This window comes from Pogoniulus pusillus, chromosome 39, assembly GCF_015220805.1.
Source record: "Pogoniulus pusillus isolate bPogPus1 chromosome 39, bPogPus1.pri, whole genome shotgun sequence".
Classification (NCBI taxonomy): Eukaryota; Metazoa; Chordata; class Aves; order Piciformes; family Lybiidae; genus Pogoniulus; species Pogoniulus pusillus.
The window spans coordinates 5942078-6076193 of NC_087302.1; the positions used below are offsets into that span (position 1 = coordinate 5942078).

A 134116-nucleotide genomic window follows, 5' to 3' on the forward strand; every position below is an offset into this window, starting at 1 on the left:
CTGAGCAGCATCCTATGTGCAGGGCACAGCAATGCCCTGGGGAAGCAAAGAACCTTTTGCTGAGGACCTGCAGCATCCCAACCCCCCTCCTCCCTCAGCACCCCCCCAAGCACTCCCCAGCGCCCGACCCACCGCAGGCGATTAGACCTGGGCTGCATCACCACAGAGGCACCCACCTAGGGTTTAAGCACCTAACGTTTAACCACCTGCAGCGGGGCTGCCTCTGATCATGTCCAAGTGAAACTTGACGCTGCTCCACGAGGACACACCTCTTCAGGGTGTTGTGCAAAATGCTGCTTTTTAGCGTAGCACAGGAAATATGAAAAGAGCCAGGCAGAACCCAAACAGCACCGCCGGGCCAGGCCGAGCTCTGCTCCCACGGGCAGCAAATCCCAGCTTTGCCCTCTCTCAGCCAGCCTCCTGCCACCCCTCTGATTTTTCCCCCCCCCCTCCCCAGCGCTTTGGAAGTTGTGGTTCCTTGGCTAACAGGTTCGGAAGGATTGGCATCGCTGCTTCCCTCTGGAGCAGCTCTGCAGAGGGGATCTGGGTTTGTTTTCTTTCCTCCCTTCTCTTTCATGCTTGATTTCCTGACTCCACAGTGGGATGGGTCGGCTGGAAAAGATACTGCTTCCCTTTTTGGGATTGGTTTTGGCCTTCTGGTTTTATTCTGCGAGGGACAATTTCGACCCGGGTAAGTTATTAGAAGTGAATCTCTCTTTCATCCGAGCATGGCGCAGAGAAACTGCACAGAGCTTGGACCAAGCCATGCCTGAGCCTTTGTGCAGCAGCTGATGCTGCAAAGTTGTTTTTAGCAGAGATTCGGAGGCAAATGAATTCCAAACTTTCCAAGGGAGCAGGTGTGGCAAGGGGGGAGCTGCAGTGGAGGAAGGGTCTCAAGGCTCTCATTTACCAGTGTGCAGCAAACAGATTTGTAAATGTGGCTTTTAGGTGTTGGATTTTATGTTTTGAAGCATGGTCTTGGCAGAGAGGGTTTAGCAGGGAGCAGTCAAGCTGTGTGGAAGTTGACTTGGGCAGAAAGCTGTAAAGGGCCAAGTGCTTGTCCTCCTGTGAGGACAGGCAACAAGAGTTGGGGCTTTTCTGCCTGGAGAAGAGAAGGCTTGGAGGAGATCTTGGAGTAGCCTTCCAGGATCTGAAGGGGACTACAGGAGGGCTGGGGAGGGACTGTTTATAAGGTCTTGTAATGACAGGAGGAGGAGGAATGAGTTTAAACTGGAAGAGGGGAGATTGAAACTGGATGTTGGGAAGAAGTTCTTTGCAGTGAGGGTGGTGAGACATTGGCACAGGTTGCCCAGGGAGGTTGTGGAGCACCTCTTTGATCACATTGGGTGCTTCTGTGCTCCACAATCTCCCTGGAGGTGTTCAAGGCCAGGTTGGATGAGGCCTTGAGCAACCTGTTCTAGTGGGAGGTGTCCCTGCCCATGGCAGGGGGTTGGAACTGGCTGAGCTTTGAGGTCCCTTCCAACCTAAACCATTCCATGTTGCTGCACTCACAAGGAGCTGCAGCTGCTCCTCAGCACAGGTTTTCCAGCTCACGGAAAAGCCATCCTGGTGCTGGACACTCTGCATTGCAGGCTCATGGAGCATCTTGCAACTGCTTGCTCTGAAAGACATTAGAGGATCTTCTTGATTTCTTTACCAAGAAGTGTTTGGATGAATTAAATCCCTGTGCCTTGGTCCCCAGAGATGCTGAGGGGCAAGCGGGTGATCGTCACCGGAGCGAGCACTGGAATCGGGGAGCAGATGGCCTATCACCTGGCACGGATGGGAGCCCACATCCTGATCACTGCACGGACAGAGGCCAAGCTGCAGAAAGTAACTGGCAAGCTCAGCACCCTCACACACATGCATGACCCTGCACACACAAAGACCTGGAGGCAGTCTCACAGCACAGGGACACACATGGCCATGTGCATCACAGCCGTGGCACAAGCACCACTGGGGCACGGTCATACCTGTCCTGCTCTCTGGGGCTCCTGGGGGCACAGAAACCCCTCTCTTGTAGATACCTGCACTCTGCAGAGCACACAGTATGGTATTTGAACTTGCTTAGTTAAGTACACACAGCACACACACCCTCATTCCACGGCAGTGATATCCCCTCCTGCTCACCCCACACGCACAGACTGCCTTGGGTAATGCTTTCACCAAAGGAACCACTTGCCAGGTGCCCTTTGAAGCTTGAAAGGTTCCAAACACACTCCCAAAACTCCAAACCACTGTTTTAAGGTGGGGACACATCACAGGGAGCACAGGCTCCCTTTACTGCATGAGGCATGAGGCTTCTCAGGGCAGGGAAGGGGTTTCTAACCCATTGTGTTGGTGTGGCAGGTGGTGGAGCAGTGCCTGGAGCTGGGGGCAGCCTCTGCGCAGTACATCAGTGGCACCATGGAGGACATGGCCTTTGCCAAGCATGTGGTGGAGGAGGCAGAGATCTTGCTGGGTAGGTTAACAGCCTGCTCTCCACAAGTGAGATGGGAACACTGCATCTTGCCTCGGCCAGGCTGCTTTTGGAGTGGAGAGATGGAGACAGGCTGAGACACTTGTCCCTAATGCTGTGGTCCTCCTCCCCCTCCTCTGCCCATCTTCACTGAACTGCGCTCTCGATTTCAGCCCTGTGCCCTCGTGACATCCTGTTCCAGTACCACAATCCTGGATTTCATCACCCTTAGCTGCTGTGGTCTGAAACCATCCATCAGGCCTGTAGCTATTGCGGTCATGGGGCATGGCCGTCGAAACGCAGCAGCTCAGCTCTGCGGGCAGCACCCCCTCCCCTGCCCTGCACCCACAGACACCAAGGGTGATCTCCCTTGTGCCATGGCATTTGTGTTTTGAACCAGAAAAAAATCAGTATCAACAAAATTTCCAGACTGCATCTCTACTCCAGAGGTAATAAGTCACAGCTCTGACCCAGAAACCTGATTCTTTTGGTTGCACTCCTCCTGCTCCCAGGAAAAGCTGTTGTGCTCCTTGTAGTCCTATCCCACCCAACACTAATGCCTGCTCCTCTGCTTGCAGGAGGCCTGGACATGCTGATTCTTAATCACGTTGGCACATCCTACTTTGGTTACTTCAACGGAGATGTGGAGCACGTCCGAAAGCTCCTGGAGATCAACTTCCTCAGCTACGTGGCCATGACCACGTCTGCCCTGCCCATGCTGAAGGAGAGTGAGGGCAGCATCGTGGTGGTTTCATCCATGGCAGGTGAGTGGGGACCAAGGTAAGTGACAGGAGATTCAGTCACAAGGCACCCTGGGCTGATTTTCGCAAGCAAGATGAATGCACGACACCAAGAGCCAGGACTGCTTCATGCACTCCAACAAATGCTCTAACAGCCCCAAATCCAGAGCCCTTTTGTACTTTCTCAGTCACTCCAACAAATCCTCTAACAAACCCAGATCCAGAGCCTTTTTGTACTTTCTCAATCACTCCAACAAATCCTCTAACAAATCCAGATCCAGTGGAATTCCACTCTCCCAGTGGAATTTGCTCCCTGATGCAATCAAATCACCCCAGCCCTGCTGTCAGGCTCAGAGCACAGCTTGCAGACCTTCAGTCTCAAACACGCTGCCCAGAAAGGCTGTGGATTCCTCTTCCCTGGAAGGGCTCAAAGCCAGGTGGGATGAGGCCTTGAGCAACCCTGGTTGAGTGGAAGGTGTCCCTGCCTATGGCAGTGGGGTTGGAACTGGATGATCTTTAAGGTCCCTTCCAACCCAAACCATTCTGTGACCCTACAATTCAGTTTCATGGAGAGAAGAGGAAATGGAACAATTCCTCAGCTTGCTGGTCCCTGCCTGCTCCTCTCGGCTTGGTAGGTCAAGTTCCTGCTAATATTTGTGGAGTGAGTTATTGACTGACTCTATTCACCAAAAATGACTTACTGAATTTCTGTTAAATCAGGGAACTAAATTACAAACAGATGTCCCCACTCCCCAGCCAGTATCTTGGTCAGTCTTCTGGTGATCAGCTCAGCTCTGACAGACACCAGAGTTTAAACTGCGGTTTACCTCTCCCCTCTGAGGGTTTCATTGCTACCATGGGTTGCTCAAACCCCAGCCCACTGTGCTGGCCTTAATCATAGAATCAAGCAGGTTGGAAGAGAGCTCCAACCTAGCACCCAGCGCTGCCCAACCAACCAGACCATGGCACTAAGTGCCTCAGCCAGTCTTGGCTCCAACACCTCCAGCCATGGCGACTTCACCACCTCCCTGGGCAGCCCATTCCAATGCCAATCACTCTCTCTGACAACAACTTCCTCCTGATATCCCGCTTAGACCTGCCCTGGCACAGCTTGAGGCTGTGTCCCCTTCTTCTGGTGCTGGTTGCCTGGGAGAAGAGCCCAACCCCACCTGGCTACTGCCTCCCTTCAGGGAGCTGCAGACAGCAATGAGCTCTGCCCTGAGCCTCCTCTTCTGCAGGCTGCACCCCCCCAGCTCCCTCAGCCTGAAAAGAGATGGAAGCTGATGGGAAGGTTTGTAATGCTGCTGCTCAGGTGCCAGGGCAACACTTCACTAACAGCAAACTCCCTCTGGGTAGAATACTTTATTGAGGAAAAGAAAGCAGAGGCTTAGCAGTGGCTTTCTGTGCTGTGACAGAGCTTCACTCTGTGTCCAGGTAAAGTTGGCTTTCCCTTTACGGTCCCCTATTCTGCAACCAAGTTTGCCCTGGATGGATTTTTCAGCTCCCTCAGGCAGGAGTTCACCATTCAGAACATTAATGTTTCAATCACACTCTGCATCCTTGGCTTCATCGACACAGGTAAGATCTGTTTGGTCTCACTGATGGGGAGCTAAGCATCACCTGCCCAGATCTTTATCCTGCCTCTCCATTCCCTCTGCCAACCACTCTGCTGCTGCTGCTGCTTTAGCCTGGCTGTAGCCTGAGTGCATGCAAACACATCCTGGTTTCAGGGTGGAACCCCAACCTCTCTTATACCCAAAACCAATCCAACTCATTTCAGCCCCCCATGCACTGCACACAGGCTGGCACAGCCTAGCACTCAGTGAACACCAGTGTGTGCCACACACCTGCCATTAACAGCGGGGCACAAGGCAGCATCCATGCCAGGATGAGAGCAGCTGCAGTTCTGCCAGTGCTGGGCAGCAGAGGGGGCGTTGGTTTCACCAGCGGCCCTGTTTTGGCACGGTTTGCACACTCTGCTCTCCCAGCCTTACCAGCCAAGCTGGCCTTCCCTGGCTTCTCGCTTTCCTTCTCTGCTCTCTCCCCGCAGCCTGCTCAGCATGCTCCCCAGCCCCTTCTGCTCACTCACCTCAGGCTCAGCTCCCCTTGGACCCCAGCTCCCCCCAGTTTACTACCCCCAAGTCCTCTACGGCTCCTCCCCACTTCTCTACTGTTTCAACCCCTGCATCCCAACCGGGCTCGGGCTCCCCTCATCTCACTCCACCCAAAGCCCCTGGGGCTTGGCTCTCCCTAGGACACCTCCATTCCTCCTAAGACCTGCTTCTGGGTCTGGGCTTATCCCCCAGACCCCTTCCTCTTGGGTCTGGCTGCTCCCCAGAGACTCCCTTGCTCAGGACTCCGTTTCCCCCGGAGCTCCCTTCCCCCCCATCTCCCCGCACAGCGCTCGCTTTCCTCTGCCGCCCCTCGCAGCTCGGCCCCCTCCCTCGGGGACCCGGTTTGCCCCTGGCTCAGATCCCCCCTCTGGCCGCGGCTCCGCTCTGCCTCCCCGCCCCGCTCCGGCCCCGGCGCTCCGCTGCGGCTCTCCTAACCCCTCCCGTTCCTCCTTTCCCCCCCCCCCCCCCGCAGAGAGCGCGGTGCGCGCGGCGGGAGACGTGCTGCGCGTGCGGCCGGCGCCGCGCGGGGAGTGCGCGCTCGAGATCCTGAAGGGGGCGGCGCTGCGGCGGCGCGAGCTCTACTACCGCTACGGCTCCACGCGGCTGCCGCTGCTGCTGCGCGACTGCGCCGCCGACCTGCTCGACTACCTGGTGCGCGGCCGCTACCGCCTCCGCCAGCCCCGCCGGGCCTAGCGGCGCCCCGCACCGCCCCCGCGCATCCTCCGCGGCGCACCGCCCGCACCCGCCCCCGCCCCGCTCCCCCAGCCCCGCCACAGCCCGCCCTAAAGCCGCCCGCCGGCACAACGCCGCCCTCTGCTGGCCGCCTTGCGCATCACAGCCGTGCCTGGCCGCCGCTGAGACCTGTGCGGTGGGACAGGCGGCACAGCCCTGCCCTCCTCTCCCCGCCTCCGCTTGTGCTTTGAACAGGTCGTTACTGCATTGGTAAATAGGGCGTATGGCCGCGGAGCGCAAGGTGGGACACAGGGAATCCCCAGCCCCTGCACTGCCCCACCGGGTTGGCCCTCTGCCCTTATCCCCGACAGGGAAAAGTGGGAAGAAACTCACTGTTAAATAAAATGTACTCACCTAGGAGCTGTGTTGTCTCCTCTGGGTTTGGTAGCTGTAAACTGGAAGAACGCCACTGGTTTGCCTTCCACAGGGAGATTGGATCCTTGCAAGAATCCTTCATCCCTGGAGGCATTGAAGGTCAACCTCGATGGGGCCCTGAGCGCCTGGAAGCAGGTGGAGAGATCCCTGATCACTGCAGGGGAGTTGGACAAGATGACCTTTGAGGGTCCCTTCCATCCTGATGCAGCCTATGGTTCTGTGATCACTGTAGATGGGATCCTGGGGTGTACTAAGCAGATGTGTCCAGCAGATCCAGGGAGGTTCTCCTTTGCCCCTACTCTGTCCTAGTAAGACCTCATCTTGAGTACTGTCTTCAGGTTTGGGCTCCCCAGATGAAGAGGGACAGGGATCTGCTGGAGAGAGTCCAAGGGAGGGCTACGAGGATGATGAGGGGACTGGAGCACTGCCTGAGGAAGAGAGGCTGAGGGCCCTGGTGGGCTGTTAAGTCTGGAGAAGAGAGGACTGAGAGGGGATTTAATAAGTGTTTATAAACATCTGAGGGCTGGGAATCAGGAGAGGGTCAGGAGGTCAGGGGGACAGGCTCTGTTCACTGCTCCCTAGGATAGGACAAGGAGCAACGGATGGAAGCTGCAGCACAGGAGGTTGCAGCTCAACACAAGGGGGAACTTCTTTGCTGGAAGGGTCCCAGAGCGCTGGCACAGGCTGCCCAGAGAGGTTGTAGAGTCTCTGGAGCCTTTCAAGGCCTTTCTGGATGTGTTCCTGTGTGCCCTGAGCTAGATTGGATGGTCCTGATGTGTTATTCTGCAGTTGCCCACACAAACCACTGCATGCTGTGGGGGTTCTGCCCTTCAGCCTTTCTCTTTCAGGGAATTAGCTGCAAACCCATTTGCCACATGCCCAGGCAGATGCTGAGCACTGTGACACGCAGCGCTTGTGGAAGCTGAGGATCTTTGTTTTTCACCCACCTGGCTTCTCCTCTACCTTTTGCAGTCAGTGGGTTCCTGGGAGGTGCCAGGTTTTAGGTATAACAACCCAACAAATGGTCAGCATCACACCAGTGGTGGTATCCTTTCTGTTAAGAAGGCACTACCCTCTTCAGTGGTGTCCTGTGACAGGACAAGGGGTGATGGATGCAAACTGGAATCCAGCAAGTTCCACCTCAACATGAGGGAAAACTGAAGATGCTGGAGCCCTGGAGCAGGCTGCCCAGAGAGGTTGTGCAGTCTCCTCTGGACTCTTTCAAGACATGTCTGGATGTGTTCCTGTGTGACCTGCCCTGGCTGATCCTGCTTTGGCAGGGGGGGACTCAATCTTCAGAGGTGACTTCCAACCCCTACCATTCTACGATCCTATGATCCCACAGGATAAGCCTGCAGCACCACTAAGGGTCTAAACCCAGCCAGCCCTGCTCTCTTCTAGGTATGAGCCTGTGCCACAGGGATATTACTGATCAATAAATCCTGGTGGCAGCCAGCAAGGAGAAGCCTCTAGATGAGGTATGGAGTGGACAGAGAGAAAGATGGCCACCCCATGGAGGCCTACACTGCAGGGACACAGGAGTCCCAGCTCCAAAGGCAGCCACCAAAGCCCACACCCACACTGCTCTTTGGAGCTAAAAAGCTTTGCAGAGCCTTTCCTTGAACACTTTCAAGCACCACACCTGGAAACCCTGGCAGAAAAAGGGTGCAAAGGAACAGCCTAAAGTCCAAAATGAGATAGGTTAATGTTTGCTAAATCGCAGGCAGGACAAAGAAAAGGTCCAATAGATACCAGCAAGGTTGTGCAAGATAAGAACAAGTTCAAAACTGCTACCACTCCCAGCCCCATTTGCAACTCACTGACAGATCTACCTCTCCTGGGTCAGAGCTGTGGAGTTTGTCTTGCTCCTGCCTGTACTTCTGCAGAGGGATGGGTCTGCTCCTGAAGATCTTCATCCCCTTGCTGGGAGTGGCTCTGGCCTTTTACTTCTACTCAGCACCCAGGAATTTCAGTGAAGGTAAGTCACTGAAAACCAGGATTGAAACCCACAATCGGGGAGGCTGCTGCCAGCACAGGACCACACAGGGTCATGAGAGGTTAGACTGGATGATCCTGGAGGTCTCTTCCAACCTGGCTGATTCCATGATTTGAAGGACCTTTTGAAGCTCAGAGAGCAAAACCAAAGCATGGGGAAGCTGAAGGCTTGGAGGGGAGCAGAGGGGTCAGAGCAGTCTGCACTGCACAGGAGGGCTGGCAGGGTTGGGTCTGCTGGGATGCACAGCAGGTGTCTGATCTCAGTAAGTGATTTCTTTAGGCAACAGGCAGCTCTCCACTTTAAACATTTCATCCCTTGCCACTCCTAAAAGCTGCTCCCAGACCACACACCTCACACATGCTCCCCACTGAACCGGGGTTAACATCCAGAAGACCCCAGTCAGGAGCTCCGTGAGCAGTGGACACCACAGTGGGGCAACGCTGCTGCCTGCAGCTCTCTGCGCACAGGGGCGGAGAGGCGCTGCGGTGCCCATGGCGGTGTGGGCTGTGCCAGCTCCAAGCCCTGTGCCCTCCTCTGCAGAGATGCTGCGGGGGAAGCGGGTGATCGTGACGGGCGCCAGCAGCGGCATCGGGGAGCAGATGGCCTACCACCTGGCACGCATGGAAGCTCACCTCCTGCTGACCGCGCGCACCCAGGCCAAGCTGCAGAAAGTAAATGGCAAGCAGAGCAGGCTGGGCTGGTAAAACCTTCACATCCCACAGCCCCACGGGAGGGCAGGATGCAGGCACTCGCTCAGCCTGGGCACACGGGGATGCCAGATACCCACAGATCCATCCCAGAGCTCTCCTGGCACCAGCCTGTGCTAACACTCTCCCACCGCACTCAATTGCTGTTTCACTGCTGGCAGCAGGGCATGCACTTCTCTGCAGCTTTCAGCTGCGGATTATCTCCACCATCAAGAACAACACAAGGCCACCCAAGCTCTGGTCTGCCCAGCTCCTGCTCCTTCCCAAAGTCTGCCCTGGTTTTGCTTCCTGTGTACAACAGAACTAAGATGAAGCAATCCCAGCCCCGCATACAGATACCAAACGTTTGGCTCAGATGGGTCATTGTGGCTCCTCCCATGAAGGGAGAAGGTGCTCCAGCAGGACAGGAAGATGTGCTGCCTGTCCATCCCAAGACAGCAACGGCCTTCAAGGGGTGGGAGGGTGTTGATGGAGAGGGACCATTGCCCACAGCCTTGTCACTGTCACCACAGGTGGTGGAGCAGTGCCTCAAGCTGGGTGCTGCGTCTGCCAGCTACGTGAGCGGCTCCATGGAGGACACTGCATTTGCCGAGGTGGTGGTGAAGGAGGCTGAGAACACTTGGGGTAGGTGATGAAGACCTGCCCCTCCTCACTCCCTGCTACATTGTGGGGCCATCTCAGCCAGCAAGAAGCTGCTGAGATGCTAACAGCAAACATTCCCTGATTCCAGGAGGCCTTGATATGCTCATCCTGAATCACATCGGTCACAGCTACTTCACCTACTTCAACGGGGACGTGGAGCACGTCCGAAAGCTCCTGGAGACCAACTTCCTCAGCTATGTGGCCATGACCACGTCTGCCCTGCCCATGCTGAAGGAGAGTGAGGGCAGCATCGTGGTAGTTTCATCCGTAGCAGGTGAGCACACAAGGGGCCAGGCTCTTCTGCCCATGTCCCTTCCTCTGCCTGCAAGGGATCTCTGCTGCAGCTCTTCTCCAAAGAGCCACCCCACTGGGAGTCAGGACCAGCCTGTCCTTTATACCCTGGTGGCACACAGAATGGTTTAGGTTGGAAAGGACCTCAAAGTTCAGCCAGTTTTAACCCCCTGCCACAGGCAGGGACACCTCCCACTAGAACAGTTTGCTCAAGGCCTTATCCAGCCTGGCCTTGAACACTTCCAGGGAGGAAGCATCCACAACCTCCCTGGGCAACCTGTGCCAGGGTCTCACCACCCTCACTGCAAACAACTTCTTCCTAACATCCACTTTCAATCTCCCCTCTGCCACTTCAAACCCATTCCTCCTCATCCTCTCATTACAAGACCTTGTCAATAGTCCCTCCCCAACCTTCCTGTAGGCTCCCTTCAGATACTGAAAGGCCATTCCAAGGTCTCCTCAAAGTCTTCTCTTCTCCAGGCTGCAAAGCCCCAACTCTCTCAGCCTGGCCTCATAGCAGAGCTGCTGCAGCCCTCCAATCATCCTTGTGGCCTCCTCTGGACTGGCTCAAACAGTTCAATGTCATTATGTTGGGGGCTCCAGAACTGTACACAGTACTCTAGGTGGGGTCTGTCAGTTCAAGTCCTAAGGAAGATTTATATGCTGTGGCCTGTCCTGCAAGTCTGTACCCACTGACCTCTTCCATGCACTGCAGGTTGTTCTGTGTGCATGGTCACACATTGCACATGCATCAGCTACAGACAGGTGCACAGCAGGGTACAAGAGCACCACCACCCATACCTGAAGGTCCTTCATGCTTTTGTGTGCCATATGTTCAGTTTCAAACATTCCTGCACTAGTTTATTTCTCTCAAACAGCCATGGCAGATCATTCAGTCAGCATAAATCACATCTTGTAGCTACTTGAAGGATAGAGGAAGGGAGACCAGTACAGCCTGGTGTCTGCCCAGTACAGGAGCCCTGATACTGTCTCTCTGCTCCAGGTAAAACTGGCGTCCCATTTGCTGCTCCCTATTCTGCAACTAAGTTTGCCTTAGATGGATTCTTTAGCTCCTTGAGAAGTGAATTCGTCATGGAGAAGGTCAATGTCTCCATCACACTCTGCATCCTGGGCTACATCAACACAGGTAAGCTCAGTGTCACTGGGGGCCCATGACTCTGCATTTCCAGACAGAGCAAAGCCAAGCCCAGGAAACCCAAGGCCTCATCCAACCTGGCCTTGAACACCTCCAGGGAGAGGGCATCCATGACCTCCCTGGACAACCTGTTCCAGCATCTCCCCACCCTCACTGTAAGAATTACATCTCCCCTCTTCAAGCTTCAGTCCATCACCCCTCATTCTACTGTTACAAGCCCTTGTCGAAAGTCCCTCCCCAGCTCTCCTGCAGCCCCAGTCCCAGGCTGCTCAGAATGCTGCTACGAGGCAAACAGGACCCCAGCTATTTAAAAGGTGTGGTCTGAGGCCTTTGGCTCTGCTGTAGGGAGCAGGGCAGATGAGGATTCAGTCCTGTGGTCACTCATAAGGTGGAAAGGAACAGGAACTACCCTACTATAACTGCTGTTTTACCCAGGCAAGCCTTAAGCAGCTCTGACCCCTAGAGCTTGTCAGTCTGTCAGAGGAGGCTGCAGACACCCCAGCAGAGCTGGTGGCAGCTCCTGCACGCCATCCTCTCCCCGCAGAGAGCGCGGTGCAGGCCATCTCCCACGTCATCCAGGACACGCCGGCGCCCAAGGAGGACTGCGCCCTGCAGATCATCAAAGGGGCAGCGCTGCGCCAGCGTGAGCTGCACTACCCAGCCCGGCTGGTGGACACCCTGCTGCTCCTCAGGGCCTTTGCCCCAGACTTCCTCGACTACATCACCAGGAGCAGCTACAACGTGGAAAACATCAGCAGAACATAGCCCCTGGTGGGTGCACACCTTGGGCCAGGCACAAGGGATTTGAGCGTCCATGCAGCTCCTCCATGCTGCCAGGGTAGCCCCGTGCTGGTGCACCCCGGTAGCTGAAGATGGGATGACACATGGTGTGAAAAGGTCCTTTTTAGTCATGAACTCCTGCAACTGAGTTTTTTTTTCCAACCAAGAAGCAGACTTAGAGAAGCTTCTGGCAGCAGGTTCCCTGCTTGACCTCCAGAAGCTATTCCCCAACCACAGCCACAAAAGCCACGGTGCTGAGCACAGCAAGCAGCCGAGCCCTGGACCGGAGTGAGGGTTTGGGCCAGGCAAAAGCCACCCAAAGAAGGCCTTTGAACCAGGACATTTCTTTTTGTGTTTTCCAGTCCTGTACCCCCTTCCAGGCCGGTCTTTGTAAGAATAAACCCTGTGTTACCTCACCAGTCCTCTGCTTCCACTCCTGCTCCTTCCCCACGTGGCCGGGCACACAGCCCGTGTCAGCGCCCAGCTGCTCAAACCCACCTCCCTGCATGATTTGCATTAACGAGCTTTCACTTCTCTAACCACCTTACTGAGTTTCTGCCGTTCCTGACCTCTCCTCAGCTGCCCTACACACTTTTTTCCCCCCCTGTTCTTTTTCCTCTCCAATCTGCGAGGAGCCTTAATAGCATTACCGTACTGCCCCAAGGCTGAATTCCTCTACCCCAAAGCAGCTTGGGGAGACTCAGTCACTGGGTGCCACCAGCAGCAGCTCCATGAGCTGACGCTCAACCTCCGCCTGTCGGAGCCTGATAACGGGAGATAGCCTAAGAGATAGCTGCTGGCTCTGCTTGGGCAGAAGCTGGAGACTTTGGGGTCCCAAGATAACCCAAATCCCCCCACCAGCCGAGCCCCTGCACCCCGCGGGCGGGCTGGGAGCAGAGACAGGAACCGGGGCTCGGCTGCAACGTTTCCTGTTTGACAGAGCGAGAGCAGCAGCTGGAGGGGGGTGGCACGGAGGTGGCAGCTGGAGCCTGCTCATGCCAGATAGCCTCCTGCTCACCCCACTGCTCCAGGGGTAGGACAGGACCCCTCGGGCAGGTAAGTGCCCACAGAGCTGGGGATGGGGAGGGACGGAGGGGAGCGGAGCAGCGGCGCCGACGGCAGCAGCCTGCACCTTTTTCCTTCATTTTTCACCCCATTTTCAGCCCACACGACTGACACTGGGAGGCTGTAACATGATCCAGCAAGAAGGTTTTGGGCTGGTTGGGTTTTCTTTTGTTGTTGGCGTTTTTTTCTTGGTTTCCCTTGAAGCAAGAAGTGTAACAGCTTGGAAAGCAAAGATAAAGGACACGTCTGTTAATTAGAGAGGGTAATTTGGGGCAAGTGGAGGAGGAAACGGAGCTTTAGCTTGTCAGGAAGGCCTCAGCAGCTTGCTCAGCTCAGGGTGAGTAGTGACCTGGCTGTTCCTTTAAGCTTTACCTCCCCTGAAATCACATTTTTGCTTAACTGAACCTGTTCCAAGAGTTGCTTCTGGGCTGCGTGGTGACAGGTTGGGCAGTGCAGGTGGGAGAGGGGCTGAGCTGTTCCCAACAAAACCAACTGGATGAGCAGGGACTGAGCAGGACATCCAAGGTCTGGACTGAACTTGCAGTTGGGCCATTTCTAAAATTAAGAGAAATAAGTTTTCAAGTGTGCTGAGGGGCTTGGAGCAGGCCTGCTGTAGGTACAAGCTTTATCCCAAGCCAGAGCTCATATCCAGCTTCAGGGAAGCACATTGTGAGGCACTGGACTGGACCCAACTTGCATTTCTCAGTGTGAAGTGGTTGGCCAGACCTTAGTGGGCCCAAGCAAGTGGGTGGGCACTCAGAGGCCCTGGGTGAGCACAGTGGATTTGGCATGGTGAGGATGTGAGAGCTGCATGGGAGTAACCTCAGCTTTTTATACTCCCAGGCTCCTCCAGCAGTACAACAGTTAAACATCCTAACACCGAAACACTGCTGGGATCCTTCAGTGAATTTCAAGCTAGAAAGGCTTCAAAAGCTGCTCAGAGCATGGTCAGAATCAAAGCATACTCTTGAGGGCTCTTGAAGCCCACAACCTATCTAGACTCAGCCTTGGGAACAGCATCCTGGCCGTGGGCTTACAGGGACCTTCCTTGCCCAGAGCAGGAGCTGACCTCCCCAAAAGCTCTGCCCTCCTCCCCAAAGGAAGCCCCTGCAGTGAACAGAGAGCATTAACCCTGGGCTTTGGGTGCACCACAGCTAGCAACAGGGCGACAAAGAGACAGGGACAGATCTGAATGCAGCCTAAAAAGCAGGGAAGTATTTGATGTCTCTATGGGCTTTGCTTGTTCCCATTTAGACTCAACAACTTCCTGATTCCTTGAGACAGAACAAGCCTGATGAAGTTCTGGTGGGTTGGTTTGACACCAAAGAACAGTTAACTGGAACTTTCCAATACCTCATACTCAGTTGCTCTTAGAAGTAACTCTGCTCTACCCTGGTGAGACCACATCTGCAGTACTGTGTCCAGTTTTGGACTCCCCGGTTCAAGAGATACAGGGATCTGCTGGAGAGTCCAACAGAGAGCTATGAGGATGATGAAGGCACTGGAACATCTCTGCTGTAAAGAAGGCTGAGAGGGGATCTTATCAATAAGTGTGAGGGGTGGGTGTTAGGATGAAAGTGCCAGGCTCCTGTCACTGGTGCCAGTGATAGGACAAGGAACAAGGGGGATGAGCTATAACAGCGGAGGCTGCACCTCAGCAAGAGGAGAAACTTCTTTGCTGTGAGGGTGACACAGCCCTGGAGCAGACTGCCCAGGGAAACTGTGGAGTCTCCTTCTGGAGACTTCCAAGACCCGTTCCTGTGTGGGCTGCCCTGGGCAATCCTGCTCAGGATTGCACTGGATGATCTCCGGAGGTCCCTTCCAACCTCCACCGTTCTGTGATTCTATGGCTGCTCTCCTTGGTTTCATCAGGACAGAAGGTCCCAGAGTGAAGGCAGCAGTCCCAGTCCAGCAGAACCAGCCCAGGATGATCAACCAGCCCGAGAAGGCTCAGCCCCGGCCTCGGCGTGCGGCTGAGAGCTACGAGGAGAAGTGCGAGCGGCGGCAGGAGACGAGGGAGAGCCTGCGGCGGAGGCACAACCTGACCACCTGCCGCCACCCCGGGAGGGCAGCGGAGGGAGCGGAGCAGAGCCCCCGGCAAAGGGAGTTCCTCAGGAGGAGGAACCTGGCGAGCGATGCTGGAAGGACACGGCTGGGGCAGGACTGCAAAGGTCGACTCCTCCCGGAGCCCCCCTCAAGGGTGGACTCCAGACCACCTGTCCTGCTCCAGGTAACGCAGCTCCGTGCTCTGCCTGCTCCAGCTGGCACCCACCACGGCACCCGCAGCCTGTCCTCCCATCCCGACAGCACCGGGATGCAAATCCAAGCACGGCCAGAAAGCGAGAACCCACAATGGGCATTTCCTCACAAACTGCAGAGGCAGGCAGGGGTAAAGTTGTCACCCTCCTGCTGTGCTCCTCTCCTGCTCCCAAACCCTCAGCTAGGTGATTCTCTCCCAACACAACCCCACAGCCTAGCTGCCACAGTGCAGTTTTGCCCTTGAGTTATTTCTAACCTTGAAAAACTGAGCTCCTGACACCTGGCTCCCCTCCACCACCTTTGCTGGTCACAGGAATGGTGCAGGAATTGGGAGACTCCCTGCTACCCACAGCCTCCCCTGTGCTGCACAGCTATCACTGACCCAGAGGGCTCCCCACCATCAGTAACATCTATGGAAAGATGCAAACCACCCCAATTCGAGAGCAAATCCGATTTTCTCCTAAACTTATTGTGAGTTCATTCCAGGGGGTTCCCAAATTCCTGTGAGCAGAGGCAGTGGGACAGGAGAGGAGTGGCACAGCCCGGAGCAACCTGTGCAGCACAGGAGCCTGCAGAGCAGTTGCCTGCCTCCTGCTGCCACTTGCTTCACCAGGTTTAATCCCCTGCTAGGCAGCAGGAATCTGGAACAAGCTTTTACATGCACATGGACTTCCCCTGTTGGCTTCCGCAGAGGTAACAGCGGGCAGGAAGCAGGGGGAGGGAAGAGAGGTGATGGGGTAAGGATTCTGCTCCCTCAGTCCCCAGGGAGAAGCCAGAGCAGAACAGGTACCTCTGATCCAAGGCTGCCAAATGGCAGCGAAGACTCAATCCAGGACCCAGTTTCCTGCCACCACAAGTCCTCATCTTTCCCCAAAAAACCACCTCAAGTCACTTTGAGGAAATTCCTTGCCCTGTTCTAGTGTCTGTTTCACCCCATGCAGGAGACAGCAGGTTTTATCCTGCTTCCCCATACAACTTTAGAGCTGCTGCCGCCAAAGCAGCAGATCCTTGTGGATTTGCCATGGTTTCCTGGCATCTCCTTGATGTTCTTTACCCAGTCACTGCAGGTACAAGCCTGACCTAGCTACAGAGGCTCACTGGAGCTGCCCTCTCGTTCCAGCACCAGTGGAGCTGCCCTATATTTCCTCCTGCACACTCCCTGCCCAGTCTCAGCATCCCCCTCAGCATTTCATCAGAAGTGGTGTCCAGGCGAGGAGCCTCTCTGAACACCCAAGGTAGGTGTGGGACATTTGGGTTTCCCAGCACAACAGCAGCTGCAGCTTTTCCCTCCCACCTCTAAAGCTCCATTGAGCTGTTAGAGTGCAAGCTGACAGCTCTCTCCTCCAACAGCAGCCCCCACACTACGTCTTCCCATCCTAATCTGAGGTTCCTCTGCAAGCTCCAGGTGTTACAGATACTTGTCCTGAGGATAGAACCAGCCCAGCCCACAGCTCACCTGAGCAGATGCTCTGCCCTGCAGCATCTCTGTATACGTCCTCAGACTTACTCAACTTCTGCTTCTCTGTCCCTCTGAGCAGGGCTCTGCCTCCTGTCCCTGTCATGTTACTGGACACTGTTTAAGCCACTGCCCTCCTTTCTAGAAGTAAGGCTACCTCTGAGAGCTGGAATGGATACTCCAGTAGAATAACTTCCCAACCCCTTGGACACGAGATCACAGAACCAGAGATCGTTCACAGAATCATTTAGGCTGGAAGAGACCTTTAAGATCATCAAGCCCAACCCTTAACCCAGCACTGCTAAGTCCACCACTAAGCCTCAGCACCACATCTCTACAATCCCTCCAGGGATGGAGGCTCCACCACTTCCCCAGGCAGCCTACTCCTGGTCTTGACAACTCCCATCCTTCTGCTTTGCTTTCACAGGAACCCAGACCCTGGCAGACTCAAGCACAGCAACGAAAGACTCGAGCCAGCAGACAGAGTAAGCTGCTCCTGTCCCCCCTACCACTCCCTACCATCCCTGGGCTGGGAATTTGGATACCCACAGGGCAGCAGCCTCTGCTGCCCCAACATGTTCTGTACAGATGCCCCCACTGTGCAGAGCCGTGGGCTGCTCCAGCCCTGCATGGTGCTCTCCTCAGTAACACTCTGTTTTATTTCAGCTGGGGAATAGCAGCTTTTAATAAGGTAAGAAACCACAGATAACAACCCCTGGACACTGACTGGTGCTAAAGCTCTACAGTTTCAAAAAACAAAAGAGAAATGGTAACACTGCTGCTGGGGGCGGGGGAGGAAAGACACTTCTGTGCCATGGGCACCTCCTGTCCTCATTCTGTACTGCCTTGTTTTGATGCTGCAAATCATGGGCACCAGAACTGGAGAAAGGGAGTTCCATGTCTCCACTGTCCCCCATTCTATGGCTGAAGGACACTGAAGATGTGAGTGGAATCTTTTTTGGTTCCTTCTGCAAAAAGGTTAAACATCTGTGGCTGTTCAGCCTGGAGAAGAGAAGGCTTCAGGCAGAGCCTAGAGCAGTCTTGCAGTCCCTAAAAGGGGCTGCAGGATTGCTGGGGAGGGACTTCTAACAAGGGCTGAGAGTGACAGGATGAGGAGCAATGGCTTTGAGCTGAGAGAGGAGAGGCTGAGGCTGGAGATGAAGAAGAAATTCTTTCCAGTCAGGGTGGTGAGACACTGCAACAGGTTGCCCGGGGAGGCTGTGGATGCTCCCTCCCTGGAGAGATTTAAGGCCAAGCTTGATGGGGCTCTGTGCAACCTGATCTAGCTGGTGATGTCCCTGCTTACTGCAGGAGGTTGGACTAGATGACCTTTAAAGGTGCCTTTCAACCCAAACCATTCTATGATTCCCTGATACACCACTTGCCAAAGATGCCCCCGTCCCAGTGCTGTCAGTTGCTGCAGAAAATATTTTGTTCTCCCTGAATAAAAAAGCAAACACCAAACCAACCCACCCCAGGAGATTCTCCTCCTCCTCCCCCCAGACACAGGCTGCTCCTTCAGTTCTGCTCCAAAATCCCTGGCTTTTGTAGCCAGTTCATAGGATGTTTACAAACTGAAACGATCCAACTGTTTGTAAATGTTTCCCCTTTCCCTTTCAGGAGATGCTGCAGCTGTCCAACTACTTGAAGGTAGGTACCAAAGGTTGAGTCCCTCCACAGAGCAGGTCTGTGCAATTAGGGCACTAGTTTTTAAATCGTGATGATGTTGACATCAAGAGGTGCCACGTGCCCAGTTTTAATGTGGCCAATAAAGCCTACAAAGAAGTCACTGAGACTCTCCTGAACCACCCACCCCTCGCCAAGCAACAGAGTCTCTGAGCTGAAAGGGGACAGAGCTGCCTCTGCTACCAGCTCAGGGTGGGGAATCCCCTTTGACCAACTGTCCCCTTCCCCACAGGAGGCCCTGCACCGTGAGCTGTTGCTCAAGCAGAAGATGGTGATTTTGCAGGAGCTCTTCTCCACACTGCTGCAAGCATCAGAAAAATCCTGGCAGGTACAAGAGAGCTGCAGGAGACAATTCCTGGGAGGCTGGGGCAGGCTTGTGTGCAGAAGCAGACTGGGGGCAGAGGGAGTCTCCTCTTTGAGCTCTGCCCTGTTTCAGTGCTTTGCAGGTGTGGAGATGTTGCTGATTTAACATCTAGAGTTGGCACCTGGCAGAGCAGACCAGGGGCAGAACTGCTGCCCTGTGGGTAGCTGCTTCATTGGCTCACAGGTTGTTAGGGAGTGGAAGGGACCAAAGGAGATCATCAAGTACAACCCCACTGCCAGAGCAGGACCATACAGTCCAGCACAGATCACAGAGAAACACATCCAGACAGGCCTTGAAAGGCTCCCAACCTCTCTGGGCAGCCTGTGCCAGGGCTCTGGGACCCTTCCAGGAAAGAAGTTCCCCCTTGTGTTGAGCTGAAACCTCCTGTGCTGCAGCTTCCATCCATTGCTCCTTGTCCTATGCCAGGGAGCACTGAGCAGAGCCTGTCCCCCCTCCTGACCTCCAGCCCTCAGATAAACCTTTATTAGATCCCCTCTCAGTCTTCTCTTCTCCAGACTAAACAGCCCCAGGTCCCTCAGCCTCTCCTCAGGCAGTGCTCCAGTCCCCTCATCATTTCCATAGCCCTCCACTGGAATCTCTCCAGCAGATCCCTGTCTCTCTTAAACTGGGGAGCCCAAAACTGAAGACCTCCAGAGATGGGGCCTCAACCACCTCCCTGAGCAACCCAGTCCAGGCTCTCACCACTCTCATCACCAACAACTTCCTCCTCTCATCCAGTTTGACTCTCCCCACCTCCAGCTTTGCTCCATTCCCCCAACTCCTGGCACTCCCTGACAGCCTCAAAAGTCCTTCCTCAGCTTTTTTGGAGGCCTCCTTCACATCCTGGGAGCCTCCTCTGCTCCAGCCTGCACAGCCCCAACTCTTTCAGTCTGTGCTCACAGCAGAGCTGCTGCAGCCCTCTGAGCATCCTCCTGGCCCTGCTCTGGACACTCTCCAGCATCTCCACATGACTCTTGTAATGGGGACTCCAGAACTGGATGCAGTACTCCAGGTGGAGCAGAGTGAAACAGAGTGGGACAATCACCTCCCTTGACCTGCTGGCCACACTTCTCCTGCTGCAGCCCAGGGTCTGCTTAGCCCTCCAGGCTGCAAGTGCACACTGCAGGTTGTCCTGCCCTGGGCTCAGTTTTTTTTTTGCTCCCAGGAGGTAGCATGGAAGCATTTTATGCAACACCTGATGTATTTCAGATAGGATTATTACATCCAACATTAATTTACAGCTCACACAAAAAAAAAAAAAGTGGTTTCAAAGTTCTGTTGGGGCAGAAAATTGAGTGATTGGGTGAGATGGTATAAAAAACCCTCTCGTGTGAGATGTTCTGTGGTTAGAAACTTCCGCCTGTGCTCGCTTCTTCAACTTACATGAGCAGGAAAAAACAACCTGACACACTGCACAGGAATCAGCCATGAAACCTCAGCTCAGAACAGGTAGGTGCACTTTGCTGCTTGCTCTCTCTGCTGCAGGACAGACTTTGCTGCTGCCTCTTGCATTCCAGACTGAAAATGAACCCACTGCTAGCACCAGAGCCAAGGGAGCAAACGCTGCCTGCTGGGATGGCATCTCCCAGGGTCTCTCATGGGGGGGAAGCAGCTGGGAGCAAGAGGCTCTTCTCCAGGAGGTTGTGATGGTTTGGGTGTTACCTGACCACTCACTCTTATGGAATCACCCAGACTAGACTCAGCCCAGCTGGACATTAGAATGGAGCTTTATATTTACAGCTTGGCACAAGATCCAAGCAGGCATTTACAATCTCTACAGCTATAGACAGAAACAGACAAGTTAAAAAGGTAATACAGAAACATAACAGCCCTCTCAGAAACCAGAGTCCACAGAAGGAGCTCCCAACCACCCTTCTACCTCCTTTCCACCCCTCTACCTTATCCCAGACTTTGCCTTACATCGAAGGTGAGCTTGGAGAATCAGCCAGGGCGGGTAGGACGCAGAAGGATTAGTTACACAGACAGCAGGTTACAGAGACAAGAGAGGCAGCCAGAGAGCAACTCTGTTATCTATGTTTGTGTTCTTGTTCTTATACATCTCAGCAAGCCTGTGAGTGCAGTAGACACCAGCACTGCTTCCTTTTCACAGCCTAGCATCTAATTGCTCTCACTGAAATACCCCAGCTAGGCTCAAACCAGCACAGAGGTATAGGCAGGTCCTGCACCATAGCACTGCTGTGAAAACTGTGATGCTTGGTTGCCTGTTCCCAGACCTGGGTGCGATGCCAAAGACTTGCTGCAGCAGCTCTTTAATCCTTTCCAATATTTTGGATCTCAAGGAAAAGCTGCTGCATACTCACAGAGAGTGCAGCACTAACTCCTGAGGTGGCTACAAAGTCATTTCTGAGGGGCTGTCGTGTTTGTGGGCGCTTCTGGCTTGATGGAGCAAATGAATCCTCTGCAGGAGGATGGGGGTGGTGTTAAATTGAAGGGCTAAAGCATTTGGTTCCTTCTCCTTCCCACAATTTTGCTTCCAGGCTAGAGACACACAGGGTCTGTACCATAAATCTGTTGGAAAACTCTTAGTTGAGCCAAAAATGCTGCCAGATGAAGGAAGCTAAGTCTCAATTCTGATTATTAAGAGTAATTGAAGCTCTTATCTCCTTAAAGAAGAAAATTGCTATTACAATATATTTCCTTCCCCTCCTAACCTCTGAAGCTGAGCCTGGCTTTTGGAAGCACCTTGCAGCTCTTTGCCATTTCCAGTGCCTTGCTGATAATGGGGGGGACTTCTTTTCTAGCAGGAGCATGGTGTGTGGGCAAGCTGGAGGCCTTCCAGAAGCAGCATTTATTGTCATTGCTTTAAACCAGAGGTTCAAAATGACTAAGAGAAGGAGCATCAGAGGACTTACTGACAACAGGACAACCAAAACACTACACCTATCAGCCCAAACCAGTTTAAAAGTCCTTCTGTAGCACTTAACTGACAGCAACAGGGAAATGCAGAAGAGTTCAAGGGGGATTTTCCAGCTGACTACTCAGGAAACCTGACTTCAGGGTTCTTTTAAAGCAGCTTCTTTCATGTAGATCACCTTCAACACCAAGGCTTGGCCAGGATTTATAGAATGGTTTAGGTTGGAAATGACCTCAAAGCTCAGCCAGTTCCAACCCCCCCCACAGGCAGAGACACCTCCCACTAGAACAGCTTGCTCAAGCCTTCATCCAACCTGGCCTTGCACAGCTTGCTCAGAGGTTGTGGAGTCTCCTTCTCTGGAGAATCTTGAGATTCATCTGGATGCATTCCTGTGTAACCTGAGCTAGATTCTATGGTCCTGCTCTGGCAGAGGGATTGGACTCCTTCTATGGAGGTCCCTTCCAACCCCCAGCATCCATCTTGTGATGTAGCAGTTCTGGTCAGAGGCACAATTTGTTGTGCTCACCCATGTCTGTTCACTCACCCCTCACTGCCACGCTGTGCTGCCAGCAGCCCTGCAGACAGCTCCTTCCATTTAAGGAGATCTTTGTAATCTGTGGTTAGGGATTTTTTTGGGCCAATTTGTAAGCTGCATCTTCCTGAGAGGAATTTGCCAGCACATTTCTGCTCCAAAGCAGAGGAAGAGCCCAGTGCCCCCTTGCCTTCTACATGTGTGCACAGGGGCTGGGACACCACCACCCTCCAGCATGAGCCTTTGCAGACAGCAGGCTCAGATAAACTGCAGAGGAGAACCAGGCATAATATTCCACATGGAAAAATGCTTTTCAGCATACCACCTACTTTCTAGGAGGATAGAACCTTTAGTTCACAGAATGCCAGGTTGGAAGAGACCCCAAGGATCCAACCAGTTCTTTGGATCAACAACTGAACTGGGAACATTTTAGTCTTTGGGACCATAAACTTCTGTGCAAATATAAGCAGCACTAAGCCAGCAGAGGATCTGGTTTTGCTGGAGTCTACCAGCTAGTCCTGTAGCAGCAAAAGGCTGCTTTTCAGAGACTTCAAACAGCAGTAAGCAGAGAAGGCAACAGAGTTCTGAGTGTTGGTGGTGGAAACTCAGCCTACGTGAACTCTGCTAGAAGCTGTAGCTGGATTTGCATGCAGGATGGTTTCACAAAGCCTAAGCTGCCTGACTAGCAGTGAGAGGAGATGATAATGAGGAAAATGAATCATCACAGCTGCCCTCTATCCCCCTGCCCAGCTGCTAGATGTTGCAATATGGACCCAACCTATTTTCAGAGGAAACAGGCAAGACCAGACCTCAGCACCAGCTGAAGCTTTAGGCAAGGAGGGCTGCAGGGAGGAACCAGCAGCCAGGAGCAGGCACCAGCTAAAACTAGGTAGGTTTAGACTGGACATTAGGAACAAAAAATGCACAGCAGGAGGGGCAAGGTAGTGGAACAGGCTGCCCAGGGAGGTGGTTGAGTCACTAGCCCTGGATGTGTCTAAAAGTCACTTGGATGTGATGCTTGGGGATATGGTTTAGGGTGAACCTTGCAGAGTAGGATTATTGGTGGGAGTTGGTGATCCTGAGGGTCTTTTCCAACCAGGATGTTTCTGTGATGCTGTGGTTTTCCCAAAGCAGTCCCTGCTTCACTACCACCCTCCTTATACAGCTCCTTCTCCTCCATCACCCAGAGCCTGGGGCAAGATCCTCAACCAGACAAGGTACTATATAGAGGAGCTCAGCCTAAGTGGGGAGGCTCAGCCAGCACCCATGGCTGATGTTAGAGTAACCATCCGGCCTATTCCTACCTAACCAGGGGGCCACCAGGCCCCCCAGCCTTTGTCCCACTCCCATTCACCAAGTGTGCACCATGGGGACTCACCAGTGATGACAGGAGGAGGATCCCTCTGCCCAGTTGGGCACAGCTTGGGGTTTCTGTCTTTCTGCCTGGGATTAAAAAGGGGAGTGGGCAAGGAGGGCAAATTGGTCACACCTGGGGTAGGAGGAGACTGCAACAGAATCCAGGTGCTGTGGGATCTGGGGTATAAAAAGGGGACAATGCTGTGTGGGGTGGGAAAGGGAAGGTGGGGCTGAGGGGGAAGGAGATTATGGGGTATTGGCAGCTGGAGGGGATCTTAAAAGCTCATTCAGTCTCCTGCAGAGCAGGACTCCTATAGCAGATCACACAGGAACACATCCAGATGGGTCTTGGATATCTCCAGAGAGAGAGACTCTACAAGCCCCTGGGCAGCCTGTGCCAGGCTCTGTCACTCTCACAGGGAAGAAATTTTTCCTTACATTTATATGGAAGAGGAAAGGAAGGAGATGGAAAGAAAAGAAGGGAGATGGGGGAAAATAGAAGATGGAGAGGAAAGGGGGAACATGGGAGACAGAGCTCAGGAGCAGGCTGCCTGGGGGGGGGGTTGTGGAGTCTCCTCTGGAGGCTTTCAAAACCCATCTGGCTGCGTTGCTGTGCAGACTGCTCTGGCAGGAGGTTGGATCTGTGGAGGTCCCTTCCAAGCTCTAACATTCTGTGACTGTGCTACCAAAACCCTGGGGGCACACTGTGTAGGGTATGATTCCCTACATTGATTCATTTGTGGGGATGTTGTTTTTTCTCCTCCAGGGTCAGCTGAACGAAGACAAACTGAAGTGTAAGCTAAGGGCACTGGAAAATCAGCTGCAGGCCTGCACCCAGGTAATGTCTGACTGCTGAGGAACAGACACAGGGGAAGAAAGGTCTGAAAACAAAATACTCAACTATGTAATTGGGTCAGGTCTCAGTTTCTAGAGCAGTTTGATTAGATATGGATCTGAAAGCAATTTTTCCTCTTTGCTGAAGCAATGTTTCATGGCAAATTAGCAGCAGCACTTGCACATTCTGGAGCTGCTGATATTCAGGCTTAGCCAGTTCAGGAATATGTCAGACAAGACCCTTCCAGCACTTGAATTCTTCCTTTAAAGAGTTACTCAAAGGAGTGTGTGAAGAAAATCCTGATAGAGATGGAGGACCAGAAGCAGACCTATGAGCAGAAGGCAAAAGAAGCTCTTCAGAAGATGCTGGAGGACAAACTTCAAACAGAGCAGCAGCTCCAAAACTCTCAGGTAAAGAGAATGGTTTACACCTGGTTTTGCTTTAATCTAGTTTGGCTGTGACAAAGAACCTCCTCCTTCTAGGGAAAGGTGATGAATTAGCAACAAACATGCAAAATAAACCCATTTTTTAGCTACTTAACACAGTCCAAAGCAGCTGAGAGGCAACCTGTGCTTATTTATGAGCTGCACATCAGATTGTTAAATGGAATCAGAGAACCATTAAGGTTGGAAAAGATCTTTAAGGTCAGCAAGTCCAACTGCATCACTGTCTGGGAGTTTTAAGTGCAATCCTGCCTCCTCCACTCTCCCTCTTCCCATTCCCTGCTCTGTATGCACAGAGAAACAAGCTTAGGCACAGAATCCATGGCATGAGGTCTCCAGAGATGCTTTTCCTGGAGGAGCTCTTCACTAGGAAATTGGATGGGTGTTTTTTTCCCCAAGATGTATTCCGTGGGTCAAAAATTGCCAAGTGGTATTTATGAAGCAGTGAGCTGTATGCCAGAGATGGGCAGCTTTCTGAAGCCTTCCAGCAGCAGAGGCTCTCAGGTTTCACAGCAAACCCTCTGCCCATGTTCACTTTGTCCATCAGATGGCATCAACCCCACACGGTTTCTCCCCACCCTGCTGCAGCAATGGCAGCGCTACCCCAGCCTCACACATGGGCAAGCTGATGCCCTCACCTGCAGGTGATGTCCAGACCAGCCTAGCATGGACCATGGGTCAGAGCCCACCCACGAGTCCTTGCTTTCTTCCCTAGAGAAGCCTGGCAGCAACAAGAGAGGACCTTGCCTTCTGGAAAGAGCACTCCACCATGCTCAAAGATGAGCTGACCAAGGTGACCTCGGCACACACTGAGCTGCAGAGCAGCTTCCACAATTTGCAAAGTGAACTGCAGGTACCTGAGCACCCCCCAGGCACAGCATCCACCTGTCCCGGTTTTCAAGCAGGCAAGCCCCCAGACTGAGACCCCCTGGAGGGAAAAAAAAGCCCCCTGGTGAAGCACAGTGGCCACACAGGCAGCCAAGCCCTCAGCTCAGAGCTGATTTTCATTGCTGGAAAGTCAGTGGTGCCATGGGCTTGTGAGCTGCCCTCAGGGCTGTGGTGCCAGGGCTGGGCTGATCAGAGAATCACAGAATGGTTTAGGTTGGAAGGGACCTCAAAGCTCAGCCAGTTCCAACCCCCTGCCATAGGCAGAGACACCTCCCACTAGAACAGGTTGCTCAAGGACTCATCCAACATGGCCTTGAACACCTCCAGGGAGGTTGTGGAGCACAGAAGCACCCAATGTGATCTTAGATCGTATTGGGTGATTCTGTCCTCCACAACCTCCCTGGGCAACCTGTGCCAGTGTCTCACCACTCTCACTGCAAAGAACCCTTTCCTAACACCCAGTTTCAATCTCCCCTCTTCCAGCTTAAACCCATTCTTCCTCATCCTGTCATTACAAGATCTTGTCAAAAGTCCCTCCCCAGTCCTCCTATAGCCCACTTCAGATCCTGGAAGACCACTCCAAGGTCTTCTCAAAGCCTTTTCTTCTCCAGGCTGCAGAGCCCCAACTCCCTCAGCCTGTCCTCAGAGCAGAGCTGCTGCAGCCCTCTGAGCATTTTCATGGTCCTCCTCTGGACTCACTCTAACAGTTCCATGTCCTTCTTGTGCTGGGGGCTCCAGAACCAGATCCAAGCTGATTTCAGGGTTCTTCTCACCCACAGCAAGTGGACAGCCAGAAGAAGCAGCTGGGCCAGGCCCTGCGCAGCCTGCAGAGCGAGCATGAAGCCCTGCACCAGCGAGCCAGTGCCTTGCGGGAGGACAACCACCTGAAGGCTCAGCACATCACTGCCATCAAAGGTACTGGGGGCAGGGACATGTGCAGGGTCTGTCCTCCCAGTAAACAGAGGAGCTAAGCAAAACACTCTTCCAGTCCTGGTCCTTAAAGCCAAGCTCATATGTATGCAGAACCTCTCCTTGACTGTGCTGCAGAGGGACTCCTCATCAGGGTGTCTAGTGACAGGACAAGGGGGAATGGTTTGAAGCCGAGGCAGAGCAGGGTTAGACTGGAGCTGAGGAAGAAGTTCTTCACTATGAGAGTGGTGAGATTATGGGAAAAGCTACCCAGGGAGATTATGGCTGCCCCCTCCCTATGGGTCTTCAAGGCCTTGAGCAGCTGAATCTAGTTGAGAGGAGTCTCTGCCCATGGTAGGGTAGTTGGAGTGGATGATCTCTGAGGTCCCTTCCAACCTGAGCCATTCTCTGATTCCTAGAGTTGTTTCCAACCAGATCAAAGTACTCCAGAGAAGTCAAGTGACTTTTCTAGAAGAAAGAATGGAATGGGAGACTTGTCAAGAAATCAAACATGAGTTCTCAGCTTTGATGAGGAATTTTGCATCCTTGTCAGACTTAAACACACCTGCTTGGGTGGGGAGGCAGCACCCGTGACTGTCTGAGGTGCTGCTGGGTGCTGGTGGATGTTACCAGTCAGTAAAGAGAAGTACCAGTTCAGATAAAGGCAAGGAATACACACATTTCAGGGGGTTGTTTTAAAACATAATTAAGGAAGAGTAAATAGTGGCAGTTCCAGCTTGTAACAGGTCTCATGCTTTAAAATCAAACCGAAGCTAACAGAATGTAAGGAACACTTAGAAGAAGCTGCCAAAGCTGAAAGGGCAACTAAGAGCTAAAAACACTTCCTGCAGACAAGGAAGCTTGGCATAAGCAGCAATATCCATTGCACTTTACACATGTGGAAAAGGGAGAGCTGCCATCCTTGCAGAAGCAGCAATATCCACTGCACTTTACACATGTGGAGAGAGAGAAAGCTGCCATCCTTGCAGAAACAATATCCATTGCACTTTACACATGTGGAGAGAGGGAGAGCTGCCATCCTTGCAGAAACAACAATATCCATTGCACTTTACACATGTGGAGAGAGAGAAAGCTGCCATCCTTGCAGAAGCAACAATATCCATTGCACTTTACACATGTGGAGGAAGGCAGAGCTGCCATCCTTGCAGAAGCAGCAATATCCATTGCACTTTACACATGTGGAGGAAGGCAGAGCTGCCATCCTTGCAGAAGCAACAATATCCATTACACTTTACACATGTGGAGAGAGAGAAAGCTGCCATCCTTGCAGAAGCAGCAATATCCACTGCACTTTACACATGTGGAGGAAGGCAGAGCTGCCATCCTTGCACAGAGCCCGACACCAACCTGCATTTCCTTCTGTCACTCCCCCAGATAAACTGCAGAAAGAACAAAGCCAGAAGGTGACACTGGAGGCAACCATCAGCCACTTGCACAGTAAGTAACACAAAGACCTGAAGAGTCAGAGACCTGCCTGAGCACTGAGGGTAACCAGAGTGGTTTTTTTACCTCCACAGACTTGATACAGAACCAGAGCAAGGAATGGAAGACTCAGGAGGTGACAGTACAAAGGAAAGGTCAGCACATTCTGTAACCCCCACCTAGCACAGGAACCTTAGACCTGGCTCTAGGTCTAGTTTAGAATAAAAGCTGTTTTAAAGCTGCACAAAGTGAATTCTTCTACTTTGCTCCTGTTAAAGCATTGATGTATTTATGATGACAACTTACAAAATAAATGGATTTCACTGCAAATTCTACTCCAGTGGCAATGCCCTTTTTTGAAACACCCCCCCCCAACCACATACCACATTCTAGTTTATAACTGCAGTTACAGATGGTACTTGGCAAAAAGTCATACAAGGCATTTTGTCTGAACTCTCCCTCTCCTCCATTTCTCACAGCTACTTAGAAATACTCCTCTAAAGATGATTAACTTGTAGCTACAGCAGAGGTAGGACTGTGATAACCAATTCAGCTCCTGGGTCCTCTGCTGTGTGTGTGTAGCACACAAATACTAGCTGTAAACTGTGCTGAGCAAACAACATCTAAGGCAAACTCAGAGCTTGGACCTCTTTCTCATCAGAAGCCTACCTGTTTTCTAGACCAGGTTTTCACCATGCAGACCCCACCTCTCACTCTTGCCAAGGAAAACCAGAATGCTCTGTTAGAGCACCCCGAGGAGAAGGAGGGAGAAGAAAAACTGAAGGATGAAGTGCAGAAAAGGACATCCCAGCTTACAGCAAAGGAGAATGAGGTGAGGAAGTCACTGGATTTCAGCTGCCTGGGAATGAGCTGTTGGTCTAAATGCTCCAGCAGCAGCACAACAGAGTGAACCAAAGCTCCTTGGAAGTAACCTGAGCTTGGTATCTTGAGGAAGGCAGATTGAAGCTGGATTATTAGGAAGAAATTATTTAGAATGAGGGTGGGGACACACTGGCACAGGTTGCCCAGGGAGGTTGTGGATCTTTGATCACATTGGGTGATTCTGTGCTCCACAACCTCCCTGGAGGTGTTCAAGGCCAGGCTGGATGAGGCCTTGAGCAACCTGGGCTGGTGGGAGGTGTCCCTGCCCATGGCAGGTGGTTTGGAACTGGATGGTCTTTTAAGTCTCTTCCAGCTCAAACCATTCCATGAATCTCCTCTGAAGATTCTATCTACTGTTTGTTTCTATCCTAAAGACTCGAAGCAGCATCTGCATGCAGGGGCTGGGCACCAGCAGCCTGGCATCAGGGGCTGTAGAGCAGAGCCCTTGCCATACAAACCCAATTCTGCTCTCAGTCTGTCTCACAGGGAAAAGCCAAGGCTGTACTTCAAGAGCTAAAATGCACTCTGTATCTTCTTCCTTATCTTAGCAACATCTATGACTATCTGAAGGGTGCCTCTTTTCAGTGGTGCCCAGTAATAGGACTAGGAACATCAGGTACAAACTGGAACACAAAAGGTTCCACCTCAACACAAGGAGACATTCTTTATGGTGAGGGTGATAGAGCACTGGAACAGGCTGCCCAGAGAGGTTGTGGTGTCTCCCTCTGGAGACATTTAAAGGATGTGTTCCTTTGTAACCTGCCCCTGGGTGATCCTGCCTTGGCAGGGGGGTTGGACTGGATGATCTCTGGAGGTCATTCTAAGCTTCCTCACTGGCACACCCCCGTGGCTATGAAACATAATGATTGCTGTTTTCTTCCATGAGATGGAAAGATGGCAGCCAAGCCCAAGCAGGTGAGGGACTGGTACCAGACTGGGCACTGGCTCCATCACCACATCCCCCATAACACTGAGGTCTGTTCTGTCCCCTGTAGGTACCTACGGACACAGAGGTAACAGCAGTGACAGTCTCCAATCACCGCAGTGCCTGTGCCTGGGCAAAGTGCTGCCAGGGCTGCAGAAGCCCTGCCAGCCTGAGTGTGTACAGGGGCCAGGGGATGCCCCCTGCTAACGGCTGTTCACTCTGCTTGCAGTGCAGGGAGCTGCGCTCCGAGCTGGAGGCCCTGAGCCAGGAGTACCACTCCTGCCTGAGCAGGCTGCGCCAGTGCCGCGACGAGCTCAACCACTGCCACGGCAGGCAGGCAAAGGTGGGAGCTGTTCCTCACCCTGAACCCCAACCACTGCCACAGCAGGCAGGCAAAGGTGGGAGCTGTTCCTCACCCTGAACCCCAACCACTGCCACGGCAGGCAGGCAAAGGTGGGAGCTGTTCCTCACCCTGAACCCCAACCACTGCCACAGCAGGCAGGCAAAGGTGGGAGCTGTTCCTCACCCTGAACCCCAACCACTGCCACAGCAGGCAGGCAAAGGTGGGAGCTGTTCCTCACCCTGAACCCCAACCACTGCCACAGCAGGCAGGCAAAGGTGGGGGCTGTTCCTCACCCTGAACCCCAACCACTGCCATGACAAACACGCAAAGGTGGGAGCTGTTCCTCACCCTGAACCCCAACCACTGCCACAGCAGGCAGGCAAAGGTGGGAGCTGTTCCTCACCCCAAATCCCAGTACTTTTGAACTGGGGCTGTAGAGCGGTCTGGGAAAAAATTCCCTCACTTATTTGTGCACTGTGGAAAGATGTTTGCTAGGGGTGAGCTGAGAAGCCTTCTCCCAGCCAGTTTCCTGGTAACACTTGTTTCCCCTGGCAGCGACAGTGCAGTCACTGGATCCCTCTTCTGGTGGCAGTGGTAGCAGTGGCCATAGCCACCTTCCTCACCACTTACAGACCATGAAGGAACCTACTCCATGACCAACTTCACTACAGGAACTGCTTCACCACAGCACCACACCCTCACCACAGTGTACCTTCTGCTTTGCTTCTTATCCTGAGCTGGTCTCACTCCAAACTCCTGCAGTCCAAATAAATGCTGGGAGATGACTCCTTCCCTCGTCTGCTTTGGTTCTTCTCTGGCAGGTGAAGGTTATGCTACCCAGTTCTTGCAACACTGAAGCACAAAGCCACTCCACTTGCCCACACCAGGGCTCACAGGTGGAAGGGATGGAGTATCCCATTCCCTTGGGATCCAGCCTGGCAGCTGAACTACAAAATGATCTTCTTGAAGGGGCAGTATTCATCTCTGGACCACCTCTACTGGTACCCAACCGAAACCACCCAGTTTAAGGAGGCTTTTTAGCACAGTCCACACATACTCCCCTGCCCATCCTGAGCAATTTTCCCCATCTCCTGCCCTCCAGGGCTAGTGTGGGCCACTACTTCACGGCCAAGTGTCTCTACAGCTACATCTGCTTCCCTTCCACTGACAGCACCGCGTTTATTTGACAGAGAGGGGGAGTTTAAGCCCACTTTGGAGCCGCAGTGTGCAGGTTTTAAGGCAGCACATGCCCCTTCTTCAAGCAGAGGCTCAGCTACAAGGCGTGTGACACCACCTTGTGTAACAAACACAACACAGAGCCCACAAAAACGTCACCAATTCAGACCACCAAGGTGTTGCAGGGCTTCATTAAGCCTCAGCTCTCTGCAGCAAATGAATCCACCCTGACTTCACAGGGCACACTCTGCAGTCCAGGTGGAGGATTCACAGCAGCTGTGAGTGCATCCACCCACATGCTCATCTTCTGGGAAGTACACTTGTTTGATTTGCAACTGCCCTACAAAGTTCCAGTGCCTGAGACGGTCAAAATTCAGCCTTTGGTGCTCAGGAGGCTCTTGAGATTCGGGGGGCTGTGCTTGCAGGAAGATCTCTCACCTCAGTCCCTGGTGCAAGTGAGAGATGGGCCAGAAAAGTCCAAGTGTGTCTGTGTTCTACAAGGCAACGGCTGGAAGCGACACCACCTCGCTCGCAATGCAGAGGTCTGCAAAGTCTTGCTGAGCACTGAAGGCCTCCTTCAGCTCATCACACCAAGTGTCCAGCACCTCCTTCAGCTCCGTGCAGAGGCTCTCCGGGATGCTGAAGGAGTAGATCTGGACTCTCAGACTGTCACTTATTCTGGGACAGGAGGCCTGGACTCTGAACACTCGCAGTGGTATCATTGCCAGACAGTTGTCACCCTCCTCCGTGGTGAAGGTGTATGCCGCCGGGTAGCCCAGCAGCACCCCGACGATGGTACAGAGGTTCCAGCCTGTGGGGACAACCTCGCTGGAGGACACAGGGCCGGCGCTGGAAGCCTCGGCAGCCCCAAGGTGGGCGAGGAGAGCGGAGAGGTGTCCCCGGATGGCCTCAGCCTCCGCCGGCCCGCAGAGAACGGGGCAATGCCGCCCCGCAGAGACGTCCACGAAGGGCGCAGGCTGTGCCCGCAGCACAGCCGCCAGCCTCCGCCGGGCGAGCCCCGGGTGCAGCAGCAGGGCCGAGCCTTCCGCGCCCAGCAAATGGAGGCGGCTCGGGGCCAGCCCAGCCTCCCTCAACCGAGCCAGGTACCGCCGCAGCTCGGCCATCCCCGCCGCGCCGCAGTCGTACAACAAGGCCGGCTTCAGCCCCGCCGCCACCGCCAGCACCTCGCCGGCCAGCTGCAGGGCTCGGGCCGCCGGCAACCGCCGCCGCCGCCCGGCCCCAGCCCCCAGCTCCTCCCGCGCCGCCGCTACCAGCCGCGGCGCCAACGGAGCGCAGCCTGCCGGAGCCTCCGCCGGGCCCATGGCAGCCGCGGCCGGGCCCAGCGCTTCCGGGGCAGCCGCGGACCGGCGTGGGCGGGCGGCGGGGCGGGGCCCGGAGCCTGCCGGGGGAGGCTGCTGCGCTGCGCCCCGGCCTGGGCCTGGCTCCGGGCACGCAGCGCCGAACGGGCGCGGGCTGAGGCCTTCCCGAGCAGGGCTGGGCCCCGGCAGCACTGACCCAGGGGCCTCGTGGGGAAGGGAGACAGCGCTTGGGAGCAGATCGCTGCCACCACCCTCTGCCAGAACTTGGGGAGGGCAGCACAGCACTAAGGCAGCTCCTGCTGTTAGGGTTTTCAGCCCACAGAAAGGTTGGGGAGGGACTAGGGCTAAGGTTTTGTAATGACAGGAGGAGGAGGAAGGGGTTTGCAGTGGCAGAGGGAAGTGAGGAAGAAGTTGTTTGCAGTGAGGGTGGTGAGACACTGGCACAGGTTGCCCAGGGAGGTTGTGGAGCACAGAATCCCTGGAGGTGTTCAAGGCCAGCTTGGATGAGGTCTGGAGTGACCTGTTCCAGTGGGAGGTGTCCCTGCCTATGTCAGGGGCTTGGAACTGGCTGAGCTTTGAGGTCCCTTCCAACCTAAACCATTCTATGATCACAGTCTCACAGTATCATCAGGGTTGGAAGAGACCTCACAGATCATCAAGTCCAACCCTTTACCACAGAGCTCAAGGCCAGACCATGGCACCAAGTGCCACATCCAGTCCTGCCTTGAACAGCTCCAGGGACGGCAACTCCACCACCTCCCCGGGCAGCCCATTCCAGTGGCCAATGACTCTCTCAGGGAAGAACTTTCTCCTCACCTCCAGCCTAAATCTCATTGGTGTAGAGACCTCTTGTGAAGGTCTGTGCTCTTCCTGTGCAAGAAGCAACTTCCCTGCTTATTTTAATCACGATTTTATTTCATTTTTACATTTCATTTCATCAAAGGTCACATTTGGTCATTCTGTGCCCCACAACCTCCCTGGAGGTGTTCAGGACCAGTCTGGATGAGGCTTTGAGTGACCTGTTCTAGGGGGGAGGTGACCTTACCTATGGTGGAGGGATGAGCTTTGAGGTCCCTTCCAACCTCAACCATTCAGTGATTCAGGTGGTTTCTCAGAGGGTGCAGACCAGGCTTTTACTTATATATATAGCTATAAAAAAAGTGTCAACCACTTGCCTCTTGCAGTTAAAAGGACAAAGAAAATTAGACAAGGTGATATTCTCCAGCCAGTTTTAATAGAGCACAGATTGGTAGTGTCCCCTCCCCCTCCCCCTCTCTAATGATCAAATATTTATATACAATACATCAGTAGTGGATCAAACCCAACAACATTACAGAACTGCAAATCTGGTTTGTACAGATTGGTTGCAAAAGCAAACTGCTGAACCCAGTGAAGGAGCTACAGGTGTCATCTCCTCAGTTTCAAACACCTCCAACACTAAAAGCACCATGGACTGCTGAAACAGAGAACTAGGCTGACAGATTTCACTCTGGTTTAAGGCAAGGCACTTGTTAAGGCGTGGTCTCGCCCCATGGTTTCTTATGTTGTACATACAGGCAAAGCAAAGCGTCTGTCACTGCGCTGGCAGCGGCTGTGCCATGTGCATGGGGGGGGCTGGCATTGGCCACCCCTCCTGGTGGTTCTGCAGCAGCCTGTAGAGCTGCTTCAGGTGAGCCACGATGTTGTCCTTGATGTCAGGTGTGGAGATCTGGAGGCGCACGCTGCCGCTGTCGAAGGAGCGCGCAAAGTCCCCGGAGAACATTTCGTAGATCATCCGAGCCACCACTGGAATGACCTGCTCAGGGAAAGCAGAGGGGGACTGGAGCACTGCCTGATGAAGAGAGGCTGAGGGACCTGGGGCTGCTTAGTAGGGAAAAGACTGAGAGGGGATCTAATAAAGGTTTATCTGAGGGCTTGGTGTCAGCACAGGCTCTGCTCACTGCTCCCTGGGATGGGACAAGCAGCAGTGGATGGAAGCTGCAGCACAGGAGGTTCCAGCTCAACACAAGGGGGAACTTCTTTGCTGGAAGGGTCCCAGAGCACTGGCACAGGCTGCCCAGAGAGGCTGTGGAGTCTCCTTCTGTGGAGCCTTTCAAGGCCTGTCTGGATGTGTTCCTGTGTGACTTGAGCTAGATTGTATGGGCCTGCTCTGGCAGGGGGCTTGGACTTGATAAACTCTCTGGGTTCCTTCCAACCCCTAAGATCCTGTGAAATCAGTCAGTCACACAGCATATTCAGTCACAGATTGAGGGACCCTCAAAGGTTATCTTGTCAACCTTCAACTAGGTCAGGCTGCCCAGCACCATAGCAAGTCTGGCCTTCAATGTCTCCAGGGATGGAACCCCTCAAACACATCCCTGGGCAGCCTGCTCCAGTATTTTACCACTCTCACTGTAAAGAGCTTCCTCCTAATGTCAACCCTAAACCTATCCTGCTCTAGTTTCAGACCATTGCCCCTCATCCTATCACTACAAGCCCTCCTAAACAGCCCTCCCTGTTATCCTGCAACAATCCCCTGCCCTGGCCTCCACAGTAGCCTAAAGCACACTCAGACTGATGCACACAGCACTTCTGTTTGCCATGGCAAAACCCAGCAGCCCACTGTGGTTTCCCCACTGCCAGCAACCACAACAGGCAAGAACAGGTCTCTGCTATCCATGGGCATTCATCCAGAGCCAACACAATGGCCCTGACAAGGCTGCTACCTGTCCCTTCAGAGCCTCAGCTCCTACCTGAACCACAATCAGCTTCCTCTCCCTGGGTTTTCCATCAGGCCACTCTTCTCCAAAACAGAAGTAGATCTCATATGGTGGCTGTTTCTCAATTTGTCCTTTCTGGTGGGCAATCAGCTCTAGGATGAAAAGCAGAATGGTACAGGTCTGTTCTCTCAGTTAGATGAACTCACCACATCCCACCTCACTGCACCATCCCAGCTCTTGCCCACAGACTGCCCTTTGCTAGAGCTACTCCTTGTACACACACAATTATTACAGCTTATTTCCTGCACTCAGAAGCAGCAAGGCCCTCCCATGTTTTCCAAGGTATGAAATAAGTGCATGTTCACTTCCTTCTGCTGTGCACCTGCTCCATGGTCTGCTGAAGCTGGGAAGCAGCAGCCTCTACCCACACCCCATGTACAAGCAAACTAATTGGTTCATCCAGGCTGAGCCACACTTAGACCACTCTCCCCAACAGTGCCACCCAGACCAGCATCCAAAGCCCTTTTCCAGCAGAAGAAGTTACTTACCACTTAGGAATGTTTCCAGGCAGAAGAGTTTGACTTTCTTTTGCCTCTCGATCAAATTTGGTGTGGTGGAGGAGGGTGCACAGGGACCAGACCAGTACACCTTGCACTGGCAGAGCCGGACAGCGTAGATGGCATGGCCACTGACCTCCAGGATCAGTCCCCTGTCCATAACATCCAGCAGACGACTTGTGAAGATCTTCTGCTTTTCATTGGTGATTTGCTCTGTGCCTGGAAACTTCACTTGCTCCAAACTAATAGGCCCAAAGAGCTCCTCCTGGTCTGGCATGGGACCCAGCTCGCCATAGAAGAGTCTGCATCCCTGCGGGTTGCTTACGGTCGTCGTTGGTCCAGTCTCCTTCCCTCGGTACTCAAACTTGATTTCTAGGTCTGTCACTGAGAGAGAAACTGTCAGCATGGCCTTCACCAGCACTAGAAACACCACCACTCAGTCACAGGGAAGTTTGAACCACACACAGCTCCCCATGCTAACGAGCAAACAGCCACAAGAAAGAAATAGTCAAAGCACTTTGTTTTTTAATGACAGAAGCATCCCAAATCCATGCACGTACTTGGCAGAGAGCTGATCCAGAGCTCGGGGCTGCTGAAGAAGTCATGCTGCAGTGCAGTTGGGGGCATTTCCATATCTAGAGGTTCATTCTTTGGCCAAACAGTTTCAGGGCTGCAGTTTTCTGCACTGGCAGGAGCCATCGAAGAATCTACCATAAAAAAAGGGGAGAAACAATCCTTTAATAAACCCCAGGCTTTCTTTCAAGCACACACCAATTCACAAGCCAACCTCAACACTATGCCACCAACCATTGATATTAAGAAATGGAAATGTCTCTTGAATGGGGACATGCTGAGATTGATTCAGTTCCTCCTCCTCTTCATCATCAAGGTCGTTATCCTTTTCATCCCACGGAGCTGAGCCAGTGGAACCTGCAAACAAGCACATTCTTGAGGGTAGTGGATGGGTGTGAAGCACTGGAGTGCATTTCCTGACAGAAAAGTGTCATTTTCCTACTGCCTCTGCCCTCCGTGGGAAACTGATTTGGGTGTTTTCCAAATACAAGGTAAAAAGGCAAAATCTGACCTGTCCAACATGCCTTTTCCAGTTTTATGTACAGTTACCCTCTCAGGGAGATTCTGATTAGACTCCAGTGCAGAGATTGGAATCATCTCCCAGAGGAAGCAGTGGAACCCCCTACACTGGGCAGTTTTAAGACTCAGCTTGCCAGGGTGCTGGGCCAGCTCATTTCAACTCCACTATCACCTAGAAAAGTTGGACCAGATGATCCTTGGAGTCTCTTCCAACCTGGCATTCTGGGATTCTAGAAAGCTAAGGATACAGGTAAACTATCCCAAATATCAGGCTGTGCAGAAAACAAGCAGGTGTGCACAGCTTGCTTCATGTCCCACAGGTACAGGATGGTTTAGAGTCCTATTACCTAGAGCTGGGCTTAGAGAGGGCAGCTGCTCTCCGCTGCACACAGGCAGCTTGAGAGTTAACAGCACAAAGGGAGACAGGAACTGGTGTTGGACAGACGCCTGCTCAGTCACCAGCCCAGTGTCAGCAAGGCCCTCACCTGGATTAATGATTGATCCCTGGGACTGGGGAATATCACACACTTCATAGATTTTGATGGGATTCATGGGCACCTCCTTGGTGCCATCGTACATCAGGTTGAATTCCCGGCTCTTGTTCAGAGCACACCGGAGCTGGGCTTTCCACTTCGCAGGGTCTGGCTCATCCACTCCTTCCTGGTATTTTCCCGTTTCCACAGCCCATGCCTGGGGACAAAGTACACTGTGTTCAGTCCAGCCCTTCCAAACAGAGCAGCTTTTATCAGGAATCAAACGTCCAAACAAATCGACTGGAAAATGCTTTTCTTGCAGGAGTCTTCGCTACAACTCTGTTGACAGCACCAACAGAAATTCCTGCTTTGATGGCTTCTCCCCTGCCCTCGTTAAGAGAAAGGGGAGGACACAAAACAGCAATCTGCATTTCCACAAAGCGTTAGCAGCTCTGAACGTGCACCTTTACACGAGTTAAGGGAGGACAATTCGGGCAGGATTGTGCACTGAGTTTTTCTAGGTCACTCGGGTCTAAAAGTCATCTTTGACAGTGAGCCACCCCCTGCCAGGAGGAGCAGGCTGGCTTCAGATGGAGCAGAAGCTAACTGTTCCCCTTCTCCCCTCCCAAAGCAGGCTACCAGTCCGAGATCCAAGGCGGGAGGCAGAAATTCCTCAAAGGACTGTAGGAGTTATAATGAATCCCTTGGGATAAGAGCATTAGGGACAGCGGTGAGGAGCGCTGGAAGTTTGTGGTGGACCTCTTAAGATTTACGTAACAGCATTTACTGCTTTGCTGCCAGGAGCAAGCAGCTGCCACGTCCTAAACCCAGCAGATGACACCACCAGCAGTAATCTTCCAGAGTCCACACAATCGTCTGGCCTTTGGTGGTGATGGGAAAGGGTTAAAGAATTCAACACCGTTTCGGGCAGTGCCAAGCTTGGCATCCAGGTGCACAAAGTTGCCTTTTTCTTAAGGGCAAAGAGACAGGACAAAATGTGCCTGGAAGCAGCTCCCGGGCCAACAATCCATGCCTTTGTGTTTAAGAGCCGTGGGCGCTCACCTTGAAGATGGTGTTCTCCTCCTCGTGCTGCGGGCTGTGCCGGGTCGCATGCTTCCAGGGGATCTGGAACCGTTTGGCCTCTCGGTTCAGCCAGATGAGGCCCGGGTACATGCCGCTGTCCACCTGGGCCACCAGCCACGGCTTCAGGCGCACCCTGCGCGGGTGCAGCGCCATCGCCTGCGGGAGACAACAGCACCCCCGCTGCTGAGGGTTAGTGGAGGCTCAGATGCTTTGCAAAACTCACGTTCATCTCACACGCTAAAAAGGGCCTCATGTAGCAGCAGAGCGAGGAGTGACGGCGGCAGACTGGAAGCAGATGGTCTGAGTGATTTCCCATTGGAATGGGCTGCCCGGGGAGGTGGTGGAGGCACCATCCCTGGAAGTGTGCAAGAAAAGCCTGGATGAGGCACTTAGTGCCATGGTCTGGTTGACTGGCTAGGGCTGGGTGCTAGGTTGGACTGGATGAGCTTGGAGGTCTCTTCCAACCTGGTCGATTCTATGATACCTATGATGATTAGGACAAAAGGCACTGGAACACATTGCCCAGGGGAAGTTGTGGAGGTTTCAAGCCTGGCAGTGTTCAAAACCACCCTGGATGGGGTCTTGAGCAACCTGGTCTAGGGGAAAGTGTCTCTGCCCGTGGCAGGGGGATTGGAACTAGATGATCCTTAAGGTGTCCCTCCCGTGATTCTATGCCATGTTCCTGCTACTCTTTGTTTTATCACTGCACATTGAAACCACTAATTCAGATCCAGCTAGAGGCCTCCTCAGCCAGGAGCAGTTACAAACCCATCACTAAGCAGGGACCATAACTGTCACAAGAACAACAACTCCCTGTTAAGCATTCCGGTAAGCAGAGCCGGTTATTTGTGTTAGCAGAGCGCATGGAGGGCGAGCCCTGAACAGCCTGAGCTGTAAAAGCTGTGCAGGAGATAAAGCCCCAAACAAGCCACAGCAAGAACAGGCAGCAGCATTTCAAAAGCCTCCACACACCTGGAAGAGGACTCGGATCCAGTTCCCACACGTGCCCCATCAGCTGAGGCAGAGGTGGAAGCATCAGGCTGAAGCAGAGGGGGACAACTTTATCAGCTAAAGACCTCTGAAAGCCATTTAATGACCTTTTCCTGAGCGCTTTGCAGGATAATCATTCACAAACACGGCTGGCCTGTAATAACCAGGATGTTTATCCAGAGGGATGTGAGCTGCAGCCCTGCCTGCACTCCTGCTAAAAATCAAGCCACGCTGACTTCACGTTTAGGGGTTTGGCTTTAATACCAATGCTGTAGTTAACTGTCGTTGTTTAGGCAACCCTGTGTTGCTACTCCCTTTGCAGCCGTCAACAAGCTTTTGTTTTTGCGTTGAACAAATAGGAAGCCAAAGAGACAAAAATCAGCATCTGTCCTCTGCTAGAAGAGGCAGCATTTGGTATCTTTAGGTTTTGGGAGAGGAGGACTTCTGTGCTACACATGTGCTTTAGAAGCTGCATCTCCCACATTCATTTGCACATGTAGAAAGAGACCTGAGAAAGTACAAACATGTCATAGATTCATAGGGCGGTTTGAGTTGGAAGAGGCCTTAGAGATCATCTGTGTCCCACGGGCAGGGATACCTTCCACTAGCCCAGCTTGCTCAAGGCCTCATCATCTCCAGGGAGGGAGCATCTACAACCTCCCTGGGCAACCTATGCCAGTGTCAAGAAGAATTTCTTCCTATTCTCCAGCCTAAACCAACCCTCCACTAATAAAGCAGAGATAGGATAAGCAAAACCTTTGCCGTAAGCCCTGAACACTGCTGCAGGAGTTGCAAAATTAATTTAAGTAGCAGAGATATTGAAGTCTTAAACAAAATAAATTAAATCCTATCTAAGAACAAGTCTAGGAACAGGTTTTATTTGTTCAGATACCCGCAGATCCCATTCGGCTGCAAGCGTTCACACCAAATTAATCTGAATGAGATTGATTTTATCTGCTACGGCAAGAAAACTGTTCAGATGGAATTGCAAATCACTTTTAAAGGGATAGTTTGAGAAGGTGCTTTGTCAAAGAGCTGAGCATATTGGCAGCCTGCTTCCCAGCATGCTGGGAGGGATCAGAAATCATCAGCTTCGTGCTTCTGCAGCTCTGCTGTCTTCGTTCTCCATATCAAACACACTATCAGGATTAAACTTGCAGTAGTATGTTTGCAAAGACACAAAGTCCAGGGTAATCCCGGCCTTAGAATGGGGACCAGAACCGAGTATTGATTTCCCCTCCAAAAGAAAAAAAAAAAGAGTCACTTTTCATTGTGACAGAAAAACCCTAATTAAAGCTCGTTTCAACACCTCCTTCACACCTACTTTACAAGCAGTCCTCTGTGCTTCTAATGCTGTGTACACACAAGGAGTTTGCAAGACCAGGAGTCAGTTCAACCCCACACAGCAGGGAGCAAAACTGATGCCCCTCTCAAAGGAAATAGAGGTGGTCACAGGGAGGGCTCACTGGCGCTGCTGGATATAGGATTGAATTGTCCCCTGGATCCCAGACAGCGGCTGCCAATGCGCCAGGGCACAATGCTTTATGACCTTTTATCACCAAGCACTTGTTGACACAATAACCAAGAGCAAATCAACTTGAATCCCATTGCTGGGCTCAGACGGTGAGTCAGCCTCTTAAAAAACCTTCAACTTCCATCCCAGCAGAGTCCAGGGGCTGCTCCCATTCTGGAGCTGCACAGGTGGGTCCCAGGAACATCTTTGCACTATGGATTTGCCAAGACTCAAGCCTACGTGGTGCACATACCTCGGGAATCCTCCTGGGTGGTACGTGGGGGTAATTAACACATCCATAGATTGCATCAGGAGTTGGAATGGTCCCTCAAAGGTCATCTTGTCCACCCCTCCCGCAGTCAGCACAAACACCTTCACCTAGATCAGGCTGCCCAGGGCCACATCAAATCTGATCTTGAATATCTTCAGGGACCACATCCCTGGGCAACCTGTTGCAGCATTTTACCTCTCTCATTGTAGAGAACTTCCTCCTTATGTCTAACCTCAGTCTCCCCTCTCTGGACACTGATGCACCCCAATTATTACTTAAGTCAGCTATTTTTCCTTGGAGGGAAGACATTCACCCCAACCAGAACAATTCAAGGAGCCTTGGGAATGCGCAGACATCCTTCAGCCACTTCCCTGAGAGCCACAGACAAGTGACCAAGATCAAGGGCAACCCTGGTGAACTGCGGTGACTCTTGGGGCTCCGGCACGATGCCAGCCAACACAGCCACATGCAGGCCACCAGGAGATCGCGGTCTGAAGCCATCCTGGCCTCGCTGCACAGATGCTTTCACTCTCCACACGCACACCCAAGCGTGTTCAGCGCTCCTATTCCACCCCACAGGGATCCTCTCCATCACAGAACTTTAGAGGTTGGAAGGGACCTCCAGAGACCATCCAGTCCAACCCCCCTGCCAAGGCGGAACCCCCCAGGGTAGTTCACAACCAGGTGCTTGGAAAGTGCCCAGAGAAGAAGACTCCACAACCTCTCTGGGCAGCCTGTTCCAGGGCTCTGTCACCCTCGCTGTTAACAAGTTTCTCCTCACGTCGAGGTGAAACCTTCCGTGTTCCACTTTGTATCGACTGTCTGCATCACTGCCACCCCAGACATCTCCTTCCTTGCTCACTGCCGTTCTTCGAGGCCATTTTGGGCATTTCCATTCATTCTTTGCAAGACGAGCAGCTCAACCTTTCGCAGCCAGCGTTCCCACAGAGAAACAAGCTGAACTTCCAGCCAAGTCACCAGCTCTTGATCCCCTCCCTACACCAGGAACCTGGAGCTCCCACATTTCAGAGGCCAGGACATCATTCTGGCCATCGCTTTCTGGCTGCCCCCCGCCCCCTATGTCAACCCACCTCAAGCACAGCTAACTCCTGCAGTTCACAGCCCCCACCCCAATCTGGTAACCTCATCCCTCTGCCGTGCCCATGGAGCTGGAAGGGGCAGGAGACGTTACAGACCACTGGAGTTTCGTGGGGGCTAACAGCTGCTGTCCGCAAAGAGCTGTCGGTGAACGGGGCGGGGGGGCAAAAAGCACCTTTGTCCTAACTCCAGGCCTCGGCTGACTTCCACTTGAAAGACGTCGCCCGCGGCTAACGCAGCTCCGGCCCGGGAGCGGGTGTGGAAGAGGCCGAGAGCAGTTTGCAGCGGGCGTTACCCTCCCGCTTGCCTTCGGGACCGGAGACCCCCCCCAGCCCCCGCCCTACCGCGCCGGCCCCGGGCCGCGCCAGCCGCGACCGTGCGGCTCGATGCCAGGACCGAGCCGCGACCCATCCCGCTCCCTCGCGTGTTTTCCGGCTCCAGCCCGAGGCCGGGTGGATCCCGGCGGGGATCGGGTCAGGCCGGCTCGGTCCCCCCATCTCCGCGATCCCACCACCCCCACCCTATCCCCACGGTACTCGCCTCTCGTCGGGGCAAGGATCGACTCCGCGCCCGCGGGGGGTATGCGGCCGCCCCGCGGGGCCCAGCGGCGGGGCCGCGCCGGCAGCGGGCGAGGGGAGCGCGGCCACGGCGGACACTTCACCGCCCGCCCCGGCCCGGGCCCGCCCTCACCTGCCCCAGGTGCGCCGGGCGCAGCCGCACCGCCCGCCCCGCCCCGGCCCCGCGGGGGAGGCCCCGCTCCGCGCCCGGCTCCGGTACCGGCTCCCGTACCGGCTCCCCCTCATGCTGGAGGAATCCGAGCGAGCGGAGCGGCCGCGGCCGCCGCTTCAGCGCCTCTCTTTTCTCCTTTAGCGGAGCGTTTAGCAAAGAAAGTAAAACCTCCCGAGCTTGCCGCGGTTCAAAGCACAGCGCGGAACAAAGGCAACACTTCTGCGCTTCACCCGGCGCCACGGAACGCGGGCGGCTCCCGAAAGCCTTAAGCTGCCTCTCCCCTGCAGCCCCGTCCCGCTCTCACCCACCTGGGGCTGCCGGGGGGCTCCGTAGCATCTGCCCCCGGCCCATCCGCAGCCTCCCCCGGCCTCGCTTTTCATGCCCGCTGCCGGAGGTGGGGAGCCGTGACTCAGGGATGAGTCTGGGTTTCAGATCATACGAGGCTTCACCGCTCGGTTTCAGTGAACCAGATACAAGTGTTGGAATTTCCCTTCTCCTTCCAGTCCTGAGCACTGCTGAATCCGGATTCACTGATTTACACCCAAAGCTCAGTGCCGGGCTAGGACCTGCACCCAAGCGAGCTGCAATCAAGGTTTGCTGTCTTTCGAAACTTAAAACTGGAGTCCTTATATAGTCGAACTTTATGACACCTTTGGGAACTATGCAAAGTGCTGAAAACCTTCACAGGGAGATTTCTGCTTTTCCCTCCTGAACTTTCCCTTGCAAGGTACCCAGCGCAACAGGCTCCAGTATTTCAGGCTCCATTCCTGCCCCTCAGAGGTGACTTTTAGCAGGAGTTTATCAGCTCATAATTAAATCTTGCAGGCAATAAAGGGCTTGTAGGTGACACTCAAAGGTCGGCGTTTTCTTTGTGGGACAGCACTGCAAGGGTGGAGTTTAGATGGGCTTGGTTGGTTGCTCCTGGCCAGTTTCAGTACACAAAAGAAGGGGCAGCAGCTCCTGTTCTGATACCCTAAACTGGATTAACATGTGCAACAAAACGGCCACTTTGGTGAGCGACTGGGGAGAGACACACGTAGGGATGTTGGGCTGGACTCCCAGCCAAGGTATGAGGGATCTTTGATCTCTCCTGCAATGGGTCAGCACAAAAGCTCCCATTCATCCTTCCTGCATTCCTTCCATCCCTGCGTCCATCCTCCCCAGCAATGGGTACGTTTCAGGATGCTTCAGGTTTGTGGTCAGGCGCTGAGGGAGCTTTGGAAGCAGCCACCAACAGCGATGCTGCAAACTCACCCACATGCTCTGTGACAGAGGGATGGGAGCAGCCCTGGGCAGAGCTTTGCTCTTTCTAGACCAACTCTTGAGACTGCTCAATCACAGAATCATGGAACTGTTTTGGTTGGAAAAGACCTTTAAGATCATTGAGTCCAACCTTCAACCCCACACCACCATGGCCATTAAACCATGTCCCCAAGTGCCATGTCCACACATTTCTTGAACCCCTCCATGGTGACTCCCCCACCTCCCTGGGCAGCCTATTCCAATCCTTGCAGTCAAGGATTTTTATCCTAATATCCAACCTAAAACTCCTCTGGCACAATCCAGGAGTGGGATCTTGAGGCAGGTCAGGGCTGGGGTGTTTAAAAACACAGAACACCACAGCAAAATGTCCACGGGAAGGTCACTGCAGCGTGGGTGAAGGATCTGGTCCTGCCTCCAGTTTCACTGGAGCTGCTCCTCTGGCACAATGAGTGGGGTCTTGAGGCAGGTCAGGGCTGGGGTGTTTAAAATCACAGAACACCACAGCAAAATGTCCACGGGAAGGTCATTGCAGCATGGGTGAAGGATCTGGTCCTGCCTCCAGTTTCACTGGAGCTGCTCTTCTCGGCCAGGCAGCTGTGCCTGCCTGCACCCAGCCTCCGCTGAGTGGTGAGACAGATGCCAAACAAATGACTCTTCCCAGCTCCTCTGCAAGCTTTGGTGGCTTTTTTTCCCCCCCTCGAGTTTCTCCCAGCCTCTGCTGGAGCGTGTGGCAGCATGTTGGGCTTGTGAACCAACGGGAAGTCAGCTGTCTTGTTCCATGCTCCTGGCTGGGAAACTCGGCAGCATTGGGGCTGTACAGGTGATAATCCAGGGATGGCTCATTAGGCAGGACATGTAATCAGATGTTTCCCGTTTGCAGCTAATCACCCCAAGTGTTGGCTCTGACATAATCTATAAAACATTGATCTTAACCCTTCATCCAGCTAAGAAACAACCACCTCTTTATTGCAGCATTTTCTTGAGGCCCTTCTTTTTCTTCTTCCTTTTCTCTGTTTATATTTACTCCACTTGCATCTTTTTTATTTTCCACATCAAGTGAAGAAATCCTTTGGCTGATAAACTGAGCCTCATCAAGTGACATTGTGCTGGCTGGGAGACAGCAACTCTTTCAGTGCCATCTGCAGAGAACACACTTTGGACAATGAGAGGATGAGCAGAGGAATTTTCCTACCAGGAGCTATAGGATTTACTTTATTTCAGTGCCAAATTAACATCAGCCCTTTTATCAGCACGATGCTGTGTCATAATGAAAGTGACAGCACCAGCTAGGCTTTGTAACCCAGCTCTGAGCTAAAGTCCTTTGTTCCTAGCTGGAGAAGATTGTAGTCATCAAAACAAAGAGGAACCATTTTCTCTCCTGGGAACAGATCACTAAGTTCCCATAAGGCAAAACAAAATTATGCAATGAGGCAAGACAATGTCCTGGGCATGTGGAGTCTTGCTGGGTGCTCTCAGCGCTCACATTCCACATGCAGCCTCCGTGCAGGAGAGCAGCATGAAATGGTGGAAGGCTCCACACCAGAACTCCCCGGCTGTGCTGCAGGAAAAGTGGGATGAGCCCTCTCCACCCAGTCCTGGCAGCAGCAGCACCTCTGCTGGGTGGATGCTGGATATGACCCAGAAGGAACTTCTGCCCTCAGCCGGTATCAGCCGAGATCAGTCAAGAAATATCAGTGAGGGAGAAGCTAAGTCTCCGTGTGGTGAGCATGGGGAGATGGATTCTGCAGCAGAACTGTTCCACAGTGACCCTGCCTGCTGAAGTCCTCTTTCTGTTCACTCTAGATAAGGTTCATAGAACCATAGAATGGTTTGGGTTGGAAAGGATCATCCAGCTCCAACCCTCCCCCTCTGCCATGGGCAGGGACACCTCCCACCAGCTCAGGTTGCTTAAGGCCTCATCCAGCCTGACCTTGAACGCCTCCAGGGAGGGACCATCCACAGCCTCCCTGGGCAACCTGTGCCAGTGTCTCACCACCCTCACTGTAAGGACTTTCTTCCTAATCTCCAGTCTAAGTCTCCTGTCCTCAAGAGGCAAATGCTGGTGGGTAGATCCCCTGTAGCTCTTCCTGGTGAGCCAGACCTCCAGCTGCTGTGCTGCACACAAGTGATCTTAGGGTCAGTAGCTGCAGCACTTGCAAAAGGAAGGATTAAGAATTGTGTTCTGTTTTTCTAGGCACAGAGACAGACAAACAGAAGTCATCTGCATCACTTGATTAAAATCCACCTCTGTGTTGGAAGAGAGCAGTCTTGGCCACTCTGGTAGCTCTGGTTTTTCCATCCATCCCCACACTGCTGCTGTGCTGCCCTTCTCTCCTTGCTCAGGACTCCTCAGTGAAGGCAGCCATTGCCAGGTGCCAATGCACTCCTGCAACTCTCTCTCTACACATACACAAAGATGGAGCACTACTGATAGGTTACTTACTGTGAGTAGATTCAGAGCAAACCCTATTCTTAGCATGGGGGTTGAGTTGCTGTACTCTTCTCCAGTATCAAAGTGTAGACTAATTCTTAAGTGGCACTTTTCCATGTGAGGAAACTCTTCTCTGCAAACCACTGAACAGCTTAAAGCCTGCTGGGCTGTGGCACTATTACAATAGGCAGTTTATTGTTTCCTATTAACACTGCTCCAATCCTCTTAAGAGAAGAATCCTACCTGGATGGCAGGCTGGCTCAGACACTTTAATAACTACAGGTCACTTCTTTCCATCTGACACAGGTAATGGTTGGACCTGGAACACCTGGTATGAGATGGATAAAAGCTGTCAGCTCCAGTAAGACCAGGAATTAGAGAATCATGGAATGGTTTGGGTTGGAAGGGACCTCCAAAGGTCATCTAATCCAACCCCCATGCAGGAACATCCTCCACTAGGTCAGCTTGCTTACAGCCTGACCTTGAGGATCTCCAGGGATGGGGCCTTAGCTACCTCCCTGAGCAACCTGCTGCAGTGTTCCAGCACCCTCCTGGTGCAGAACTTGTTCCTAATATCCAATCCAAACTTGCTCTTCTCTAATTTCAAACCATTGTCCCTCATCCTCTCTCTGCAGGCCTTTGTGAACAGTCCCTCTGCAGCCTTCTCATAGCCCCTTCAGGTACTGCCAGGCAGCTCTGAGGTCTCCCTGGAGCCTTCTCTTCTCCAGGCTGCACAACCCCAGCTCCCTCAGCCTGTCCTCACAGCAGAGGTGCCCCAGCCCCCTGATCATGGCCCTTCTCTGAACCCACTCCATCAGGTCCATGTCCTTCCTGTGTTGAAGGCTCCAGAACTGGACATGGCACTGCAGGTGAGGTCTCAGCAGAGCAGAGGAGCAGAATTCCCTCTCTTGATCTGCTGCCTACTCTGCTTCTGATGCACTCCAGGCTTGCCATTGTGGCGAGCAGCTGCAGAGCAGGACGAGGTTGAAACAGAGCTGTGTGTTGTGTCTGTAGCAAAAGCAGTGATCAATGTTCAACGCTGAGGGTGAGCTGGGGGAGGATTTCAGTGGATAAAGACACAAAAAGGGAAAGAGGAGTAAGGAAAGCTCAATTCTTTAAAATACAAGGAAATATTATCCCTGCTGTTCTTAGAACTCACAGTTAGAAGTGAATTGGAGGGCCAAGCAACATTTCCATCTGTGTGCTTTGGCTCATTCCATCATTTTCAGACAGGCATTCAGTGAGCTCAGTGCCTTAGCAGGATTTCTGATGAGTTCATTGTCTGTGCTGACTTCTTCAGGGTTTGCCCTCTGTAGCTGCTTGTTACTGTGCCCCTGTTTCACTGAAACACTGAGTACCCCCTGCTCACAGGTGCTACGTGTCAGTGTAGTGGGGAAACTGGTAGAGGAGCTCACCTAACCCCCTCTTGTCCTAGAGTAAAGGTGCGTGGGGTTGTACCTTGTGTGGAGAGGAAGCCTCAGCCCCCAGATTCTTCAACGTGAGGCTACTGATGTGCAGAACGACCCCGAGCCCCTGGAGCTGTGCTCCTAAATAGGGCAGAGCTCAGAATGTCTGAAGGTCTCTGTGAGTCATCCCTGGGAATCTCCTAATGATCTTAGCTATTTTTATTCGTGCCTGATCCCGCCTGCGCTGCGCTGCCCTAATGCAGAGCAGCAACTCCGGGATCACCCAGCGAGAAGGCACAGCCCTGCTGGGGGAAAAACTGCAGGGCAGAAAGGGCAAGAACAAAGCAAACCACAAAAACCAATTGAAGGAGCAGGGCAGGACATTGCCATCAAATAAAGGCACAGGACGGCACAAAGAGAAAACAACAAAAGGAGATAAAAGGGCAACACAAGCAAAGGGCTTGCGAGAGTTTTCCGTTTGTTCCTTCTGTTTTCAGCCTTGCTGGACAGAGAGAGGAATGGGACAGCAGTTCACCAACGCCGAAGGGGAGCAAACAGAGATCGATGTTGCTGAACTGCAGGAATGGTACAAGAAATTCGTGGTCGAATGTCCCAGTGGGACTCTCTTCATGCACGAGTTCAAGCGGTTCTTCGGCGTCCAGGATAACCATGAAGCAGCAGAGTACATTGAGAACATGTTCAGAGCCTTTGATAAGAACGGGGTAAGTGGCCAGGAGTTGACACAGTTATTTGGTCAATCATTTGCACGTTGTCTTCTCATTTGGAGGCGTTTTGGTGCAGTTCCCACCCCTGTTGTCGTGCTGGGTGAGGCTGAGGCGAGGATGACAGAGCTGTGAGGGCAGGGAGAAGAGGAGATGCTCTGCTGCTCTGAATGAGCTGCTGTGATTTTACCTTCTCCTAACTCTGGGCACTGAATGTACCCTCAAGGGACTAAGGATGGATGAAAAGGCTGCAATTCAGGCAATCACATTTGGAGGCATCTTGATGATCAATTCTCAGGTAGCCAAGGGTGGGGGGAAAGAATTTATCCGTTGTGATAGATGAGGGAGTTGTAGCAGAGGAAAGCCCTGCTCAGGCTTGCTGTGCTCTGGAGGAAGTTTGTGTGCAGTTACCAGCAGGTGGCCTGGAACAAAATATCGGTGTTTAGGCACTGGAAAGTGAAGGAATGCTGAACAATTCAGACATTCTGGGTCTGATTCCCTTTGCTGTGTTTGTCATCAGACACCTGGGAAAAGTAGGCTTTCAGGTTTAGTGGCAAAGTGTGCAAAGTGTGCAAAGCCAGCTCAGCTAGCTGGGCTCTGGTAGGTTTGAATCCTCCAAAGAAATGGCATGGAAGTGCCTTTTGCATCCTGAAAGGACCAAGCCAGCCCTTGCCAAGCAGCTCAGTTGTTCTCCTGAAGCTCTTGGCCACGTTCAAGTGGAGTTGTTTGTTGGCAGTTTCATTAACAGAGAAGAAAGGAGAGAGGTCTTGTTTCTGAGACACCAATTCCCCTTAAGCTTCCCCTGAAACCAGTGGCAAAGCCACAAGGAGGTGGCAAAAAAAGCCACTTTATGAGAAAGGATAAACAAGCTGTGAGAGATGTGGGCAGGTCAGACCTGTCTCAGTTTGGTGTTCATAAAACCTGAGTTCTTGGGGAACTAAACAACACAAACCCCCAAAACCTGAAGCTCCAGGTCTGAATCTTGGCCTCAGGTAGCACCAAGGGAGGTTTAGGTTGGGTCTTAGAAGAAACTTCTTCCCTGGAAGGGTTATCAAAGACTGAAAGAGGAGGTGGTTGAATCCCCATCACTGGAGGTGTTTAAAACACACAGAGATATGGTGCTGAGGGCCTTGGTGTGGCAGCAGCCTTGGTAGGGGTGGAGGGTGGCTGGGGCTGGGTGATCTGAAAGGGCTCTTCCAACCAAAAGGATTGTGTGATTCTCTTGATTCAGTTATGGAAGCTGTGCAGAAAGGGTTGCAGGGGACAAACCTGTGCAGAAGTGGTGAAATCCCATTCCTGCTTCCAGGAGTTTTCCCAAGAAGGCTGAAAATCTGCTTTTAAGGGATGCTGGTACTTGAATTTAAGAGCAATCAGGATAGAGTTTGCCCGTGGTGTGGGTTCTGTTGAGCTGGACCTGGCCATTGAAAAGCTTTTCAGTAATACAGCAACAAAATAAACCCAGCTCTCAGCTCTCTTTACATCCCTGCTGGCTTTGGAGGTGCAGTGGCACAGGTTTGGCTGCTGCAGAGCAGGTCGGTGCTGGGGGTGGGGGAAGCACAGCCCAGACCTTCCAGGGGTTTGCTAACTGGGTCGGGAGGGCTGTAAGGTGACAAGGGACCCAGTTTAGCCCTGGGGCTGACGGTGACCTGCAGGAGGGTCATCTGCTGGAGGCTGCCGAGGGAGTCCTCATCCCTTCCCTGGAGTTGTCAGTAAATCAGTGTGATGTAAATCCTTTCCTGGGGGTGCCATTGCTGCCCCCTGAATGGTGACATTTGCACTGTAGTCTTCCTCAGATGAATCAGCATCAAACGAGGGGGTAGGATGGAAGGCAAAGGTCACGCTGGGTGTTGGTCTCAGCACTGAAGCAGCTGAGATCATTGATAACGGCAGTCACCCTCCCAAAAAGCCACTGTCTCCTGCAGTGACTCTCCTCTGCCTCCCCATCCTTCATGTCACCCCTGCCATCTTAGGGTACCTACATTGCTCATTTCTGGAGTCCTGGTGAGTGTCCCCTGCTGACTGTCAGCTTGCTGTGCTCTGCACTGTCACAGAATCAATCACAGAATCCATCAGGCTGGAAAAGACCTTTGGGATGATCAAGTCCAACCTATTACCCAACATTACCTAATCAACTGAACCACGGCACCAGCTCATCCTTGGTGCAGTGCTGTGGCTGTGCTCTTGGGCTGGTGCAGATCTGCTGTGAAGTGGCAAATGACTGCTCCCTGCTTTCTCTTTTGGGCAGTTTCTCACCAGCTGCTGCCTGCTGAGTATCACTCAGCTGCTGCTTTTGTTTCTCCAGGATAACACCATTGATTTTCTGGAGTATGTGGCTGCCTTGAATCTTGTCTTGCGAGGAAAACTGGAACACAAGCTGAGGTGGACATTCAAAGTGTATGACAAGGATGGGAATGGCTGCATAGATAAACCTGAGCTGCTGGAAATCGTTGAGGTAAGGAGGCATTGCCTCAGCACCTATTTAAGCAATCACAGCTCTTTGGCAATGTGATGATGTATAAGGGTTTGTGATAGTCAGGTTTCAAGGCAGCTGTGGATAGTGATGAAGTGAAAAGGCCTGACCTTGGTGAGAGGGATGTGTGCTTAGTTGTTTGGAGCCCAGTGTGGTGGCTGAGGGATCACTGATACCCTCTGCAGGCCCTTGGCCCCCTGCTGAAGCTGTCCTTACATCTGGGTGCTGTTCTGTATCTCTGCTCTGCCTTTGCTTTCAACTCTTTTCACCAAGAGCCATTGCAGTGGCCAGTGGGGGTGGGTTTCAACCCATGCCCCTTAAAGGAGCCAAGTTGGTGGTGAAAATCCCCTGAGAGGCACAAATCAGTACAGAAATCTCTTTAGCAGTTTTTGCTTTGTGGGTTTCTGTGTGTTCTGCACTTGCCTTTCATTAGGGCCTGTAAGGTGTGAGAGGAGGCAAAGGCTTAGCAGAGAGAGGGACACAAGGCACCTGGTTCTGACCTGGGGCTGGGGTCAGCTCTGCACCACTGGTGCTGTTAGCCACCCTTGCAGCATTCATGAGATGTCATCACTGGTCAGCCAACATTTTCAGCCTTGGTTGAAAGGCAGTCTTGGGCTAACCTCAGAAATGGAGCCTGGGGAAAGTAGGTCATTTTGGGCAGAAAGTGTCACCAGCTTGTTAGCTGCAGCACCAAAAATGGGAGCATCTCAGGAGCTTGCCCAGGGCAGGTTCAATTATAGTTTTGAGGTCAGCCAGGAATTGGCTGGAGTTGTGCTAGGACCTTGCTAATCCCCTCTCTGGGAAGAGTTTCAGCCCTGGTTTTCAACCCAAGGTGTAAATGGGAGTTGGCATGGGAGGAGCAGATAAAATCTGCCCCTTTCCAGTGACAAAGTGGAGCAGAAACTATGGGTCAAGGGATGTGCTAATAGGGGTTTGATGTTGCAGCTGGGAGAGGGCTGGGTGAGGCCAGATGTGCCTGGCTTCAAATGCCAGAAGAATCCCACTCAGGAGGCAGAGGATTTTCCCATCTGTGAAGCTCCTGCCTCGTTCTTTGCAAAGGAACCCTGAGGCCTGATCAGGAAAGTAGGAGGACAGCAGCTTCAAAGAGCAAATGAAGTAAACTGCAGTGTATGAGAGCTTCAGGTCAGAGGTTTCATTAAAGGTTGAGAAGCAAATCTTCCTAGAAAGGTTAAAAGTGCAGCCTTTGAAAGGACCTTTTACACTGTTGGGAAGATACTGGGGCTGACTGCTCTTTGTTTTTCCAGTTCCCTTCCTAATCTGTGAACTTCTTTTCAGTCCATCTACAAGCTGAAGAAAGTCTGTCGGTCAGAGGTGGAGGAGAGAACCCCACTGCTGACACCAGAGGAGGTGGTGGACAGGATATTTCAGTTAGTGGATGAGAATGGGGATGGTGAGTGATGCTCAGGTGCAGCCAGATCCCAGACTCACAGGATGTTAGAGGCTGGAAGGGACCCGGAGAGATCATCCAGTCCAACCTCCCTGCCACAGCAGCACCACACAATCTAGCTCAGGGCACACAGGAACACATCCAGACAGGCCTGGAAAGGCTCCACACAAGGAGACTCCACAACCTCTCTGGGCAGCCTGTGCCAGGGCTCTGGGACCCTTCCAGGCAAGAAGTTGCCCCTTGTGCTGAGCTGGAACCTGCTGTGCTGCAGCTTCCATCCACTGCTGCTTGTCCTATCCCAGAGAGCAGTGAGCAGAGCCTGTCCCCCTCTCCTGACTCTCAGCCCTCAGATAGCTATAGTCATTGATTCAATCCCCTCTCAGTCTTCTCTTCTCCAGACTAAGCAGCCCCAGGTGCCTCAGCCTCTCCTCCTCAGGCAGTGCTCCAGTCCCCTCATCATCCTCATAGCCCTCCACTGGAATCTCTCCAGCAGATCCCTGTCCTTAAACCGGGGACCCCAAACCTGAGGCCTCACCAGGGCAGAGTAGATCTTCTCTGTGCTGCCCTGAATCATGTTTCTCAAGAATTCCCTTAGGACCTGTGCCAGTGCCTTGGCTCTGGGCTGCTTGACAGAACTGAGTGCAGCAGGATGGAGGAATTGTCGTGGTTACTGTCCTGTGAAACGCAGAGAGGTTCCTGCTCAGTCTGGGGTTTGAGGACGCTCAGATCTCGCCCTCTGAAAGCCCCAAGTAGCCAGAGCCTAGGTCCCAGTGGCAGCACAAACAAGCTGGGTAAAGCCAGCGGCTCCAGTCAAGCTGCAGCTTGCAGGATGAGACTTGCCCCCCTCCCGGAGGAGCAGGTCTAAGCAGAGGCACCATTTCGTGCCAGCCAGCAGGATGGGGTAGGTGTGGGTGCAGTGGGCTGCAGCTGGTGGTTTGTCTTTCAGCTAGCTGCCCTAAACACGGGTGGGAAATGAAGTGTGGCTCTGGCAGTATTTATTACCTTGTTCTCTGAACCAGCTTTTACTCCCTGCCTTCCTCTTCTTGTCTTATCTGTCATGTTCTCTCTCCCCTTTTTGTCCTTCTCGTCTCCTACACAGGGCAGTTATCACTTGACGAGTTCATTGATGGGGCCAGGAAAGACAAGTGGGTGATGAAGATGTTGCAAATGGATATCAACCCTGGGGGCTGGGTCACCGAGCAGAGGAGAAAGAGTTCTTTGTTCTGAGAAAACCCTGGAAATGTGATGCTGGCTACAACTGTGACTTACTCTAGGGTGGTAGTGGCTTTCCTTTTTCATACAACCTCAGCATCCAGATGAACACTTCAGTGCTTTAAGAAGCTTTATCTCAACCTCAAACCCATCTGCTGCATGCTGCTGGTACCCAGAGACTATTTTTGGCCCATGAATAAGTCTTACTGTGTACATAATACTGTGTTTGCCTGCTCTGGGTTTTGGTTACACCCCAAGCAACAAACTTTTTATGTGGCTTCTTGCAATGGATGCTGGGCAAGGCTTTGGTCTGGTGACCAATGGGGTCGGGAAGGGAGAAGTCCTGACACGGTGGTGCTGTCTCCAGTGCAGACTGATGTTTGCATCGTCCATGCCTCCAGAGACACAAGCACATCAAGCACATCTAGCCAAAAGTGGCAGCAGAAGAAACAAAAGTGGCAGCAGAAGAAGCAAAAGTGGCAATGGAAGAAGCAAAAGTGGCAGTGGAAGAAGCAAAAGTGGCAGTGGAAGAAGCAAAAGTGGCAGCGGAAGAAGCAAAAGTGGCAGCAGAAGAGGTGCTCAGACAGACTTGACACACACCAGTACATAGTAGTAGAATAAAAGGTGAGTGTAAAACTGCTGAACACCAACACATTGCTATCAAAACCGAGCAGTGGGTGGTAGGTGCCAGCCAAGCCAGCACACAGTGCTGAGGCCAAGCTGCTGTGTGGGCTGGGCAGGTGGAGCAGTAACTCTCAGCATCTCTCCCATGGACCAGTGTCTGCTTCCTTTAACCTGCCCAGAGCCCTGGGGCTGTGAGGCTGGGAAAATGCTTGTTTCAAACAGTGAAGAGCAGCAGCAATTGCACCTCCTCTTCACAGCCACGTTTAGAGGCCAGGTTTGCACAAGTGTGGTTCTGCTCCTCCTGAGCCTCTTTCGTACCAAATCATCGCTCCAAAACAGCTTTTCCTGCCCTGTGAAGATTGAGCTGCCAGAACTCCACAACTCTCACTGCTCTGGGAGAGGTTATATGTGGAAAGAGGGACAAGGGAAGAGCAGAGTTCTGCCTGGCAGTGTCCCTGCCATGGGAGGATTGGTGCTGCTTTCAGAGCAGGAGCAAGCGACAGAGGATCCAAGTGAGCTGCTGCAGCTCAGTGGTTTTACACTGGGCTTAATTTAGCCACAGACTGTAGATACAAAATCTGGAGCAGCTGTAGGCTGAGCTCTGCTATTCTAACTCACATGCCCACGTGTGTGGAAGGAGAATTTGGGTTGAACCAATATTTTGGTTCACTGTTGGTTGAGATGTGTTAGTTTCCTTGCAAGGAAAAACTTCCCCAGGAATAAATACAACAGGAGCTTGTCTGTGGTTAATTTTCCCATGGGATCAGTGGGCCAGGTCATGCCCATGAGAAGATTTGCAATCTCCTCCCCCACCCCCCCCTCACCTCCCTTTATTTTTTGGTGGCCTTTACTTAGGACTGTAGGATCCTTCAGTAGTTGGTTAGATTTCTGGCTGGTGGTCTTGTCAGCTTAACCAGCCTTGAAATTCAGGACCTTGAGGAAGTGGTCAGGATAAGACACAAGCAATGCTGGAGTTCAAATGCATCTACATTTCCACTTCTAAATCAGCCTTTCCAAGAGTGCTCTGTAAATATGCACTAGCTTGTGGTGTGCTTATCAGAGCTGATTAGATTCCCAGCTCATGCTGTAAGGCAGCTCTTTAAAGCTCAGCTCAACAGTTTAGCAGCCAGAGATCTGAAAGAAAAAGCTGACTTGAGAGCCTGGAAGAAAAGATTCACTTTACTGGAGTGCTGTGCCCAGCTCTGGAGCCTTCAACACAGGAAGGACATGGACCTGATGGAGCAGATTCAGAGAAGGGCCATGAAAATGTGCTCCAGCCCTCCCTGATCCTCTGCTACAAGGACAGGCTAAGGGAGCTGGGGTTGTGCAGCCTGGAGGAGAGAAGGCTCCAGGGAGACCTTAGAGCAACCTTCCAGTGAGTGAAGGGGGCTGCAGAGGGTCTGTTTGCAAAGGCCTGCAGGGACAGGATGAGGGCAATGGTTTGAGATTAGAGAAAGGGAGATTGAGATTGGATCTGAGGAACGAGTTCTGCACCAGGAGAGTGCTGGAACACTGCAACTGGTTGCCCAGAGTGGTAGTTGAGGTCCCATCCCTTGAGATCTTCAAGGTTCTAAGCAACCTGATCTAGTGGAGGGTGTCCCTGCTGACTGCAGGGGGGGTGGTCTGGGTGACCTTTGGAGGTCCCTTCCAACCATTCTATGACTTTTTCAAACCTGTGGACAAATATTTGCAGTGGAGGACTCAGATCTCTCATTCGGAGCTGTTCTAGTGGGAGGTGTCCCTGCCTGTGGCAGGGGGGTTGGAACTGGATGATCTCTGAGGTCCCTTCCAACCTAAACCACAATCTTCTGAATTCCTGACCCCTCAGCATCTCAACCAACACAACACACTCTGCTTCTTGCACAGCTAAGTGGATGTTTAGTTGCTGTAGCTGCACACTGCAGGTTCACTTCAGTGCTTTAAACTCTTGCTCTGCTCGCCTGGTGAGGCGTGGAAGGAGATGTTGCATGTCCCTGCAGCGGCAGTCCTCAGCTGGGGTGGTAGAGGGCATCCTAGCACCGAGCACTTGGGTGGCTGCTGGAGGAGGTTTTGTAACATGGATTTAATAAAGATTTATCTATGAAAATTCCACCTGGCTCGGAGAGTTTTCTTTTATCGCTTAGAATGAAGGCTGAGGCTTGTGTGAGCACCTGAGTGGTCTGGCCAAAGACTTTTAAGACATAATGAACTTAAAGGAGGTGTTAAGTGGGGCAGCCAATCTGGGTAAGACAAATAGAAGGCAGAGATGGTGATGCTGGCAGCAAAAGAAGCTTCTGGTGTTTAACTTCTGCATGATGAAGGAGAGAAGCAGAGGTGAATGATTAGAAACAATTTAATTCATAATGGGATTTGAAAGAGGCGCTCACAAAATGGGCTGACAGTGCTGCAACCTGACAGGCCTTGGGTTTTAACCCTGTCAGGACTGAAACAGGAACCTCAAAGAATTTTAGGGTTCAAAGTTCCACTTTCTCTGGCCCAGACAGCCCTAGGCACAAGGTGGGCAATGCTTGTGTCAGTGCTGGCATCACCCAGTGGAAAATCCTTCCTCTTATCAGTCGTGTAATCTTTTGTCAAGGTGCTTTAGTCCTATTTTTAAATCCATTGGTGTAAGCTCTTTGATCTCCTCCCAAACTCAGCTCGACACTCACATCAAGCCACTGATGTCAGGCCCTTTGCATAATCCATTTTTCCAGACTTACAGCCCAGCTGCAATTGGATTTGCCTGATCGGATTTCTTTTGGGGTCTAAATTGGGAAGCAGGATGGCTTGGAAAAGACAAATGTCAGGAGGTGCTGCTGAGCTTCTGCCATCTGCTCTGACGTCTGATGCCCCTCAGGTTGGGTGGGACTGAAGGTGGAATAATCAGATTAGAAAGCTGAAGGTGAGGCTGTAGCTGAAAGGGGCTACTGGGGAGAGGCACCAGGGAACAGGAGCCAAGGAGGCATCACATCCCAAAATACTCTGAAAAGTGCATACTCCTCCTTCTCCTCCTCCTCTTCCCCTCTTCTTCTTCCTCTCTTCTTCCTCCTCTCTTCTCCCTTTCTCCTCTTCTCTCTTCTCTTCTCTTCTCTTCTCTTCTCTTCTCTTCTCTTCTCTTCTCTTCTCTTCTCTTCTCTTCTCTTCTCTTCTCTTCTCTTCTCTTCTCTTCTCTTCTCTTCTCTTCTCTTCTCTTCTCTTCTCTTCTCTTCTCTTCTCTTCTCTTCTCTTCTCCTCTCCTCTCCTCTCCTCTCCTCTCCTCTCCTCTCCTCTCCTCTCCTCTCCTCTCCTCTCCTCTCCTCTCCTCCACTCCCCTCCTCTCCCAACTTCTCTCTTCCCTCCCCTCTTCTCTCTCCCCTCTCAACTTCTCTTTCCCCTTTTCTCTCTGCCCTCCCCTTGGCAAGTGCACCTCACAAGTTTAGCGAGTATCTTAAACACATCACCTTTAAAGCCTCTGTGCTACTCCTACAGACCTTAACTGTAGGGTCTTTAAGGGTATCTAATGGTGCTCTGGGCTCTGCTGCCTGACACAGGGACACCAGAGCTGTGCTGTGGAGCAGCCTCATCCCCTGGGGATAAAGGATCTTGGCTGAATCTGGTTTGTGTCATTTCTTTGCCTCACAGAGAGCTGCAGCAGATGCACCTGGCAGCCAGAGTAGCCCTGCTCTGGTGCAGAGTCCCCCTAAGACCCTTCCCAACCTTGGGCAGTCCATGACTCCATGATTTCTGCATCCCTCTAAGGCCAGCTGTGCACTGGTGGTATTTTGGCACCTAACCCCCACTGGGATAAATGCTGTGGTGCTGCCAAAAGTCGCTCCCTGGGTGGTTTTAGTGTGGCTGCAACTGTCCTAGGGACCTGCCCCAGGTCAGTGGAGGCAGAGCTGGGAGCTGCCTCTCATTCACCAGTGAGACTGTCACAGCGGTGAGCAAAGCATCTGTGGCTGCCACCACCATTTGGAAGGGAATTAATAATGCCTGAGTTAGGGCAGAAGGAGTCACAATATTAGTTTTTAATTATTTTTAATTTGCTTTCTTAGAGGCTGAACAAACATCCTGGAGAGAGACGCTGAGGTGTGAGAAGTGCCTTGGGCTGGGCAGCAGTTCTGGGCCAGCCCTTTTGGAATGACTTTGCCTTCACACATAGAAACAGGGCTTGTGGGGGCTGCTGCTTCCAGCTTCTTGGGCTTGCAGAGGAGAGAGGAGCTAGAGGAGGCAGTGGCAGGGCTGAACGTGTCTCTGTGGAAGGGATGGGTGCAAGAAAGCCCATGCTGAGCTCTGCTCCCTCCTCACTGCTGCTGCAAAGATGAAGCACAGTGAGTTTTGTGATGGGCATTTGTTTTTGTGGGGGAGTTGGGGTTGCTGCAAGGAGAAGCATTGCACACTGAGTAAACAGCTCGGCCTGGCTCTGATGAGATGTTTGCAGCCTGCTCTGTCTCACACTGGTGTAAGTGGGGTGGCTGGACAGGATGGACCATCAACAGGTTCCTCTCTGGCCCTTGGTTTCTGTGGCTGCCCAACAACCCTAGAGCCCGAACCAGGCTGTCAGGGGCAGGCAGCAGGGCTGTGTCCATGCATCCTGCACTTGCTGTCTGTCTAGGTGGAAAACAGGGGCAGGAGGCAGCTATGGGGCTGCTAGATGTGGCCCAGGAGGCAGGAGGCAGCTATGGGGCTGCTAGACGTGGCCCAGGAGGCAGGAGGCAGCTATGGGGCTGCTAGATGTGGCCCAGGGGGCAGGAGGTGCTGAGTAATGCAGGTGAAGTAGAGCTCTACAAGAGTGAGTTGTAGGGCTAGCCAGGGCTGAGGTTTGGCTAAAGCAAGCTGGGCACTGAGCTGTGCTGCTCGGTGCAGGGCAGGCCAGAAGAGCAGGCAGCAGCCATGGGATGTGAGCAGCCAGAGCAGCCTTTTTCCAGGCTGCTTCTGAAAGCACCAGAAGCAAAGAGCAGGAAAGCAAAAGACATCAAACCTCTGCCCTTGCCTGTGCTCTTCTTGCAGAACTCTTGCAATGAAGCCAAACCAAAGGTGCTGCTGGAAACAAGGATGAGTGATTGAAAGAGACAAAGCAGAACCTGACATAATCTCATAAAATATCTTTATTAGTTCACTAGAAGGTTGGAAGTACAAAAGCTTCCAGGTAAAACACTGTCAAACGAAAAAGACAGGCAGGAAAATGGCCAGAAAGTTGCTTATGACTTGCAAGCATCCGGTGCTAAGTAAGAGAGTCCTTCAGCTAGGCAAGAAACCATCCCTGCTGTCCCTTACCACCACCCCCCGCCTGCAGCTTGCTCCCATCAGCTGAGGAGACTCCCCGGGAGGAGCAGCCGAGGCTCAGCCGCGGCCGGGCGCGGGGGCTCAGCTGCTGCCCTGCAGCCTCCCTTGTGCGTGTGCTGGCTCCTGGCTGCAGCCCCGCTCCTGCCACGGCTGCCTGCCGCCTGCAGAGGAGGTCGCCGTGCCCGGGGTGCTACAGTCAGGAGCGACACGGGGAGGAAGGGACAGTCCTTGAGCCCGCAGTGCCGTGGTGGTGCCCGTTGCCTGCTTGGGATGCTGGTGGTGTGGGCGCTGTGTCTGGCCCCTCTCTAGCAGCGCTCCCCTGCCAGCTGCACCCAGAAGCTTTGCTGCTGTTGCGGTTAAAACCTGCTGGCGTTCAAGGCTGCCACGGAGGGTTTCGGTTTGTTGCACAGCTGATAAGACTGCAGGAATCTTCCTCCAAACACGCAGAGCTCTGCCCCCTCGGCTGGCTGCTCTGGGTTTAACACAGCCCTTCCAGATAGCTCAAGGAGAAAATGCCCTTAAAGTTCAGAGAGTTGGTGGAAGAAAGGCACCGTTCTGCGGGTTCAGTGCGTTTAGACGAGCCGAAGTGACTGCGTTCTCCACTCCCCGGTCTCTAGCCCACAGGGGCTTGGGTCTGGCATTGCCGCTAGTGGTTGCTGAGTGAATGGTAACAGATCAGAGAACCAAGGACCCAACCTGCCCATCTCCTGCTCTGGAAACAGCTATGGGAAGAGAAGGTGCAGGTCAGCTCCCTGGGTTTTGTACATGTGTCCTTTGGGGTCCCCTTCTCACCAGGACCGGGGGCTGGGCAGCCCTGGGGTTCAGCCCCAGTGCAGGTGCTGGTGTTGGCCACTGCCCGGGGTGAATTCTGAGGCTGCTCTCAGAACTCAGTCTGTCTCCCCGAGGCTGCTCTCAGAACTCAGCCTCCCCGAGGCTGCTCTCCTTGCTGTGTTCTCTCTTGCCATACCCAGAGGCCCCACGGCAGTCCCAGCAGCAGGTGTGTGCTGCCAGCGTGACGATTCACCATCCCAGCACCCCTTCTTCACAGCAGCCTGTCCTCTCACCAGCTGTGCCAGGCAGGGCCAGGGCAGTGCTTGCTGAGCCCTGGGCTCCCCCTGAACCCTCTGCCAGAGGAGCAGCACCTCTGGAGCAGATCCTGGTCCCTGCACTAGCAGGATAGTCTATTGCTGGTGATATCGGTGCTGGAACAGCTCCACAGCTCCCACAGCCACAGTCTGATTCGTCTTAATAACGCGGGGGGGAAAGGTGGAGATGATGAGAAGGTGCCCAGGAGCCTATTGGGCATCCCCTGCCTCCTGCCCGGGCTCGTGTGGGTTCTTGCCATCGTTCTGGATCAAGCGGACGATGTGGGTCAGGTCCAGGCTGCGGGTGAGGATGTCCAGCAGCACTTCATCCTTCTGCACACCCTCCATGAACTCCTCCAGGGAGAGCTCACCTGTGGGGCAGAAAAGAGGTTTGAACTCCTGCACCTCGGAGCAGCCCCCCAGGACTTGCACCACTATATAATGGGGTCCCAGGTCTGTATGCCCCAAACCTCATCACAGCTGAAGCCTCTGCAGATCCCCACCTTGCCTGTGTCATGAGAGGCAGTTTGCAGTGTCCCCTTGAGCTGGCTGCAGCCCATGGAGGGGATGAGGAGCTAAACCTTCACACAGAGCCACCCTTCACCAGCTGTCCCTGTGTCCTGGTGTTTTGGGATCTCTGGCATCTGGAATTGCTCTGCCCTGTGTCCAGAGAAGGGCAACAAAGCCGGCGAAGGGTCTGGAGAACAGGTCTGGTGAGGAGTGGCTGTGGCAAGTGGAGTTGTTTAGCAATGAGAGGAAATTGCCTCAAGTTGCACCAGAGGAGGTTGAGGTTGACTGAAGGAGTGGTCAGGGATTGGCTGCCCAGGGAGGTGGTGGAGTCTCCATCCCTGAAGATGTTCAAAAAACCATGGCACTTGGAGACATGGTTTAATCATAGAATCATAGAATCATAGAATCAAGCAGGTTGGAAGAGACCTCCAAGATCATCCAGTCCAACCTAGCACCCAGCCCTAACCAATCAACCAGACCATGGCACTAAATGCCTTATCCAGGCTTTTCTTGAAGACCCCCATGTTCGGTGCCTCCACCACCTCCCTGGGCAGCCCATTCCAATGCCAATCACTCTCTCTGTGAAGAACTTCTTCCTAATATCCAGCCTAGACCTACCCTGCCACAACTTGAGACTGTGTCCCCTTGTTCTATTGCTGGTTGCCTGGGAGAAGAGGCCAACCCCCACCTGGCTACAATGCCCCTTCAGGTAGTTGTAGACAGCAATAAGATCACCCCTGAGCCTCCTCTTCTCCAGGCTAAACAGGCCCAGTTCCCTCAACCTCTCCTCATAGGATTTGTGCTCCAGGCCCCTCACCAGCTGCTTTGCCCTTCTCTGGACATGCTCCAGCACCTCATCATCTTTCTTGAATTGAGGGGCCCAGAACTGGACACAGTACTCAAGGTGTGGCCTGACCAGTGCTGAGTACAGGGGAAGAAGAACCTCCCTTTACGGTTTAATGGTGACCTTGGGTTGATGGTTGGACTCGATGACCTTGGAGGTCTTTTCCAACCTTAACATTTCAGTGCTTGCGAGGGGGGAGCAGGAGCAGAGCTGGCACTGTGGGGAGGGAAGCTCCTCACCATCTCCATTGATGTCAATCTTGTCAAACACCATGTTGGTGAACTCCTCAGCCGTCATCGTCTCGTTGCAGCGGTTGATGGCTCGGATAGCCTGGGGGGAAAGGAGCACACAGGGGGCAGCTCCTGAGCATGGTGCAGATTCGTGTGTCCCTTGGTCCAGATGGCCAAGTGACAGGACACGAGAGGCCAAACTCTTCTGCAGGCAGTTAGCTTCCATGGATTCATTCAGTGAGTTGGGTTGGAAGGGACCTTACAGATCTTCTAGTTCCAACCCCCTGCCATGGACAGGGACACCTCCCACTAGCCCAAGGTGCTCCAGGTTCTGGAAGGGATAGGTCCTCTCTGAAAACTGGAGATTAAAGGCACTGCAGAAGGCAATGGATGCATTAAGAGATTAAGTGGGCATGCTGGGGTAAGCCAGGAGCCCTTCACCTCTGCCAAGCCTTAGATTAAACTCGAGTGCTTATCCCAGCTGGGTTTTGGTGGACGTGGTTAAACAACCTGCAGTGAGGAGTCCAGGGGTTGCTGCCTGTTGGGCCATGCAGGTGCACCCATGGGCTGTTCCAGACAGGTCCAGCCAGGATGGGCAGCCTGGTGGGAGGACTGGCAGAGGACAAGCAGCAGGTTTGGCCAGTGCCTACTAATTTACCAGGGAGTTGTCCTTTTGGGTTGGGATATTCCTCTTACAGCCTTTCTCCTTGGAATATTCCTGTTGGAATACTCCTCTTAGAACCTCTCTGTCGGAATATTCCTGTTGCAACATTCCTTTCACAAGCTCTCTGCCTGCCTGCACCTTATGACATCAGCTGTGGTAGGAATGGGAGCAGCTGAGCCCACTCACTTTGATGATGTTGAGCAGCTCTCCCCGGTCAATGCAGCCATTCCCATCCACGTCGTAGAGCTTGAAATACCACCGCAGCTTCTGATCCACCTTCCCTTTCAGCACCAGACTCAGAGCTGCCACGTACTCCATGAAGTCTATGTAGCCATCCTGAAAGGAGAAGTTCAGAAGCTAGATGAGACTAAAAGCCAGGCAGTCAGTCATTTTCCTGGTCACTTTCCTGGCCACCACCCTGAGAGCAGAGACCTGGGGAGGGTGGGGGTTGGACTTGAGGAGCCTTTTCCAACCTTCATGGTCCTATGAACTCCTGCATGCCCACCAGAATGGACTCTATGGTGAGAGCTCCACATCCAACTGTGGCTGGGCTCAATCTTAAAGGGCTTTCCCAACCAAAATGGCTCCATGGCTCAGTGACTCCATGATTCCATGATTCCATGCAGAGCCCTTTTGTGCTGATAACCAACGGAGTCAGTGTGTGCCTGGCCTGGGCACTGACCAGGCCTGGGAAGCTGCCCTGTGCTGCAGGAACCTCTTCATGCAAAGTGGTGGTAATTCAGAGGTCAAAGAGGAAGAGCTTTATGCAGATGAAGCCCAATGGATTACCTCACCTCCTGTCTGCACACACCTACAGCTCTTTGCTGCTGCTGCGGAGGGAGACAGGTCTTGCATGCCAAGGAGAAGAAGGGGCTCAGGAATGACCCCAGCAGGGGCAGCAGCTGCTCTGTCCCCCTGCCATTTGGGTACCTACTGCACTTTTGTCACAGCAGAAGCACAAACAGTTTTATCTTTGACTTTCCTCCGAGGTGTTTGTCCACCACGGTGATAGAGACATTCAGCTGGGTACACAAGCAGCATTCCAGCCAGGGGCATGGCATCAGCACAGGGCTGTGCCGGGCTGAGCTCCTGTGCCACCACCACCACCCTGCCTCCAGACACTGCCTGGTGACAGCCACGGCTGCAGGACGTGGTGCTCACCACCGAGCACTCTGATGGCACAAACCTTTGAGACAGAAAGCAGCCTGCAAAGGAAATGCTACCTGCTGGGGACCAGGGCTGGAAACCACAGAGAGCCTTTAAGAGGGAGCAAGACATTAGTCAATGAACAAAGCCAGCATGCCATGGGGAGGGTTCAGGAAGGGATCATCTGCTCTATCCCCTTGTCCTGAGAGCCAGATTAGCTATAAACAGCCACTGAGCCCCATTCCCAGTGGGATTTCCTGGGCATCGCTTCCCTTTCCATGTGTGCATCCAAACAGGTAAAGCTCAAGGCACAAACAGAGCTCCTGAAGGATCTGGAGCCTAAGTTGCTTTATTTTCAGTGGGAAGCCCTCTGGGCTGACATCAAACTTCTCCTGACATTTCTCCTCTCACATACAATGCAGTTTCAAGGCATTTGCAAGCAGCAGAGGATGCTGTTTCCTCCTGGAGACAGAACATTCATCTGCTTCTCTGGCACAGCTCCTGAGCTGGGCAAACAGCATTCCCAGCATGGGCAGGAGCTCCAGGACTGCTGAAGTCAGGCTCAGCCACAGCCCAAGGTGCAAAACCTGCCTGGGGGAACAAAGAGCCTGAGCTCCTTATCACACAGAGCTGAGCAGAGGTGACAACCCCAATGGACTCTAATCCATTTCTGATGAGCACTGGGGCACAGGCAGCCTGCTCCAGGCAGGAACCACAGCTCAGCCCACACCACCTGCCTTGAGAGCTGCCCCTGCAGCTCTGCTTGTCTGCTGCTCACCCCATCCTCACTGGCACAGCAATCACTATGCAAGCACTAACCAGAGACTCATAGACTTGGTTGGGTTGGAAAAGACCTCTAAGCTCATCCAGTCCCACCACCAACCCAACACCACTGTGGCCACTGAAACATAGATTAGGTTGGAAAGGACCTTTAGAGGTCACAGGATCATAGAACCGTAGAATCAACCAGGTTGGAAGAGACCTCCAAGATCATCCAGTCCAAACCATAAATCACAGTATCACAGTATCACAGTATCACAGTATCACAGTATTATTAGGATTGGAAGAGACCTCACAGATCATCAAGTCCAACCCTTTACCACGGAGCTCAAGGCCAGACCATGGCACCAAGTGCCACGTCCAGTCCTGCCTTGAAGAGCTCCAGGGACGGCGACTCCACCACCTCCCCGGGCAGCCCATTCCAGTGGCCAATGACTCTCTCAGTCCAACCATCTACTCCAACCTCCCTGCCATGGGCAGGAACACTTCTCAGCCAGACTTGGTTGCTCAAGGCCCCATCCAGCCTGCCCTTGAACACTTCCAGAGAGGAGGCAGCCACAGCCTCCCTGGGCAACCTGTTCCAGCCTCATCACCTTCCTGCTGAAGAACTTCATCCTCCAACATGCCCCTGAGTGCCAGGCCTACACATTTCTTGAACACCTCCAGGCATGATGACTCCACCACCTCCCTGGGCAACCTATTCCAGCAGCCAGGGCACTCCATTCTAGGGGGATCACAGCCTGCCAGGTAACCCCCACTCTGAAGCATCCAGAACTAAAATAGCCTGCCTGGGAGTGCTCCACTTTACTCCTAGAGCAGTCAGCAGGCAAAGAATCTCTGCTGACTTTCTTTTGTAGCTCACACACCTGACTTTTTACAGTCCATGAGGGCAAGGAGAACCAACCCACCCAGCCTCAGCCCCACACCTCTGCTGCCCAGACCCGAAGCCACCACACGTGATGGCGCAGGGAGCCCGGCGCAGGGAAAGGACAATATTTACCTTGTTAAAGTCAAACGTCTCAAACATTTGCTCAACGTATTTGTTTGCTGATGGGCTCAGGTTTTTCAAGCCAAAAAACTGCTTGAACTCATAGAGGGTGAGCTGGCCAGAAGGACACTCAGTCATGAACTTCTTGTACCATTGGTGGCACTCGGTAGTGCTCAGCTCCTCCACGGACTTCCCATCCATGTTCCCCATCCTTGCACCGAGTGCTGCTCACTTTGCAGCCAGAAAAAAAGCCAAACACCAAAAACCACCACCACCACCACCAAAACTAAACCAGAAAACACCCCAAAAAGGGGCTGGTGTCTGCAGTTTGAGGCTTCTTTTCAATGCTGCTGCTTGCCTTTAAAGTCCAAACGTGGCAGCACTGCAGGGATCGCAATGTCAGGAGCAAGTTGTCCCAGCTGGGGGGTGGTGGATGCAAAAGGCACCTCTCCTAGGGAGATTCAAAAGCACAAAACCCTCTTAGGGGCAGGAGGGTGATATTTAAGTACCCAGCAAATCCCTCCCTGGCCAATGAGGCTCGGGGTGGGGGTGTGATGGACTCACGCTGGGCATTAAGAGTTCAGAGTTAAAATAGAAAGGAGGTAAAATGGGAAAGTCTTGCAGATTACAGAGCCAGCAGCAGATTAAGAGGGTGGAATTTTCTCTCTGATGATGTAATCTCCTAATCCACTTCATCAATGATTTTGTGTGGGGGCCACTTGAGCAGTGACTTTTGAATACGAGTCAGAGTATGAAGAGAGAAAAAGCCACTGGGGAGTCTCTGTGCTGCTCCTGGCTTTTTGGGCATCTCTTGGTCTTGCTCTGTCCAGAGGATTTCCAGATGGAGCTGTCAGTTTGAGCCTGAAGTTCATAGAATGGTTTGGGTTGGAAGGGACATTCAAGAGTTTGAATCTCCCTCTGCTATAGGCAGGGACACCTCTCACCAGCCCAGGTTGCTCAAAGCCTCATCCAGCCTGGTCTTGAACACCTCTAGGGAGGTTGTGGAGCACAGAATCACCCAATGTGATCTTTGATCACATTGGGTGATTCTGTGCTCCACAACCTCCCTGGGCAACCTCTGCCAGTGTCTCACCACCCTCACTCTAAAGAATTTCTCCCTCATCTCCAATCTGTTTGCACTCTCAGAGTGTGGGAATCACCATTCCAGCTCCTACAAGAGATGCTCCCTGAGCTAAGTTTGGTGTGGGAAGACAACCACAGAATCGTTGCTTTGAATGGTAAAGCTTCAGGTGCCTTAAATGCAGGCACCAGAGGCTGTGATCATCTTCTCCCAGGCATCTCCCTCCCTACCCAGCTGCTGGGTCCTGCTGTGTGGTGTCTCTGGTCCTGCCGTGTGGGTCTTTCTTTCACAAACATGGCACGTGGCAGGGATCTGTCCTGCCTGCTTGGATTTAACTCCATCAATTGCAGGACAAATCATAGATCTCATCAGGCCCAATGAATCATAGAATCAGCCAGGTTGGAAGAGAGCTCCAAGCTCATCCAGGCCAACCTAGCACCCAGCCCTGGCCAATCAACCAGACCATGGCACTAAGTGTCCCAGCCAGGTTTGGCTTCAACACCTCCCCAGCCACTTCCCTCACACAGAGACATGAAAACAGAGTAATGTTCAGGGATGTTTTCAGACTGAGTGGTCAGACCTTGGAGCAGGCTGCCCAAGGAGGTGGTGGAGTCACCATCCCTGGATGTGATTCAAGGTCATTTAAATGTGGTGCTTGGGGATATATGGTTTAGGGGTGAACTTTGTAGAGTAAGGTCAATGATTTGACCTGATGATCCCAAAGGTCTTTTTGAACCTGAATGATTTTATGACCTCCCTGGGCAACCTGTGCCAGTGTCTCACCACCCTCACTCTAAAGAATTTCTTCCCAACCTCCAGTCTAAACTCCCCCTCCTCAATGCCTCTTCCATCAACTCTACCACCTCCCTGCCAGGCAAAGATGACCACCCCCGAGGCTGGTTTCACTCTGACAGCATTCAGAGGAGGATGGAGAGATAAAAATGTGCATTCCCAAGAAGTAACATGGGGCAGAAATGGAATGGATGGGAGTGCTGGATCTCTGCCCACAGAGTCTGCCCTCCAACACCTTCTCTGGCAGCTGTAAGACCAAGAGCCAAACTTTCACATGGTGCAGAGCTTCCGCCCTGATGCAAAGCTGGGAGCAGCTCTGCTAAAGCAGGTGGCATGACAGGGGTTATGAAAAAGGAATTAGGCTGAGGAGCTTTAATTGGATGTGCTAATCCTGCACTCAGCAGCAGCAGTGGGCACAGGTCCCCCCCCTTGTGCACAGCACCAGCCTTCAGAGTGGGTGCCCCGGGCCTGACCCACTGCTGGCACAGCCCCTCCTGAAGCTGCAGCGGTGAGGGCTGACTGGCAGCAGAAGGGTGGGGATGGATAATCCCTCAGGTCCCTTCCAATCTGGCATTCTATGAATGAATCTGTGAATGAAATGGTTTCTAGGAACCTCCTAGATTGTTTAGATCTTAGATAGGATCATAGAATGGGTTAGGTTGGAAGGGAGCTCAAAGCTCAGCCAGTTCCAAGCCCCTGCCATAGGCAGGGACACCTCCCACTAGAACAGGTTGCTCAAGACCTCATCCAACTTGGTCCTGAACACTTCCAGGGAGGTTGTGGAGCACAGAATCTTTGATCACATTGGGTGCTTCTGTGCTCCACAACCTCCCTGGGCAACCTGTGCCAGTCTCTCACCACCCTCACTGCAAACAACTTCCTAACATCCACTTTCAATCTCCCCTCTGCCACTTCAAACCCATTCCTCCTCATCCTGTCATTACACCACCTTGTAAATAGTCCTTCCCCAGTCCTCTTGTAGCCCCTTTCAGATACTGGAATCACTTTTAAGGTCCCCTCCAAACTAACCCATCCTATGAATCTATGACATGCTGCCTCCTGTTCTCCAGAGCCTGCTGGAGAAGAGCTGCAGGGATGTGACACCTCAATTTCAGCTCCAGCTACCATCTCAGTGCTGAGTGTCACAAATGAAATGAGCTTCTCCATGCACCACAAGCAACCCTTTTCTTGTGTCTGGGGCAGCCTAATGAGAGAATAATAGCATCAACCAGATTGGAAGAGAGCTCCAAGATCATCCAGGCCAGCCTAGCACCCAGCCCTGCCCAACCAACCAGACCATGGCACTAAGTGCCCCAGCCAGGCTTGGCTGCAACACCTCCAGGCACAGCCACTCCACCACCTCCCTGGGCAGCCCATTCCAGTGCCAATCACTCTCTCTGCCAACAACTTCCTAACAACATCCAGCCTAGACTTCCCCTGGCACAACTTGAGGCTGTGTCCCCTTGTTCTGTTGCTGCTTGCCTGGGAGAAGAATCAGAGAATCACAGAATCAAGCAGGTTAGAAGAGACCTCAAAGCTCACTGAGTCCAACCTAGCACCCAGCTCTACCCAATCAACCAGACCATGGCACTAAGTGCCTCAAAGAGCAAAGAGACCAACCCCACCTGGCTACAACCAACAACCAAGAGATGATGTCCTGTTAGAGAAGGATCAGAATTTAGGCTCAACTGAAGGTGAAGGTGATGATGAAACCTTTCCAGGTTTGTGCAGATGAGTTGGGTGGGTGCACACCCCCCCCATGCCATGCCTTGCACTGCTGACACCCAGTGCCTCTGTGTGAGCAGCTGGCAAGAGCTGGCAGGACAAGCTGGTTAGGCACCCACACTGTGTGTCCCTGTGGGAAGCATTGGCACAGCCTCAGCCACATTTGCTTGGCTCAGGCTCACTGCTGGTGGTAACCCAGTGGGAAGCTGGAGTCACACCAGTCACTGGCTTCACTGCTTGGGCTTTATTGCTGAGGCTTGGTGCCCGAGGTAGGTCTCCATTTCACAGTGTCTGCACTCTGCACGTCCATCACCTTCCTGGTGTGGTCGGTGTGGCGGTGGAAGCGGTACCCACAGGTTGGCTTCTGTGCAGTGTAGAAGGGGTTGTAGGAGTTGGACCATCTTGGGGTGTAGAAGAGAAACCTGAAGGAGCTGGGCTGCTGGGCCCCCGGGTGGGTGACAGAGGGCACAAAGCGAGCAGCCAAAGGCTGGTGCCTGTGGTGATGTCCTGGAGGCTGCTGGCTCCTTGGGGCAGATGGTGTCGGAGAGACCTGCAGCTCTTTGGTCTCCTTTGGTCCCTTTGGTTTCCTCTGGTCCTTGTCAGGGGCTTCTGGTGTTTTGGTCACCTGGGGAGCAAAAGAGCCAGAGAAATGCACTGCAACTGCCCCCATGCTTCACCACCCTCACCAGTGCCTATGGCCCCAGTGTGAGACTTGTCTACTGGTGGCCAAAGCATTAAAGAACCCAGGGGAGCTTGGGGAGTGCCAGCCTGCTGCCAGGCACTGCAAGGGCAGTGGGTACCCAGAATAAGTGCTGGGAAGTCAGGTGTTGGCATTTCTTCAGCTAGAAAGCTAAGGTGGTGTTCATTCAAGTGTCTGTAGGGCAGCAGTGGACTCCTCTGCACTGGGCAGCTTGAGCTTGCCAGGGTGCTGGGCCAGCTCCTTTCAACTCCACCATCACCTACAAAGGTTGGACCAGATGATCCTTGGAGTCCCTTCCAGCCTGGCATTCTGGGATTCTGTGGCAGGGAGCCAGGGGCAATAAAGCAGCATACATTTGGAAGGCACAGCAAGGTTCAAAGGGCTTGGTCCTCTCTTGACCTGCTTCTCAGCTGGTTCTTTGTCACAGGGCAGACAACATAAAAGTGCTGCCCAGTTTCTGCTGGTCCTGCTGTCAGCCTGACCTGACTCACCCTGTCATCACTTTGGAGGTTGCTGCATTTTCCTTCTGTGTTTGGCAGAGGGGAGCCCTGGTCCCACATCAGGACCTCTGTTATGACCACTATAAGCACCAGCAATGAAAGCTCCTCGTGGAGGCTCCACCAAACCACAGCCATGGAAGTGGTTCAACCCAGTCTGCCCCACGAGATGCAGCGAGGTGTAGCAGTGATGACAGACATTGTCCTTTACACATAGCCTGGGGCATCAGCTCCGCAGGCTCCAGGTCCCTCTGCAGATCCCCAGCAGCAGCCTGTGCCTGGCTGTGCTGAGGTTATTGCTCTTGAGCACCTTGGAGTGCTCTTTTTTCTCCTAGACACGTGAAGGGAGTAACAGAGTTGTTGATGATCAGGCTGGAGCACCTCTGCTAAGAGAATAGGCTGAGAGAGCTGGGAGTGTTCAGCCTGGAGAAGGGAAGATTCCAGTGGGACCTTGGAGCTGCCTTCTGATACCTGAAGGGATCCTACAGGAAGGCTGCAGAGAGACTTTTCATGAGGGTGTCTGGAGACAGGAGAAGGAGAATGGTTTGAAGCTGAGTAGAGTTAGAATGGAGCTGAGGAAGAAGTTGTTCAGTACTGGGGTGGTGAAAATCTGGAACAGGCTGCCCAGGGAGGTTGTGGCTGCCTCCTCCCTGGGGGTCTTCAAGGCCAGGTTGGATGAGACCTTGAGACCTGTTCTTCATAGTCTCAAGTTGTGCTGGGGGAGGTCTAGGCTGGATGTTAGGAGGAAGATCTGCACAGAGAGAGTGATTGGCATTGGAATAGGCTGCCCAGGGAGGTGGTGGAGTCCCCATCCCTGGAGGTGTTGCAGCCAAGCCTGGCTGGGGCACTTAGTGCCATGGTCTGGTTGCTTGGCCGGGGCTGGGTGCTAGGTTGGCCTGGACGAGCTTGGAGCTCTCTTCCAACCTGCTTGGTTCTATGATTCTGAGGTCCTGACACTGCTGTGTAGGTGCCTCAGGCTCTGACTAGTGGGTTTGCTGCACATCTGCTCTGACCTTGTTGAGCAGCTGAGCCTTGCTGAGAGATGTCCCTGCCCGTGGCAGGGAGGTTGGAGTAGATGACCTCTGAGATCCCTTCTAACCTGAGGCATTCTAGGATCAGCTGGGGCATGTTTCTGAAGGAGATGCCATCACCAACATACATAAGGAGGGGGACCTGGCACTGCACAAAGAGCCTCTTTTGCCTGTGCCTGCTGCACCCTCTGCAGAGGAGGATGCACCCCAAACACTCAGACAGGGCTGAGCTGTCACCCTTGAGTGCTCCAAGGCTGTGCCTGACCGAGGAAGTATTTCTGCTGCTGTTATTTAACCATGACTCAGTTATCTTGTTTTCCTTGATGGCACCTCGGTGCTAATGAGAGCTGACTCTTCCCCTGCAATTAGCTGCTTTACTTCTGGGTGTCCTAAATAAACCCTCTGCTGTCTGGCTTTATTTTTAACCTCTTAAAGAGGTTTCCTAGTTTCCATGATGCCCTGGCTTACTTGGTGCTCTATTTTTGTCCCCTGTAGCTGCCTGCTAAACCTATTAGGATGGGGATACCCAATTCCTTTGAAATCTCTTAAAGCCTCTGAAGGCAACACCCAGGTCCCCACAGGCTCCCCACTTCTTTTTGTCATTCATTCCCCTGGCACAGCCACCTGCCAGATGCCCCAAAGGCTCCCTGCTGGAGCTCACTGGACAAGAGGTACCTCAGCAGTCACTGCTGCAAGGAAGGGGATCCCCAAAGGGGATGAAGTATAGAGGCATAGAATGGTTTAGGTTGGAAGGGACCTCAAAGCTCAGCCAGTTCCAACCCCCCTGCCATAGGCAGGGACACCTCCCACTAGAACAGGTTGCTCAAGGCCTCATCCAATCTGGTGCTGGACACCTCCCTGGGCAACCTGTGCCAGTGTCTCACCACCCTCAACCTGTGCCAGTGTCTCACCACCCTCACTGCAAACAACTTCTTCCTAACATCCACTTTCAATCTCCCCTCTGCCACTTCAAACCCATTCCTCCTCGTCCTGTCATTCCAAGACCTTGTCAATAGTCCCTCCCCAGCCCTCCTGCAGCCCCCTTCAGATCCTGCAAGGCCACTCCAAGGTCTCCTCCAAGCCTTCTCTTCTCCAGGCTGCAGACCCTCAACTCTCTCAGCTTGGTCTCAGAGCAGAGCTGCTGCAGCCCTTTGAGCATCTTGGTGGCCTCCTCTGCACTGGCTCCAACACTTCCATGTGCTGCTTGTGCTGGGGGCTTCAGAACTGTACCCAGGACTGCAGGTGGGGTCTGAGGAGAGCAAAGGAACGGGATTCTGACTCCCACTGAGCAGATTTTTGTGCCCCTACAGCCGTTTCAGCGTGGTTTGAGCAGAGATTTGTTGTGAGATGATTCCATTCACACAGACACAATCACAGCTCTTTGGCTTTCTCACTCTGGAAGAGACAAGTATGCACACGACTGTGCTGCTGCAACAGCACCCACCCAGCAGGGAGGCATCTGGCTTACTAAAGCAGTTCTGAGCTCTCTCAGGGGTGTGGAAGGCAACCTCTGAGAACGCAGTTGTTAAGTCATGTAGATGCTCTCCAGCTGTGCAAGCCCTGCTTGCTGATGGCCACTGCCAGCGACAGGCAGGACACCCTGGCAAGGAGTGCTGAGCTGTGCTCTTGCCATGAGGTTCATCTGCCCCGGGAGGTTCCTGCTCAGCCTCTGGGGTACCTAAAGCTCGGCAGAGACATCCTCCGTGCCGGGTGAGTGCACCTGCTTCCGTGAGCAGTGTCTTTGAGGGGAGGCACCAGCTCTATTTATGGCACTGCCAGAGCTCTCTGCCTGCCCCGAGTCCCACATAATCCTCTTGCATCCAGGCAGAAAGCTTTAATCCCTCCCAAACTGGTGTCTCTCGGAGGAGATCCCCACAGGTGGAGTCACAGAGAGAAGATTGACTTCAGCGATCAACCAGGGGGTGGCTGCCAGAGCCAAGAGCAGCTGCCAGAGCCAGCACTGCCTGCCCTGCCCCTGCATCGCTGCTGCCCCTGCATCGCTGCTGCCCCCATCGTGAGTGTCTCCACTCCTGTGGCTCCTCGCTTGTCCCCACAGAAGCATCCCAGGACTATCAGGGGGCGAACTGCTCTGTGCCCTCAGGCGGTGGTGCAGCCGGAGAGCAGGGAAGCGATGGCATCCGCCTGACACCGCCGGGACCCTCGGCAAGGGGACACTGGGAGCAGGAGTCCCTCCTGCCAGCCCGTGAGCCCAGAGCTCTTACCTGCGAGGGCATCTTCCCAGGGGGCACCCCAACATGGGCTGGAGGCTGGTGGTGGGCTGCCCGTGCGGGCAGTGCCAGCTGTCAGGGCCATTGTGACACCGAGGTGACAGCGGGGTGTCACCGGGGTGGTGGCTGTCATAGAGGTGCCAGGCTTAGCAGGGCTGCTCGGGCAGAGGGTGTGGAGGAGATTGGGAGGGTGCTGTTGCTCCTGGCCTGATGGGACAGTGCATGACCTGCACCCAGCGGGAACCAGCCCTGCTGCCCCCCCAGCCAGAGCGTGGTGGGGCTGCTCTGACGACCCTGCCCCCACCACTGCAGGGTGACCTTGGCAGCTCAGACCTGCTCTCTCCTGGAGGCAGGAGCTGCTGCTCTTGCCAGGGCTGCAGTTTGCTGTTCTGCAGCCACACATGAGGGTTTTTCCTCCTGTCCCTGGGCTCCAGCTGGGGACCTGCACTGCCCAAGCTCTTCACGCACACCTGCGAGGTGGCAGGGAAGGAGAGATCTGCATCTGCAGGGCGCAGCAGCTCCCGCTGATGAAAGGCAGATTGTTCTGGGGTGTTTACCCTCCTCAGGATCAAAGGCAGCCTCACACTGTGGTGTTACATCAGAGCAGTGCTCACATGGCTATTTCTGTGCCGTAAAATCTGGCCACCTTCCAAGTGCATTCCCATGCCCAGCCCACCTAAGCTGTGTGTCCATGGTCGCCCAGGTGAGTGGCACTCATCCTCCCTTAAAAATGCAGCTGTGCCACCCAGCAGGGCATCTCCTCCGTGTCCTTTGAGCTTGCAGAGGTCAGCCTGGCCAGCAGCACACCTGGCACACTCCTCTTGCAAGTCCTGAGCTCTCACTGGTCTTCTGGAGGGAGCTCTGTGCCTTACTGGGAAGTGGAAGGTAGAGAAGAAACATTTTTCATCTGGACCAAGCAGCTGGGAGCGTGCAGAGGAGCTCCTGCAGGCGTGTTCAGCAGCTTGTGTTTACTGGGATAATAAACTCACCTCAAAACACACACAGACCTTCATGCTGTGAGGAGTGTGTTTTCCTGGGCTTGCCACCCAGGGTGAGGCCAACCCCAGGCTGCTGGGGTGGCACAGGTACAGCTCACCACCCCAGGAGCTGGCAGGTGCTGCCCTGCCACCCCCTCTGCCCTGGGAGGGTTGGGGAACACCCCTGAGGAGCTGAATCACACCTTCCTGCTGCTGCAGAGCATAGCTGTGGCCCCTTTGCAGTGTCCTGGGTGGAACGAGGTTCTGTGGGACACCCTGGGGCACCAGTCCAGGCTTTCTCATGCCACAGGGGTTTGTTTACTTCTCTCTTTAAAGCCCTTCCTTCTCCTTTTCCTTGGCTTTGTCTATAACCTGTTGGATTGGTTCAGACTGAGAATATCAGCAGGCAGCTCCTGCTTATCTTGCAGACATTGTGTCCTTTGTCTCTCCAGCAGTGAGTGGATCCATTGCGGTGCCAGTGAATGTCCTCTGAATGCTGGAGCTCAGCCAGGTGAGTTCCCGTGCAGAGCTGGCTCCACCGTGCTTCTCCCAGTTGCCATCCTGCTGCCACTCTTATCTGCAGCAGGATCATCCCTTTCCCTGTGCTCCCGAGTCCCTGCAGGGTGCTCCCTGTGCAGCGAGCCGGGGGCGCGGGGGAATCCCACGGGTGTAGAGGTTTGCAGGAGCTGCAGGATCCTTCCCATTCCCCATCTCACCCAGGCAGCAGTTAGGATAACTGTTGGGAAGGGCAGGAGTCCCACTAATTGCAGGCCTTGTGCCATCCCTCCGGCGTCACTCGCTGCTCCAGGACCGGATCTCAGGAGCAGTGGCAGCTGGGCACAGGCTGCCTGTGGAGCATCCCTGCTGAGGACAGGAAAAGGTGTCTGGCCAGGGGGATGGAGCTGCACAGCTGCAGGCCAGGCTCAATTCTCTGGAAGGTATCCTAAATAATTGTAACTCCTGTGCTACAACCATGCCACATCTGAACTCTCCTTTTGCTTTCCCCATTCCCATTCACAGCATCATAGAATCACTGCATCACATCATAGAGCCACTGCATCGTGGAATCACTGCATCGTGGAATCACTGCATCATGGAATCACAGCATCACAGAATCACTGCATCATGGAATCACTGCATCGTGGAATCACTGCATCGTGGAATCACTGCATCACAGAATCACTGCATCATTGAATCACTGCATAGTGGAATCACTGCATCGTGGAATCACAGCATCATGGAATCACAGCATCATGGAATCACTGCATAGTGGAATCACTGCATTGTGGAATCATAGTATCATAGAATCACAGCATCATGGAATTACAGCATCATAGAATCACTGCATCATGGAATCACTGCATAGTGGAATCACTGCATCATGGAATCACTGCATTGTGGAATCATAGTATCATAGAATCACAGCATCATGGAATTACAGCATCATAGAATGACAGCATCATAGAATCACTGCATCGTGGAATCACTGCATAGTGGAATCACTGCATAGGGGAATCACTGCATAGGGGAATCACTGCATCATGGAATCACTGCATCATGGAATCACTGCATCATGGAATCACAGACAGGTTTGGGTTGGAAAAGACATTTGAAAGTCATCTGGTCCAACCCCTCTGCAGTCAGCAGGGACCCCCCACCTAGATCAGGTTGCTCAGAGCCCCATCAAGCCTGACCTGGAAGGTCTCCAGAGATGGGGCCTCCACCATCTCCCTGGACAATCTGTTCAGTGTTCCAGCTGCCCACAGAGCAAAGAACATCTTCCTAATGTCCAGCCTAAATCTACCCCTGTTAATTCACTTCCTTGAAGTGCTGCCTGGCCACATGTGCCATGATTTTCCTTCGGAAATAGGCCAACAGTGGCCATTTTTCACTGTTCTTGGGTGATTTAATGCCTTGCCCTAACTGTGGCAGGGAAGAGGTGGTGAAAAGCACCATTACAAAGTGATTAAATAAGGGCTATTTATCACTGAAAAGGGAAATCTTTATCATTTCCACTCTCAAGACGTGGAGGACACAGGAATGGATATCAGACAGGATGATCTCGCCCTGAGGCTGTGCTTCAGAGTTAATGTTTTGACAGCTATTTGGGGTTTAAAGTTCTCCAGACATCCCAGCACTTATTAATAAGCCAATGTTACTCATTAACTCCTCATCTTTCACTTGCACCACACAGAGGATCGTTGGAAACGTCGGATCCTTGCTTCTCTGCCTGAAACAAGAAAGGATTTGGGTTCAAGCCTCATTGTCTTTAAGCTTTCGCATCCAAGGGTCCCATTGGGAGGGGGATGATGTTCCTGCTGGTGGTGCACAGCAGGGATCTGCAGAGGGGCTCAGGTCCATGGAGCAGGGCGAGTCTAGCACCTTAGTAAGATGCTTCCTAATAGCTCAGGGCTGCTTTACTTCCCGGCACACACATGGCAGAGGGAAAGGATCAAACTTCAGCCTCTCCTAGTTCCTGCTGACGTCTCCTTGTGTCCCAGGGAGACCTGCAGAGCTCAGAGAGGGAGATTTGGGTCCTACACAACTGGGGATGCAGAAGGTTTTGGGGCACAGGAGCCCAGCGTTTGGCTCAGGAGTGCAGCAGGAGGTGAAGGAACAGAGAAACTGGGGAGACAGAGACCAAAGCTCTCCCACCTGAACGCTCAGCGCCTGACCGACGAGAGGGGCTGCTCTCTGCTGGGTGTTGCCTTGCGCCGGGATGGGCTTTTAAGAGCAGTCCGATACTAGGTGGACTCTGGCGACCCTAAGGTGGGGTCCCTTATACCAGGTCCTGCCAGGGTCCCGAGGACCCCCCTGCAGCAGCTCTCAGGGCTGAGTTTGTTCCGCTCCAGGGACACCCCGGGGCCAGCCCTGCCTATAAAGCCCCGCGGGGCTCCATCCCCGGGGCGGCAGCTGCTGGGCGGCCCCGGGATGGGGGGAGGCACCTGGGAGGAAGGAGGGGCCGAAGGTGGGGCCCGGCCCGGTCCGCCCCCGCCCCGCAGTCACCCCGGCCCCGGTCGCGGCCCCGGTCCCGCCGCGGCGGGGCTGCCCGGCTCCGGCTCCGGCACCGGCACGATGAAGAAGCATCACTCGGTGCAGGGCACCTTCAGTCGCCTCTTCGGCAAGCGCCAGCCCAGCCCCGCTGCCAATTCGCTCTTCGCCACCAACCCGCCCTGGATCTTCTCGCAGGAGGTGACCTCGGACAGCGCGGGTGGCACAGGTCAGTGTCCCCCGGCCCCAGCCCCTGCTCCTGACCCGGGACTCACTACCATGGGTGGCGGGGGGCCGGTCCCGATGTCGGGGAGGGGTCGACGGGGGCTTGATCGTCACCGAGTTGGGAAATCTGGGAGGTGCTGGGTTGGGCTGGGTCGGGAAAGTGCGAGTCTGGACCTGCGGAGCTGCCGAGAAGGGTCGAAGGCTGTTCAAATCCAGCTCCTCGCTCCGTGCCCAGCTCCGTGAGCACAAAACCCACCTGGGACGGGCTGGGAAGGAGCTGCGGATCTCATGTCTCGCTTCCAGCAGCTCTTTCCCACGCCGTGCTCCGCCGGCCCCTGCCCAGCTTGCAGCAGTTGGCTTGTAAACCAGGCTGTGTGCGAGTGAGGCTGCATAGCCCTCAGGATTTATTTGTACTTCTCTGTGTGTTTAATTGCAACCCTGTGCCCTGCAGGCTCCTTCCTGGAGGAGGGAGCCAAAGTAATAGTGATGGAGCCAGGCAGATGAAAGATAGCAGCTGGTGGATGAAATCTGGTGGCTGAAGGACTCCCAATAAATGCTTCCCAGCTTAAAAAAAAACAACAACGGAAGGGCTGCTCCTGAGAGCTGCTGCGAGGTGGTTCTGCTTCACAGCAGTTCTCAGGGACGCTGCTTCCTTTGGTGGTTCCACCTCAAGGCCAAGCTGCTGAGGCTGAGATAAAACGAAAAGGAAAACTGCTGATTTCTAACTGTCGTAAATCTGAGGAGGATTCCAGCTTCTCTCTGATGTGGTTTGGGTTTCAAACCCCAAAAGTGGCTGTGTCTGCTTATTACCAAGCCTGATTTCAGTGGCTGCAATCACAGTACAAAGGTTCCTTCCTTCCTTCCAGGTGTGGGGAGCTGCTGGCCAGATCAGTTTGCAAAGTAAAACCAAGAGTCCTCGAAATCCAAGCAGGAATAAAAGCTGCTGAATGCTCCTCAGCATCCTCTAGGCATTTCTATCATTAATTTAACTTGTGCAGGGCAGGGTGGCACACACAAGGTGAGTGGCCACACTTGGGGCAGCCTGTGCTGAGGTGTGGGCTCATTGTGAGGAAGCTAAGACGTCAAAGAACATTAGGGGTTGGAAGTGACCTCTGGAGATCATTGAGACCAACCCCCCTGCCAAAGCAGGTTCAGCCAGAGAAGACAGAGGAGCACAGCATGGCAGGGGTTGGAACCCAGGAGGTGGATTCTGTTGCACTGTGCCATGCTCTTACCCAGAGAAGCCCCATCCTTGGCTCTGGCTCTCGAATATTTGTGGCATAGCTTCATGCCATCGCCGCTGCCGGAAGGGGTCTGCTGCTCCTGCCAGTCCCCACCTTAGTTTTACACACTAAGTAAACACCAGTTAAGCAATGTGGACTGGGTGTAGGTTTGCATGTCACTGACTCAGAAATTCCTGAATATAGTGACTGATGCCACCTCCTCCTCCTCCTCCTCCTCCTCCTCACTGTGGATACCCCAGAGTCAAACCTGCTACGCCTACCCTGGGTGATGCAACCCCCACGTAGAAAGAATTTCCATTCTGTGTGTTGCAGGTTGCTTGTTTTGTTTCCCCATGACTGAAAGGACTCAAACATCTCCAGGACAGGCTGAATGTCAAAAAGTGGCCAAAGAGTAAGCTGTGGCTGGCCACTTCTGACAGCCTCCAAAGGTGTTTTCTGATCCCTCCTTCCAGGAAACGAGGCTGGCAGAGTGCAGGTCTTACTGGTGACAGGCTCTTAGCAGGCAAGTCCTGTTTATCTAGCAAAGAAAACACAACTGCAAGCACTTCATTTTGCTTTAATTAAATGCATTCAGGTTAGTGATGCTTAGTAATCTAGGATCAAAGTCCTTGTGATCTCTAATCCAGTTTCTCACTGAGTTTTACTTGGTGTCTGGTTTAATATGCAACTCTGATCACTGCGTGTCTCTGAACTGCTCCATCACTGCTCCACAAACCTGTCTGGCTCCAAGCCCTCATGTTTCTTTGGCCTTAATTCTTGCTGCTTTACTGGCTGAAGGTGAGGTCACCCAGGGGGTTATGCAAAAAGAGAGCCATGGAATTGTTTTGGTTGGAAAAGACCTCCAAGATCATCGAGTCCAACCAACAACCCAGCAGCACCGTGGCCGTTCAACCAAGTGCTGTGGCCACAGGCTTCTTGAACACCTCCAGGGGTGGTGACTCCATCACCTTCCTGGGCAGCCTGTTCCAATCCCTGAGCACTCTTGCAGCAAAGAAATAGTTCCTCCTCTCCAACTTAACCCTGCCCTGGCAATATTTCAGTCCATCTCCTCTCCTATTACCTGATACTAGGGAGAAGAGACCAACCCACACCTCACTCTAACCTCCCTTCACGGGGTTGTAGAGAGCCACAAGGGTCTCCCCTCAGCCTCCTCTTCCCCGGGCTAAACAATCCCACCCCAGCAGCTTCTCCTTTGTGCTTGGACTCCTCAAAAGCAGGGAAGAGTTAAGCTATTGGAGGGACCACAATCTGAGGGGCAGGCTGGTTGGTGCTTTGAAAGCTGCGTGAAGAATCCCTCTCGGGGGGAGCAGTCTGGGATGAGGGAGAGAAAGCTGAGCCTGACCACAGGGCAGCGATAGTGTGGTGCATCCTCCTGGGTGTGTCCCAGGGTGAGCCGCGGTGCAGCGGGTGGGTGAAAGGAAAAAGCTGACTGAACTCTGTGGCATGTTCCAAGGTTGTGTGGAATTCATCTGCTTCCAAACCCATACCTTCAGCAGAGGCTGTGGTAGCTCATGCCCAGCCCTTGGCGTGGTCATGTTCTTCATTCCAGGTGCTCATGCAAGCGTTTTTTCCCCTCCTGCAGGAACACACACAGGCATCTGCCCTCCTTTTCCTTCACTAAGCTCTGGGTAAAAATCTGGTTTCTCACGTTAGGGTTTCCTTGGCAGCTTCTTGCCTGATCTCTGCCCATCCAAGGAGGACAGTGGTGATCACAGCTACACACCCTGGTGGTCCATAATGAGTTGGGGACCCAGTTACTGGGTCTGGTAGTGTATATGGAGGGCACAGGCTGGGTACTGAGTCAGCAAAGGGCTGTATGGGAGCAGGGATGCTGTCAGGGGCCATGGCACAGGCTCCATCAGGGAATGAGGTCTCTTCTCCCAGGCAACCAGCAACAGAACAAGGGGACACAGCCTCAAGTGGTTCCAGGGGAAGTCTAGGCTGGATGTTAGGAGGAAGTTCTTACCAGAGAGTGATTGGCATTGGAATGGGCTGCCCAGGGAGGTAGTGGAGTCTCTGTGCCTGGAGATGTTGAAGCCAAGCCTGGATAGGGCACTTAGTGCCATGGTCTGGTTGATTGGCTGGGGCTGGTGCTAGGTTGGGCTGGATGAGCTTGGAGGCCTCTTCCAAAGTGGCTGATTCTATGATTCCATGACTGTGTGGCACAGCCAGCTCCCTGGTGAGCAGATCTGCTTTGGGGAGCATTGCCTGCAGATTTCAGGAGCTTGGAAATGCAGCCCAGGCCCTCTTGCCTGTGTGCTCACCCAACCTTCACCTTCTGCCCCTCTTGGCTCTGAACTGCTGTGCAAGACTTGGCAGAAACGTTAGCATGGGAGCAGGTTTGGGGCCTGTGCTCCCAGACCTTTTAGTGGGAGCTAAAAAAAAACCCTCTGAGCTTCTTGGTGTTTGTGTTTTGGGGCAGAAGGGGGAGGTTGGTTGTTTCTTCCTTCTCACCACAACCCCTACTGAAACCTAGGTGGAACTAGATGATGTTTAAGGTCCCTTCCAGCTCAAACCACTCCAGGAATCCTTCCTGCAGAGCTTTTCTCTCTGGCCACAGCCATTTTGCTCACTTTCCCTCTTCCCCTAAGCCTTGAGCTTTCTTTACTGTTGGTCTCCCTGGCTACGACTGACTTGTGTATCTCCTTCCAGCCAAGGTGGGGTCTGAATGCTCCAGTACCTCTGCTTGTTAATTCATGCTATTAATCAGACACAAAGAAGGTAATTAAATGAGTTTTATGAGCTTTATTCACTGTCAGAAATAAACTGGCCCAAAAGGTGTGGTTCAAGGTAACAGCACAGGGCTGGGAACCAGGAGTACCTGATGGCTTCTGCTTGTACCACCAGAGCTCCGTGGCTGCATCTGCTGTGGCATCCCCATTCCTAGTGGTATCCATGGGCAGCCCTTCAGAGTGTGTTCCTGTGGGGCAGGCTGGAGTCTGAAAGTGTTGTGGCAAACAGAGCTTGCCCCCCCAGTGCCACCTGCATCAGGGCTCAGAAGCAAATAGCTGCAGCAGCTTGCAAAAAGGATGCTGGAGGTGCTCATGGAGAGCAGCTGTGGCACCTCCCTTCTGCTGTCCTCAACTGCTGGCAGCAGAGCTTGGAAGGGAAAGACCTGCCTGGGAAGCCTTTGTGTGTCCTCTTTCCATGGCTGTGTCCAAGAAGGGCAGGGAACTGTTCCCTCTGCTCAGCACAGAGAAGCCAAGGGTCAGGGACACCTCTGCTGTCCCTTTCCACTGCATGAGTGACAGGGACCTGTTGTGATGGGGCTGAGTGAAGCAGCTGTCCTGAACTCTGCTTTGATGCAAGCACAGAGCAAGCAGCAGAGGATGAAGGGCAGGAGCCCTCTCTCCAGCTGCTGTGGTTGGTGCTCAGACTCTGCTGCTGCTCCCCCTCAATCCCAGCCTCTCATGGAGTGGTCAAGGTCAGATCCTGTTTGTGCTTCTGGGCTGGTTTGTGGCACCTCTGTTGCACCTAGCCTGGACCCACCTCCTGCTCTCCTGGGGGTCAGAAGCTCATGGCACTAGAAGGAGATGTTCCAGTTGCTCCTGAAGTGTTTTCCTTGCCCTAAACATAATCTGGATGGGGAGTGGACTGAGTGTTGGTGCTGACTTTTGACCCTCCTGGGATGAACTCAGGTGAGGTAATATTAGAAGTGAGCATCTGCAGAACAGACTTTGACAGCTGTGCTCTTTGCACTCCAGAGCCTGGAGCTCCAGGAGGGCTCTCTGCTCTGTGCACCCATGTGCCAGGGCTGCCAGTGCCTGCTCGAGGGTCCTGCTCCCCCGGGACCTTTCTCTCCATCTTCAACTGTGCCCCAAAACCCCCTGGATACTCCTCAGAACCTGATGGGGTTTGCCTACTGCTGGGAGCTGACAGAGCAGATTCTTCACAGCACTTTATCAGGTGTCTTTCCTGCTGCTAACAGTCTTCTCTTCCCCCCAGGGGATGTGATTGAGGTGTACTACGGTGACAATCGCTTCGGGACGGTGACTGACTCGGGCACAGCCACGCTCAAACCTCGGCCCAGGGTCCGGCCGCTGCTGACCTTCCTCCCCCTTGTGAGTATGCAGCTCACTGCTGCGGGGACAGGCGGAGGGAGCTGGGGATGCTCAGCATGGAGAAGAGAAGGCTCTGGGGGGGACCTCAGAGCTGCATTCCAATACCTGAAGGCTGCAGAGGGACCTTGGCAGAAGCTTCTGGCAGCATTGGATGGTCAGGAGGGGCAGAGACCTGCGTTCCACTGGCAGCTTCACCATCACACAGCCACTGGTGTCTGCTGCTGCTGGAAGACCAGAGTGGTGTAGGCAACCTCACTCTGGGGAAGGGAGAGAAACCACAGACATCAGAGAGTGGCTGGAGCAGCTCTGCTGTGAGCACAGGCTGAGGGAGCTGGGGGTGGTCAGCCTGGAGAAGAGGAGGCTCTGGGGGAACCTTAGAGCTGCCTGCCCATAGCTGCAGGAAGGCTGCAGAGAGACTTTTGCTGAGGGTGCCCAGGGACAGGCCAAGGGGGAATGGTTTGAAGCTGAGGGAGAGCAGAGTTAGAGTGGAGCTGAGGAAGAAGTTCTTCAGTACAAGGGTGGGGAGACTCTGGAATAGGCTGCCCAGGGAGCCTGTGGCTGCCTCCTCCCTGAGGGTGTTCAAGGCCAGGTTGGATGAGGCAACCAAATCTAGCTGAGAGCTGTCTCTGCCCATGGCAGGGAGGTTGGAGTCGATGATCTCTGAGGTCCCTTCCAACCTGAGCCCTTCTGTGATTTGTTGGGTGTGTAATTGGTGCCCAGAACCAGCTGGGCTGGGCTGCTCCCATCCTCTACCCGAGGGAAGAGAATAAATGAAAAGCAAAACCACTCTGTAATGAGGTTGGATACGAGGGATTAGGAGGTGATCTGAGTTCAAGGCTCCTGTTGGACACAGGTGAGCAGCTCAGGGAGAAGACTCAGCACCATCAGAGCTCTATTCTCAATGAAAAAGAAACTGCTGAGCCTGGGAGATGTCAGATCTGCCTCACACTGCCTTTTATCTCCCTGCTGCTGGCAGGATCTGCACCAGCCAGGGGGATTTGCTGGAGAGAGCAGCAGCAGAGCTCCGTGGCCATCACCTGCAGTAGAAAAGGGGCTGGTCTGCTGTCACTGGGGTGCAACTGGGAGTTAATGGGGCTGTGCAGCTGTCATATGGAGTGCAAGCTGGCAGGGGAGGGAGTTGATGTAGCTGTCTGAGAGCATAGTTAGGAAGTGATGGGGTTACAAAAGGGTTGTGCCCTCTGTGATGCCTTCCAAAAGATCGTGGCAGGTGAAAAACCTCCCCTGGGCTCCGAGGAACCATAGGAATGATGCCTGAGAAACTCCTCCAGTAGCACAGGCTGGAGTGTGGGAGCACAGCAGAAAGGACCTCTGGAGAGCATCCAGTCCAACCCCTGGCAAAGCAGAATCACCCAGGGCAGGCCACACAGGGAAGCATCCAGACAGGTCTTGAAAGTCTCCAGAGAAGGAGACTCCACAACCTCTCTGGGCAGCCTGCCCCAGGGCTCCAGCACCTTTACAGCTCAGAGTTTTCTCCTTGTGTTGAGATGGAACCTCCTGGGCTCCAGCTTGCACCTGTTCTTCCTTGTGCTGCTACTGGGCACCACTGCAAAGAGCTTGGCACCTTCATCTTGCCACCCACCCCTCAGACACTGCTGGGCATTCAGGGTGTCTGTAAGTCAGCAGGTGTTAGTGAAACTGCCAATTTTGGCTTCTTTTTTCAGTTTTGAGCTTCCAAATGCTTCACTTGTAGGGCTGAGAGTGGCAGAGGAACTAAGAGCTCACAGCATGAACCCTAAGGGCTCTCAGCCTAGCTAGGGAGCTCCTCTGCTGGCCCTGGGGGGCTTACCCTCACTCTCAGTTGCCCTTCTGAGGGTCCCTCTCCCTGCCCTTCTCTTCCAGGAGTAAGAATCATAGAATGATAGAATCAAGCAGGTTGGAAGAGAGCTCCAAGCTCAGCCAGCCCAACCTAGCACCCAGCCCTGCCCAACCAACCAGACCATGGCACTAAGTGCCCCAGCCAGGCTTGGCTTCAACACCTCCAGCCACAGCCACTCCACCACCTCCCTGGGCAGCCCATTCCAGTGCCAATCACTCTCTCTGACAACAACTTCCTCCTCACATCCAGCCTAGACCTGCCCTGGCACAGCTTGAGGCTGTGTCCCCTTCTTCTGTTGCTGCTTGCCTGGCAGCAGAGCCCAACCCCACCTGGCTACAGCCTCCCTGCAGGCAGCTGCAGGCAGCAATGAGCTCTGCCCTGAGCCTCCTCTGCTGCAGGCTGCACCCCCCCAGCTCCCTCAGCCTCTCCTCACAGGGCTCTGTTCCAGGCCCCTCCCCAGCCTTGCTGCCCTTCTCTGGGCACCTTCCAGCACCTCAACATCTCTCTGCAATTCAGGAGCCCAGAACTGGACACAGCACTCCAGGGGTGGCCTGAGCAGTGCTGAGCACAGGGGCAGAAGAACCTCCCTTGTCCTGCTGCCCACACTGCTCCTAAGCCAGCCCAGGATGCCATTGGCTCTGCTGCCCACCTGGGCACACTGCTGGCTCATCTTCAGCTCCTCTCTGCCACCACCCCCAGCTCCCTCTCTGCCTGGCTGCTCTCTGTCCCCAGCCTGTAGTGCTGCTTGGGGTTGTTGTGGCCAAAGTGTAGAACCCTGCACTTGGCCTTGTTCAGTCTCATCCCATTGGCCTCTGCCCACCCATGCAGCCTGGCCAGGTCCCTCTGCAGGGCTCTGCTACCCTCCAACAGCTCCACAGCTGCTCCTAAGGGGTTTCCCTGAAGGAATGAGTAGGAATAAGCAGCACTTTTGAGGACCAGCCTGTGCTGGGTATTTGCATTACTTTGATTGGGTTTGATGATGATTTGATTTGGCAGAGAGGCTTCTGCTGCCGCATGCATACCTGTGCTGGACACTCCCACCTTAACCCTTTCATTCCACCCACACACTCCCAGTCTGTGTGGGGCAGGCTGGGAAGCATCTGCCTGGTAGCAGTGAGTCAGGAGGGTGCACACACCCTGCCCAGCAGCCTGGCCTGATGGGCTTCATGTGCCTGGCACCTCCCCTGGCACAGAGCAGCTTCCTTCCCCCTGAACTGCCTGGCCCTTGGCTGCCCAAGCTCGGTCACAGCAGAGCCTCCCCCACAGGAGGGGGGCTTCGCTGCCCAGCTCTGGGTGCCACCACATCCCCCTGCCCACCCAGCTCCCCAGGCACTGCAGGTGTGGGCAGAGCTTTGGCACCCTGGGGGAAGAAAATTCCTTTAGTTAATCACCAGCCTTGCCTGGCTCTGCTTCAAAACAAGGAGTCTGGGGGGAGCTCTTCACATTTGGACAAATCCTTACTCCCTCTGAGCCCCCCCCACCCCCTGCTGTGTTTTGGCATAGCTTTAGTGACTGGCAGCCTCCAAACTGGTTCATTCAGTGGGTACAGGGAGTGTGGGCTGCTGAGAGCCCCAGGAGTTGCAGAACCACAGGCTGCTTTGGGTGGGAAAGGACCTTTAAAGCTCACCCAGTCCAACCCCCCCTGCAGCCAGCAGCTAGAGCAGGCTGCTGACAGCCTCAGCCAGCCTGACCTGGCGTGGTTGCAGGGATGGGCAACCTGCATGAGGGTCTCACCGCCCTCAAACAGTGCTTCCCTCTCTCCAGTCTGAGCTTTCAGTTTCAAACCATCCCCCCCATAGTCCTGTCACAACAGGTCCTGCTCAGAACTCTGTCCCCACCTTTCTGATCACAGAATGCCAGGGGCTGGAGTCACAGAATCAGTCAGGGTTGGAAGGGACCACAAGGAGCAGCCAGTTCCAACCCCCCTGCCATGCCCAGGGACACCCTACCCTAGAGCAGGCTGCACACAGCCTCAGCCAGCCTGGCCTCAAACACCTCCAGCCATGGGGCTTCAACCACCTCCCTGGGCAACCCATTCCAGCCTCTCCCCACTCTCCTGCTCAACAACTTCCTCCTCACATCCAGAGGTCCTTTGAAAAGGACCTCCAAAACTCATCCAGTCCAACCCCCCTGCCAGGGGAGGATCACCTACAGCAGATCACCCCTTTGAACCCTCCAAGGCTCCAGATTCACAGAGCTGTGAGCACAGGCAGGCTCCCTGCACTGGGGACAGGGCATCCCTAACTCCATGCCAGCGCTGGAAAGTGGTTCCTGGTGGCTGCAGTGAAAGCTCCCCCGGCAGGATCCTCGGCACATAAATCTACTGCGGGGACCACAAACTGGAAATGCAGGTTCCTGGTGCAGCAGCCAGCCCTGAATCAGCTGGAGGGCTGCTGGGCTGGTCACACCCCTGGCAAACACAGCAGAGGGAAAGAATCTTTCCAGTCATCTCTGGGGACTGGCAGTGATGGGGAATGCTTTCCAGTGCAGAAGCCAGCTCCTGGATGTGAGCAGGAGGAGGGGGTGGGTTTTGAGAGACAAGCTGAGCATTATTGTGGCCTTGCAGTATCTGAAGGGGGCTACAGGAAAGCTGGGGAGGGACTTTTTAGACTGTCAGGGAGTGATGGGAGTGATAGGAGTGGAGGGATGGAACAAAGCTGGAAATGGGGAGATTCAGACTGGATGTTAGGAAGAAGTTCTTCAGCATGAGGCTGGTGAGAGCCTGGAATGGGTTGCCCAAGGAGGTGGTGGAAGCCTCATCCCTGGAGGTGTTTAAGGCCAGGCTGGATGAGGCTGGGAACAGCCTGATCTAGTGTGAGGTGTCCCTGGGCATGGCAGGGGGGTTGGAACTGGCTGATCCTTGTGGTCCCTTCCAGCCCTGACTGACTCTGTGATTAGCAGCTGCAGCAGAGCTTTTTGGGGTGGAACAGGCTGGGCTAGGTTGTAGGAGCTGTCGAAGTGACAAGTCCAAAGTGAGTGCTCCTTTCCTCCTGCTTTGCATAGAGCTCTTCTGGCTGCCATTCCCTTCCTCCTCCTCTCCAAAGGTGAGATGCACAGGTTGGTTTTAAGGCACCTCTGTTTCCCTGCAAATCAGCAGGTAGCCCCAGGGTGCAGCAGTGAGTTCCCAGGGCAAATGGGAGGTGCTGGAAGGTTGGGTTTGATTCCCCCCTTTATGGTTTTTGATATCTCATTGCTCAGGACAATTTAATTATGGCCCTCAAAGTGCCTGTTAGTCTTTGCCTTCCCTCTGGCTTTTAGGACCTGCCTTGTACTGTAGCTTTGGGAGGATTAAAGAGGTCTCAGGTGAGGCTGTGAGGTGTTTTAGCACTACCAGCTCTGCCCCAGTGCCTTCCCCAGCAGCAGGGAGCTGGCTGATCAGTTGTGCAATCCCAGCCATGTGAATTCCCACTCCTGGTTCACCAGTAACTCATTCCCCTGTGGTTATAGAGGATCTTTGGGCACCTGCAGGGTGATGGCCTTTGCAAGCAAAGCATACAGCTCAGGGGTGATCTCATTGCTACCTGCAGGGAGGCTGTAGCCAGGTGGGGTTGGGCTCTGCTGCCAGGCAGCCAGGGACAGAAGAAGGGGACACAGCCTGAAGCTGTGCCAGGGCAGGTCTAGGCTGGATGTTAGGAGGAAGTTGTTGGCAGAGAGAGTGATTGGCACTGGAATGGGCTGCCCAGGGAGGTGGTGGAGTGGCTGTGGCTGGAGGTGTTGCAGCCAAGCCTGGCTGGGGCACTTAGTGCCATGGTCTGGTTGGTTGGGCAGGGCTGGGTGCTAGGCTGGGCTAGCTGAGCTTGGAGCTCTCTTCCAACCTGTTTCATTCTCTGATTCTTTTTTTCTGCTGCAGTCAAAGTAACAAGGAGGTACTCCAGGGCTCTCCTGAATGAGCCCAGGCTGCTGCTGCCAGTCACAGAATCATAGAGCAGTTTGAGTTGGAAGGGACCTTTGAGATCATCCAGTTCCAATCCCCTGCCATAGGCAGGAACACCTCCCTCTAGCCCAGGTTGCTCAAGGACTCATCTAACCTGGCCTTGAACACCTCCAGGGAGGTTGTGGAGCACAGAATCACCCAATGTGATCTTTGATCACATTGGGTGATTCTGTGCTCCACAACCTCCCTGAGCAACCTGTGCCAGTGTCTCACCACCCTCACTCTAAAGAATTTCTTCCTCCTCTCCAGTCTATATTTCCCCTCTTCTACCTTCAATCCATTCCCCCTCATCCTCTCAGGGCAATTCTGGTTTGCAGAGCTAACATGTGGAATGCCTCTGTTCTGTGGAACTGAGTCTTTGATTCATAGAAGGGTTTGGCTTGGAGGAGATTTTTAGAGATCATCTAGTTCCAACCCTCTCCACTAGACCACACTGCTCAAGGCCACCCCTTGTTCTGTCCCTGGCTGCCTGGCAGCAGAGCCCAACCCCACCTGGCTACAGCCTCCCTTCAGGGAGCTGCAGACAGCAATGAGCTCTGCCCTGAGCCTCCTCTGCTGCAGGCTGCACACCCCCAAGCTGGCCTTGAACACTTCCAGGGAGCAACCTTGATTATTTCTCTAAGTGCTGAGTTCTCCAGCACCTTCTGACCAGAGATTAAGGTTTACTTCCCACACAGCTTTTTTCATCTCTGCCCCTGAGCTCCCTGTGCTCAGGGCAGTGGAAGGGGAGCTGTGTGATGGTGATGTGCTGCTGGCTGAGCCCTGGCTGAGATCAAGGAGACTTTGGAATCCTTCATCAAGCTCTTGTGAAAATAGAGGCAGTGCCAGTGAAAGGCAAAGGCCTGGGTGCTGTGGAGGCTTTTGCAGCCCTGTGCTGAGCCCAGTTGGGGATGGTGGCAGGAGAACATCCCCATAACAGCTAAAGCAAACAGCAGCATGGGTGAGGAGCAGGGCAACAGGGTGGAGCCTGGGAATCTGGTGCCATGTCCCTCACCACTGCCATGGGCCCTTCGAGCTCCTGCTGCTCATGGAGGGCTCCCTCCCTGCTGTGGGTCTCTCCCAGCACTGGTATCCAAGAGCCCAATCTGCCACCCCAGCCACATCTGTGCTGGCAGCCTGGCCCAGCAGCAGCTTGTGTCAGGACAGGGGTGTGTTAGGGTAGGCTCTGTGAGCAATCCCAGCCCTGCAGAGAGCAATCAGCAGTGAGTCACTGGAGGGGAGGAGAAAAGCTTTCTGCTGCTGGCAGGAGCCTTTGGTCAGCACTGCAGGTGAGTCAACGAGCCACGAATACCTGCTGGGGGGTGGCTGCAGTCATCCAAAGTGCCCTCCTGGCTGTAAGCAGCCTCACAAACGTGTAGGCTGCTAAATTGCACGGTCCTGTAGCAGCTACAGGCACTGCTGAGCACTGCTCAGAGCGGTTCAGAGCCAGACACAGTCCACACAAGCAGGAGTTTTCCCTGGAGTGTTGAGATGTGCTGGTGCCAGCTGTGACTGCAGCGCGGTGCCTACGTGACTGTGGCATGAGCTGGCAGGGCCTGCTGGAGAGCAGTGCCCACAAAACCCATCCATGTGTTGTGGGCTGGGGAGCTCTGAGCTTGGATGTGGAACAGTCCTTGTGCTCCCTCCCAGCCCCTCTGCACCCAGCTAGCAGCAATCGTGTCCATGGTTGTGCAGCCCTCATCATTCATCGCCTTGAACCCTGTCAACAGCAGCTACCACAGGCACCTCCAAGCCTTGGGAACAGCCCTGGATAGGATAGGACAGAGCAGAACAGAACCACCACCTCCCTGGGCAGCCCATTCCAATGCCAATCACTCTCTCTGACAACAACTTCCTCCTCACATCCAGCCTAGACCTCCCCTGGCACAGCTTGAGGCTGTGTCCCCTTCTTCTGTCCCTGGCTGCCTGGCAGCAGAGCCCAACCCCACCTGGCTACAGCCTCCCTTCAGGGAGCTGCAGACAGCAATGAGCTCTGCCCTGAGCCTCCTCTGCTGCAGGCTGCACACCCCCAGCTCCCTCAGCCTCTCCTCACAGGGCTTGTGTCCTATCAGGCTCCTGTTTGGATGGGCAAATCAAGGCTCTACAGGCTAGATCCTGCTTGTCAGGGCTTGGCTCTGATACCCTGGGCACAAAACTAACAGCTGCATTTTCTCCCCCATTGCAGAATGCCCAGGAGTCCCACGGGGTGGCTGTGCCAACACCTTCAGTGCCACAAGACTTTGAAGAGAAAGCAACTCTTGGTAAGAAGGGACCTTCTCTGGGTCCTGCACGCTGCTGAGTGCTCAGCAGTCCTGTGCTCAGGGCGGGGGGCAGTGCTGGTGCAGGGAGCTCTGGAGCAGGCTGCCTGCTGATCAGATGTCCCTGCTGAACTATTGCCTGCTACTCATTGTTGTAACTATTGACCATTCATTTCTAAGGGCTGAGGTGGGTGGCTGGTAGGGTTCAGCAAGCTTTAGACAGCTGCTGAGCAGAAGGACCTGGCTTCCTGGGAGGGTCCTGGCCAGAGGTGATGCTGCCCATCCCAGCATGGGGCAGCTGCTGACACCACCATGCCCTGGCTCCTCCTTGCAGGCTCTGGCTCCCAGATCAATGGCAACTACCGAATGTACAGCTCGGTGGGGGACCTGCGCCCACAGGCTCTTGAGAGGGATGAGCTGGATGAAGACATCCCTCCACCACCATCAGTCCCCCCCCCACCCCCTCCCACAGCACCAGCACCTGTGCCGCCACCTCCAGCCTCTCCGGTCCCTCCGCCGCCTGAAGCGCTGCCTCCGCCGCCGCCGCCACCGCCCGAGGTGGTGCCACCGCCTCCTGCTATGGCACCTCCACCGCCTCCAGCCTCTGCCTTGTCCTCCCCCAGCACACCAGCTCCTCCAGACTTCATCCCACCAGCCCCACCAGGTGCTTTGGCATCCAGCTGGGCCCCAGCACCCTTCACCAATGGCATCTCCAAGTGGAAGTCCGAGACGGTGCTGAACACGAGGCAGGTGGACGGCGAGAGGCCACTCTGCCCTGCCCAGGCTGGGGTGCCAGCTTCCCCCAGCCCAAAGGAGACTCCACAGCCCAAGAACTGTCCTGAGCCTCACCTCACCTTCCCCAGGTCCTTCAAGGTGCCTCCTCCAGCTCCAGCCCGCTCCTCCTCCATCCCAACCCAAGAGAACCAGACCCCAGGGCAGGAGCCCCTCCCCAGGCAGCCCCATGCCCGGCCCCCTCTCCCACCATGCTTCACCATCAGGCCTGCAGCCAAGGCTTATGCAGGAGGAGAAGCTGAGCAAAGAAAGTCTCCCCTGAGACAGCCCTTCACCAAGCCAGCTGTGCCCACTCACCCCCCACTGAGCCCCAAGCCAGGCCCTGGCCTCAGCCAAGGGATGAATTGTGCTGCTCACAGGTCCCCACTGGCAGGCTCCCAGATGGAGAAGGTTCCCCAGACAAAACCAGCCGAGAAAGACTCTGCTCCAAAATCTGAACCTCTCTCTGCAAACGACCTGGACCTCCCCCCTCCAGACTACCCTACCTGTGAGGAGGACGATGACTGGAAGGACCCCAGCAACCTGAGCAAGCTGCAGAACGAGCTCTCAGCTCTGCTCCGCTCTCCACGCAGGGATGAGAGGCTGCTGGAGAAGCCAGCTGCCCCCCGGCCCCTGGATGGCAGTGCCAGCCGTGCCAGCAGCCACGAACTCAGGCCCCAAGTTGCTGGACCTACCGGGAAGGACATGAGGTTACCTGCAGGAGGGGAGAGTGAGAAGAAAGATGTGCCCAATATCCTCCCAAGTGCCAAGGAGCTTTCTCCCAGCACAGCTCTCTCTGCTCCAGAGAGCAACCTCACCACACAGCCCCGCAGCGTGCTGGAGATCAGGAACGAGCTGGAGGCTGTGCTGGCACAGAAGAAAGAAGGGAAACCTCCTCTAGGGCTCAGCAGCCAGAAGCAGGGCACTGAAGATGGCAGCAGCACCCCACACATGAGGAAGAGCCCCCTTGACATGGGGAAGAGCTCTCCTGACGTAGTGAAGAGCTCCCCTGATGTGGTGAAGAGTTCCCTTGACCTGGGGAAGAGCTCTCCTGATGTAGGGAAGAGCCCTCCTGACCTGGGGAAGAGCTCTCCTGATATAGGGAAGAGCTCCCCTGTTGTAGTGAAGAGTCCCTCTGACCTGGAGAAGAGCTCTCCTGATGTAGGGAAGAGTCCCTCTGATGTAGGGAAGAGCCCTCCTGACCTGGGGAAGAGCTCTTCTGATGTAGGGAAGAGCCCCCCTGATGTAGGGAAGAGCTCTTCTGATGTAGGGAAGAGCCCCCCTGACCTGGGGAAGAGCCCCCCTGATGTAGGGAAGAGCCCCCCTGACCCGGGTGACTCAGCGCTGTCAAAACCAGCCCCAAGCCCAAAACCAGCCCCAAGCCTCCTCCCAGCCCCAGCAGCTGCGCTGGAGAAGAATGCGATGTGGCACAAAGACCACCCTGCCCCTGCCACTAAGAAGGCCACAGAGAACTTGAATGGGTGCCTCGACAGCAGCCTGAGCCCCCCAGACCCCTCTCAGGGAGCGGCCGCGGAGCCCCCTGCTCCCACCTGCCCCTCGCCCCCCAGCTCTCCCGCCCCGAGCCCAGCCCCGCCGCCCTCCGCCCCCATCTTCCAGTACAAGGTGCACCGAGCTGGGGCCAGCTCAGCCCAAGCGACCCACGCCCCGAGTGCGGCCGAGCTGCCCTGCCCCACCGGCTCGGGCGGGAGCCCGCCGGGCACCGCGGGCAGGGGGCAGGAGGAGGAGGAGGCGCTGGTCCACCCGGTGACGGGCGAGCGGGTGGAGCGGGGCTCCCCCATGGCGCTGCTGCTGGCCGCCCGGCAGCGTGCCCAGCGGGGCCGGCCAGGGGGCGAGGCGGCAGCCACGCCGCGGGCGAAGCCAGCTCTGGCGTTCGGCAGTGCCTCCTCGGACACCACCTCCACCACCTTCCTCCGCCACGAGTCCAGGCCCTACTCCTTCACCGTGGTGCCTCGGCCGTCTGCGGCGGGGGCAGGGTGCAACAAGCCTCCATCCTTCTCCAGCGCCTCGGAACAGGGTCGGGACTTGAGGGCAGCGCCCGAGGCGCAGCCCCCAACCTTCCCTGGGCACCAGCAGCGGGCTGCTGCCTCCAGCCTGCTGCGGGGGCTGCCGGAGCCCGGGGAGCCGAGCCAGCCCCGGGAGGAGGAGAACGGGGAGACGGCGCTGGACTACGGCATCATTCCCCCGCCCCCCGAGTTCAGCAACGAGGCGGAGGCGGCTGAGGGGACCGTCCTCGGTCGGGAGGAAAGCCGCAAGTGCCCCAGCTTCCCCGACGGCAGCCGCAGCTCCGATCCCCCCCGCTATTTCAGGTGGCCTGGCTACGGCCGCAGCTACGGAGCCGGCCGTGAGCCGCCGGCCCCGCTGCCCTCGGAGACCCGGAGGAACGGCGACTTCACCCCCCAGTACCCGGAGCTCGGCGGCTCCGCCGGGTACCTCAGCAGCGGCCCCAACCCTCGCCCGCTGATCAAGAAGCGCTTGTACGTCTCTGAGCCCGACAGCTTCTACCCACGGGCAGCGGCAGCCCCGCGGGGCACCGGCACCCTCTCCTCCTACGCTCCCGGCGGGTACAGCTCCCCGGCTGGGGACGGGGTCCGCCGCCTCGGCTCTGCCCACAGGAATGGCCCAGCGAGTGCCCAGGGCAGGCGGACATCCTTGGATGCTGCCGGCAAAGCGGCGCCGTACAGCAGCGCCGGGGCCGATGCCAAGTACAAGGGGCAGAACGGGGATTTCTCGCCCACCAGCGCGGTGCCAGCCAGCAGGTGAGTGCCTCCCGAGCTGACTGCTGCCTTGTTCTCTGCGCCCCTTTGACGTCCCAGGGGTGGCCACCGGGTGTTGTGAGACACATGGTTGTCCCCTCTCCTAGCCAACATCTCCTCCTGCCCCCGTGCTCCAGAGCCGTGGCTGTGGCATAGCCCCTGCCTGGTCCCAGCCATAACCCTCGCACTCCTTGCTCTCTCTCCGTGTCTCTGAGTGGGCACACAGAGTGACTTTGCTTCACTGGGAAAAAAACAACAGAGAAATTGTTAGGGACTAACCCCCAGGGGCTTCCTTGGCTGTTGGTGACTTCCCCTCTCTCTTCCCTCTAGGCCTGCTCACAGCAGCTCACCATACGCTGGACCTACCAACACCTTCACAGTCAGGCCTGGGGCACGCCAGCCCATCTCCTATGTCTACCAGAGTGGCCACCGATAGGCTTGTCCTCAGGCCAGCTCCACCTCCTGCTTCTGGCTGGGAAGGGCTGGGGAGACACCTGGGCTGATTGTCTCCTTCTCTGGACATCAGGGACGGTGCCAGCCCAGCCAGCAAATGCACTGCTTGAATCTACTGACGGAGAAGGTGGGGACTGAACCTGGGGCTGAGACTCTTCTCAAAAGACTGTTCTGGAGAGTAGTTACTGCAGAGGACAGGCTGCTGCCTTTGTTACATGAGCAAAGAATGCTTTGCCTTCCATTTCCCTCCCGGTAGTATAGCCACAGTTGCAGCCTGAGAAGTCTTTCAAGCCAAAGAGCATTCTGAGCTCTTTCTGAAGAGCATCACCACTGGAGAGGTTGTTTTCAGCTTGGGTTTTCAATTGGTTTAGATCCAGCTTGCTTAGGAGTAAAGAGCCAGAGCACAGCTCAGTGCAGGGGAATGTGAGGCTAGAAACAAAGCTTGGGATGTTGAGCTCCTAACCTCTTCTGTCCCTACATACTCCAGCAGCCTGGAGCAAACCAATAATGCCACTGCCTTAAGAACAGCTCCTGGCTTTCCAAGCTGAGCTGGGGCAGCTCTGCTCCCGAGGTCAGAGCCCCCTTCTCTGGAGGCAGCAGCTTGGGGAGCACAGACCTCCTCTTTCCTGTGCCTTTTGGTCACTGTAGATGTTTCTGTTGGTACTTACTGCTCATGGCAGAAGGCTGAGGCCTGGGTGATGGCTATGAAGCACTTTGGAGCCTTAAGAGACTGAGCAATCCTTTTTGTTCATCAGCTGGTGAGCACCAGCAGCTCACCAGGGTGCTGTGCCTGTGGTGCTTTCCTCCAGGGGTCTTGTGCCACTTCCTACCCATGTAAGCCCCACCTCTGGAAGCTAAGCCATGGAGTCCTGGTGAACTGTTACACTGAGGCTTGGCTCTACTCTGTCTGGTCTGGGGGACCAGGAAGCTGATTTTTGGCATGGCTGCAGAGCACTTGGTCCTCCTGGTGTGTGGAATGTCTGTGCTGGCACCCAAGGGAGCTGGCTCCCACTGGTCCCATAACTGCTTCTCTGGGTGCTGTGCAAGCCTCCCCCTGCTTCCTGCAGTGCCTCCGGAGGGGCTGCTGCTGGCTGTGTGTTGGGGTGGGAGGTAGGAGTAGCCTTGCAGGAGGCATTCAGTACTCCAGAGCCAAGCAAGAGAGTCTCACGGTGGCTGCCCAAAGGTTTGAGTGGCCAAGCCTCCTGAAATTAGAAATCTGCTCTCTCCTTCCTAGGTTACCTTGCTGAAAACTGCTGTAAGCTAAGTGTAAAAAACCTGGTGAGAAGGTTTTCTGCTGGCTGACAAACTAAAAGCACTTTGAGACGTGAGTCTACTTTGATGGCAAGCACTTTCTGTCCCCAGCCCTTTACAGGAGCCTTGCTTCCACTCCAGTTATCTCTCTGTGTGCGTGGCAGCAGATTTGGCTCTACAAAACCCAGCTCAAGAGCTGGTGATAAATTTTCCTTCACAATGGAATTCCCAAAGGAGCTGCCTGGATATTGTTATTGTCTTGTCCTTGATGTTCTGTGTTGCTTCTAAACCTCACCTCACTTAACAGCTGCTTCAAACGCTGCAGCAGCTTCAAAGTATCCTGAACTTGACTTTGCTGGGAATAAAATCACCCCAAAAGAACACACAAATACCATCAGCTGGGGCATTTCTTATGCCAAGTTGGAAGATTTCCAGATGTGCTCCCCCCCCCTCCCCTCCCCCAGCCAATATTGAAAGAACACAAATTAAACCTCTGGGTGTTAGGGTTTAGAGTGTTTGTGGTGAGAAGTGACTCTGGAGTAGCTGCCTGGGTGCTTTGGTGTGCCGGTGCCTCCTGGAGCAGAGGTTTTCTCTGTGCAAGCAGCATGTTGAGGCTGAAGGTGAAGCTGTGATGCTCTTTGAGTGACTGCAGGGTCATGGTTTTTTTGTGTTGGATGAAATCTAACTTGAAAGAGAAGCCCTCTCTGATACGATTCCAACCTAATTGCTGGGTTGGCTTTGGGGTTTGGTTTATTTCCAAGGGATAACTGCAGATTGCCTCTCAAAAGCAACTCCAAATGGAGAGCTTTGTTGGGAGACTTCAGCAGGGTGATTTTTTTTCCCCCCACCCCCCTCTCAAGAATTTGAGTGTGTGTGTGTGTGCCCCCCACGAGGTTTGCTTGCTTTGTTTTAGAGCAAACCACCAAACTCCAGCCCTGGCACCTGCCTTGAACTTCACATTGACTGTTTCCCCCAGCCTGCTGTGGAGCTGCAGTGTGGTGTTCCAGTGTGGAACCTCCTGTTCCTAGCATATTTGTTTATTTTAGGTGCTAGAAGCACGATCATGTTAAGTCAGGTTTCTGAAACAGCCACTGCCCATGCAGTGCAGAGCAGAGCAGGCTCCAGCTGTAAGTAAACCAGGCAGGGCTCTGCCCACAGTTGCAGAACAGGTTGGCATGGATGTTTCACAGGCAGTGGAGCTACTTTCTTCTTTCAAACACTTTGGACTGACTCTCTCAGCTTCTTTTGAATGCATTAAGCTAAATTCTAGTTGTTTCACTCACAGCTAGACATTAGTACTGGGGGCACTGGGAGCTGTGTGACAAAGAAACCACTGTCAGAGCTGCTGGCAGCCAGAGCACTTGTGGAGAAAGCTAAATCCATGATGAAGAGCCAGGAGCAGAGATGGGCAAGAGCTCCTTGTTCCTTGATCAGGGAAGCACCTCCATAAACTCTGCTCCAATTCCTGTTTCTGCTCCTCCACAGCTCTAAATTTAGCAACAGAAAAGGAAGAAGCTAAGGGGTAGAATGCAGCAAACCAACCTGTCTTACAGCCCAGCCTTAGCACTGGAAGCAACCTTGAAGCCTGACAGTGGAATTCTTTTCACTTCAGCCCTCTCTGATGCAGCAGTTTGGTCACTCAAGTCTTGATACAACCTAAATTATCCCCTGCAGCTGCCTCTTCCTCAGGGTGCCTGCTAATGTAGAATGTAAGCCAGAGCTTTACTTGTAAAGTGTTGAACAAAGTCTGTTATTTATGAGTGCCACTGAACACCAACCTTCTTGCATTAAATATGACTGAACCTATTGCCTCATGTGTGGTCTGACTTATTTTAGTCTGGCTTCAGTGGGCTGTCTGCTCCAAGATGAAGATCTTGGCTCTGCATCAAGAAGAGTGTGGCCAGCAGGGCAAAAGAGGGGATTCTGCCCCTCTACTCTGCTCTTGTTTTGGTGTCTCCAGCACAAGGAGGACACAGACCTGCTGGAGCAAGTCCAGAGGAGGCCACAAAGATGATCCAAAGGCTGAAGCAGCTCTGCTATGAAGACAGGCTGGGGTTGTTTAGCCTGGATAAGACCTTAGAACTGCCTCTCAATACCTGAAGGGATCCTACAGGAAGGCTGCAGAGGGACTTTTCACAAGGGTGTCTAGAGACAGGGCAAGGAGGAATGGTTTGACACTGATGGAGAGCAGGGTGAGACTGGAGCTGGGGAAGTTCTTCACTATGAGGGTGGTGAGACCCTGGAGCAGGCTGCCCAGGGAGGTTGTGGATGCCTCCTCCCTGGGGTTGTTCAAGGCCAGGTTGGATGAGGCCTTGAGCAGCTTAGACACCTTGAGAGGTGTCCCTGCCCATGCCAGGGAGGTTGGAGTAGATGACCTGTAGGTCCAACCTAACCTATTCTATGCTCTTTGACTGCAGGGTTAAACAGACAAGAAACCATGGCTCCAACTGGCTTCAGCAACAGCCTCAGCTTGCCTAAAGCTTGGCCCATTTCCTGCCCACCACTTGTTGATATAAGTTCTGAGGCAATCCAAAGTGATTTTTGGAGGCTGGATGAAGGCTGCTGGCCCTAACTGCCCTGTGGCTCCTGGAACTAGTCCTTGCCTCCAGCTGGCTGGGCAGGCTAGTGGAGGAGCTGATGCTGTTCAACCTGTGCTGCTTCTATAAATAGCTGTTGGGTTGGAGCTCTTCATGAGGAGTGAAACTCCCATGCCCATCTGCAAGTCCAGACTAGAGCCTTGCACCGAGAGCTGAGAATGCAGCGTGAGCAATGCAACATAAAAGGCAGCCTGCCCTGCACTGTGGCTTCCTCCCTCCCCTCCTCAAAATTACACCTCTTTGCATGCTCCTCCTTAATCCAGCCTCAGAGTCAGGTTCTTGGGGAGGGAAATGTGTGTGTGGAGTCTGTGTGTGTGTCTGTGCAGAATGTCAGGGGTTGGAAGGGACCTCCAAAGCTCATCCAGTCCAACCGCTCTGCAGAGCAGGATCAGTTAGAGCAGATCACACAGGAACACATCCATAGAACCACAGAATGGAAGGGATCTCCAAAGCTCATCCAGTCCAACCCCTCTGCAGAGCAGGATCAGTTAGAGCAGATCACACAGGAACACATCCATAGAACCACAGAATGCCAGGGGTTGGAAGGGACCTCCAAAGCTCATCCACTCCAACCCCTCTGCAGAGCAGATCACCTATAACAGATCACACAGGAACACATCCAGGCAGGGTTTGAGTATCTGCAGAGAAGGAGACTCCACAACCTCGAGCAGAATCTCCTATAGCAGATCACACAGGAACACATCCAGGCAGGGTTTGAGTATCTGCAAGGGAGACTCCACAACCTCCCTGTTCCAGTGCTCTGTCACCCTCACAGTGACAAAATTCCTCCTCGTGTTTACAACAAAGCTTCCTATGGCTCAGCTTCCGCCCACTGCCCCTTGTCCTGGCACTGGGCACCTTGAAGCTTCCACTCCAGCCACAATCTCTTTACAGAAGGGTCCCCAAAAGCGAGGAGCACATAGCCTGGAGATGCTGTGAGTGTACCCCAAACCCCATGCAACTCACCCAAATCCCTCTGCAGACACCTACAGAGTCAGCACCCCTTGATGTGGTGGTGCTGGCAGCGTCTCTGCTGGCACTGAGTAATCAGCAGCCTTAGTGTCACTGTTTAATAAGGTTGCTGTGGCTACTTCGTACAGCCTGCTTAGCCAGGGGACAGCCAGCTCAGAGCCAGGCTAACACGAGTGGCTCCTACACAACCTGTGCTTCTCTTCTGGTGGCAGAGACCAGCTGGGAGCAGGTAATAAAGGAGTAGCGACTTCAGAGCGCGGGGATGCTGCCTTGCCACTCTCCAAGCTGGCAGCTGCTGCCCTCCTCTGGCAGGACCTTGGCTCCTGTTTTGTGCCAGAAGTTGAAGGGTACGTGGCTAGAATTAGGGAATCAGAATGGTTTGGGGTTGGAAGCGACCTCCAAAGGGCATCCAGCCCAACCTCCCTGCATCCTCCACTAGAGCAGGTTGCTCAGAGCTTCATCAAGCCTGACCTTGAGTATCTCCAGGGATGAGGCCTCAACTACCTCCCTGGGCAACTTGTTGCAGTGCTCCACCACCCTCATGCTGAAGAACTTGTCCCTCACATCCAATCTGAATCTGCTCCTCTTTCATTTCAAACCATTGCCCCTCATCCTGCCACTGCAGGTCTCTTCAAACAGCTCCTCTGCAGCCTTCCTGTAGGATCCTTTCAGGTATTGAAAGGCAGCTCTAAAGTCCCCCCCGAGTCTTCTCTTCTCCAGCTCCCTCAACTTGTCCTCAGAGCAGAGGTGCTCCAGCCCCTTGATCATTTGTTCCTCCTCTAGCCCCACTCCATCAGGCCCATGTCCTTCTTGTGTTGAGGGCTCTAAAACCAGGCTTAATATAACACTCCTGACCTGTTGCTGTCAATCCAGGCTTCACCTTCCCCCATGGTGGCTTCACCATGGACTGTTGTGTTTTGCTCACAGGGTGACAACGTGGGGAACTTACCATGGTTTAATAATATCTGCTACTTGAAGGGGGGATGGAGTGGGGAGGATTTTTATAGCTCTGCACAGCAGAAAGCCTGCTCCAAGGTGTGGAAGGAAAAGTTTCCCCAGAAGAAGCAGGACTTGCAGCCTGCCTGGCTGAGGAATTAGAGCAGCCTGGCACTGAGCAGTCATACAGTGCATGTTTATTGAAGAACAGTTTTCATTTCAAGAGACTGAAATCACAGCTTCACTTTGGCTGTAGGCACGACCTCAGCTGCCTCCTCAACCACCACAGAAGTGGCCTGGTGAAGCTGGCACCCAACAAGTAAAAACTCATTTAAGAACTGCCTCACACTTTCCCCAAGACAACTCTTCCACAGACAACACAAGACCTGCTTCAGTTCTCAGTACACCATCAGAGGGCTCTTCCAAAGGTACTTTTGAGGAATCATGTCAGGTTTTTTGTTCATGTTTTTGGCCTTTTTCCTTGTGCTGCCCTGCTCTAGATCAGCAGCTTGCTTGGTAAGCACCTGCAGGACAAGGAGAGTCAGAAAGCAGCACACCAGGTTTAAAGAGCATGAGGAAAGTACAAAGCTGGGAAAGCTCAGCCTGTCTGAAACTTAAGTGCAGGCTCTACACAATCCCATCTTTCTGCAGGGATAGGTCCAGTGGAAGTGGTGCATTTAGTGCTGCTGTGGTGCTAAAGACAGGAGCAATCATGTCAATGGCATTTCTGTGTGGCTGCTTGGGGCCTGCTTTATCCTGACTAGGCAAAGTTAGGGCAGACCAAGCTGTTTCTAGAGCAGTGGCAATGCATGCAAGCTCTCTTCCTAAATTCAATGTTTCAGAGAAACAGTTTAGCTTGAAAAGTTATGTGCTACACTACAAAAAACACCTCTAAGGAGCATGTGGAGCCTGGTGGGGGGGGGGGAGGCTTGGTCCCCTCAGTCGCTGGCACAAGAAGTCACTCATCACAAGTGCTTAAGTAAAGTCTCATTTATCACTAAGCAAAGTGTTTGTGGGAGCAAGCACATGGAAACTGAAGTCCTTAGTCCAGTTTTTCCCTTTACACAAGCTTCTGTTCAAAGGTTTTTAACTCTGAATGAGTTGTCTTCAGCACAGAGGAGATGAAACACAACGTCCAACAGCACAGCTGCTAAGTTCTCTTGGCTTTCAGCAGGCTACAGCAACAGCCTCTTTGAGCTGGCCTCAGCTGCTAAGTCCATGCTGGGGCATCACAGCTCCTAGTGTTCAGCAGGTAGTGCACTGCCAGGGAGCTGTCTGATCACAGGGCTACAGCTGGGATCCTGATCACCCAGCACACAGAGCTCCACACCAGGCACTGCTGTTCTGCTACCAGTGAGTAACCAGTGCTCACCACAGGATGCACACCAGATGCTGAGGATCAACCCTCTCAACCACATGCTGCACCGAGGACAGTGGTGGAACCTTTCAGGTCTTGAACTGCCAACACATCCTCCTCCTCCTCCTCCTCTGTTGGAACTGGTTTGCACAGCAAAGGTGAGGCTCTCACATCCAACAAGAGGTGGTGCTCTTAACCTCCTTCCCCCTATGTTTCTACTAATGGATGGAGAACTGAGGGAGCGACTGAGTCCTTTTGATGCTGATATCTAATTCCCTGCCTCTCCAAGTCTCCTCTGTGCCTGAAGCCAATTTGTTTTACTGGGTAAAATACTGAAGTCTTATCACAGGTGCCACCAGCTCTTGAGGAGAGGGTAAAGCTTGGTTTGTACTTATGCCTATCTCAAAATTACTATGGGATCCTCCTTAGTCACAAGCTTCAAGGCAGCCAACAGACCACACCTGCTCCAGTTCACACACCTCTGACTTCAGCAGAATCAAACCTATGCCAGGAAGGAATCTGGACCACGAGTTTATGAAACTACTCTTTTACACAGTTGACTCCAGAAGCTTCACCTGTTGGTATGGGAATAGTGTGATGTAAAACCTGATGATCCCATCCAACTGTGGTGAGCAAGGCATCGTCTGAAGGGGACCACGACAAGCCTTTGACAAAGTCTCGGTGGGAACGGCTCCTGAACCTGCAAGACAGAGACACTGTCAGCCACTGAGGGCTTAGGGCCTTCTGCAGTTCCTGACTGCTGCTGCTCCCCTGTTGGAAGGAGCATTTTCACCTTCCTCTCAGCACATGGTTAAATAAACAGCTTCAGGAGAAGGCAACCATAAACACTCTGTCTGGTACTTACACCTCGGAGAGGTCGGAGTCGAGAACAGCTACGGAACAGTCTTCACTGATTGTAGCCAGTAAGGGTGAGCTGCAGGACAGAGGAGGTCACAGTCAGAACACTCAAAGACATAGAATCAGTCACAGGATGGCTTAAGTTGGAGAGGACCTCAGAGATTATCTAATCCAACCCCCCACCATGGGCAGGGACACCTCTCAACTAGTTTCAGCGGCTCAAGGTCTCATCTAACCTGACCTTAAACACTCCCAGGAAGGAGGCAGCCACAACCTTTCTGGGCAACCTGTTCCAGTGTCTCCACACCCTCATACTGAAGAGCTTCTTCCTCAGATGCAGTCTAACTCTGCTCTCCCTGAGCTTCAAACCATTCCCCCTAGACACCCTCAGGAAAAGTCCCTCTGCAACCTTCCTGTAGGATCCCTCCAGATATGGGAATGCAGCTCTAAGGTCTCCCTGAAGTCCTCTCTTCTCCAGGCTGAACACTTCCAGCTCCCTCAGCTTGTCCTCACAGCAGAGCTGCTCCAGCCCTTGGATCATCTTTGTGGCCTCCTCTGGACTTCAAAAGCTGCAAGCAACTTAGGGATACCCTTGTGAAAAGCACATTTCCCAGTAAGCCTGACCCAGGAACAGCAAATGAAGAGATCTCACAAAATTGGCTCCCCCACTGTTCAGCAGGTTGGCAGCACACCAAGTGACAACAGCAGTGCCAGAAAGTAAATCCCTCAGCAAGCAGAGGTGGCTGGAATTAGCAAAGGCCCAGAGGGACTGGGTCAACAATTCTGAAACCTCACTGTCCATCTGCCTGATGAAAACACCAAACCCAGGCCTCTCTGGGAAGACTGAAGGTTCTCAGTGTGTGCAGTCAGAGCCTGCAAGTCATCACCAAACCCTACCTATGTGCAGAAAATGCAAACCCTGTGACACTTCGGATGTGCACAGAGGAGCTGAGGGCAGCATCAGGATTCTTTGTGTCCACCAGGGCAACCGTTCCACTTTCATCACCTTCAGAGGAAAGGAGAAGGAAGGAAATCAGCAAAGCTGCCACGTGGGCAAAAAAAAAACCTTGGTAAAAGCCAAACAGGATCACTTCTTACCCAAAGCAAAGATGTCACTTTTCTGTGGATGCCACATGACTGAGGTAGGGAGGTAATTACAGGCACTGCAAACTGGGAGGAGTGGGAAAAGAGTCAGTACAAAGATATTCCTGCACCATCTCCTTCAGCAGCTGCACTAAGACAAGCATTTGGAAGCTCATTGTATTTCTGTGATGGTGCTGGACTTAGTTCTAGCAGCCTTCTCTGCCCAAACTGCCTCCTCCTCCCTAGAGCTGAAGTTAGCCCATCATCGAGTCAGCCACAAAAGAAAGTCTTTCTTCCCAAAGTCTCACACACACACAGCAACCACACACAGAAACATACCAATTCGAGTAGCTGGCTTGGGGCATCTGGTGTCCCACAGCAAAGTTCTGCTGTCCTAGAAACCCAAAGTGAACAAGAAGCTTTTAACAATGTCTTTGTGGCAAGGGGGAAGGCACAACCCCAGATTCCCTGCAAACTGCTGCTGAGCCACGTTCCAAACCACCTCCTCCTGCTTTGTGTTAAAGTGATGCTGCTCCTTCAGCCAGCCCCAGGAGCTCCCCACATCTTAAACAACCCCACAGAGATCAGCGTGGCAAGCTGGAACACTGAAGTGACACAGGTATGCAGCTGGGAACACAGGAGGTGATGCCTCACAAGTGCATTTAACAGTAAATAACTGAAGTTAAACCACATTTTCATCAGGCAGATTTAGGCAGAGAATGAGCTTTACCTCAGCACAGGACAGGAACATGGTCTCCTTACCAGGACAGGAAGCCACACTTGTCACTGCACCAGCATGAGCTGCCAAAAGCACAGAAGGACAAAGAGCATCAAAAACTGCATCCAACTTTCCCACTTATTCCCAAGGACCTCTGAAAGCACAGCAGTAAAACAAAGAATACTTTATGCCCAAGCACAAGGTAACTTCTACCCAGGTACAGCCAACTGCAACTTCTTAGCAAACCCAGGAGCTGCCAAACCCACCCAGAGCCACTGAAGCCACATCCCTGTGACATGCATCAGCCTGAGGATGTCTGTCCAGACAGGAGGTCAGTTACAAAGGGGCTGGTTGGGAGAGGATCAAACAATGCATGGCCTCTGGTGTGGCTGGAGATCACAGTTCCCCATCTTCAGCAAATGAGCTGCTGTTCAGAACATGCATGAGACAGGAGATCAATGATCACATCCAGGTGCAAAAAGATTTCAGTAGAGAAGAAATACTCTAAAAAATGCTTAAAGAGGCAGTGTAGACTAAGCCTTGGAGCATTCAGAGAATCAAGCAGGTTGGAAGAGAGCTCCAAGCTCAGCCAGCCCAACCTAGCACCCAGCCCTAGCCAATCAATCAGCCCATGGCACTAAGTGCCCCAGCCAGGCTTGGCTTTTCTGTGGGGTAAAACAAAACAACAAAGAAACAAGGCTGTGCCAGCAGCTCCACAGCCCCCAGAGTGGCTGAAAGCTGGGGGATAAGCAGCACTGCAGCCCCCAGGGAGTGGCTTGAAGCTGGGGGATAAGCAGCACTGCAGCCCCCAGGGAGCGGCTTGAAGCTGGGGGATAAGCAGCACTGCAGCCCCCAGGGAGCGGCTTGAAGCTGGGGGATAAGCAGCACTGCAGCCCCCCGGGAGTGGCTTGAAGCTGGGGGATAAGCAGCACTGCAGCCCCCAGGGAATGGCTTGAAGCTGGGGGATAAGCAGCACTGCAGCCCCCCGGGAGTGGCTTGAAGCTGGGGGATAAGCAGCACTGCAGTCCCCCGGGAGTGGCTTGAAGCTGGGGGATAAGCAGCACTGCAGCCCCCCGGGAGTGGCTTGAAGCTGGGGGATAAGCAGCACTGCAGCCCCCCGGGAGTGGCTTGAAGCTGGGGGATAAGCAGCACTGCAGTCCCAGCGATGGGGCTGGGGTGGAACTTACCTTTGTAGGAGTGCAGCACCGTTTCCTGCGGCAGGTCCCAGACCTTCACGCTGCGGAGAAAAGCCAAGCGGTGAGCAGGCAGCACCGACCCCCGGGCCCGGCAGCCAGGCTGGCGATACCCACCAGAAGTCCCTGCTGCCGCTGACAGCCTGCGTGCTGCCCGCCAGGACGGCCACGGCCATCGTGATGTCGTCGTGCTCGTATTTACAGAACTTGTTCACGATCAGCGTCTCCTTCTCGTCCAGCTCCCACAGCTCCACGGCGCCTGCGGGGGAAGCAGTGGGGGCACCCCCCTCAGGAGGAGGGCACCCACCGCAACAACGGGACAGCTCCCTCAGGAGGAGGGCACCCCCCGCAACAGCGGGACACCCCCCGCAACAGCGGGGCACCCACCTCAGCAGAGAAAGGTCCGGGGGGGATTCCTGTTGCTTACCGGTGTCAGAGGCCACCAGGATGCCCCTGTCAGCCACCCAGCACAGGTCAGCGACGCCCGCCTCGGTCTGGACGCCGGCGGTGCAGAAGCCCTCGCTGGGTGCGCGGCGGGGGTCGGCGAACACCCAGATGGAGCCGGTCCAGCAGCGCCCGCTCAGCGCCGAGGCGCCCAGCAGCAAGGCCCCGTCTGCGGGAGAAGCGAAAGGAGAAGCCCGCTGAGCACCCGCCGCCGCTCCCCGAGGGGTCGGGCAGCCCCGACGAAGCCCCCGGTCCCGCTTCCCCTTCGGTCCCCCGGGGCCGGCGGCCCGCCCGCGGCCCCGCTACCTGCGCGGTAGTGTGCGCGCTCCAGCTGCCGCTCCATGCAGGCGGGGGCGTTGGGCGGGATGCTCCACTCGGGGCCGGGCTCAGCCGAGGACTCCCCATCCGCCGGGTCCGGCGGGGGCTGCTCGGCCGGGGGCTGCTCGGGCGGCGGCGCCTCCATGGCGGCAGCGGCGGCAGGAGCGGGGCCGGCGGCGCCCCCCACGTGCTCCCGCGCCGCGCGCGCCGCCGCCTCTCGCGAGAGCGGCAGCCCCGCCCCGCCCCGCGCGGCCTCGCGAGAGCGTCGCTGCCGCCATCTCGGTGCGGGGGCGGCGGCGGTCACCGGGACGCGGGGTCGAGCCGCAGCCTGCCTGTGCCGCAGCCTGCCCGGTCCCGCAGCCTGCCCGGTCCCGCAGCCTGCCCGTGCCGCAGCCTGCCCGTGCCGCAGCCTGCCCGGTCCCGCCATGCTCTCTCGCCTCGTCCTCCGCGCCGGTGAGCCCGGGGGGGCACTACGGTGTCGCTGGGGCGGGGGCGGCGGCGGTGGCGGTGGGGGGGGACTGTCGCTGCCGAGCCGTGCCCTGACTCGCTCTCTGCCCCTTTCCCCCCGCAGCCCCGGCCGCGCTGCGCAGCCTGCCGCCTCCCGTCGCCGTGGGGTGAGTACCGCGGAGGGCTTCGTCCCAACGCGCTCCGAGCTTTGACCTCTGGTGGAGGTGTGCTGGGAGCTCTGCCAGGCTGCAGGAGCGGGCCGGGAAGCGCCCCGGGGAAGCCGCCGGGGGTCGCGGTTCAGTGCCGTTGTTCTGGGCGTTCGGCTTAGTGTTTTCTTAATTAATTCTGTTCTAATTAAGGCTCTCAAAACAGCCCGGGCCGGAAGGAATCCGTGTGGGTTCGGTCGGCAGAGGTGTGCCTGGCGAGGCTGCCCGGCGGAGCTGAGGCCGCACCGCGGGCGCTGTGTCGCTGCTGTTCCGCCGCTCGCCCCAACCGAAGCCTTCTCCCTTCTCCCTAGGGTGCTGCACGCCGCAAGGCCGCTGCATACGAGCCAGCAGCGCTCAGCTCCTCTGCCTCCTCTGCCTGAGAAAGGAGGAGAAGTTCGTCATGGTTTGATCCCCGAGGAGTTTTTCCAGTTCCTCTATCCTAAAACGGGAGTTACAGGTGGATAAGGGCTTGGGTGCTCTCCTCTGCTGAGCGGTGTGGTTTGTGGTGCAGGCTCAGTTCTGTCCCCCGCTCCTGCCTGCAGGGAAGGTGACATGCAGAAGGCAGTGACAGCTGGCAGGAGCAGAGGGAGGCTGTGAGGAGCCAGCCAGCGCGGCGTGCTCTGCCTCTGCAGCACCTCTGCTTTAAAGCAGGCTGAAAAATCGCCACAGGCTTCGTTTTCCAGGCAGATTTATTTGCCTGCTGACCCTCAAAACCTTTAAACGAGAGATCTGTGCCTGTTTATGAACAAGCAGAATCATAGAATCAGCCAGGTTGGAAGAGACCTCCAAGATCATCCAGTCCAACCTATCCCCCAGCCCTATCCAGTCAACCAGACCATGGCACCGAGTGCCTCAGCCAGTCTCTTCTTGAACAGCTCCAGGGGTGGGGACTCCACCACCTCCCTGGGCAGCCCATTCCAATGCCAATCACTCTCTCTGCCAACAACTTCCTCCTAACATCCAGCCTAGACTTCCCCTGGCACAACTTGAGACTGTGTCCCCTTGTTCTGTTGGTGATTGCCTGGGAGAAGAGGCCAACCCCACCTGGCTACAATGTCCCTCAGGTAGTTGTAGACAGCAATGAGCTCTGCCCTGAGCCTCCTCTTCTCCAGGCTAACCAACCCCAGCTCCCTCAGCCTCTCCTCACAAGGTTTGTGTTCCAGGCTTCTCACCAGCTTTGTTGCCCTTCTCTGGACACCTTCCAGCACCTCAACATCTCTCTTGAATTGAGGGGCCCAGAACTGGACACAGCAGCAGGTCCCATGCAGGGTGCAAGTGGCAACTGCTTTTAGTGAGCAGCTTTGCGGCTCCGTTGCCCTTCGTGGTGCTGAGTTTTTACTCATGCTAACAGAGGACACTTCTGAGCCTGATCCTGATTTTCCTACCTCTAGGTTTTGTGGCTTTACTGAGCCTCTTTTTTGCTGTGTGGAAATAATTCTGCTTTGTTGTTTTCTTTAGGGCCTTACATGCTGGGAACAGGCCTGCTGCTCTACCTGCTGTCTAAGGAGATCTATGTGGTTAACCATGAGACAGTGGCAGCTGCCTGCATATTGACAGTGATCATTTATGGTGTGAAAAAATTCGGGCCTGATGTAGCAGCTTTTGCTGACAAACTCAATGAGGTAAAAAAAGAAGCTGTTATTTTAACTTGGTAGTGTCATAGAATGGCAGGGGCTGGAAGGGACCTGCAAAGCTCAGCTGGTCCAGCCCCACTGCCAGAGCAGAATCACCCAGAGCAGAACACACAGCAATATATCCAGAGAAGGAGACTCCACAACCTCCCTGGGCAGCCTGTGCCAGTGTCTCCCCACCCTCACTGTAAAGAACTTCTTCCTAACACCCAGTTTCAATCTCTAGGATGTCAGAGGTGACCTTCAGATCCCTCATTTCCCTTCATCATACTTTTGTTCTGAAGCATTCTTTTTCCTTCAATTTCTTCACTCAGGAGAAAGTTGCTACTGCTTTGGCTGTGAAGAATGAGGCCATTAAAGATCTGGAGACTGCCATTGAGCAGGAGAAGAAAGAGCAGTGGAGGGTGGAAGGCCGCAGCTACCTCTTTGATGCCAAGAGGGTATGGGTCTGGCTCTGCTCTTTGCTTCTGTCTCCCCCTCATGCATCCAAGCCCCTCCTAAATCCTGCCTCTTAAATTGCCACTGAGTACAATCATAGAATCAGTCAGGGTTGGAAGGGACCACAAGGAGCAGCCAGTTCCAACCCCCCTGTCATGGCCAGGGACACCCTACCCTAGAGCAGGCTACCCACAGCCTCAGCCAGCCTGGCCTTAAACACCTCCAGCCATGGGGCCTCAACCACCTCCCTGGGCAACCCATTCCAGCCTCTCACCACTCTCCTGCTCAACAACTTCCTCCTTGCCTCCAGCCTGACTCTCCTCACCTCCAGCTTTGCTCCATTCCCCCCAGCCCTGTCACTCCTTGACAGCCTCAAAGGGCCCTCCCCAGCTTTTTTGTAGCCCCCTTCAGATCCTGCAAGGCCACAAGAAGGTCACCTGGGAGCCTCCTCTGCTCCAGCCTGCACAGCCCCAACTCTTTCAGGCTGTGCTCACAGCAGAGCTGCTGCAGCCCTCTCAGCATCCTCCTGGCCCTGCTCTGGACACTCTACAGCGTCTCCACATCTTTCTTTAAATGGGGGCTCCAGAACTGGATGCAGTACTCCAGGTGGGGTCAGAGGGGGAGAATCCCCTCCTTGGCCCTGCTGGCCACACTTCTGCTGCAGCTCAGGCTCTGCTTGGCTTTCTGGGCTGCAAGTGCACACTTCTGGCTGCTGTTGAGCTTCTGGTCCAGCAGCACCCCCAGGTCCCTCTCTTCAGGGCTGCTCTCCAGCCTGGCACTGCCCAGCCTGGATTGGTGCTTGGAATTGCCTTGACTGAGCTGCAGGACCTTGCCCTTGTTGAAGCTCATGAGGTTGGCCTGTGCCCACCTCTGCAGCCTGTCCAGGTCTCTCGAGTAACAACCCTTTGAGCCTGTGTGGTCCAGCAGTGGTTCTGCTGTCAAATGCCTTCTGCTGGTGCTGCTGTGCTGTTGCCAAGCCCTAACCCTTGGTGTGTGCTGTGCCCAGAACAATGTCGCCATGCTGCTGGAGACGAACTACCGGGAGCGGCTGATGACTGTGTACAACGAGGTGAAGAAGAGGCTGGACTTCCAGGTGGCCATGCAGAACCTAAAGCGTCAGAAGGAGCAGGACCACATGATCCAGTGGGTGGAGAAGAGTGTTATTCAGAGCATCACACCTCAGCAGGTACTCCTCGGGTCAAATCTGCTTTGCATTCAGTCGATAAATGGTTGCTGTGCAGCGATTCTGGTTTAAGATAGAAGAGGTCACCTCGAGGTGACTTCTGTTGGCCCTCATCCTGTCACTGCAGGCCACTGGAAACAGTCCCTCTGCAACCTTCTTGCAGTCCTCTTGAGGCTGCTGTAAGATCTGCCTGGAGCCTTCTCCAGCCTGAACAAGCCCAGCTCCCTCAGCCTGCCCTCAGAGCAGAGCTGCTCCAGCAGTCTTCTGGTGATTTTCACGGCCCTCCTCTTGGCCTTCTCCATCAGGTCCATGTTTCTATGTTGAGGGCTCCATAGCTGCACAATGTGAGGGCCTCCATAAGGTCTTTTTTCTGACCTCTCCTTTCTCTGTCTCCTGCAGCAGAAGGAGAGCATTGCCAAGTGCATCTTGGACCTGAAGGCGTTGTCGAGGAGCGCGCAGGCAGCAGTGTGACCACGTCTGATGCCACTGGCACCTGTCTCTTGACTTACTGTTGGAAGCTGTATGGTTCTAAAGTGTCATTAAAGAAACAAACTCACCAACTCCTCTGCTGTCTTCACTGGCACGAGCAACATCATCATCAGTCTGTGTCTGAAGCAGCTGAATCAGTCACATGAGACACCACAGTTGGGGGGGGGTTACTTGCAACTGCAGCATGTGAGGCTCTCTTCCTTCTTTGGTCATGGACACTTCCAGAAACACAGAGCTTTAGAGAAGAATCCTGATGGCAACAGCAGCGAGGTTTTGGTGCAGAATTGTGTGTGATAATGACCTATAGGTAGTGCCTAATTATGAATGTGTAGTAAGAGCTGAATGAAGTGCTTGTGCTCCCTGTCAGCAAGGTAGAAACCTCAGCCAAAGTGGTTGGGTAAGGATTGCATCCTCAGTGAAAGGGGCTCAGATAATGAGTAGGTTTAAGGTTAGGTGAACAGCTGCCCTTGCACTTCTGGCTATCCAATTCCTTCCTTTTTAAAGCCTTCCTTATATTAAATGGCCTCAAACTGCACCAGGAGAGATTTAGATTGGATGTCAGGAAAAAGTGTTTCTACTGATAGAGTGCCCAGGCATTGGAACAGGCTGCCAAGGGAGATGGTGGAGTCCCCATCCTTGGAGGTGTTCAAAAACCATGTAGCCACAGCACTGTGGGACATGGTTTAGTGGGCATGGTGGTGTCAGGTCAGGGGTTGGACTTGATCTTGGAGGTCTTTTTGCAGCCAAGCCAATTCATTGACTCAATGCTGCCTCCTCCAGCATGGGGAGGTACTCGAAACAAGTGCCATGGGAGACAGCTGGGAGAGGAACCAGGGAGTCATTTGTGCTGGGAGGCTGGAATCTGTGGGGAGCAGTCTGCTGCTGTAACCCTTAGCATTTGTAGGGTGCTGATGGTCAGAGCTTTGGGTGAAACAGTAGCTGAAGGATGCCTACAAGAAGGGAACGATGAGAGGAAATGGATTGAAGCTTGAGGAGGGCAGGTTTAGACTGGAGATTAGGATGAAATTCTTGACAGGAAGGATGGGGAGACACTGGAACAGGCTGTCCAGGGAGGTTGTGGAGCACAGAATGACCCAAGGTGATCAAAGGTCATTCTGTGCTTCACAACTGCCCTGGAGGTGTTCCAGGCCAGATTGGATGAAGCCTTTAAAAACCTGGCCTAAGTGGGAGGTGTCCCTACCCATGGCAGGGGGTTGGAACTGAATGATCTTTAAGGTCCTTTCAACCCATTCTGTGAATCTATGATTGTTCTTGTCTTAAACTGACTGAAAACCTCCTTTCATAACAAGGCTTCAGATGGTGATGAAAGTGTCTTCCTGCTCTGTGAAGAGGATGTAGTTGCAGGAAACATAGCAAAAGCTACCAGAAAAGTGGAGTTCACCAATACTGAGTTGAAAGCTGAAATATGTAAGCTCAGTCTAGAGGATTTGGGCTGTAAGGAGGAAATAGTTCAGTGTGTATCATGATAACACACATCAGAAACCTTTTCCTTTTTACAGGAAGCCTTTTCCTGGAGAGATTGTGTTAGATCTGAGGTGTCTCAGCTCAGCTTGCACTCACCTATCTTTAAGCTTCTCCTTTCTGTGGTGGAAAGTGATTGATGCAGTGAGTAAATTCAGGAAGCAGCCCAGGCTGTGCCTAGATGCCTCCTTTAGAAGGTTTGCTGCTGCAGGAGGGAAATGCTTCTTGCAGTTTACACTTTTTAGTACACATGCAGCCCAAAAAGAAAACTAAACACCTCAAAAGTGAGCTAAGAAGCTGAAATGGACTCCAGCTAAGCACTTCCTGAGGCTGCAGGTGTGGCACAGCTTCCTGTTTCGTTGAAATCAAAAAGGAAAATGTGAAGTTGTCCAACTTCCACTTTTGTCACCCACATCTGAGTGACTTGACCTTGTGGGACAAGACTCTGCTCACGCAGCAAGCTGGTGCTGAGGTCTCAGCAGCGAGCGCGCAGCAGAGGTAAGGTGCAGCTCTCACTGGGTGCTTTCAGTGCTGTGTTCTAGACTTGCTGCAGCAAACTGGGAGGCTGTGACTGATGCCTCTGGAGAGTGGATGTGGAACAGAGATGATGGCAGTGGAGAGCAGGTGGGTGGTTTCTGTGCTGTTGGCAGTATTTTGATGTTCGTGGTGCGGTTTGCAAGGTGTAGTGAGGAGTAGGATGAGGGAAGTGATTCTACTGCTCTGCTCTGCTCTAGTGAGACTCCACCTGGAACACTGTCCAGCTCTGGGGTCTCCAACACAGGAAGGACCTGGAGCTGATGGAGGAGGTCCAGAGGAGGCTCCATCTGCAGGGAGGCACAGCCTGAGTCCCAGCACGAGAGCTGGATGTTGAACTGCTGAAGTGGGTCCAGAGGAGGCCACAAAGATGATTAGAGGGCTGGAGAACCTCTGCTATGGGGACAGGCTGGGAGAGTTGGGGTTGTTCAGACTGGAGAAGGCTCCAGGGAGACCTTTGAGCAGCCTCCCAGTATCTGAAAGGGGCTACAGGAGAGCTGGGGAGGGGCTTTTGACAAGGGCTGGGAGTGACAGGGTGAGGGACAATGGCTTTGAGCTGGAAGAGGGGAGAGTGAGACCAGAGGTGAAGAAGAAATGCTTTAGAGTGAGGGTGGGGAGACACTGGCACAGGTTGCCCCGGGAGGTTGTGGATGCTCCCTCCCTGGAGGTGTCCAAGGCCAGGTGAGATGATGCCTTGAGCAACCTGCTGCAGAAGTCATTTGTGGGTGCTTTTGCAGTCTCTAAATCCACTCTGTCCTGCTGCAAGAAGGCAGCATGCTCAGGAGTGCAGGGAGCCTGCAGGATGGAGGGGCTGGGAACTGGCATCCTGCTGGGTGACCACCAGGTCTGCTGCTGTGGCTCTGTGCCAGTTTGTGTCAGATGCCTGAGAAACCAATGTAAAGCTTCAGTAGGGGCTGTGGGTGAGAGGAGGGTGGCAGCTTTGTGTTGCTCTGCTGTGTACCTCCGTGGGTCTGTATAAATTCAGTGCAGATAAATACAACTGATTTTTTTCCCCCTGCCTCCTCTCCTTTTAGCTTCTGTTGCTGCTTGTTACAGTTTGGAGAGAATGGGAAGTAGTTTTTCAAGACCCACTGCAGGTATTTTCTTCTTGAAGGACTTTTCTTAGCTTCTTGACTTAAAGTTGCTGCTGTCCTGCCTGAGAAAGGGCTGCTGTGGGGGTGGCTCAGCAGGAGATGTGGGGTTGGAGAAGCACTGCACAGCTGTGGCACATGGGACACATCTGCTGCTTGCTCTTTCAGCCTCTCTGTCCTCTCTGTTGCTTCTGGAGCAAACTCACAGGTTTGAAAGTCAGTTTGTGATTGATGTTTTGGGTTTTGTTTTTCCTCTATTCACTTCCAGCCACACCAAGACCCATTCCCACTACTACCACTGTGCATCCCACTGCACCTGCCACTGTGCTTACTGCTGTGCACACCTCTGTGACTGACCTAAGAGCTTCAGAAGCCAAATGCTGGATCAATAAGTAAATATTCCACCTTTATTTCCTGGCTTCAAACACAGAGCTCCCCAGGGTGCAGACTCCTCCTGAAAGGGAAGACTTCTGTGTAAAACATTTCTATGTCTTGGGGGGTTAAAAGGTGGTTTAGAATGTCCTAGTGTGAGACCACAGCTGGAATGCTCTGTCCAGTTTTGGGCTTCCCAATTCAAGGGAGACAGGAATCTGCTGGAGAGAGTCCAACAGAGAGCTATGAGGGTGATGAAGGGACTGGAACATCTCTGCTATGAAGGGACTGAGAGCCCTGGGGCTGTGTAGTCTGGAGGAGAAGGCTGAGAGGGATCTGATCAGTGTCTATAAATAGGGGAGAAGGCTAAGAGGGGATCTGATCAATGTCTATAAATAGGGGAGAAGGCTGAGAGGGATCTGATCAATGTCTATAAATAGGGGAGAAGGCTAAGAGGGGATCTGATCAATGTCTATAAATAGGGGAGAAGGCTAAGAGGGGATCTGATCAATGTCTATAAATAGGGGAGAAGGCTGAGAGGGGATCTGGTCAATGTCTGTAAATAGGGGAGAAGGCTGAGAGGGATCTGATCAATGTCTATAAATAGGGGAGAAGGCTGAGAGGGATCTGATCAGTGTCTATAAATAGGGGAGAAGGCTGAGAGGGGATCTGGTCAATGTCTATAAATAGGGGAGAAGGCTGAGAGGGGATCTGATCAATGTCTATACATACCTGAGAGGTGGGTGGCAGGATGAAGGTGCCAGGCTCTGGTGGTGCTCAGGGATAGCCCAAGGAACAACAGGTACAACCCAGGAGGTTCCACCTCAGCACAAGGACAAAATCCTTTGTTGTGAGGGTGCTGGAGCCCTGCAGCAGGCTGCCCAGAGAGGTTGTGGAGTCTCCTTCTCTGGAGATATTCACACCACATCTGGATGTGTTTCTGTGTGGCCTGCCCTGGGTCATCCTGCTCTGGCAGGGGGTTGGACTGGATGATCTGTGGAGGTCCCTTCAGACCCTTGCCATTCTGTGACTGAGTTCACAGTGATGCTTACTGCAGATCCTCACCCCTGGGGCTTGGGATCAAGGTTGTCTTACATTTCATGAAGTTGGAGGAGTTGGAGCACTGCTGGCTGCTAAATCTGGGCATTCTGACACCATTCCTGTGTATTGACAGCCATGAAATACTCTACATATCCCTGGCCTTCATCTCTGGCATCCTGTCGACTGTTCTGGTTTTTGCCATCATCTTCCTCCTCAGAAGCAGTAAGTGACCCAGCAGCAGCACCTCCCAGACCTGGGGCAGGAGAGCTTGGCACCTTGTGCTGGGCATCTTAGTCTGGGTGGTGCAAGTCTCCACGTTCTGAGGTTGGGTTTGGTTTGGTTTTTCTCTCCTTCCATCACTGAGCACAGAGTTCTCCCCACAGTCACCCTTGCTTTCAGGGTGGGCATGGGCTTGGGCTGCAGCTGCTGCCTCTGCAGTGCAGGTCTGTGACAGGCTTGAGAAGCTGTGTCTAAGCCACACGCTCCCTGGTGCTGCTCCATCACCCTGCTCTTCAGCTCCTTTTGCACTCTGTCTGCCAGCAAGGTGCAGGCTGCTGAGCCTGGCATCTCTTCTCCTTCCCAGAGTGCAAGAGGTTCCAGCAGCACTTACAAGAGCAAATTCCCTCCCAGACACTGACTGAGGAATCTGCTAAGAACACCCAGGTAAAGGTCACCATTTTATGTCTCATACTTTGTGCAGAGCCTTCAGCTTGTTGAGAAGGGGAAAGGTTACTCTGGGGAGGAGCAGAGTGGTTTGTTCTTGCAAGACTCAAGGGTTCATTCAGCAACAGAAGAAGGGGACACAGTCTCAAGCTGTGCCAGGGCAGGTCTAGGCTGGATGTGAGGAGGAAGTTGTTGGCAGAGAGAGTGATTGGCATTGGAATGGGCTGCCCAGGGAGGTGTTGGAGTCTCTGTGCCTGGAAGTGTTGAAGCCAAGCCTGGCTGGGGCACTTAGTGCCATGGTCTGGTTGGTTGGATAGGACTGGGTGCTAGGTTGGGCTGGCTGAGCTTGGAGCTCTCTTCCAACCTGCTTGATTCTGTGATCATATGGATTCTTTGGAAGCCCTTAATGCAGAGCTGACCCAGGATCCTGAGCTAAGACTACCAACCAGTCTGATCCAGCCTTGAACACACTCAGGGAGGAGGCAGCCACAGCCTCCCTGGGCAGCCTATTCCAGAGTCTCCCCACCCTTGTACTGAAGAACTTCTTCCTCAGCTCCACTCTAACTCTGCTCTCCCTCAGCTTCAAACCATTCCCCCTTGGCCTGTCCCTGGGCACCCTCAGCAAAAGTCTCTCTGCAGCCTTCCTGCAGCTATGGGCAGGCAGCTCTAAGGTTCCCCCAGAGCCTTCTCTTCTCCAGGCTGACCACCCCCAGCTCCCTCAGCCTGTGCTCACAGCAGAGCTGCTCCAGCCACTCTCTGATGTCTGTGGTTTCTCTCCCTTCCCCAGAGTGAGGTTGCCTACACCACTCTGGTCTTCCAGCAGCAGCAGACACCAGTGGCTGTGTGATGGTGAAGCTGCCAGTGGAACGCAGGTCTCTGCCCCTCCTGACCATCCAATGCTACCAGAAGCTTCTGCCAAGGTCTGGAGTGCCCTGAGAGATGCCATGTGTCACATCAGCTCCTTTTCCAGGGGCAGCCTCATGCCTGCTATTCCAAACTGCTGCCAGCAGTGGTGCACAAATTGCCTTTTTTGGTTTTAACACCATTTTTTCCTCAGCTGTAGATATCTGATTGAGTCCTCACAAGGCACTTGTGGTTTGCATCTGAGTAGCTGTCCTTGCTCCAGACTACCAAAGAGAACTGAAAACCATTACTCTGCATCAGTTCATGCCTGCACCTTCAAGTTTCCTTTTTTCTCCTGTCACTGTAGCATTTTTCTTGGGTTGTTTGGGTTTTTTTCTTAATTGCCAAATACTCTGATTAGTAATTTCCTGCTCCTTGATGTCATGGGAATGAAATATTTGAAGGCAAATGCCTGCTTCCTTGATTGGGTCAGACAGAAGAAGTGCTCACTCACAGTGGGATGTCCTCAGTTCCTAGAAATGCTCTTTTGTGGGTTATGGCCACCAAAAGTGAATACTCAGCTCTGTGTCAGGCACTGGGGACTTGAGGTCTCAGTTGCCACCAGTGACTCAGTCTCAGTAGCCACGGAGAAGCTTCTCTGCACCTTCCTGAGCCCACAGATGGGAGGTTTGTGGCCCAGGTGCTGTGATCTCCATGGGTTGTTCCACCTTGCTCCTGCAAGGCTGAATCAGAGCCAAGTTGCCTGCTGCTTCACAGAACCACAGCAACATGCAGGTCGGCAAAGCTGAGGGCAGAGGCCAAGCACCTGGAATGGGCTGCCCAGGGAGGTGGTGGAGTGGCCATGCCTTGGAGGTGTTGAAGCCAAGCCTGGCTGGGGCACTTAGTGCCATGGTGTGGTTGGTTGGGCAGGGCTGGGTGCTAGGTTGGGCTGGCTGAGCTTGGAGCTCTCTTCCAACCTGCTTGGTTCTGTGAACACCAAGTCCAACCTAGGACCCTACTCATCAAAATTCACCTTAAAGCATAGCCCTAAGCACCACCCTTAAACACATCCAGGCTGGGTGACTCCAGCACCTCCCTGGGCAGCTCATTCAGCCTGCTGAGCTCAGAGCCCTCCTCGGGTCTGGTCATCACAGTGCCAGGTTCGTGCAGGTAGAGAGAATTGGGGGTGTTCAGCCTGGAAAAGAGAAGGCTCCAGGGAGACCTGAGAGCAGCTTTCCAGTAGCTGAAGGGGGTCTGCAGGAAGGTTGGGGGGGGACTGTTCAGAAGGGCCTGTGGGGGTAGGGTGAGGGCAATGGTTTGAAAGTGGAGCAGGGGAGATTTAGGTTGGGCATCAGGAGGAAGCTCCACGTAAGGAAGGTGGTGAGACGCTGGAACAGGTTGCCCAGGGATGTGGTCAAAGCCCCATTCTTGGAGACATTCAAGACTGGATGTGTCCCTGAGCAGCTTGCTCTAGCTGGAGGTGCCCCTGCTGTGTGCAGGGCAGTTGGACGGGATGACCTTCGAGGGTCCTCTCCACCGCGGTGCGCTCTGTGCATCCGTAAGGCGCAGCCGCCTGGGGGTGTGCTGCTGCAGGCACCCTCCAGAGGAGGGGCAGCGGCGGGGCCAGGCTGCTGCAGGCTGCGAGCCTGGCGGCAGAGCCAGCGCAGGAGCGGGAAGGGACAGGCCACCGGGGGGCAGCAGAGGGCCGCGGATGGGCACCGGGAGCCAGCGCAGCTCGGACGCGGTGCTCTGGAGTCCTGGCAAACAGCGCAGCAGCGGCTCCAGCTCTGCTGCCCCTCCTGCCCTCCCTTTCCTTTCTCCCCTTTCTTCCCTTTCCTTTTCCTTCCTTTTCCGTTCGTCTTTTCTCTTTCTTTCCTCCTCCCTCCCTCCCTCCTTCCCTCCTTCCCTCCTTCCCTCCTTCCCTCCTTCCCTCCTTCCCTCCCTCCCTCCCTCCCTCCCTCCCTCCCTTCCTTCCTCCCTTCCTCCCTTCCTCCCTTCCTCCCTTCCTCCCTTCCTCCCTTCCTCCCTTCCTCCCTTCCTCCCTTCCTCCCTTCCTCCCTTCCTCCCTTCCTCCCTTCCTCCCTTCCTCCCTTCCTCCCTTCCTCCCTTCCTCCCTTCCTCCCTTCCTCCCTTCCTCCCTTCCTCCCTTCCTTCCTTTTCTTTTTCCCTTTTTTTATCTTTCTTTTATTTTTTTTCCTTTTTCCTTTCCCTTTTTTCCCCCTTTCTCCTTTTTTCTTTTCCTTTCCCTTTCCTTTTATTTCCCTTCCTTCCCCCCCACACCACTGATACTCCGCTGCCTGACAGCAATGAAGAACTAAGCAGGCCTACCAATTGTCCTGACTTGCACAAATGTGACTCCACCACACCACCCAGAACATCCCTTCCTGCCTCAAATGCTGTTAGATTCTGGGTTAGAAGTGCAAGAGAAGATGAACACCCTGGAGGTGTTCAAGGCCAGGTTGGATGTGGCCTTGAGTGACCTGTCCTAGTGGGAGGTGTCCCTGCCTGTGGTGGGAGGTCAGAGCTGGATGAGCTTTGAGATCCTTCCCAACCTAAGCCATTCTATGGTCTCAGAGATCTCCAACTGAAATGATCCTCTGGATATGTTCCTCAAGCCTTGAGCAACCTGTCCTAGTGGGAGGTGTCCCTGCCTAAGGCTGGGGGTTGGAACTGGCTGAGCTTTGAGCTCCCTTCCAACCTAACCCATTCTGTGATCTATGACTCACCACAGGTTTCTCCCCAAGAGCATCTCTGAAGCTGAGTTCTTGTGTAGCCAAGGACTGCAGCACAAGGCTCTTGTCCACAGCCCAGAGGGCTGACAGGAGAGCTGACCTGAGCCTTTGGCCCCACTTTGGCCCCTGCTAAGAGCTCTTCCTCTGAGAGTGTTTGCTTTGTCTCTTCAGCTCTATTTAAGGAAACTGTTTCTCAAGTTGCTGGAGCTACAAAGCAGTGGCACTTTGCCACCAAACAAACCTCTCCAGAAGCACTGAGCTACTCTAGCATGTGAGAAGAAGCTGCCAGGTTTCTGTTGAATGAGGAGCTGTGCAGCAGAATGCATCCAACAGGATCCAGACTGGGACTCAGAGCTCAGCTACTGGCAGGAGGATGCTTCACAGTCCAAAACCACTCTGGCCTGGATCAATGAGGCAGCAGCAGCCACGTGTGGAGAGAAGCTTTGGAGTGGTTTTGTTTGCATCAGCACAGAAAAGTGTAACAGCCTTAGCTCATCCCAGGGCTTCCTCTTGGGAGGCAGGTGTGAGAAGGGGTCTAGAAGATGCTCACAATGTTTGTCTGTCCTTGTAGCAGCTCAGCTGTGGGCTGGAGATGTGGTCATAAAGATGTGGTTCTGCTGCCAGCTCATGTCCATGGGCACAGTGTGGGACCTGGGACTGGAATCCTGCTGCTGAGCAGAGGGAATCATAGAATGGGTTAAGTTGGGAGGGAGCCCAAATCTCAGCCAGTTCCAACCCTTTGCCATAGGCAGGGACACCTCCCACTAGAACAGGTTGCTCAAGGACTCATCCAACCTGGCCTTGAACACCTCCAGGGAGGTTGTGGGTCACAGAAGCACAGAATGTGATCAAAGATCACACTGGGTGATTCTGTGCTCCATAACCTCCCTGGGCAACCTGTGCCAGTGTCTCACCACCCTCACTGCAAACTTCTTCCTAACATCCACTTTCAATCTCCACTCTGCCACTTCAAACCCATTCCTCCTCCTCCTCCTCCTCCTCCTCCTCCTCCTCCTCCTCCTCCTCCTCCTCCTCCTCCTTCTCCTTATCAATAGTCCCTCCTGTAGCCCCCTTCAGATCCTGGAAGACCACTCCAAGGTCTCCTCCAAGCCTTCTCCTCTCAAGGCTGCAGAGCCCCAGCGCTGTCCTCACAGCAGAGCTGCTGCAGCCCTCTCAGCATCTTGGTGGCCTCCTCTGCACTGGCTCCAACACTTCCATGTCCTGCTTGTGCTGGGGGCTCCAGAGCTGCACCCAGGACTGCAGGTGGGGTGTGAGGAGAGCAGAGCCAAGGGGCAGAATCCCCTCCCTTGCCCTGCTGCCCACACTGCTCTTGCTGCACCCAGCACAGGGTTGCTGTCTGGGCTGCACTCACACTGCAGGCTCATTGCAGTCGCTTCACAGGCAGCCTGTGGTGAGCTGAGCACACCGTGCCCGGGCTGCAGGTCAGGTGAGAACAACTTCATCAGCTCATTTCACCACCCTCAGGTCAGAGGGCACAAGGGGCTGCTGCAGCTGCTGCTGCCAGAGGAGGGGCCCTTGGTGTTCCCAGCAGCCACACGACTGATCCAGGCTTTCCTTGTCTCAGCTCCTCCTGCTGCCAAGCAGAGATCAAAGACCTGCTGAGCAGAAGCCCTGGCTGGGGCTGAGCCGGGAGGGGGCGGGGGGGGGGGGGGGTTCTGCCTAGAGCCCCTGCTCCCACCAGGTTCCTGCTGGGGAAGGTACAAGGTGCACTTCCTCTCTTCAGATGTTTCCTCAGGCAGGCAGCATCTGTTTCCTGCACTAAATACGGCCGAGTGAGGTTGCCAGGCTGCTGTGCCTCCTCTCTCACCCTGGGGGGACCAGCCTGTGCCCTTCCGCTGCCTCTGCCCTGCACTGGCACAGCTTTGCCCCCAGCCCAGGGGTGCCCTAGGGAGCTGCATCCCTATTCACACCCTGCAACATCCTTCCACGGGCACTCAGCTCTTCTCCCACTGCCCTCCTTCAGCCCCCAGCCTCAGGAAGCCCTGGGCTGGAGGATTTTGCAGCTTGCAAAGTGATTAAACCCTCCCTGCAACCAGGAGCCAAAGGGGGCTGGAGTGTGGGACCAGGGAGTGTTCTGGTGTGGAAAACAGCTCTGCCCTCCCCTGATCACTGCTGAGTTATGGGCACCCAGCCCCGGATCCTGATCAAAGGGCTCCTGCCTTCACTCCTCTACCAAGCTGCTCTCCTGTAGGTGCTCCCACAGGGAGGCTTAGGGGACATATGGTGGGGCTCAGGCAGCAGAGCTCTGCCAACCCCCAGCTCATCACTGCAGCTGCTTGTAGGCACATGAGGATCACATCAGCCACCCTGCCACTGTGCCTGACCCCTCTGCTGCTTGTGGCACTGTGGCTGGGCTGTCTGGGTGCTTTCTCCTGCCTCAGGCAGTAACACTTCTTGATGCAAAAAGCTGCACAGCTACAGAGCAGAGGCAGAGAGCCCGTGGGACACCTCAGCAGCCTGCTCAGGGCCAGAGGGAGGCTGCCATGGATTTGCTGCCACACCAAAGTACCCACTCGAGAGCAGGCTGCAGCTGGGGCAGTTTGTGAGGCAGCACTGCAAGGCTTGGGGTCGGCTGAAGCTTTGGATGCAGTTTGTGAGGCAGCACTGCAGGGCTTGGGGTCGGCTGAAGCTTTGGATGCAGTTTGTGAGGCAGCACTGCAGGGCTTGGGGTCAGCTGAAGCTTTGGATGCAGGTTCTGAGGCAGCACTGCAGGGCTTGGGGTCAGCTGAAGCTTCGGAGCAGTACTTTCAGCTGATGTTACCCAGCAGCGGTGCCTGCAGAGCTCTGCGGAGAAGAAGGCTCCAGGAGGAGCCCCGGGGCAGGTGGGGCTGTGTGCCAGGGCAGCTCCCACATGGCACAGCCCAGGGATGTCCTGGTTGGATGGGGTTAAAGAGCCTTTGGGAGCCTGAGCACTTGATGGAATTGCCATTTTAAGGCTGTAGTCAGTTCCTCGGTTCTTGGATGGCTCCAGTGAAAGGCTTCCAGCTATTCCCCAAGGGTCCTCCTACATCCTGGTGAGATAAGGATCAGGAAGGGAAGGTCTATCTGCAATCCCAGCTGCAGCTTGGAGCACAGATTCCCTTTTCCCATCGAGGGTGGAGGGGAGGAGAAGAGATCTTCTGGAAAGGTAAAGAAAGGAATCAAGGAAAATCATTTCTGAGTGACAGAGATGCAGAGAGAAAAACCCCACATCGATGATCTGCTGGGAGCCAACCAACAGCCACAGCAGCTCTGCTCTGGTGGGGCAGGGAGAAGGCAGCAACAGCTCTGCCTCTACACCCTGCTCGGTGCTCCCAGTCACCCCCTGGAGCTAGTGCCCTCATGGTGCCCACACAGTGCCCCATGTGCCCTAGCTACAGCTGAGCCTCATCACTTACACATTGCTGCACTGAGCAATCATTCCTCTTTCCTCTGCCTGGTCTTGTGCCAGGAGGTGTGGAGGAGAGGAGTTTTTTCAGGGACTTATTTAATATTTAAATTGAAGAGGAAAAAAGAGCAAGGAGCAGCTCCTAAGCCAAGGAGCATCTCCTAAGCCAAGGAGCAGCTCCTAAGCCAAGCAGCATCTCCTGAGCCTAAGGAGTGGACAGAGCTTGTCCTGCCTCCCCCTTGCCCTGGGAGGAAGAGGAAGGGAAAGCAAAGCAGAGAGGATGTGAAGGAGGAGCAAGGTCACATCTGGGTTCACAGGCTGCTCATTACGGAGGCAGAAGGAGTGGCAGTGCTGACTGCTGTCATGGCACTGCTCCATGCCTCAGTTTCCCCATCCAGAGAAAGAGGAGGCTCCATCTGGTCTTGACAGAGTGCTGCCAGCTGGGAAAAGCTGGGCAGGAGCAGAGCCCTTTTGGTTTCCTTCTGAAACCTCTCACCTGGACACCTGCCCCTCTGGATGTGTGGGCACAGGGATGTCAGGAAGAGGCTGTTAGGATTTCTGAGGGGTGGGAAAACCTAAAGCAAACTCCCCCAGTACGAGTTCAGCTTTGCTGGAAGACAGAGTTCACTGTCCTTGGAATCCAGCTCTTGTTCCAAAGATGATTTCAGCTCCTGTCAAAAGCACACAGTCAGCGAGGAATCCGATCTGGGAAGCTTTGCCTCCCTTCCACATCCCGTTCCTGCAGACTGAACCGTGCTGGACACCAGGGGGTTCCTCCCGGTGACTCAACAGCCAGAGCTGGTGCCAAGGTGTCTGAGCTGCTGAGAGCTCCCCAGCCCACAGCACAGCCTCACTCCTGCATGTAGCTCAGAGCAGCAGAACCGGAGCGGCTGTAAAACGCTGCTCTTGGTGAGCCCAGCAGCGGCTGGAGCTGCCAGGCGGTGCTGTGAGATGTGCCAGTGCCCACAGCAGCCAGGATCTGGCCACGGTGCTGTGAGATGTGCCAGTGCCCACAGCAGCCAGGATCTGACCACGGTGCTGTGAGATGTGCCAGTGCCCACAGCAGCCAGGATCTGGCCACGGTGCTGTGAGATGTGCCAGTGCCCACAGCAGCCAGGATCTGGCCATGGGTGGCCGTGTGGATGCTCCCACCCTGTGCACCTGCTGGCCCCCAGACCTCTGCATCACTGCTCTGCACCCCAGGGGAGACCAGGGCAGGGGGGACTAGTCCATGGCACGGGCCCAGAGCCTGGCAGCTGGAGAGAGCAGGGTGGTAACAAAGGGCATTAGTGCCCTGAGGACCATGGCAGGGCAGGCACAGCCTGCACCCCTGGGGTTCTCTCCTGGGAGGCAGCACCTTGTGGCTGTGCCTGATCTCTCAGGGAACACTGAGGGTGCCCTGGGCACTGCCTGCAGAGCCAGCCCAGCCCTCCTCCCTGCTGCTTGATCCTGCCAGTGGGAGTGGAGCAACCAACATCACTGCCAGGGCTGCACAGGGCATTGCAGTGGGGAGAGCACACACTGCCAACCTGCTGAGTGCAGGAAAAAGTGGCCTCCACCCCCACATCCCCTGCCTGGCTGAGCAGGGACACTGGCAGGAGCTGGTTCCCCCTGAGCCCAGCACTCTGCCAGCTCCTGCCCCACAGCTGCTGCAGGAAACTCTTCTCTCCTTTTAAGTTCAAGGGGCTGGGGAAGCTCTGCAGCAGCAGGCAGCTCCATGTATGGGGATGGCATTGTCCCTTCCCTGGGAGGCTGCTCTCCACAGCTGCTGCTCTGTGGGCACAGCTGGCCATGCTCACCACCCTGTGCCCGGGCAAGGGCAGAGCCTGCTCCAGAACTGAAACCAGTACTGGGCAAGCAGCAAGACCTGGTGGTGATGCTGCTGCTCCCGGGCTGGTTTTGCTGGGCTGGATGATGTGGGTTTGGATTTCAAACCTCCTGAAACCTGGGAGGGAGTGTGTGGCTGTCTGAAACCTGGGAGTGTGTCTGTCTGTCTGTCTGCTCGGCTCCTCCAGGGGAGCAGTGCCTGTGTGGGAGGGAGCTGGAGCTGCCAAACCAGAGTGGCCCAGTGGGCTTGCCCAGCAGACAGCTGAGACGAGGCTCTGCTGCAGCTTGGCAATGGTTCCTTGGTTGTCAGCCCCTGGAACTCCAGCTTCAGGCAGGGACTTACAGAGTCATAGACTCAAGCAGGTTGGAAGAGAGCTCCAAGCTCATCCAGCCCAATCTAGCACCCAGCCCTGCCCAAGCAACCAGACCATGGCACTAAGTGCCCCAGCCAGGCTTGGCTGCAACACCTCCAGGGAGGGTGACTCCTCCACTTGCTGATCTTGAAGGGCTTTTCCAACCCAAAGGATTCCAGCACCCTGTCAGTGCCTTTCAGGATCAGTGGCTTTGTAATTGGAGCTTTTCAATGGCTTTCCTTTGGATGGGAGGTGTGCAGTGGGGGAAGCACAGCCAGGGCAGAGCACCCAGCACAGGATCCCATTTGAAGCCAAATCCACTCACCCACAGGGCAGTGACCTTTCCCAGGCTGTGGGAGCAGGGGTTTCCCCCTCACCCCCTTATCCAGCAACCCCTGCCCAAGGCTGTTCCCTCCTCCCAAAGCACCTGGGGCCACAAGTGGAATATTTTGTTCCCAGAAGCTCTTCTCTAGCATCCTGCAGAGCAGCTCAGAGCCATTACCCCCCCAGCCACAGCACTTCAGAGCCTTCACCTCCTGGGTAACAGGAGAAGTTCCCTCTCCCTGTGACAGGGCAGGTTCAGGCTGGATGTTAGGAGGAAGTTGTTGGCAGAGAGAGTGATTGGCATTGGAATGGGCTGCCCAGGGAGGTGGTGGAGTGGCTGTGGCTGGAGGTGTTGCAGCCAAGCCTGGCTGGGGCACTTAGTGCCATGGTCTGGTTGGTTGGGCAGGGCTGGGTGCTAGGTTGGGCTGGGTGAATTTGGAGCTCTCTTCCAACCTGCTTGATTCTATGATTCTTCCCCATGGGGCTCTGGGCAGGCTCTGGGCAGGTGGCAGCAAATGTGGGATCCAGCCAGAGCTTGGTGCCCACCGTGCCCCACCCTCCCCCCAAGGACTTTTCTGCACAGCACAGAACTTCCCCTCCCTGCTCCCTCGTTAGAGATTGTTTTAAAACTCCATAAAAATAGCCTGGAATAAATCCTGGGGAGATGAAAGGGAGGGCTGAGCTGGCAGGAGGCTCTTGGAAGAGGCACTGTTTATGCAGACTGCCTGGCTGACAGCAGAGAAGCAGCTCAGATGCTTTTGAAACTGCTGCTGATCAATTTTGCATCTAAGAATGGTGAGGCTGGGGGGGGGCAGAGCAGGCTGAGGAAGACACCAGAGCCAGGGGCTTGACTTCTCAGCTCTCCTCCTTTGACCACCAGCAAAACATTGAGCTCCAGGGGACTGCAGCTTGCAGCAGCTTCTTTCTCTTCTCTGCATCTGGGTCGAGGCAGTGCCAAGCACAAAACCAGGCTGGGCAGGGACTGGCTGGGGAGCAGCCCTGAGGAGAGGGACTTGGGGGTGCTGCTGGAGGAGAAGCTCAGCAGGAGCCAGCAGTGTGCACTTGCAGCCCAGAAAGCCAAGCAGAGCCTGGGCTGCAGCAGCAGAAGTGTGGCCAGCAGGGCCAGGGAGGGGATTCTCCCCCTCTGCTCTGCTCTGCTGAGACCCCACCTGGAGTACTGCATCCAGCTCTGGAGCCCCTGGGACAAGAGGGCTGTGGAGATGCTGGAGAGTGTCCAGAGCAGGGCCAGGAGGATGCTCAGAGGGCTGGAGCCCCACAGGAGTGGGAGTGCAGGGAACTCTCAAACCATTACATGAGCTCACCTATTACTGGGTGGGGACAGTCTGCTTCAGCCTGGCTGGCTGCATGATGAAGGGGTCCTGCTGCAGCTGGTGGGGATGAGAGATGCTCAGCCTTTGCAGAAAGTTCTTTGCCTCTTTAGCAGGAATTAAAGCCAGGAAAGCCCCGGGGAGAGCAGTGGAACCCTGTGGCCAGGTGAACAGGGCTACAGGAGCAGCAGCATGAGAAGTGTGCACAGGTTGGGCTCTCTCCAGGCAGCCATGCAAGCTCCTGGGGACCTCATGCCATGCTGTGCCTCCTCCAAGCAGCAGGGAATGGGGGTCTGGATGCTACTGAAGTCCCGAGGGGCACAGATGAGTGTTTAATCAAGTCCCATCACCCCTTTCCTGGCTCTCTCCATCCCCTCCACTGCCCTGGTCGTTCCCTGTTGCCAAGTGCCCTCCTGCCCTACAGCTGCAGGGAGCCTCGTGGAGGAGTCACCCACTGTGGAGTGTCACCCACCTGAGGCACTGGGGATCCCTGGGCAGGACCAGCAGGACTCTGGTTGCCACATGGGTGAAGGCTGTGGGCTCCAGGCTTTTCCTTGCTCCATCCTCCCCCTGGGTCTGGCTTCTTCCCTGTGGTGCTGTGTGGAAGTCTCCTGCTGTGGGCAAGTCCTGCAGGATGAGGAATGTCTCAGTGTTACCTACTTCTGGACCATGACTCACTCTCTGACTGGCACCCACAGGCTAATTCATCCTTGTCAGCAGAACCACCTGTAGTGGGGGGAGCTTTTCCTTCCCCTGGATCTCTTTTAAGTGTTGGGGTTTGGGTTTTTTCTTTCTCCTGCCTTTCCTTCTCTGTTCAAAGCAAGATCTTATTTATAGCATGGCCATTTATGTCTGGGTAAGCCCAGAGTGGCCCCAATGGCTTAAAGGGATTTGCTCCAGATTTACAGGGGTGTAATGAACAGGAGGATTTGGTCCTGGCTGCACTAATCCTCCCCGAGGCTTTCCCCAAGGCACAGGAAGCCACATGGAAAGGAGCAAACAAACCCCCACAGGTCCCTTTAGAGGGGCCAAGGAAGCTGATGGCTTCAGAACCAGAGAGGCACTTGGTGCTCAGGTGTCCACAGGGTCACTGCTCCCCATGTCCCCAAGGCATCTGCAGTGTCCCCAAGCCTCCATGGTGTCCCCAAGCCCCTGTGGTGCACTCAAGCACTCATGGTATGAAATTCAGCAAGGGCAAGGGGAGAGTCTGGCACCTGGGCAAGAACAACCCCAGGGAGCAGCATAGGTTGGGGACTGAGGTGTTGAAAGGTAGTGAAGAGGAAAAGGACCTGGGGGTCCTGGTGCAAGGGAGGTTGAGCATGAGCCAGCAGTGTGCTCTGGTGCCCAGGAGGGGCAGTGCCAGACTGGGGTGGATTAGAAGGGCTGTGGTGAGTAGGTCCAGAGAGGTTCTCCTGCCCCTCTGCTCTGCCCTGCTGAGGCCACATCTGCAGTGCTGTGTCCAGTTCTGTGTCCCCCAGTTCAAGAGGGACACAGAACTGCTGGAGAGAGTCCAGCAGAGCCACAGAGATGCTGAAGGGAATGGAACAGCTCTGGTAGGAGGAGAGCCTGAGGGAGCTGGGGCTGGGAGCTTGGAGGAGCCTGAGAGGTGACCTCAGCAATGGTTATCAATGTGTGCAGGTGAGTGGCAGAGGCTGCAGCCAGGCTCTGCTGGGTGATGCCAGTGCCAGCACCAGGGGCAGTGGTGGAAGCTGAGGCAGAGGAAGTTTCATTTAAACATGAGGAGGATTTTTCCCTGTGAGGGTGACAGAGCCTGGCACAGGCTGCCCAGGGGGGCTGTGGAGTCTCCCTCTCTGGAGATATTCAAACCCTCCTGGATGTGTTCCTGGGTGATCTGCTCTGGGTGATGCTGCTCTGGCAGGGGGTTGCACTGGCTGAGCTTTGGAGGTCCCTTCCAGCCCCTGACACTCTGTGACTCTGTGATTCTGAGATGACTGAGTCCAACCATCCCCCCCAGCACCAGCTCAGAGAGGAGGAGACCCCACGAGGGTCAGTGCTCACCTCACAGCCCTACAGCAACAGCTTCCCAGGACAGAAAGCAAAAGAAGGTCACAAACGAAGAGGAGGAAGGGAAATATTTTGCCCTTTATTTGCTCAGAGGTGGCACTGAGAGCAAACTGTTCTGAAGGAAGTGGTGGTGAGAGGGTAGAAGGTGCCTGGAGCCTCCCCAGGGCTGCAGCTGGACCATGCTCCACAAACAGGAAGGTGAGCTGGAGGCAGCCAAGCCTGGGAGGCTGCCAGGGTGCAGGTTCACCAGGAGGCTGCTCAGGAAGGAAGCATCATTTGTACCTTTTTATTTTTAATTCCTATCTATTTGGCCCCAGCTGCTGCCATGAGGGCTGCTGGAAAACTGAGGCTTCTTTTGCCCCACCGTTACCTCAGAGATGTTATTTCATCCCCTAGGGCAGGAAGAGAAAGGATTAAAAGGAAAGATCTCTTCTTCTTTCCTGTCTGTTTGCAGTGCAGCACTCCCAGATCTCTCACTGGAGCAGAGAGCTGATGACACTCATGGCCAGGATTGCTGGCCTGGTCTGGGGGGATAGAAATGCTTCAATCCACAGCTCTGGAATCTCACACAGTATCACAGTATCATCAGGGTTGGAAGAGACCTCACAGATCATCAAGTCCAACCCTTTACCACAGAGCTCAAGGCCAGACCATGGCACCAAGTGCCACGTCCAGTCCTGCCTTGAACAGCTCCAGGGAAAACGTCTCCTAAGGATGCACTGGAGCTGGGCTGTTGGTGCTGGAGGAATCACCACACACTTAGCCCACACTGGAAGGGAATTTCATCTGAGTGTATTGTAACAGCCCAGCTTTTGTGACCTGTTCTGTGCAGCCTTACAGCACCTCAGGGCTCTGGAAGGAGCTGGGAGGTGATGGGATGGCAGAGTTGATGGAAGGTTCACAGGCTCACAGGATGTCAGGGATTGGAAAGAGACCCAAAGAGATCATCCAGTCCAGCCCCCTGCCACAGCAGGGCCATCCAACCTAGCTCAGGGCACACAGAACACATCCAGACAGGCCTGGGAAGGCTCCACAGAAGGGGACTCCACAACCTCTCTGGGCAGCCTGTGCCAGGGCTCTGGGACCCTTCCAGCAAAGAAGTTCCCCCTTGTGTTGAGCTGCAGCTTCCATCCACTGCTGCTTGTCCCATCCTAGGAAGCAGTGAGCAGAGCCTGTTCCCCCCTCCTGACCCCCAGCCCTCAGATAGTTATGAACTATGAATCCCCTCTCAGTCTTCTCTTCTCCAGACTAAGCAGCCCCAGGTCCCTCAGCCTCTCCTGCTCAGGCAGTGTCCAGTCCCCTCATCATCCTCATAGCCCTCCTTTGGACTCTCTCCAGCAGATCCCTGTCCCTCAGCAACTGGGCAGCCCAAAACTGAAGTCAGTACTCAAGATGAGGTCTCAGCAGGGCAGAGCAGAGGCAGAGAAGAACCTCCCTTGATCTGCTGGACACACAAGCATGGCATTTTTTGGCTGAAGTTCTTTTCTAACCCAATCCTTTCTCTGGTTCTCTCTCTCCTGGACCCTGCTGTGGGGCAGAGCAGGGCAGGAGCAGACAAATCCATTGCCCAGCACTGCCCCTTTTCTGCTTGCACACCAGCAACTATTTGACTGCCTTATCTTGTAGAGCTTTAATCTGTGGAGGAAATCCTGTCCCCCACTTTGCCTGCCTGGCCCTGGCCTGGCCTCCACAGCCATTAAGGCAGGAAGGATCTCCAGAGCAGCCTCGTTACCAGCAGGCTGCTGAGCACACGGCCAAGGGTCCGGGGCAGATAACAGGGCACAGGGAGGGCTCGCAGCCCTTCGGGTTCCTTGGTTACCCAAGGCAAAGGTTGTAATCATCTCTTAAAATAACAAAGCCACTGACAAAGGGACAGTTTATGGCCACCTGGAGCTGCAGCCTGGCAGGCTCCTTGCCATGGTGGGGAGCAGAGCCTCAGAGGGGTCTTTGCTGGAGATGTGCCCGCAGCAGACCCAGCCTTGCACAGCCAAGGAGCTCACTGCCCTGCCCAGCACCCTCTGGGGCCAGCCTGCCCATGCTGGGATGCAGCTTGGAGGGAGTGGATCAGTCTTTGCATCTGGAAGGGTGGAGAAGCCACAGCTCTCACCAGCACCACCCAGAGCTGCCAGCCCACCTAGTCCCAGCTGCATCTTGCTTAGAATCATAGAATCAGCCAGGCTGGAAGAGACCTCCAAGATCAGGCAGTCCAACCTAGCACCCAGCCCTGCTGTGAGACCTTCTGCCTCCAGCTCCATGTGCTGAGAGGTCTTCTGCCACCCACAGCTGCCTTGTCCTGTGGAGTTGCTTTTTTTGGGTGGGCATTTCAAAGGTGCAATTAGCTCATCTCTAACTGCTCTTACAGCAGCTCCAGTCTTTCCAAGCCTCTACTCAGATTTTAAGGGCAGGTGGAAATCTGCTGATTTTCTCACCCAGTTTGAAGTGTGGGCCAGGACTCAGCTGCAAATCAGAGGCTCCACCACTTGCTGGGGCAGTAGCAGTGGGCAGCAGCAGGAGGCTTGCTCTGTAAGGACCTGGGGTCACAGCACAGGTCACTGCACAGAGAGATGTGGTGGCACTGGAAGAACAGCAGGCACAGGTCTTAGCAAGGTATTACTCATTCTCCCTCGGCATCAAAGCTCAGTGGAAAGCCCCTGTGTGTACTGGCAGGACACCTGGGGAGGCAGCAGAAGAGACCAAGCCCCATCAAAGCCAAGGCTGATGATCTGCTGCCATCCCACTGGTGCTGAAGCTGCTGCATGCCTGGAAATTCCCAGCTGGAACAACAGGGAGGCTATGGAAGGGATGCTGTTGGCTCCTGGCCAGCCTGGAAAGCAGGCTCCAAGCTCGGGATCAGTGTGGAGGGGCTGCAGCCTGCTCTGAGCTGCCCCTTTGTTTGCTGCCAGAGGATGGAGGGCACAGAGCAGAGCAAAGGAGCTGCTGGAAGGGCTGGGGAGCCCTGGCACCCTCCCGGTGGTGACAGGAGCCATCAGTGAGAACCTGTCAGTCTGGTATGTGGCACTCACCGCAGCACAGGGTGCAGGCAGTGAAAGCAGAGATTGAAAGGGCTGATATCCCTCTGTGGTTTCTGCAGCTCTGGAAGGTTTGTTATTAAGGTAACTCCAAGAGCTGGCAGCTGGAGCTGGCTGCACACTCTGGTATCTCAAACAAGCTGGCAGTTCTGGGGAGGATCTCTCACTGTTTCGAGGAGCTGTGAGACCTCCTGGCAGATAAAGCTCTTTGTCTCCATCCCCACTGTGCTCCTTGCTGGGGAAAACAGCCCTGGAGCAGCTTCATTCCAGCCCTCCCCAAGGGAGACACCACAGCAGTGACTTGCTCCTGCTGGATGGCCAAAGCAGGGCTCACATCCACACACCTGGTTTGGTAGGAAACCAAGCAACTAAGTGAACCAAAACCCAGCTTGTTTGCCCCCAGACTGCTCTGGTCATTGCTGTGCTGTGTGCTGTGGGGTCACTGGGGACAGCTGCTTGGCTTAAGTGCTGATAGAATCAAGCAGGTTGGAAGAGAGCTCCAAGCTCATCCAGCCCACCCTAGCACCCAGCCCTGGCCAGTCAACCAGACCATGGCACTGAGTGCCCCAGCCAGGCTTGGCTTCAGCACCTCCAGGGCTGACTTCAGAGTTGTTGCACATCTCCTTGCAACATGGAAATTGCCACCAAATGCTGCTGTTAGGAAATGCTCCATTTGGACTGGGCTCAGTTAGTGGCTTTGCAAATCCAAGCCCAGGTGACTGGTGAAGGGAATGGAGATGGTGCAGCTGCAGCCCTTATGAGGAGCACTCAGGATGGGGAGGACACAGTGGGACAAAGAGGATGCAGCAGTCACTGCCCCAGAGCCACAGCAAAGAGAATGAGGATTCAGGATGGGGAGGACACAGTGGGATGAAGAGGATGAAGCAGCCACTGCCCCAGAGCCACAGCTAAGAGGAGGAGGATTCAGGATGGGGAGGACACAGTGGGATGAAGAGGATGCAGCAGCCACTGCCCCAGAGCCAAAGCAAGGAGAAGGAGGACTGAGGATGGGGAGGACACAGTGGGATGAAGAGGATGAAGCAGCCACTGCCTCAGAGCCAAAGCAAGGAGAAGGAGGACTGAGGATGGGGAGGACACAGTGGGACAAAGAGGATGCAGCAGTCAC

General features: G+C 54.3%; 11 protein-coding genes and 1 long non-coding RNA gene across 16 annotated transcripts; 6 read left to right on the forward strand and 6 right to left on the reverse strand.

Annotated features, from left to right (window-relative positions):
• Positions 1-499: 499 nt before the first annotated feature.
• LOC135191352 (11-beta-hydroxysteroid dehydrogenase 1-like) lies at positions 500-6005 on the forward strand. Its single transcript, XM_064173574.1, has 6 exons — positions 500-691; positions 1703-1833; positions 2350-2461; positions 3037-3222; positions 4633-4776; positions 5785-6005. Exons 1-6 carry the CDS (start codon positions 604-606, stop codon positions 6003-6005), a joined length of 882 nt encoding a protein of 293 aa, XP_064029644.1. The 5' UTR covers positions 500-603.
• Positions 6006-8309: 2304 nt separating this feature from the next.
• Positions 8310-12331, forward strand: LOC135191417 (11-beta-hydroxysteroid dehydrogenase 1-like). Its single transcript, XM_064173708.1, has 6 exons — positions 8310-8397; positions 8956-9086; positions 9635-9746; positions 9853-10038; positions 11059-11202; positions 11756-12331. The coding sequence occupies exons 1-6, from the start codon at positions 8310-8312 to the stop codon at positions 11974-11976; spliced, it is 882 nt and encodes a 293-aa protein (XP_064029778.1). The 3' UTR covers positions 11977-12331.
• Positions 12332-12883: 552 nt separating this feature from the next.
• On the forward strand, positions 12884-31388 carry TRAF3IP3 (TRAF3 interacting protein 3). Of its 4 annotated transcripts, XM_064173705.1 has the most exons (17): positions 12884-13047; positions 14929-15286; positions 16436-16550; positions 17199-17256; positions 17438-17462; positions 18392-18421; positions 18690-18785; positions 24351-24422; positions 24689-24829; positions 25578-25715; positions 26530-26665; positions 28055-28117; positions 28198-28257; positions 28783-28934; positions 29980-29997; positions 30139-30252; positions 31074-31388. In XM_064173705.1, exons 2-17 carry the CDS (start codon positions 14984-14986, stop codon positions 31278-31280), a joined length of 1728 nt encoding a protein of 575 aa, XP_064029775.1. In that variant the 5' UTR covers positions 12884-13047; positions 14929-14983; the 3' UTR covers positions 31281-31388. The 4 variants fall into 4 exon arrangements, with proteins under 4 accessions (XP_064029775.1, XP_064029776.1, XP_064029774.1 ...); XM_064173706.1 differs by lacking the exon at positions 29980-29997; XM_064173704.1 differs by lacking the exon at positions 31074-31388 and adding an exon at positions 30808-31037 and having other exon boundaries at positions 12890-13047; positions 29980-30252.
• Positions 31389-31411: 23 nt separating this feature from the next.
• C39H1orf74 (chromosome 39 C1orf74 homolog) lies at positions 31412-32750 on the reverse strand. Its single transcript, XM_064173575.1, has one exon. It carries the CDS (start codon positions 32748-32750, stop codon positions 31923-31925), a length of 828 nt encoding a protein of 275 aa, XP_064029645.1. The 3' UTR covers positions 31412-31922.
• An 891-nt stretch (positions 32751-33641) lies between these two features.
• Positions 33642-43579, reverse strand: IRF6 (interferon regulatory factor 6). Of its 2 annotated transcripts, none has more exons than XM_064173770.1 (8): positions 43561-43579; positions 38631-38807; positions 37581-37785; positions 36811-36933; positions 36564-36710; positions 35995-36387; positions 35480-35598; positions 33642-34542 (listed from the first exon to the last, which is right to left on the reverse strand). In XM_064173770.1, exons 2-8 carry the CDS (start codon positions 38802-38804, stop codon positions 34321-34323), a joined length of 1383 nt encoding a protein of 460 aa, XP_064029840.1. In that variant the 5' UTR covers positions 38805-38807; positions 43561-43579; the 3' UTR covers positions 33642-34320. The 2 variants fall into 2 exon arrangements, with proteins under 2 accessions (XP_064029840.1, XP_064029841.1); XM_064173771.1 differs by lacking the exon at positions 43561-43579 and adding an exon at positions 43064-43138.
• Positions 43580-48666: 5087 nt separating this feature from the next.
• On the forward strand, positions 48667-54390 carry GUCA1B (guanylate cyclase activator 1B). The gene is made up of 4 exons (XM_064173628.1): positions 48667-49074; positions 51377-51526; positions 52841-52955; positions 54052-54390. The coding sequence occupies exons 1-4, from the start codon at positions 48871-48873 to the stop codon at positions 54177-54179; spliced, it is 597 nt and encodes a 198-aa protein (XP_064029698.1). The 5' UTR covers positions 48667-48870; the 3' UTR covers positions 54180-54390.
• Positions 54391-61162: 6772 nt separating this feature from the next.
• GUCA1A (guanylate cyclase activator 1A) lies at positions 61163-66489 on the reverse strand. Its single transcript, XM_064173709.1, has 4 exons — positions 66292-66489; positions 63552-63701; positions 62711-62801; positions 61163-61488 (listed from the first exon to the last, which is right to left on the reverse strand). Exons 1-4 carry the CDS (start codon positions 66487-66489, stop codon positions 61328-61330), a joined length of 600 nt encoding a protein of 199 aa, XP_064029779.1. The 3' UTR covers positions 61163-61327.
• A 3632-nt stretch (positions 66490-70121) lies between these two features.
• On the reverse strand, positions 70122-74339 carry CIMIP3 (ciliary microtubule inner protein 3). Its single transcript, XM_064173576.1, has 2 exons — positions 74328-74339; positions 70122-70502 (listed from the first exon to the last, which is right to left on the reverse strand). The coding sequence occupies exons 1-2, from the start codon at positions 74337-74339 to the stop codon at positions 70122-70124; spliced, it is 393 nt and encodes a 130-aa protein (XP_064029646.1).
• A 2910-nt stretch (positions 74340-77249) lies between these two features.
• On the reverse strand, positions 77250-78146 carry LOC135191460 (uncharacterized). The gene is made up of 2 exons (XR_010308823.1): positions 77966-78146; positions 77250-77540 (listed from the first exon to the last, which is right to left on the reverse strand). It is a non-coding gene; the product is annotated as an uncharacterized LOC135191460 (long non-coding RNA).
• Positions 78147-78365: 219 nt separating this feature from the next.
• On the forward strand, positions 78366-98895 carry C39H6orf132 (chromosome 39 C6orf132 homolog). Its single transcript, XM_064173766.1, has 5 exons — positions 78366-78530; positions 83716-83831; positions 91767-91842; positions 92174-95387; positions 95715-98895. Exons 1-5 carry the CDS (start codon positions 78386-78388, stop codon positions 95818-95820), a joined length of 3657 nt encoding a protein of 1218 aa, XP_064029836.1. The 5' UTR covers positions 78366-78385; the 3' UTR covers positions 95821-98895.
• A 2873-nt stretch (positions 98896-101768) lies between these two features.
• WDR77 (WD repeat domain 77) lies at positions 101769-107749 on the reverse strand. Its single transcript, XM_064173739.1, has 10 exons — positions 107553-107749; positions 107230-107415; positions 106920-107061; positions 106797-106846; positions 105622-105692; positions 105231-105285; positions 104907-104978; positions 104706-104814; positions 103816-103884; positions 101769-103650 (listed from the first exon to the last, which is right to left on the reverse strand). The coding sequence occupies exons 1-10, from the start codon at positions 107707-107709 to the stop codon at positions 103491-103493; spliced, it is 1071 nt and encodes a 356-aa protein (XP_064029809.1). The 5' UTR covers positions 107710-107749; the 3' UTR covers positions 101769-103490.
• A 74-nt stretch (positions 107750-107823) lies between these two features.
• Positions 107824-112029, forward strand: ATP5PB (ATP synthase peripheral stalk-membrane subunit b). Its single transcript, XM_064173822.1, has 7 exons — positions 107824-108017; positions 108136-108178; positions 108529-108674; positions 109676-109839; positions 110163-110288; positions 111293-111472; positions 111869-112029. The coding sequence occupies exons 1-7, from the start codon at positions 107990-107992 to the stop codon at positions 111938-111940; spliced, it is 759 nt and encodes a 252-aa protein (XP_064029892.1). The 5' UTR covers positions 107824-107989; the 3' UTR covers positions 111941-112029.
• Positions 112030-134116: the final 22087 nt, after the last annotated feature.

Excerpts from the sequence above, each read along its gene's own strand:
- ATP5PB (XM_064173822.1), top strand. The coding sequence starts at position 107,990 with ATGCTCTCTCGCCTCGTCCTCCGCGCCG. Across the intron at positions 108,675-109,675 it reads TCCTAAAACGGGAGTTACAG|GGCCTTACATGCTGGGAACA; the intron begins GTGGATAAGGGC and ends TGTTTTCTTTAG. Across the intron at positions 110,289-111,292 it reads ACCTCTTTGATGCCAAGAGG|AACAATGTCGCCATGCTGCT; the intron begins GTATGGGTCTGG and ends TGCTGTGCCCAG.
- C39H6orf132 (XM_064173766.1), top strand. The coding sequence starts at position 78,386 with ATGAAGAAGCATCACTCGGTGCAGGGCACCTTCAGTCGCCTCTTCGGC. Across the intron at positions 78,531-83,715 it reads GGACAGCGCGGGTGGCACAG|GGGATGTGATTGAGGTGTAC; the intron begins GTCAGTGTCCCC and ends TCTTCCCCCCAG. Across the intron at positions 83,832-91,766 it reads TGCTGACCTTCCTCCCCCTT|AATGCCCAGGAGTCCCACGG; the intron begins GTGAGTATGCAG and ends CCCCCATTGCAG.
- C39H1orf74 (XM_064173575.1), bottom strand. The coding sequence starts at position 32,750 with ATGGGCCCGGCGGAGGCTCCGGCAGGCTGCGCTCCGTTGGCGCCGCGG.
- IRF6 (XM_064173770.1), bottom strand. The coding sequence starts at position 38,804 with ATGGCGCTGCACCCGCGCAGGGTGCGCCTGAAGCCGTGGCTGGTGGCC. Across the intron at positions 36,934-37,580 it reads GGGATCAATCATTAATCCAG|GTTCCACTGGCTCAGCTCCG; the intron begins GTGAGGGCCTTG and ends GCTTGTTTGCAG. Across the intron at positions 36,388-36,563 it reads CTGGATCAGCTCTCTGCCAA|TGACAGACCTAGAAATCAAG; the intron begins GTACGTGCATGG and ends TTTCTCTCTCAG.
- WDR77 (XM_064173739.1), bottom strand. The coding sequence starts at position 107,709 with ATGGAGGCGCCGCCGCCCGAGCAGCCCCCGGCCGAGCAGCCCCCGCCG. Across the intron at positions 104,979-105,230 it reads CAAGCCAGCTACTCGAATTG|TTTGCAGTGCCTGTAATTAC; the intron begins GTATGTTTCTGT and ends CACTCCTCCCAG. Across the intron at positions 103,651-103,815 it reads GACTCCGACCTCTCCGAGGT|GTTCAGGAGCCGTTCCCACC; the intron begins GTAAGTACCAGA and ends TCTGTCTTGCAG.
- TRAF3IP3 (XM_064173704.1), top strand. The coding sequence starts at position 14,984 with ATGATCAACCAGCCCGAGAAGGCTCAGCCCCGGCCTCGGCGTGCGGCT. Across the intron at positions 28,118-28,197 it reads AACCATCAGCCACTTGCACA|ACTTGATACAGAACCAGAGC; the intron begins GTAAGTAACACA and ends TTACCTCCACAG. Across the intron at positions 28,935-29,979 it reads TTACAGCAAAGGAGAATGAG|GTACCTACGGACACAGAGGT; the intron begins GTGAGGAAGTCA and ends TGTCCCCTGTAG.
- GUCA1A (XM_064173709.1), bottom strand. The coding sequence starts at position 66,489 with ATGGGGAACATGGATGGGAAGTCCGTGGAGGAGCTGAGCACTACCGAG. Across the intron at positions 63,702-66,291 it reads AGACGTTTGACTTTAACAAG|GATGGCTACATAGACTTCAT; the intron begins GTAAATATTGTC and ends TTCTCCTTTCAG. Across the intron at positions 61,489-62,710 it reads GATTGACATCAATGGAGATG|GTGAGCTCTCCCTGGAGGAG; the intron begins GTGAGGAGCTTC and ends TCTGCCCCACAG.
- LOC135191352 (XM_064173574.1), top strand. The coding sequence starts at position 604 with ATGGGTCGGCTGGAAAAGATACTGCTTCCCTTTTTGGGATTGGTTTTG. Across the intron at positions 1,834-2,349 it reads CAGAGGCCAAGCTGCAGAAA|GTGGTGGAGCAGTGCCTGGA; the intron begins GTAACTGGCAAG and ends TTGGTGTGGCAG. Across the intron at positions 2,462-3,036 it reads GGAGGCAGAGATCTTGCTGG|GAGGCCTGGACATGCTGATT; the intron begins GTAGGTTAACAG and ends CTCTGCTTGCAG.
- GUCA1B (XM_064173628.1), top strand. The coding sequence starts at position 48,871 with ATGGGACAGCAGTTCACCAACGCCGAAGGGGAGCAAACAGAGATCGAT. Across the intron at positions 49,075-51,376 it reads GAGCCTTTGATAAGAACGGG|GATAACACCATTGATTTTCT; the intron begins GTAAGTGGCCAG and ends TTGTTTCTCCAG. Across the intron at positions 51,527-52,840 it reads AGCTGCTGGAAATCGTTGAG|TCCATCTACAAGCTGAAGAA; the intron begins GTAAGGAGGCAT and ends ACTTCTTTTCAG.
- LOC135191417 (XM_064173708.1), top strand. The coding sequence starts at position 8,310 with ATGGGTCTGCTCCTGAAGATCTTCATCCCCTTGCTGGGAGTGGCTCTG. Across the intron at positions 9,087-9,634 it reads CCCAGGCCAAGCTGCAGAAA|GTGGTGGAGCAGTGCCTCAA; the intron begins GTAAATGGCAAG and ends CTGTCACCACAG. Across the intron at positions 11,203-11,755 it reads CCTGGGCTACATCAACACAG|AGAGCGCGGTGCAGGCCATC; the intron begins GTAAGCTCAGTG and ends CTCTCCCCGCAG.